This window comes from Cygnus olor, chromosome 1 (assembly GCF_009769625.2).
Source record: "Cygnus olor isolate bCygOlo1 chromosome 1, bCygOlo1.pri.v2, whole genome shotgun sequence".
Classification (NCBI taxonomy): Eukaryota; Metazoa; Chordata; class Aves; order Anseriformes; family Anatidae; genus Cygnus; species Cygnus olor.
The window spans coordinates 70558431-70702609 of record NC_049169.1 but is presented as its reverse complement, the minus strand read 5'-3'; the positions used below and the strand labels follow the sequence as shown (position 1 = coordinate 70702609).

At 38.5% G+C, this 144179-nt stretch overlaps 4 protein-coding genes across 6 annotated transcripts in view; 2 read left to right on the top strand and 2 right to left on the bottom strand.

Moving 5' to 3' along the window:
* The window catches only part of LOC121064063 (potassium voltage-gated channel subfamily KQT member 1-like), a 498888-nt gene extending 489903 nt beyond the window's left edge, over window positions 1-8985 (bottom strand). The window contains exons 1-2 of the mRNA XM_040545255.1: window positions 8549-8985; window positions 4681-4771 (exon numbers count right to left, since the gene is read on the bottom strand). Coding sequence (XP_040401189.1) covers window positions 4681-4771; window positions 8549-8985 — 528 coding nt within the window. The remainder of the gene's footprint in view (window positions 1-4680; window positions 4772-8548) is intronic.
* A 42079-nt stretch (window positions 8986-51064) lies between these two features.
* Window positions 51065-78561, top strand: MRPS35 (mitochondrial ribosomal protein S35). The gene is made up of 8 exons (XM_040545014.1): window positions 51065-51331; window positions 54079-54122; window positions 55019-55186; window positions 55573-55633; window positions 57997-58136; window positions 60675-60784; window positions 63606-63675; window positions 78062-78561. Exons 1-8 carry the CDS (start codon window positions 51205-51207, stop codon window positions 78338-78340), a joined length of 999 nt encoding a protein of 332 aa, XP_040400948.1. The 5' UTR covers window positions 51065-51204; the 3' UTR covers window positions 78341-78561.
* Window positions 78562-78749: 188 nt separating this feature from the next.
* MANSC4 (MANSC domain containing 4) lies at window positions 78750-101996 on the bottom strand. 3 transcript variants are annotated; one of them, XM_040545011.1, is made up of 5 exons: window positions 101366-101996; window positions 95668-95895; window positions 92547-93560; window positions 87809-87943; window positions 78750-86957 (listed from the first exon to the last, which is right to left on the bottom strand). In XM_040545011.1, the coding sequence occupies exons 3-5, from the start codon at window positions 92842-92844 to the stop codon at window positions 86269-86271; spliced, it is 1122 nt and encodes a 373-aa protein (XP_040400945.1). In that variant the 5' UTR covers window positions 92845-93560; window positions 95668-95895; window positions 101366-101996; the 3' UTR covers window positions 78750-86268. The 3 variants fall into 3 exon arrangements, with proteins under 3 accessions (XP_040400945.1, XP_040400947.1, XP_040400946.1); XM_040545013.1 differs by lacking the exon at window positions 101366-101996 and adding an exon at window positions 99593-99868 and having other exon boundaries at window positions 92547-94645; XM_040545012.1 differs by lacking the exon at window positions 101366-101996 and adding an exon at window positions 99593-99868.
* Window positions 101997-103169: 1173 nt separating this feature from the next.
* KLHL42 (kelch like family member 42) lies at window positions 103170-115882 on the top strand. Its single transcript, XM_040545009.1, has 3 exons — window positions 103170-104143; window positions 111392-111585; window positions 115283-115882. The coding sequence occupies exons 1-3, from the start codon at window positions 103263-103265 to the stop codon at window positions 115732-115734; spliced, it is 1527 nt and encodes a 508-aa protein (XP_040400943.1). The 5' UTR covers window positions 103170-103262; the 3' UTR covers window positions 115735-115882.
* Window positions 115883-144179: the final 28297 nt, after the last annotated feature.

The following is a 144179-nucleotide window of genomic DNA, read 5'->3' as shown; positions in this document are numbered from 1 at the left end:
ATAGCTAAATTGTGATTGCATGCTGAAATGGAATCAGAGACAACGACTCATTTTCTTTCAGCTAAAATTGTGGTGTTTGGCATAAACTGTACAGACAGTCCTCCAAACACATGTATGCTTCTCTTACAACCTAGTTATGCTGCACAGTTTTGACATGAAAGAGCTGATAGGAATTATGGTGGATTACCATGGGTTTCTGGGAGAAATGTAAGGGTTAACTACGGAACAAGGGAATACGAAATGCCATCTGGATCATGATGGGTGCGAGTAAAACAAGATAGTTTACCAGAATAGTTGAAGACACAGGAAAAAGGCACCGTAGAAATACCAGTATTCATTTTAGTCGCATAATTCAATGCTGCAGTGTAAAACAGTCCTGCAGAGGCAGAAGTAGAAGCTAAGCTAAAGGTTCATATCCCAAGCCAACTCTTTTATGGACAGTTGTGCCTCACATTAACACCTATTCTGATTGCTCTCTTCCCTCTTAGAGGTGTAGCCTTTTTACTACAACTCTTGATAGAACCCATTTAATATACAGGTCTTCAAATCTCACTTTAACATCAGGGTGCTGATAATAACCTATGCCAAAATGGATAAGCATGCTAAATCTGAACAGAATTGTAAGGTCAGGATGTCCTTTTCATAGTCGGTGAACAAAGAAGCTTTTAAACACCAAAAACAATCTAAAAAATGCTTGTGAGATGGTATAATCAGGATATGCAAGTTTGAAAACCATGATTGCTGATTCATTCAGTCAGCACATCTCTATCTTTACTTTCTTAAGAATAATATTCATTTTTAAGAGGATTTTGGATCTATCAAAAAATAGATCCAAGTTTTCAATGAAGAAAATGGAAGAATGAAAGTGTCCCAATTTTGAGGACAGCATGGCACATTCATAAATCTCATGCAAGAAGTGTGTTTACAAATGGGTACGTAAACCAATGGAGAATGAACATAGAGAAAAGAAGCTTATTTTAACCATGGGAATGTCAACACAAGAGCTGGAAAAAGAGGCAGAATATTGCTAGAAAAGTTGGGAGGTCATGAAAGCAGTAGAGAGGGCTTTGACTGAGACGTTATATTTGATTCTATAGGTTATAGGTGAGAAATCACATACTTCATAATAGTCCATCATCAATAAACCCCGTCTGCCCTGGCTACTTGGACATGACTTCTTTAAGTTGGTTTGAGTCAGGTGTCTCTAATTTACCTCTACCCCATAATTCCAACAGTATTAGAGAAGCTGCAACAGCAAAGTTACACAGTCATGTAGACAGTTTGGTAGGCTAAGTGGCAAAACTCAAGGACATGGAACAGAAGCCATATAGCTGAGATATAGAATTGCACTGCAAAGGAGGGCTAGTCCTTTGAATTATTCTAGTGCTGGTGTATCATTGTTACATAAACGTCCTCAGAAGCATAGAACACTTCTCCCTTTTTTAAATCAAGATCAGTCATTTCCCTATAATGCAATCCAGTTGAAACAATTTTAATCAGAGAAGTTAATTGTACAACCTAAGTCATAGAAGGTGTCAAATGAACAAGCAGTTCCTTTTGCTTCTTAACGTCCCCAAACTTTTGCTTAATTTTGTTTTGTTTTCATTTTTTCCATTTACAAATTTACACTTCTAAGAAACTGCACATTCCTGATTTTTGTAGTAAGAGTAAAATAAACCTCCTAAGTTATCTGTATATATACACTTCAACTTCACAGTCCCTCTACCAAAAGGGAGAAAGAACTTAGAAAGAACTTTAGGCTTAGCCCAAAATAAACACTAAGGAAAAACAAAACAAAACAAAACAAAACAAAAAAACCATAGAAACAGTCTGTTCTTCCAGGGCTTTCAACTTGTTTTTAGACTGAAAGGGTACAGATAATTTGGACAGGCATCTGCTATAGATGGACACCAATAAATAAATAAATAAATGAAAATAAATAAAACCTAAACCTTTAACCTTTCTGAAAATCACTCCTCTTCACTCTCTGTTCTGTCAGTGTTTATTAGCATGATCCATTGAGCCAATGTTACTGTCACTTTCTTCATTTACCATTTTGATAAATAGCCAGAGGACAAAAAGGAAAAAAAAAATAGTCACAGGAATTAACAAAGATAATACAATGTTTTCACATGGAACAATTAAATTTCTCTTGCAGCTGGAAAAAAAAATGAACCTTCCTAGAGCAGTGACATGAATATGGAAAATATTTAGTACTACGAGAATAAAAACCTCTTTCAAACGGTAGCATTTGAAAACTCGAGACAAGTTTTACTATTCCTTCTACCACAGAAGTGGACTTATTTTACCACATGTAAACAACATTTTACAGCATGTCTTTTCTACATACATGTAAAAAACAGTATTTCCCTTTAAGCCCAAGCAAGGAACTTAAATAGAGCAAATTTCCCACATTTGGGGAAGCATAGCAATAAACCTTCATCAGAAACTGTGGCTAAGCAACACGTTCAAAGCCTCAAAAATTATAGATTGGCCTTAATATTCAAATGCAGAACTAAAGAGTCTTTTTTCTTTTTTCTCTAGAAATCACTTCAATTGTCAGAGACTTGAAAACATATGTTGGTTTATGGGAGAGGGGGCTGGATAAAGGTTTGGGTCTTTTTTAGGTTTCACACCTAATGTTGTTATCTTACACCACCCAGATACAACATGAATATCAGAAAATTAAGTATTTGATAGAAGGTTTCAGTGGCTTAGGACACACCTGCAGTTACATCTATTACTAACATGCCATATTTCCTCCAGTGACACATATTATCCAAAATTGTATTTGGCATGACATCTCACCCTCTATAAGAAAATACAAACACATTTAAGCATCTACAAGTGTCAAATGATATCCTTCTTGTCAGGTCACAACTACGAAAACAACACCAGCATGACATACTAGTATTTATCAGCTACTGACTCAGTAATAGGGCTATGCAAAGAATTGCACGTTTCTTGAATGAGGAGAGAAATAAATCAATTTCATTCTGAATTTGATCCAATAGATGATCTGGTCCAGTCTTGTATCTTACCATGCTGGCACTCTCCACTGTTCTCAAGCAGCTCAACATTAAATCTTTACTAGTATTACTGTTTCTGGTGGTGGTTATACTGAACTATAATTGCTCTGCATCCTTCAGTGAGTATGAGAAGATTACATATGAATGGCAGAAGACTGCACTTTGTTTGACACTGAATATGGCTTAAAGGTTAAGCAACATTTGTTACAGAATTAACATTAATCAAATCCAAAAACAACTCAGGGATCCTAAACATGGCTTAGTCAACTGCACATGAAAGCCACATGTACTAATGTAGTCTAAGCCACAGTAAAACAAATAATAACTTATTTTTGTTTTCAAACCAGCTGGAAAACCAAAATGCATCACATTAGAAATCTTAGAAGCACTTAACAAAAAGAAATTATAATAAAACTTCTGAGACTATCACACTTTGAGATAGAGGACCTGAGTAGCTAAAATCCAGATGTTTTGAGCAACTGTTTAAAAGTGATTTACTCCATTTTTAACAAAGGATGCTTTATCATTCTTAACTTTCTAAAGGAGGCCATGGGCGAGCAGAGGAGGAAAAGTCTCTGAGGTCCTTACAGAAATGATTTATACTTTAATTCCCACCTGCTTCAAATTAATACTTCAGTATATATGTATTTTGTAACAGTTCATGAATTGTTGCTAGATGGAAATTCACATTTTTAAAACACTTAATATCGCAGGACTAGTAACACAGTTCAAGCACATTTCACCTCTGAACTAGCCACTGATAGTTCAGACAAAAAGTAGTAGTGATAAAAAGAATTGTTATCTAGCCACTGTGAAATCAATAAGCAGCCTCTGTCTACCTCCAAGTGAGCTGCTTTTCTTATTGCAGCAACTTTTTTTTTTTAATGACTACTTAAGATTTTAATAGCAAGAAAAAGGGTCTTAGATAAGGATGTTACATAAGCAACACAGTGACTTTATGCTTCTGCAAAATACCAAGTATAAAACTTAATGTATGCTCAAGAAAAAACTGATACATGGATGGATTACTAACAGCCCCATGAACTGAAAACTACTGACTTCATAATCAAATGCACAAAAGTGTGATAAAAGCTGTTCCTTCCTGTTCAATATACTGACAAACTAGTCTACCAGAAATCACTTAGAATTATATAATGAAACATAGAAAGGGTTGGGTAGAAAGGGACCTTAAAGATCATCTAGTTCCAATTCCCCTCCCACGGACAGGGATACCTTCACTAGATCGGGTTATGACAGCCCTGAAATTCGGGTACTTCAGAAAAGCGTGGTTCTTACACAGTTTTCACCAGAAGACCTAGAAAAGTTTTGTTTTAAAAATACATTCCTGGCTATGGAATATTCTGTTTCATACTGCATAAGACAGCAATCACCCATTGTGAAAACTACAGTATACAATTTCATAACTTATGTAAAGCAAGTATATAAAAACAATCGAGCAAGTACTCTCTTAGTTTAATAATCATTCCTTTTAAATTATGATCTTCCTTAAAGTAAAGGCAGGTAATATTTTAAATTAAGTATCATGTTTTGTATGAGGATTTTTTAAATTATCTCCTTTGTTCACCTAAAGCAATTCACAGTTAGTCAAAACTTTCCCAAAAAAGTGTCTTTCCCCAAAAAGTTCACTTACCATCCAGAAAAGGGTTCCAGTGGCAAATTCAGAATAATGTTCTATAGTAGACAGTACACTGAATATTAAACAAATCAACACCAAGAGAAATCTGTAAAAAGAAAACAGTGGTTAGTGACTTGTTAAGTTGAACTGTAAATTTAAGTCTAGTTTTAGTTCTTTCATTCATGTAACATTTTTAATCACAAGTACTTTGAATTTAATCCATTCATTCTTCCTAGTCAAATAAAGATTATGCTCTGAATGTCTTTGTTTTGCATTCCATAACTTAAGAAACATGGAATAAAAGAACTGAAAGGATGGTTGGAAATAAGGAGAAAATTCTTCTCAGAAAGAGTGGCTAGACATTGCAATGGGTTGCCCAGGGAGGTGTTGGAGTCACTGTCCCTGGAGGTGTTTAAGAAAAGGTTGGATGTGGTACTTAGGGGATGTGGTTTAGTGGGTAATATTGGTGTTAAGGGTATGGCTGGACCAGATGATCTTGGGAGGTCTTTTTCAACCTTTCTTAATGATTCTCTGATGTTAAATCAACTGATCAAACTCAAATTACCATGTAGAATTTTCCAGAGAAGCTAGTAGTAATGAATGTTTCATGTAAAGACACTGATTGATGTATAACTTATACACTTTGGTAGAAAGCTATAATAATTGATAATACATTAATTAAAGAAGAATTAGACATATGACTAGAGTGAGGATTGGTAACTTTAATGAAAACTGTTCCATTAAGTGCATTCCATGAACTCGCAACATACATAAATACAGTATAAACAGCTACTAACATAGTATTTCCAGTATCATTATTCAGAACAAGAAAAAAAAATAAATCTCAAAATACATATTCCTACTTCCCAAAATTGTTTAAAATGAATCAAAATTGAAGTTATGAGAAGCAGAAAATAAAGTGTGAAATTGAATCCTAGTTGACTAAATGCTTAACAATTGGCAGAATATACATCATCATGATGCACAAAATGTCTCAGCCATCTTCCCACCACTGGCAAAATGTTAAACATTTAAATAAATGGTTAAAATAAAAGCTTTATGCAAACTTTGTTTGCACTACATTTTTCATCATCTCTTAAGTTCATTCAGAAAACGAGAGAAAAATAAGAAAATGAGATTTCTTCCACTAACAGCCATAAACAATAACATTCCCTGTTGTGTACCAGCTCTTTCATCTGTCATTTCCTCTGTTTCCACGTCAAGGGTGTATATCCTAAACTCCCAAACCAGCAATAAAACCTTAACAGTCAGTCCTGCACGAGACATTTTTTCAGAAAAAAAAAAAAAAAAAAAAAACCTTCTGAAGAAGATAAACATTCTTGACAAGGCTTGTTCTAGAACTTCAAAACAAATGACAGACTAACAATGCTGGTGACTGCACTACTAAACTTGCATGATTTCAGTAAACATGAACACACTAAAATTTAGTGTGCTTTTGGTGGCTTTAACATTAAAAACAAATAGGAGGAAGAACTTGTCAGGAAGGGCAAAAACTCACGTTCAACCTAGAGACTTGATACATAAGAACTCCTTAGGCACTTGTACCGGTCAATATTTTCATTTGTGTTCCAGAAGAAGACATGAAATGTGCTTCATCAGGTCTGCACATGACACCAAACCTGGGTTGCAGTCAACAAACCTGAGAGCAGAGCCACTGCTCAAAGGTGCCTAGACAGGCTACAGGAACAGGCCTACAGGAATCTCATAAAAACTAAACATGAATAAATAACAAGTCCTGAGCAGTGTGAGGGAACAAACCCACATCAGATGAAGGCTGTCAGTATCCAGACTGCATCCCTGGTAGCCTGGCCAGAAGGTAAAGGGCAGTGATGGTTCCCTTTTGCTGGACTACACCTGGGGTGGTGCACACAGCTGTGGCCCCATGGCACTGCACAGGAGTGACACTGCAGAGGGAGCTTGGCAGAGGGCAGTAGCAGCATGAGAACAAACATGACCCAGCATTAGCAGGGACTGGTGTCACCAAGCTGATTCAGTGGGGGTAAGCCCTGCTCCTACTGTCTACCATATGTCCCACTTGCCCAAAAGTCCTCCTCATCTTCCAGTCACCTGAAAGCTCCTGCCTATGATACACACAAAACCCAACATTTTTGAAAATGACATAACCCATGTGTTTTCATACTTCATGATTAGATCACAGAATCACAGAATCACAGAATCGAAGGGGTTGGAAGGGACCTTGAAAGATCATCGGGTCCAACCTCCCTGCCAAAGCAGGCTCCTTACAGCAGGCTGCCCAGGTAGGCGTCCAGATGGGCCTTGAATATCTCCAGAGAGGGAGACTCCACAACCTCCCTAGGCAGCCTGTTCCAGTGCTCTGTCACCCTCACCGTGAAGAAGTTCTTTCGCATGTTGGTGTGGAACTTCCTGTGCTCTATCTTGTGGCCATTGCCCCTTGTCCTATCCCCACAAACCACTGAGAAGAGGTTGGCCAAATCCCTCTGTCTCCCACACCTCAAGTATTTATACACATTGATAAGATCCCCTCTCAGTCTTGTCTTCTCCAGGCTGAACAGACCCAGGTCTCGCAGCCTTTCCTCATAGGGAAGATGCTCCAGGCCCCGTATCATCTTCGTGGCCCTCCACTGGACTCTTTCCAGGAGTTCCCTGTCCAGCACCTTGTCCAGGCGCTTCTAGAATACCGCAAGGGATGGTGACTCCACCACCTCCCTGGGCAGGCCGTTCCAGCACCTGACCACTCTTTGAGAGAAAAAGTTTTTCCTGATATCTAATCTAAATCTCCCCAGGCGCAACTTGTGGCCATTTCCCTGAGTCCTATCATTAGTTATCTGAGAGAAGAGTACAACCTCCCTTCAGGAAGTTGTAGAGTGCAATGAGGTCTCCCCTGAGCCTCCTCTTCTCCAGACTAAACAATCCCAGCTCCCTTAGCCGCTCCTCATAAGACTTGTGTTCCAGACCCCTCATCAGTTTTGTTGCCCTTCTCTGGACATGCTCCAGGCCCTCGATGTCCTTCTTGTAGTGAGGGGCCCAAAACTGAACACAGTACTCGAGGCACAGCCTCACCAAAGGTGAGTACAGGGGATGATCACCTCCCTACTCCTGCTGGCTACACTATTTCTAATACAGGCCAGGATGCCATTGGCCTTCTTGGCCACCTGGGCACACTGCCAGCTCATGTTCAGCCATGCATCAATCAACACTCCCAGGTCCCTTTCCTCTTCACAGTCTTCTAGACACTCTGCCCAAGCTTATATCGTTGCATGGGGTTATTGTGGCCAAAGTGCAGGACCCGGCACTTGGCCTTATTGAACTTCATCCCATTTGCCTCAGCCCAGCAGTCCAGCCTATCCAGATCCCTCTGAAGGGCCACCCTACCCTCAGGCAGATCTACACTACCTCCCAACTTGGTGTCGTCTGCAGACTTACTGAGGGTACACTCAATCCCCTCATCCACGTCATCAATAAAGATATTAAACAAGATAGGCCCCAATACTGACCCCTGGGGGATACCATTTGTAATGGGACAAGAGCTGGACTTAACTCCATTAAGCACTACCCGCTGGGCACGGCCCTCCAGCCAGTTCTTCGCTCAGAGAAGAGTACACCCGTCTAGGCCACAGGCAGCCAGTTTCCCCGGGAGAATACTGTGGGAGACCATGTCAAAGGCTTTGCTGAAGTCTAAGCCAACTACATCAACAGCCCTTCCCTCATCTACCAGTCTGGTCAAAAGATCATAGAAGGAGATAAGGTTGGACAAGCACAACCTGCCTTTTGTAAACCCATGCTGGCTGGGCCTGAACCCCTGGCATGCAAGTGCCGTGTGATCTCACACAAGATGATTTGCTCCATAACTTTTCCTGGAACTGAGCTCAGGCTGACAGGCCTGTAGTTCCCCGAGTCCTCCTTATGACCCCTCTTGTAGATGGGAGTCACATCGGCAAGTCTCCAATCCTCTGGGACCTCTCCAGATAACCAGGAATGCTGATAGATGGTAGAAAGCGGCTTGGCAATCACCTCCGCCAGCTCCCTCAGCATCCTAGGGTGGAGCTCGTCTGGTCCCATGGACTTGTGACATTCCAGATTGAGGAGCAGGTCTCTAACTGTCTCTTCCTGGATCACAGGGGGGGATTCTCTACCTGAATCATAGGGGACATCCAGGTCAGGGAGTAAAGTACCCTGAGGATAACTGATCCGACTACTAAAGACAGATGTAAAGAAGGCATTGAGAACCTCAGCCTTATTCTTATCCTCAGTGATCACAGTTCCTGCTGCATCAAGGAAAGGATGGAAATTTTCCTTGATTCTTCTCTTGGTGTTCATATATTTGTAAAAGGATTTCTTGTTCTCTTTTACTGCAGTGGCCAATCTGAGTTCAAGATGGGTTTTTGCCTTTCTAACTTCCTCTCTGCATATCTTAGCAACTTCCTTGTAGTTGCCCCAAGTAGCCTATCCTTTCTTCCAGCAGATGTAGACTCTTTTTCTCCTGGAGTCTCAGTTAAAGTTCCCTGTTCATCCATGCTGGTCTTCTTCCCCTCCGGCTCGCCTTATGGGACACAGGAACAGCCTGCTCCTGTGCCTTTAAAATTTCCTTCTTGAGGAGTGTCCAGGCTTCCTGGACCCCTTTGCCCTTCAGGAGTGACTCCTGAGGGACCAGGGGTCGAGTAAACTGCCCCATGGTCAAAGAACCCAAAGTTCCTGTCTCGACACCAGCCTCTCAGCCAATTATTCATTACCTGTGTTTTCCTAGCCCTCTCCATGTCCTTCACCTCCCCAGAAGGAATAGCACAAAACATGACTTGCGATCCCGCTCCTTGAACTATTTGCCCTAAATCCCTGAAATCTCTCTTCATAGTCGGCAGGCTTCTCTGAGAGATTTCATCACTGCCCGCTTGAACTATGAGTAATGGGTAATAATCAGTGGGGTGAACCAGCTCCGGGAGTTTTCTAGTTATATCCCTGACCCGGGCCCCAGGTAGGCAGCACACTTCCCCACGGCTCGGGTCTGGTCTGCAAATGGGGTCCTCTGTTCCTCTGAGAAGGGAGTCGCCTACCACAACCACCCTTCTTTCCTTCTTTCCTGGTTGAGGCAGTCTGAATGCATGGAGTCAACTGCCTCGTCTTTGGCAACCTCTTTAGGGAACCTTCCTGCGCCTCCCCACTTACCTCCCCTTCCACGTCCAATGCTACAAACCTATTGTTTAGCAGGACCTGGGGATGCAAGGGAAGCAGGTGGGGGTCACCCATGATGCCAAGCAGGAACCCTCTCCCAACCCTCCCCATCCCTCAGGTCCCCCTCCTCTGCCTCACAGGGCAGAGCAGGGGGTTCACCACCAGTTGTGTGGTATCTCCGTGGTACCATTCCCTCTGGCACTCCAGGGAGCTACTCCACCAGTCAATCTCCTGCTCATGGTCCCTGATGGCCCTCAGTCTCTCAACCTGCTCTTTCAGCTCTGCCACCACGCTGACCAGATCTTCCACCTGCTCGCACCTCACATAGGTGGAATGCCTGCTGCCCGCCCCCCCCAGCCCCCCGGCAGCAACAGGCTCTGGCACTCCCTGCTGCCAGAGACCTGTACAGCCACGGTTCTGGACAGGCCCTCCGTTTGGGTCACCACAGTTTTTCTGGGGCAAGCTCTCTGCCTGGTAGAGACCATCGCAAAAACTGCGGTCACAGATACTGCCAGTAGCTAGGATGGACTTGAAAGGGAGAAGGGAGAGAATCCCTGTGCCCTGCTGCACGAGCTGCCACACCCACACTGCAGCACACTGTGGGTGGCTCCCACCCGCTGGCACACGGTGGCTATTCCTAGGCAGAGGTTGTGGGCGCAGCTACCGGTGTCCTGGGATGCCCGCTCCCTGTCAGCCTCTGTCACGAGAGCTGTCAGGTGTGGCCTGGTCGTGCCACTGTCCTGGGCTGCCTCTGGCGAAGCAAGGGCTGGAGAACCCCCCATGCAACTCGTGGTCAGGCGCTGCAGCTGTGCTGGCTCCGAGGTGGCTGACCTTGACTCAGATATATGTATATATTTATATGTACATAGGTTTCTACATCGAGAAATAGATATACATAAATAATATACAGCCCACAGACTATAGAATTGTGGTGGCTTGGTGTTAGCCAGCTGCCAGCTTCCCCCCAGCTGTTCTCTCACTCTCCTTCCTCAACAGAATGTGGAGAAAAAGTGTGACAAAAAAATTCATGAGTTGAGATAAACACAGAGGGATCGCTTTCCAGGTGAGACAAATACAGAGAGAACACTTACCAGTTACCATCATGGGCAAAACAGACCTTACTGGGGGAAAATGATTTTATTGCCAGTTAAAATAAGTTCGGATACTGAGAAATGAAGACAAACTGAAATATCTCCCCCACCCCTTTCTCATGCACAATTTTTCATTTCCAGGTCCTCTACCTCCTTCCCTCACACACACCCTGAGTGGCACAAAGGGGTGGGGATTATGGGGTCCAGCCATAACAGTTCCTCTCTGCTGCTTCTTCCTTCTCACACTTTCTCCTGCTCCAGCATGGGTTCTTCCACACGCTGCAGCCCTTCAGGACAAACCTGCTCCCGCTGGTTTCTTCCACAGGCCACAGGGAAACTTCTGCTCCAGCGCCTAGAGCACCTCCTCCCCTCCTTCTCAGTCCTAGGTGTCTGCAGGGCTGCTCCTCACACTCTAACCCTTCTCTACCTGTTCAGTGGGTTTGCCCATCCTTAAATACTTTTTCGAGAGGCACCACCATCTTGGCTGACCAGCCTAGCCATGTCCTACAGTGGATCCATCAGAGCTGGGCAGAACCAGCTAGAACCAGCTGTGCTTGGCACAGGGCAGCCCCTGCCGCACTCCCAGCCCCCCCCCCCAACCAAGTGCCAACACCTTGACACCTACATCCAATATAAAAATTTGGAATATAGAATACAAAATACAGAAAATGAATGTAGGTACAGATATAAAGGAGTATACAAATAATATATAATAATACATAAAGGAGTATACAAATACCCATAATATGTGATTTATTTACTCATAGATATACTTTGTACTGGTATGGGGTGGGGGAAGCTCACAAGCGCGTGGCACACCAACATGCTGGTGGGACAGGAGGAAATTGAAACATGCTTGAAGACTGCAGACCTCTTCCAGGAGGCCACTGAGGGCTCCCTGCACAGCCTTCTCCAAGCAGACAGCAGAGACCCATCCTACAAACTGCACTGAGAGGCCCCAGACTGCCAGGATGGCCATGACCACCCAGTGCCAATTGGTTTCTGTTCAGGCCACCAGTTTGCCTTGCAGCAGATCCCAGATAGGCATGTGAAGACATGAGCTCCTCTGCCAGTCAGCCAGGGTCTTTGGAAGTATTTCGAGGTCATCAGTGCAAGGATGAGGGGAGCCTTACATACAGCACCAGCCTATGCCCTGTAACAGGCTTACAGGGAGATAGAAGCTCCCCAACAGCTGTTGTCAATGGGAGCTGCATCTCACCTGCCCTCTCTGCATGAAACTATCCTCAAACTATAATTTCCAATTCACAGACCCATCAGCTGGCTTTTCTGGCTCTCACAGTGGTCTTTGGGCATCCCTTTGGAGCTTCTCCTTATTGTGCCCATGTTCACATCCCCAAAGCTGACATTTAGTTGGAGTTCTCCATCTTTGCAGATAGCATCACCTGTGCCATGCAGCACCATGCTGAACCTGGCAGTTGCCCCAGATACACAGGGTGGCCACAGCCATCCTGGCAGTGTGGGACCAGATGCAGGGGTGCCTGTCTGCACCACCTTTGTGTTTCTCTCAGGGCATAAAGAGCATGAACTGAAGAGAAGCTGTGGGAACTGGACTTAGTCAAGCTGGAAAATAAAGGACTTATTTTTTCCTGTGTACTAGAGGCAAGACTACCTCACAGCTCAGTCATTTGGAAAGGCAATCTGGAGAACATATATGCAGGAGGAAAGTTAGAGAATGGCATTGCCTAGAATCCACAGAGTGAGAATTATCAATTAAGAGGAAGACGAGCCTACCACTTCTAAACTCCATGCAACAGCCACAGATTCCAGCACCCCATATGCTCTTCCTAATTGTTAGTGTAATTAATCATAGTATTCCATGACTACTCATACTCATTCCATGAGTATGTCACAACAACCCTCAAAATCTGTTAAAAATGATTCCCTAGCTCAATGATGCAATGCAGATCTTGCAAAGAACTTCCAGTGTTGATGGTATATGTCAGATGAACTTTGATTTTTCCCATCCTTGATTATGGGATTCTCTTCAGTTATTATTGTATCAAGTCCACTGTAAACATTTTTGTTGCAATAAATAAAAAGAGAGAGAAAGACAGACTTATCCCCAAAGTTTATGATAGCGTAGTGGCTCATGTAGAGGAGTTTTGCTACATTAATTGTACAAAGCATCACAACAATAGATGCTAATGGCTAAGACTTTTGTCAGGAGGAATAAGAGATGAATTAGTTCTTCACATCCGATTCCCAAATACAAGAACAATAAAGCAAGAACAGGTACAATAGATGAAAGAAGCGAAGTATGCTCTGAAGGCCAAATTCCCTAATAGAGGCCAGTATAATCATATTGATTAATTATTTATATACAAAATCCATTAAGAATAAATATTCAGTAGCCTAAATAAAATTGTGCTCTTTTTGAATTCAGTATGGGATGCACTTTTTACCAATAAAGTTACAGGAGTCATTAATGTAACCTGTATCATATACATCCTAACAAAGTAATTAGTTGTCAGGGAGCACTGAGAGTGGGGCTGCTCCTCATAATTCAGATGCAAAGGGTGACTACAACACAGGCAAATCTGTTCCCTAATTCACTGGGATTCAGGTCTGCAATAGCTGAGGAGGGCCAGGGTGATGAGAGCAACCAGATCCATCAGCCATTTAATGATCTGTCAGTTGAGGTAGTAAGGCAAGTCCAGGGTCCATTCAAGAAGCCCAGGCAGGAGCACGAAGAGTCAGGATGATAACACAGATCCAAGGTCAGTCCAAGAGACAGAGACTGCTGCAAGACTGGAGACAAAACTACCTACAACATAGGTTCAGGTTTAGCACACACTTGTGTACAAAAGCATCCAGAATGCATGTTTGTCTCAGATGGAGGGTAGGCTGAGCCAATGTCCATTATGCATCATGTTAGACCATAACTAGAAACGGGAAAGTGAAGAATACTAGTATCTATGGGCGCACAAGAGCCTTTCAGCTTTCCTTTTCTTCTTATAGGAATGTTTCAGATTTTTAGACCCTGTCTCAGGGTTCCCAGGAGCACTGAGCAAAGAATAATGAATACTGAATACAATTTTCATTCACAGAAGCCCATATGCTTGGCGCAGTCATTCACACACTGCAAGTCAACTGCATCTAAGTGCTAACATAGTCAAAGAAAGGCAGTTATTCCTCAGCTGCCACACAAACAGCTGACTTTGTTCAAGCCTAAAACTGGATTTGAAGATATATTAAAAAAAAATATTGCTTCTATTTGCATGGCTCTGGAAGGGCTCTGTCACTGTTATCACAAATAGAGATTTGTGATATTTGTTATCACAGATTTGTCACAAATAGAGATTTGAGAAGATTTGGGCTACCATTAAAAACTGAATTTCTTGAGTAATTAGAACTTGACACACACAACTGTCTCCAAATCAACTCTGCATTTTTTGAGTATTTACCTACTCTGGTCCATGCTATTAGGATTGACCTTTAACATGGATTATCCAAGTTCCTAAGCACTGGCTGTTTTCTTTAGCAACATCCATGGACAGTGGGGTATTTCTGGTTCCTTTTGAACTGAAGGCAGGGAGAAAGTATTTGATAGCTGATTATATAAGTGTTCCATACGACATTTGCTATAGTGCATTCTTCCATTTAAATCATATAAACTGATGAATATGAAAGTATTTGAAAAAGATTTTGAAAAAAATATATTTCCTTGTGCGCTTCAAGAGGCTCTAAGCAGTTTATTTGTAATACAATTTTAATTCATGCCTGAGTGTAATTGTAATTCATATTAAACTGCAGAAGAAATATACAATACAAATGCAGAATTTCTAAATTATTAAAAGAACATAAATGTACTACCATCCATCAATTTTTTGTAACTGTAAAGTTGGAGGAATATTAACTACAACCTAGGATTTATTTATCTGAACTCGCAAAAAAATAATGCTGTAAAGTTATGCTGGTGGAAGTCACTGAACTTACCCATACAACCCAGTGGAGATTACTAATGGAATTTTCAAGACAATACCAATAAATGAGCATGCACTCACTCATGTTTAGGTTGTTCATATAGCATAAATGAAATATAATTATGTTAATACAGATGAATATAGGAAATAATTATTAGCCTTTGGGGAAGACTTCATGATTTGACCTAGCAAAAATCTGTGCTAACACAACTGTACTAGTTTTAGATCCAAGCTTGTCCCTGAATACAATATCTAACCCTGCGTATTTACACGAGGTCAACTGTCATTAACTCAGAAGTTTTGGTGCTGCACTCTGCTGCATGATGTCCTTCTTTCATCTCAGTGAAACTGAAAAATCCTGGCAGAGGATTTCGGCAGAACACATTAGAAAAGCCACATAAATAACATTGTATAGTTTGTAAACTCAGTAGAAAAAGGAAGTTGAAAATGATAAGAGCAGAAGCTTTAAAATCTTAAGTCAAAGAGAAAGCATGATGTACGAGAAAGTGAAGTAACCGAATTTCTTACCAGAAAGGTTAGATTTAAAAAAAAAAAAAAAAGTGAATAAATAGATAAAATCCCCATGTTTGTAATGTGGTTGTTTCTTGAAACCAGTGGAGTCCTAATGCAGCATGCTACCTGTTTTAATAACAATTGAGAATAAGTCGTTCCGTGAAGCAAAACTACACACTTCTGCAGGCTTAAGACTAGGAATGAGCCATTTCTTTAGTTCAGTGATGCCAAGCAGCTAAATTAGCAAATTTATATTTAACATTTCAACATTTCCCAGGCATTTCAGTACAGCCATCAGGTCAAAGGAAGCAAGCCCTCCCCTCTGCTCAGTACAAATGAGACTGCTAGGAAGGCTGGGCTTCATTTTGAGATCCCCAGAGCCTATGGGCAGGGTTACCAGGAAGAGACTATGGAATCCCACGATGGGGCCAGGCCTGCAGCACACAACCTGCATGGGAAGGCCAATAGCACTACCCGTGATGCCCACCCAGCCTTTCTCTCTGGCAAGTGAAATGTCCCATGGGAACAGTCTCAAGGGGAGCAGTCCTCAGCCCCCCAGTTTTGTCGATCCTCTTGGGATGGGGACCAAGCTGTGCATGACATCACAGTGGCCTCCTGATATCACCAGTAACCTCACTGAAGCCATTTCCAAGGCTGTTACAAGGCCTCCAGCAGCTGGGGAACAAGGCTAGGGTGATCTTCATGTTCCCTCCTGCCCAGCAAGGGTTTCTAGCAGCTATGAGTCGGATGGAGCAATCGTGGGAGAGAAGAAAGGATTGCATGGTCACTGAAGACGCAGTTAAGGTACACACACTTTATAGTTACCTTTTTCTATAAAGCTGCACAGGATGAATCTGTGTGATGCCCATCTCAAGATATTATTTATTTATTTATTTATTTATTTATTTATTTATTTATTTATTTTGTGATTAGATTCTGTTCTTAGGCTGTTTTTAACAATTTCTGTCTGTTGTGGATGTGAAAGTTAGTTCTTTGAACTCTTAGTCTCCCTTCAAATCTTATTTAAGCAATGGGAAGCAAATATTTTATCTCTAATTTGCTGAAACAGTTGCTACCTGGATAAGACAGTTTACATTTCCACTGGAAGTACAGGCACTTCATGTATAAGCTTGGTTACTACAAAAACAGTTTCTGCTGTGGGTTTTTTGTAAAGCAGCACTGTGGAATGGAAGGCAAAAAAAGATCATATAGATCAATCTATTTTTTAATTCTTTTGGTGATGAGTTGCAAAGATAGTGACCCTGTTTAACCTGATTGAACTGTGAGCTCTGTTGGGATAAGAACAGATAACCACCAATATGCATTTTGTTTAAGATATTACTGTAAAATATATTTCCAGATACTTTCAGGTAATTATGGTATCAGATAAGGTGATAACTAAAGAAAATATAAAAGTGCTAATGCTTATCATTATGAGTTTGGAGTTTCTACAAAAGTAAAGGACTAGCCAGTCTAAATTATTCCAGTGGCAAAATTTAGTGATTCAGAAACTGAACTCTGGAAAATCAGACATGCAATTCCATTATGCATGCCACAGGAAACAGGAAGCAATAATAAATGCCATTCTTTCTAGCTTTGTAAATTATAACTCACAAAGGATTAGACAGAATACTGATATTTATTTTAATACTTAAAGGTGGTTTTTTTTGTTGTTGTTTGTTGTTTTGTTGTTGTTGTTTCACCTTAACAAACATTTAAAATTGTTTTCATGTCAGTCTAGCTGGTTTATTTCAGTACTTGCTAAACTAGCCAACAAAATCAAATTTTTATTTAGAATACTGTTAGCTGCAGCAGGGGAATGACTTTAGGTACTTAGCTTTACAGAGGTGGCTTAGGTGTTGAACTATTCTTTCCTAGGCATACAGTTCAGGGCTATTGTTTCTATTTCAAGGGTCAGACATCTCAATCTATTGGTAGAATTAATTAAAAACAAAAAACAAACAAACAACAACAACAACAACAAACTACTGCATTGATTTCCAAAGGGGAATTAGAAATGTTTCAGTATGTTTTGTTTGTTTGTTTGTTTGTTTTCTGAAAACTGATCAAAGGTGACCAAATTACCTAAATCCAAGAAGCAACTTTCTGAGGTTCCATCTGGAAGCCTTCAGTAAACCTCTCCTGATACCTACCTGGTATCTGGTTCTCTTGAATTCTATTCCTCAATATGCCCTGCATTTGCTGTGTCTTAGCTGAGAGACACCTGGTAAAGACATAAGATTCATCAGCACGGTGTAGGAGAACAAGCCAGACCTGTGCAGCCAAGAGTAAAGAAGAGACAGGGCCAATGAGGAGACGTGTTTATCACGCTTCCTGAAAATTTAAATCTGATTTCGCAGTCTCATAAGCAGTTTCACCACCTCTGATGGTGTTAACAAAGAAAAATGTGTCCATGGAGAGCATCTTAATGATGTCTAGTTCTTCATTAATGGCAAATACCTGGAATTATAATGTCATTAGAAAAAAACAGGGGTAAAGTGGTAAAGAGATCTAGATAACACACCATAGTCAGGGAGTTGTTAGCAACACTTCAGCAGGGGACAGATTTTAGCCATATTCTCATGATTTACTAACTACACAGCCCAGCACTCCCAACCTGCTAGTTATTTCATTTCAAGGTACCCAAGTTGCTGAGCATACTATTCAGCAGTTTTGCTACAACCAGAAATTTTCATCTCTTTGAAAATGGTGGTATGGTACAAGGGGTAGAGAGTTCTCTTCAAGTCATAATAAAACTGTTATGTCACTTTTAATGTGACATAACTACACTGACCAAATAAATGAAATTACTCGTGTGTCCAGGTCCTGATGAGCCAGCCAGCAGAGGGGGCAAAAGTCACACTTTCTTTCCTAGGCACTATTACTGGAACGGGATATTAAAAAAAAAAAAAAAAAAAAAAAACAGAGCAAAGCATTGAGAACAGACCAAAAGACGCTGAAACACTTTGTCAAATGGAAAAGAGCAAGTCAATAAGGAGTTTACAGCACAAGCAACCGACAGTTGAAGAGTCTAGACATGAGTATACACAAGTCTTTAGCCTTTCCTTAACACACTTGAAGAACATGCAGATACAGAAATAAGGTAACCACAGTCATAAGATTCTCCTTCTGACATTTAATACAAAAGGATTACATTACTACTTAGAAGCCCTCACAACCACTGGGTACCAAGCTCTGTTAGAAGCTGTGCTTCATCAGACAGTTCCTTTACTCAGAGAGCTTATATGGCCAATTAGCAATTCCAGTGATGGGTAAATGGAGAAAGACATAAAGAGGTGAACATACTTGTCCATACAACATAACAGTGTCAAAGGCATACAGGACTTGCATCTCTTGAAACGCAGACCCTCACCCAGTCAATAGCTGTAGGAACACAGGGACATGGCTGATTCATGAAAGAGCAGATAACCAGATCAGACAACTCGACCATACATTTACCAAGCATTTCTTGGAACCAACCCATGTGTTTGTTCTCATCTTTCTTATAATACTGCATTTCCACTCCTACCATTGTTACAGATCTTATTTCTAGGCAAAATGCATGTATAAAATATGGAAAACTTACTCTAAGTACCGTTCAGCTAATTTCTTCCAGATCCCTGTCATTTCAGTTACTCCCTTTTAAAATCTCTTTGTCTTATTTTACTGCCCTCACTAATAACAAAAAAAAGCCATGGGTAATTCACTTGAATTCTCTTGGGCTTTTTAAGCTGTCAATATGGATGTTATATAGAGTAGACATTCCATGTTATATACTGCAAACAATACAAACCATGACCTTATTGCAGCTTTTCAGTACCTAAAGGGGGCTTATAAAAAAGATGGAGAGACACTTTTAGCTCAGTCAGATAATGACAGGATAAGAGGGAATGGCTTTAAACTAAAAGAGGAGAGATTTAGGTTAGAGGTTAGGAGGAAATTCTTCACTCAGAGGATGCTGAGGCACTGGAACAGGTTGCCCTGAGATGTTGTGGATTCCCCATCCCTGGAGGTGTTCAATGCCAGGTTGGATGGAGCTCTGGGCAACCTGATCTACTGGGTGTCATCCCTGCCCATGGCAGGGGTTTGGAACTGGATGATCTTTAAAGGCCCTTCCCCAAGCCATTCTATGATTCTGTGAAACCAGATTCATTATATTAAGATAAGTGTTAATATACAAATTATATAGCAACTGCAGTTGTTTATTATCATAGTGCTTTATAGAGATTTTAAATACACACTGCTTGGGTAAGCATTTCCTACTTTTACCGCTATGTACTGCAAAAAACATTTACCCTTCACAGACTGACAGCTGAAGTCAGATACTCAGAAGTGAAACAGCAGAGATGGTTTAGTAGGGCAGGGAGGAAAACTCCCATCATAAGGATAGAACAGAGGAGAAAAGGTACTTCCCTAGAAAAACATAAGTACAATCTCTTAATCCCCTTTCCATGGATAGAAGAAATAAAGGTCTTTCATTTTTCTCCTGTGACTGCACAGGAAGGTCCATGTTGTGCAATGAACATAGCAGTCAAAAGATTCAGCTGCTGCTGATTTCACAAGAGCTGGTTATGATCTAACTTAGGTCAAATGCTACTGGTAGCATTGCTGTGGAGCTCGGCCTTCTCAAAGATTTAAGGAGGATTTCAGTAAGGTCTTTGCTCACTGTGAACTCTGTGTTGCGCTTACATTGTTTTCAGTATCTCACATGGCTGATTTAAGACTGGCTATGGCTAAAGACAGTCAAGTGCCTGACAGAAGATCATAAGTACTGTAAGAGAGGATTTAGAGATTTTTTTTAATTATTATTTTTTTTAAAATCAGAGATCCAATAGTGCATGATTTTGCAGTGGTAGTGAATATTCTTGGCTACCTGTGGAATTAGAGCTAAAATTACTTTTCTGCTATGTTAGATCCCTTTAAGAAGTCAACAGTCTGAAACAGGTGAGGGAAGTGTGATTTCTTTTCACTACTAATGACAGCAGGTCAACTTCAGGAAAATGCAAATTGCTAAGCTATAGACATACAAGAACTGAAGATTATTTTATTATTATTTTATTGCTTCATATTTAAAGCATGTCTTTTTGAAGCTGATCAAGGATCTCCCGAAGTAAATCAATTAAATCATCATTTGCTTGTATGTATTGATTTTACATACCTATCGTGTAAATACAACGAGAGGAAACAGGAATGTGATAATTTCAACGTTATCAATAATAATTAGAAGAAAAAAAAAAGATTAAGGAAAAAAAAAAAAAACGTTATTCTTGCATAGCCAGTAGCCAACAGGCATTATCACTACAACTTCAACAACATCTCATATTAGGCTTTGGAAAAAGTAACCAGATTTGTAAACCTTAAAGAAGAGACAAATTGAGAAGACAGAGATGCAGGTTGCAAAGGTTATATGTGCATGAGGATGTAAAAAGGAAGACAATATGTGGCATTTATTTCCTAGGGGATCTAGAACTGTCCGTAGGCTGCTAAGACTTTTGTAACTTCCTTCTAATTCTTGTTTTCCTCCTGTATTTATTTGCCGAAACTCTATCTTTTTTCATTTCCAAAACACAAATTAAAACCACTCAAAGGACCCTTTGAATTCACTTGGTTTGTGGCACTATATATTTCAGCCAGTGAGTGTCACTCCTTTCCAGTGAATGACAAAGATGTAACTTCTAACACAGGATAGACTGGACCTTCTTCAGATACAGTATCATGTCCTCTTATAAAATACATTTATTTGAAATGTAGAATCACTGCTGATCACTTTTGGCCATAAAAGAACAAGTCTTTCTTTTTGCAAGAGAGGAAGGGCTAGCTTCAGAGCACCGAGATATATTCCAGTTTCAATAATTTCCTTCCCCTAATTCAAATCCTAATGTAAAAACCCTCCTGGTAATGTCAAGTGGAAAGTTTTTCCATTTGTATTCTACATTTTTAAGAACTTGCAGCCCACATCTAGCAACCATACTTGTCATTTTTGTCAACTGAATGACACAACAGAATGATGCCTGCAAAGCGACTGAAAGTGAAAGCTATCGGTGAAGATAATCTTGAGACTGGCATTCAGAGCAATGCAGGCTAAGACGGTATCAACAGGAAGCAGTGTTACACCATCACACAGTGTCATTTCATGACAGCTCAAAATAAGGACAGATGGGCTGGAGACTCCTGACTTTGATTCCAAAAATGAGAAATTATTACAGCCTGCTTATTGGAACCTGGAAGAGTAACAAGCCTGGCACAGAAACAGTAAAGGACTGTCAGAAAAACCAATATTCAGCCTGGATGCCAGGAAGCACAGACTTGAGCAACTAATGTAGTGATGGGGAACTCAGTGGTGTCTTTGTCCAAGCGATAACAAGGCAGGCTAAACAAGAGAAAAAGCAACTGAATTATAAACATGAGGGCAGCTGATATAGGATGGGTACAGGCTAAGTTGCAGTGAGGACAAAGTCAAAGGTAATCAGACACTAATAAGTGAACAAGGAAACCAAATTCCCTACAATTGTCAGTAGCAAGAGTAGCAACAATGAACAAAAGAGAGAGAGAGAGAGAGAGAGAGAGAGGAGAGAGAAAGAGAGAGAGAAGGAAGCTCGGTTCAAAGGTGTTTCACCCAGACACCTAGAATGCAGTGAACTAGTAGTAAAGATGTTGTTCCAGTAATCTCTAATCACAGCAAAACTGTGGCACAGATACGATAGGTTTGGAAAAGAAGACTCTGCAATAATTTGTGTGCAATTTGAGATGCTCTGTAAGAGGGGATAGCAGGTATTGGTCTGTTGCACAGCTCAGCAGCTGTGCTCATTTTTCCTCAGCAGAAAGCCATATTTTATATATTAAAAAAAAAAAAAAAAGTAGTTCTCTTCTTATTTCTTGACTGAAAGTTACAACAAGCAAGTGTCTTCTGTTGTAAATCCTAAAACTGTACCTCAGTGATTTTTCCATTTTATGTGACGGGAAGCCTATATTTATTTTCCAGCTATGTAATTCATGTGAGAGGAAAAAAAAAAAAAAAAAAAAAAGCAAATTTAATAGACATTAAATCTGCTAACAGTTACCCAGATAATTGTCAGGGCCCTGTGGGCACCAACCTCATCCTGTGCCCATCCCCAGGGAGGTGCCCAATGCCCAGGGCTGGTGCTGCTCTGCCCTTCTATCCAGCTGGGGTGGTAGGATGGGACCCAGCTGTAAGGTCCTGCCCTGCCGGACCCTGTGAGCCCTTGACAGTCCCAGTCTCCAGTCCCTGGGGAGCCACCGACACCCTTAGTGGCCTGACAGCATCCAGTCCTCCTTCACAAGGCAAGGAAGGAGCAACTGGTCCTTCTGACCCCCTCTCTGCACTGCATTGTTGTGTCATTGCTTCCATGTCAAGCTGTCAAATTACACCAAAACAGCCACTCTTGTAGAATACCTTTTAAATCCACTGTCCTATACTGAAGCCAGCAGGATATGAAATTGCGCTTGCTGTATGCTCGCCTACTGTCTTAGGTTGGTATCTGCTGCAGCTGCTATTACACCAAAGATGATTTGAGTGCAACTGCTACTATGGGTAGGATTTTCACTAAAGAGGATGTGCACTCCTCCATCTTTTGCTAAATGAGTAACAGAATGCTACAGAAATCAAGGCATAACCTGAGGTTGATGGTGTCCTCACAGTGCCAAAATATCTTACAGACTAATGAGGAGTTTATTCCTAGGTAGAACATGTACTGTGAGATGCCAGAACCCAGAAATCATTTTTCACAGCTGTAATTTTACCATAATGTAGGTTAGTTTGGGGTTTTCCTTGCTGACCAGCTGTTGTAATTGTTGGCTATACAAGCTGTGCTGGAAACCTAACAACTCAGCGTCTAAAAAATCATCTAAAGACTATATGCAACCCTTTCTAATGCAAAATAAAATAAAATAAAATAAAATAATAAAATAAAATAAAATAAAATAAAATAAAATAAAATAAAATAAATAAAATAGAAACTGCTGTGCACACAGTAGAGAGAGAAAATAAATAAATAAATAAATAGGTTAATAAAATACCTAGCAACCTTATGGAAACCTTTATAAAAATAATCTTTATTTAGCTATCACTGGATTAAGACATTTCTGAAATAGATTGTATTTCACAGCAGAGACGTGCATATGCAAAATTGGAGTGACTGCAGCACATTTACCTCTCAAGATGAATTAGGGGGCATATTACCAGCAGATCACCCAGAGTGCTAAAGATCATTTTGCTTCCTGATGTATTAGTGAGAGAAAGTACAAATCCCATGATCTGAGCCAGTTTTGCTAGTACTGACTGCTAACATGTGATCCTTCATTCAAAATGAGAATATTTTGTGGGGTGTGAGACAGCCAGACTAATACATCATAAATCAAGCCTGGCTATAAGATTCTTGAGAGTGGGGATTGGATCAAAGAAAGCAGCTGGAATTGTTCAAAACACAGTTGGTTCATTATTTTGTGGAAAAAAAAAAAAAAAGACAAAAAGGAAAAGAAGAGAGATGTCAGTTTTAGTCTTTGTAAGCTGTTTAAGATGGCTTGTTTGTATATGTCTGAAGAGTTCCCACCGCTGTGAATTTCCATTCAGAACTATTATTTGATGCTTTTTCCAGCATCTGAGTCATATACATTTGCTCAAAGGACTGGAGCACTACATTTTCCTCTGCAGGAAGGAAGATGAATTCTACAAACTCTGGCAAAGAGCTATGATGAAGGATTACATAGGGAAACAAATGTGTAAAATGGCCATGGGAAAATAAAATCTCTCACTGAACTGTTTGAAGCTGTCAGTTCAGATTTTGCTACCTGATAATTTATTGTACTTCTGTTACCTTATTTTGATGATAAAAATCTTGTTATCTCATCTTATTTCCTTCCACATCTTTTACAGGTAAAATGGCTATTCTCTACAAAGATTATAAAATCTGCACACCATTTTAGATGTCAAATAGGAGAGAACAGAACTTGTTTTGCAGCTAATACTTGCAGCTGAATTTAATTTCTGTTATAACCATGAATGGTCATTACTCCTAAAAATTAAGATTACAGGGTATGTTATTAAATTTAATGCTACTACTGCTAGCGTACTTTGATAGCTTTTTTTTTTTTTTTTTAATGTTGGGACAGCAAATCATAAATATTTAATGAAATTTATCTACCATATTATTTTTGAGTTTTTAGAGTTAAAACAGTGTAACTTAAAAATATATACAATTAAATTAAAATAGATGTCCTGTTAATATAATTTTGATTCTAGGAATCACTGCATTAAACAAACATAAAACAGATTCCGATTTTTAGCTTGTCTCTCAAGATATAATAAGGAATCCCCAAAAAGGATAATTGAAAGTGTTGTTAATTTTAAACAACTTGGACGATGAACACAGACACACTCAACTATAAAATAAAATTAAGCTTCTTACTGACAAAGGCAAAAGCATTTTGAGAAGCAGATGGTGTTTGCTTTCTGTTACAGGGTCAGTTTTCATGCTTATGAGAGCTCATACTCAAATTAAATGCTGTGTACTTTTATACACCATAAAGGAGGACAGTAAGAATTACCTGTTGACTTCCTAATGTGATTAAAAAAAAAAAAAAAAAAAAGGTCTTTTAGCTGTACATTGCAGTGACTATTTTGGAAACTATAAAACTTGCTGATTCCATGACAGCATAATTTTTTCCTGATTTCAGCTCCTCTCCACAATGTCATGCTTGAAAAGACAATCTCAGAAATAATACACTACATGTTGCCATTCTCCATGTGAATCTACAGAGAATCTGAGACGATGAAAAGGATGCCTCAAAGCTCTGAGTGCACCATCAGTGAGTGATCTGAGTGATCCATGAAGATCTACCCAGTTCTTTAGGTCTTCCCTTTAATGCTTCATCCCCCACTTTCCACTAGCAATCCCATCCCCTCCTGCACTCATGGTACGAGGTCAGGCAGAATATTATGAAGCAAATTTTCATTTCTAAACTACTTTGTGGAAAGCTTCAGTACCTCATCAACTGGCAGGGCTATGGACCAGATTAACATTCTTGGGAACTGATGGATATCATGACTGAAACTAAAACAAGGGCTTTTTACAAGTACCCTTCCAAAATCAGACCTTTGCAAGGTTACAGAGATACACTGTAATATGAAGTGGGTTGCTTTCAGGGCCCTGAGTTCATTAATAGGCTGTATTTACTCTGGTCAGACTTTTGGTACCCTGCTTTTTGCTCTTCAGTATCCCTTGACACCTATAATTGCCCTCCACACCTTCCGGTGTTGCCTGCTTGCTGCTGCATCCTGCACTGTATCTTCTCTACCACCACCTGACCAGCATGTTTATTGTACTCTATATTCCCTGTGCTATTCCACAGAACCATACAGAGGAGCCAGAGCTACATACCAGGCTGCAGGGAAAGCTGGCAGAACGGAGCAACAGTGAAGGGTAAGGGAACCCACGTGACTACATATTGCACAAGCTTCTTCCCTTGTATGTGCAGAGCAAAGTGAGATTCTGAGCCAGCACTCAGACAACAGCAGGAGTACCAGCTCAGTGGTACTAGTTTGAGAAAAGGAGAAAAACAGGATGCAGTCCTGAGGAATAATATCTAACTGTATGGCAATGAATAATTTCAGCAACACTGTCATTTTTGCAGCTGTGTTCCCATCTTTTGCATGTGTGCACATATGTGTGCAGGTGTGAAAAGTCTGAAACTATTAAGTCACGGTCAATTAATATTGCCATGGAATCCAGGGGTCTTGTCCAAATATGAAGTTATCTAAAATGGTGAGGTGGGAGTCACATTTTGGCTATGCATACACACACACACACAAATCAGAATGTAAAGGCACTTGAGTAGTTGCAGACAAAGGGCATTAGAGGGAAATAGCTTCAAAAGCCACTCTGACAAAAAAAAAAAAGTGTTTTACGGTATATTACATTTCAGGTATCACTGGGAAATACTGTACAAGATTATGTTTCATTCCATGTATAAATGACTGAAAAAAATGTTCAGCATGCATACACAGTACTCATTGTTACATCGAAGATCCAAAATACAGAAAAAAAAATATAGTACAGGCAATCTAAATAAAACAGTCTGTCTTGCTAGTACTATCAACTGAAAGTAGTGAACAAACCAAAGGTCAGTTCTACTGCTGAAGCATATACTTGACACGTGATAATGTTTTTGTTTTGTTGTTGGCGTTGGTGTTGTTTTCTTTCTCCAGGCTCTTATAGTCTTATACTGTCCAGTTTTGAGTTCCTCCTAGTGTAACAGGAACTCAAATCAAGGCTTTCCCAGTACAAAGAGCTCCTTTTCGATCACAGCTCCCCCAAATGCTGGAAATCTCCCTCACTTGTGTCCAGGGGAGGTGGGCAAGACAGGGCTGGAGCTGAGCCCCCTGAGGTGCCATTCAGGACTCAGGGTTTACACAGCAGCCCCAGGGACAGGCTGTAGCCATTGCTGGAGATATCCCTGCCACAGCAATGGAGCTGTGTCCCAGCACGCACTACAGGCACCTGGAAAGAAGCCACGGAGTTGAGCTGGGTGAGCCAGCAGTATCTGTGTTATGACAGAAGTGCTGGAGACAAGCAGTGGAAACCAAGGTCAAGTCCTCCCTGCTCCCCAAGTAGATCCGTGCCCATAGAAGAAACAGTCCTTTTGCACCTTTTCTTCTAATACAGTGGAACTTGCATTTCCTTCTCCCTCTGATATCTTCAACAGTCAGCACACACTGCTTTCATGTCTTTTTTAAGGTTATTATCCCTGTCATTAAGCCATGCACCAGAATACAGGTTAGCTTTGAGAAGTCTAACCCTTAAATATAGAAGGCTTAATTGGCTGCCAACTGATCTGCTGAATTCAAGAAGCTTCAACTTTATTGCCTCTTAAGACAGTCAGGGAACCCACAGCTTCTCTGGGCAACCTGTTCTAGCACCTCATCACCCTCATAGTGAAGAATCTCTTCCTTATATCTAATCTAAACCTACCCTCTTTTAGTAGTATTACCTCTCAAAATACCTGTATTTCTTTCCCTTGCAATTTTTCACTTTTCTGATGACAGAAAATCTTATGTTCTCTTATCACCTGTTTGCAGACTTTCCCTTCCCTCTCTCAAATCAGAAAGGGAATAATCTGAGAATTCTTCATTTGACTTTGGAATATCACCGAGCACAGTTCACACTAACAAAAGATTGGGTTGCCATGCTTTTGCAAATGAGGTTTTGCTAAATACACTATATTTTAATATTTCTTCATTCCTATTCAATTCTTTAATCCTTATGCATACAAGAAAACTAAATATTCCATGTTTTTAAACCACCATCCTTAAATCTCCTTCATGTGTTAACAAACTTAAATTAGCAGTACTAGTGCCTTGGACAGTTGATCAGCCAGTGTTAAAGGTTACAAGTGAGTGCCTCTCAGTGTCCTGAGAGCACTCTCCATTTTGGAGAGTAGACAGTGCAACTGTAAACATGTTTCTGTTGTTCCTGTAGCCAGGGACAAATTCTGTGTAAGAGATTAATTGGCTAGGAGTATGTTCCACTGAAGCATACACACACTTGGAAGTAGTAGGTTAACTACAACACTGACAGCAAAATGATGTCATGTACTTTATCAAAGGTGAACTCTTTTAAGGTCATGCTATAACTCATTTCCATGGAAGACAAGCCTAATGAAAGCTTTTAAAGGAGAAGTATTAACTAACTATTTCTCCTTTTGAGTCTTGCATCAAATAATACCATTTCTAGCAAAGACTATTTGTGCATGTGTTTTCCTTTTTTTTTTTTTTTTTAATCTACTGCAGATAAGTGTACTTGAAGTGATGATATATGAGATGCTTGTGGGAATGTTATCTCTTGAACAACAAAAAAGGACGGGGGAGGAGGGAACAAATTTATAAACTAGAAGATTGAGATATACTCCTTAGCAACCAAATACAAAATAATTTCTTTGTGGCCTTTGGGGCTTGCCAAACTTAATTGACTCTGCAAAAGTGTGTTTTGAAAGAGGAAAACATTACTAGAAAATGTGAGCTCTGTACTGTACGAAAAATCAACACAAATTATTATAGGAAAGCTACTGAGATTTATAGGAAAGCTACTGAAATCAGTAGGGTTTAGATGCCTTGATTGTGAGTCAATGATGTTTTTAATACAACCAGACACATCTTTCCCGGGATGCCCTCCCTCCTCAAAACTGAGCTACTGTGACTTACTTTGCTATATAAAAGCCCTTCAGCTAGATAATTGCAAATCACAGAACCACACAGAAGGGTTGAGGTGGGAAGGGCCTTCTGGAGACTGTCTGGCCCAACCCCTGCTCCAGCAGGGCCACCCAGAGCAGGCTGACCAGGACCACATCCTGGTGGTTTTTGAAGATCTGCAAGGAGGAGACTCCACAACCTCTCTGGGCTGCCTGTGCCAGTGCTCCATCACCTGCGCAGTACAGAAGGGTTCCTGATGTTCAGAGGGAACCTCCTGTCTGCCAGTTTGTGCCCACTGCCTCTTGTCCCCTGGCCCTGGGCACTGATGAAAAGAGCCTGGCTCTGTCCTCTTTGCACCCTCCCTTCAGGTATTTATACACAAATGGCTTAGTTGTGTCTCCAGTTTAAATTTAAAATGAAAAAAAAAAAAAAAAGTTTTGTTTTGTTTTTTCCCTCCCTTAGATGAATTCTCTTTATCCTATCTATTTGTTCCAGCAAGCTGTGAAGGCAAAATGAACTACTAACACAGTGGGGCAGAAGAAATCCAGTTGCTTCAGCTGTAGATAAATTACAAGAAAAAGAGATTGGACTGAGGGTAGTATGTTCAAGTAAATCTATGTGCAATTACATCCACCTGAGATTCAGCTTCCTTCTTGCTGGTAGTCAACCAATTTGTCCAGTCCAGACTGATAGCTTTAAGACAGTCTGTTGTTAGGGAGAACAAATGAGTTTAGCCACCAGAAAATAATATGAAGGGTTCCAAAGGTGTAGGTTGTTTTTTATTTTAGGTGGCTATTTTGAGACAGGCATATTAAGGTGGGCATTCCATTTTTTCATGTTATAAAAGTGCAAGGTATTCTCATTCCTGAGTGCGTGAATCAATCCAATTTCTTCTAAATGCAATTCAACTGTTTTATGTTTAACAGCCACATGTTTCTATGAAACGTTCCTGCTAGTCTGAGTAAAGCCTCATTCCAATTGCTTATGTATTTTTGTTACCCAAAGACTTTTCTGACTAAGTCATAAAGAGAAGAATTTGCCTGTGTGCCTTTGTAGGCAGGTTTCAGTGTCTATCAGTCCTCTCACAGATTTATTTCCAGTCTCCTGGGCTTGATGTTTTGTTGAAAGATTTTGTGCTTGTATATATGTGATCATACACAAATTAGAGTTGGTTGGAAAATTTGGTAAAAAGGAACAATTTTCTGCTGAAAATACCAATATGTTAAAATTAGAAAGTAGTCTGGGAATGTGTTGGTTTCAGCAGAACTGGAAGAGACCAGACAGGTTTAACAGAAGCTTGCTTAGCTTTGGACTCCGCTAACTGGCAGTCTGCCTGGCAGGGAATTGGGCATATCTGACTTTCTGTTTTGCCTCAGAATAAAATAGTTTCAAGGATTTGAAGCCTTCAACCAAAGGAAAATTCTAGCTATAATATGGGTATACTGAGGATATCTATTTTCAGTTATATAGGTTGCAGCCAAAAAAGCCTGATAGCCCAATTGCATGTAACATGAAGACCATCTGGCTCCAATCAGAAGACAACTGAAAAGGACACAGTGTGTGTCTGTTCAGGTTAAAATCTTATGAGTCTTGATTTCTGGTGGGAGGGAAAGATACTTGTTTGTTTTCCGTAGACATTACAGATGATGTTTTCGAATGCTTCTAACCTGCAATACTGCTTTCTGTCCTTGCATAAACTCTTCCACAAACTTTTCTTTCTGTCTTGGATCTACAGCTGTCTGCATTGCACTGCTTCATTTTTTTCTGAGAGCTAAGTTAGCTTCAGCTTTGGTCATACTGCATATTCCCGACCTCACCTCAGGGCATGCCAGCATTCAGATCATGGAATATCTACAGGGAGTATACCTTAGGTCCACGTCAGTAGAATATTACAGGAGCATTAACCAGAGAAATACAGGTACTGAAAGATATCATTTGGTGTCCTGATGCTAAGATGACAAACATGAAAAGAGAAAGAAAGCTGTAATCTAGACAAGCAATTTCAGTTCTGTTCACCCTTAAATACCTGGAATAAGCACCTGATAAAAGTAATAGAAAGTGGACAGAGAGAGAAGGAAGTCTGGCTGTAGCAGCTGGGGAAGGTAAAGGAGACCAAGAAGAAAATAAACACGCCCTACTGGATATGACCAGTGGTCCATCTAGCCCAGCACTCTGAATGACAATTAGCAAGAGAAAATACTGTTTAGGAGGAGCACATGAATCTGGCCATCTTTGCAGTTCATGACTTGTCCATTTCACCATTCCCTTTCAGAACTGTGAATACTTTCTATATACACAACCAACAATAGTAGCAAGATCCAATAGTTCACTATCCACCAGAGAAGGAAAGACTTCTTTTTATCTGTATTAAACTCATTTCCTACTTTTGTTGTTTGCCCCTTGTTCCCATAGTCTGGGATTTGGGGAACAACACTTCATGATTCAGTTTACCCATCTCTTCGGAGTGTACGTGTCAGAAAATGTGAAAGGGAGTAGCAAAAGGAAGAGAAATTATGGAAAGAGTATAAAGAAATAACAAAAATGGAAAGCAAGAGAATCACAGAGAGAAATGTATAAAGATAAAAGAAGAGCATTCAGACCAGCAAATGGAAGACAGAAAAAGAGATTTGGACATTAAGATAAACTGCAAGGCAGAAACGGGATGTGCATTCACCAGTGCTTCACAAGTTTAAAAGCAGCATGTCAGTACCTTTACAGTAAAAGAATAAAATTGCTTTACACAGCAAAAGCTTATATCAAATTTGTTGCATTTTGCTGGTGCAGTAACCAGAGGCCAAGATATCTTTTTAATTTGCAGTAGCTCCTGGCTTTTTTTTTTTTCAGGTTTGTGAAAAAACAGATTTTCTTGTTTCAAAACAAATTAAGAAGTTGATCATGAAGACTTAGGAGATCAGCTGTTAGCTTAGTCATTAAAATACTACCCTATTAAATATATTTTGAGGATCAAACTTCTGTAACTTTCTTTAATACTGCCAGAAATATCAACTTGGCAAAGAGATGGCTGTCCACATGAAGTCTAGACATATCAATTCTATATTTTTCTTTCTCTGCCATAAACCTCTTGAATGTAATAACCACATCTCATGATCTAAAACACACAACTACTATGGAACTTTCTAATTTTATGTCACCCTTTGAAACTTTCACTTATTTGTTTTACTGCTGCTTTGAAAAACAAAACTAAATAATTCTCAAAGTTTTGTTAGAGTTTTAAAATGCTTCATGATGAGTCAGACATAATCAGCAGTAAATTTACCTTTAAAAAAAAGTTTTCTAATGGTACTTTTGCTTTTTCCAAAATTACTGGAATTCTTGCAAATATTATGTAAAAATTGACTTGTTATTATAATTTATAATTATAGTAAATAATAAGGTCTTGGCTATGAATCAGTAAGTTTTGGCATAAAAAATGGGATTTTTCAGCTTTTTTATTTTTAAAGTACACAAATTGATACAATACAAATTATCTTCAATAAATGAATGAAACCAAAAAAAAAAAAAAAAATCCATTATTTGTCAGGTTCTACTCAGGAATACTATCCAGAAACTAAGTTGACCAAGCTATTTGTTTTGAGGCATCTCAGTTAATTACTGCCAGTACTTCAGTCTCTTTCAGATGGGGATAATCTTGTCCTATGTGTTTTAGAAGCAATTAGTATTTCTAAAACACCTAGAAAATCAATAGAGGGATTTACACACATACGTTGCTATTCTGTATGCTTCTTGGGACCTTTGATCTGCATGTGTATGAATTACCACAAAACAGCTTGAATCAATAGTTGATACTAATGTTGTTCAATTCACAGCATGAGCAACACATCATAGCAAAAGATCTCTTACTTCAAATTATGAAACCATGAACCTGAATCAACTGACCTGTTGACCTAAAATCTGTTATTCTTAAAGCATCCATGCCTCATATTAGTAATAAGCACTTTACATTTTTAAAGTATTTAACATATCTGCTGCTCTTTAAAGAACACTAAGATTTGGATTTTGAGTTTAGCTTGCACTAGGCCAAAACTGGCAGAATACATTCATGCATTACAATTGTCAGAAGCACTGATTTTAGAGAAACCTTTTCTTCAGTGTTCTGCCATTCCTAGGGTTTAAGCTTCCTGATTCAATTGAGTGCCTGTATCTTCCACTAATGTCTGTGGTGTTTTTTGTCTTTTTTGCTTATATCTCTGTATGTCCTGTTATCAGAACAGCTAGATGTCCTTTCCTTCCCTGGGCACAGGAATCAAGCTTCCATTCTGATTATGTAACAAGCTTCACACACTAAGTCTTTATAGAAGAGACCTAATCCACTTCTTCACAGAAATTCACAGAAATAGTTCATCATATGACAACGTGACTTTATGATCAGTTTTTATGATTCTGATATATTTACCATTGAATTTGGCTGTGAATCAGAAAAATCAGGAAGTTTTGACATGCGTCTTCATGCCGCATCATCTTTTGATACTAATTCATAGGGACAGGAAATTATGACCACCATTCACAGAGTAACATTGACCTCTTTGCAGTACTTAATGTTCCTTAACTTCTGTATTAAAAAGGTGAGAGAATAAATACATGTAATGATGCTGTGCAAATATATCCAGCATTAAGTTAATGCCAGCTTGTTGATTATCATAAAGATGTCTGAAGCACTCTTCTTGAACTTGATGTGAAGTAGAGTCCACAGTTTAATGAGCAATTGTAACATTAGCATCAAGAAATGTCTTTTTACTTTGTTGCATTCTGTAAGAGCAGAAGGTTTTTCCACAAAAGTGTAACCAATTTCCATCAACAGCACCATATCAACGCCACACTACAGTATTTGTTTTCACTATAGAAACAAATGGCTTCTCTATAGAAACAACATTAGCCTGTGGGGACATTGATGCATATTCTTTGCATGGTCTATTACAAAATGGAGCTTCTAGAATAAGATGGATTGAATTTCTTACATAAATGATGGAAAAAGTCATCAATAATTTCAAAAAATTAAAATAAAACTTACTTGGCCTGTGGCTTTGTGCTCTGTGGTTAGGTTATTCTGTGCCTAAAAAGAAGTAAGATCAGATCAAAGTTCTTCCTTAGGAACTTTCATAACATCTCTCTCTTGAAAAGGCTCTTTGGTGCCAAATAATCTAATTGAGCTCCAAGTGAAGTGTTTTCATCTTTGGGCTTATTAATTTTTCTTTCCTCTATCCAACTGCTTATTTTAACAAAACTTGAAGAAACTTAATATCTCTGACACGTCTCATCCTCTGTCAATATTTGCTGAAACTCGCCAACTGGCTCAAAAGTTTCTGGTAAGTAACTTTCAGACAGACGCACTCAGACAGTGTGGTTGCATAAACCTCATTTCCTTAGGAAAAGAGGCTAAAAATTAATGACTGTTCCCATATATTTTTAGAACAGCCCAATCCTGGGACTTTACAGAATCCTAAAGATAATTCTGTTTAACATTAGTGTGCCTCCATTAGCAACTTAATCCATTCCATTTCATAATCCAGTTGAACAGGCAACCCTAAGCAGTAAAAGGAACATGTCACTTTAATAAAATTAATAGCTCTTCAGTTTCTTCCCTTTAATTCTGTGCAACTTTTGGTACCCGTTGTTTGTCATCATAGACAAGATATCAGCTTAATGCCGCAAGGATGATGGTGTATAGATGAAAAGTAGTAGCTGGAGGAGTTCTAAACTGGAAAACTTGTCAGTTCAATTTCTTTGTAAAATATCCAAATAAGTAACAGTTATGCTGGCAAAAAACACCCTGAATCCAATAATAATAAAAAGCCCTAACTTACCCTTATGAAAGCACATCATGTCCAGACCTAAGCTTTGACATCAAGGTCAAAACCAAAATCTCGAAAGCAGTCATATGCTTATAATTACTCTGAACTTTAGCTGTTGCTAGTGTTGGTCATATTACAATCACATCATTGGAAAAAGCAAAATATCTGCTTGCATTCTAGAGATAATCTTGGGAAGGACAGAGATGGGAATTTGACAGTCCCTTTAAGATAAACAGATATAAATAGTGGGCTACAGGTTCCATTTACTGATAAAGACAGAACACCAGGCTAACTTACTTGTTAAATATATTCTGTTTCGCTGAGGGTTGTTACACCCGAAGAACCAAAAAAACATGTGCACCAGCAGCTCAGAGTTATTAAAAGGAACTAGACTCATATTTTTGCCTTTTAATGTTCTTTACATCAGCAGCTGTAGGATAAACAAAAACAGAATATCAACCAGAACGGTGGCTCTTTGCATCAATGGTAGTTCCTTTGCATTAACAGAACATGACTACAGTGTTTCTTACATGAAGATGAGAAAAAATAAATAAAAAATAAAAATAAAAAAGAATAAAAACAATAAGAGAAAATTTCATTTTTTATTTCGCCCCAGTGATCTCAATTCTTTTGAATTCTCAATTCTTTGTATTATGCATGCTGACACACTTCCTTACATAGTACCTCTTCCACAGGAAAACACCCTTAGCAAGCCAGCCAAATTTTTTCAAACACGTTCTTGTTCTTCTGTTCCGTCCTCCCAAGGTTATAAATTATACAACATTTTCATATATTTGTAAGGCTCATTCACTTTTAAGTTACTCAACAGTCATTCCTTACTTGAGTTCTTTTCAGCAAACTGCCAGGAACGTGCATGTGTGTACGTATATGTGCCTCTCAATGAAGAAGCTATGGGAGCCAGTATGAAGGGAGGAGAGGTGTAACAAAGCAAACTTAGGGCTTGTTTTCATATGCAACTCAGCCAACACCATAGTTCTCTGGTAATAAAAAGGACAGCTCTCATTCATCCCATTGCAGTTTTGGCCAACTGGTTAGGACCAGCTCCAGCACTAGTTAGACCCTTTGTTGAGATGCTCTAACTCCTTAAGGTATCAAAAGCTACCCATTCTTTTGCTGAATTAGTGAGTTCACTTAGCGAACTAATTCATGATCTCACTTAGAGAAATTACTGAATTTCAGTGATTTCAGTGAGTTGACTTAGCTTAGGAGGGCTAGAATGAGTGCCAGAAACAGCATGCATCATGGCAGAAGAGTGTGGCTAGGAGAGAAGGGGAAGTGAGAGAGGAAACCTTCCCCTGGTGGTAGTGGTAAACTATTACACCAATTGTGAAACCATACCCCAGAGAGGACATTTTCCTTATCTTTCCCATGCAATAAATAGAGTGAAAGATAGCATCCCCGAGGAGTGATTCAAAACAATAGCTATTATCCTCTCTGAGTCACCATTTGGAGTCTTCCCCCCATAAATCTTAAGAGAGCCTGTAGTACAGGGTTTGTTGCTAAGCAAAGTCTGCATTTGTGAAGTGTTTTGCAGTCAAACCAGGTGGTCTGCAGTACTTGCCAGGCAACTTTCAGTGTGTTACTTTGCAATTATTTTGTACAGTTTTATTTAACAGATGACTATGGCCCTCTAGGAGCACTAAGAGAACAAGAGTGGACAGTACTTAGAGATGTTGAACGTGTATAACTAACCTGAGAGAAGGCCATCCTCTTTTTGCTACTGGACTAGGTTTCTTCTGGCATAAAGAGCTGAACTGTCTCAGTGCTCCAAGGATAGCCAAGGACAGATAAATTTGAATGGCAAGGAGCAAGCTGAATGTCTAAGGCAGATGAGGGAAGCAGAAACAGAGGTGGTTGGGTAGCAATGGCCTGTTAGATCAGCTCACCCCATCCCACAGGAAGCTATGGGATATAAAGATTGGTCTAGCTTTTAAATGAGAACAAGGTCTAACACTCATTTAACAAGTGGCGAAACCAGCACAAAGTAACCTTGAACAGCTGCAAGTTCTCAAACTTTTGCAGTGTTACACGACAAGAAAGTGGCAGGCCTGAGAACACATTTTAAGAGTCCCTCTCATGGGCCTCCCTCTTGCCTTAGACTTGCCTTTTCAACCAGCCTGTGGTTTCTCTACTGACTGCCAGCAAGCCTTCCAGCTGTGCTAACTCCAGCAGTGATGCTGACATCTGTTCGCTAAGAACTGGAAAAAGACCAACAGCTCCTTTCATATCTCCCTGCAGTCATTACTTCTTCTTCACTATTGACTTGGATGAGATTCAAACCAGTTGCCTATGGGTGAAAGGTTCCTTCTCCTGTCTTGAATTCCACGCTCCCTCTTTCCCCTAGCTTCCGGCTGTCGTCTCCTACCCATTCTTCCTCCCAGTGCCTCTCTGTGAGTTTCAGCCGTCCCACAGTCCCAGCACCTTGTGCCTGTCCAGCCTTCTGATCTCCAAAAGCTACTAGACCTTGTTTGTCCTTCCCACCTAAGTATGCTTCTCTTTGTTCTTGACCTAGCCTGCTCTTTACCCCTTTTCCTCCAGTTTCAGCATCACTGGCACCAGTCTCAGTTTCTAAGACAATCAAACTTAGGCTTCTGTCTCCGCCTCAGGTTCTCATCTATCCCTGTTTCATCAGACTCAGTGTAACAATTTGTTCTGTTTCTTTGCTTCTCAAAGTGCTACCCACCCAGGTTCCCTCTAAGCTTCTGGCTTTTATCTAGAAAGTTTGGTTAACCAGGCAACAGCAGCTGAAAATCAGAAGCCTCAAGATGTTCTAGAGAAATGGAAAAGATAGTGCAAGGGGGTTGGACTGCAGTGAGTGAAAAGAACAGGGCAGATCTGAAGGGAAAAGGTACTGTGGATCCACCTTGATTGCTGAAATATAGGGGCAGTTAGCCTCAGTACAAATTTGTGCAAGCTTGGTTATTTTCTTCCTGGGGCTGGAGTAGGTGCAGCAGTGCAGCACAGGGCTGCACCCTGATGCAGACATAGCCTTAGGCTGACACAAGGTGTACTCTGTCACTCACATTCAGAACAAATTAACATATGAAAGGAAACCTTTACTTTTTCTCCCTGAATACAAGTGAAACCATACTGTTCTCTTCCCTTCAGTCATCACTTATGTGTATGAGTGCATGTGGCTGCATATATAGTACACCTTTTACTTCAAAAGGCCTGAGTTGCATCTCCTCCTACTTGTTCTGTGCCTCTATAAACATGGCAGAGGAGCCAGACCATCTCCACCCCTTGTCTATGGCCAAGGTGGCCTTGTCTATGGCCAAGGTGGCCTCCAAAGGCTTGGAAACATTCCCCAATCACAATTATGCACTAGCACTTTAATCATATACATTGGATTCTGCTTTTGGTTTATGATCATTGCTATCTGTTATCTAAACCACGGTGAATAATCTTATTAAACAGGAAAATGGTCTGGTCTCATCCCTTTACACTCTTCACATTTATGTGAACAAAAAAAAAAAAAAAAAAAGAATGCCATATTCTAAAATATCATTGAACCATTTGCAATTATATATAATTATATATGTTTCAGAAAAGTAAATGCACATGAATAAGGCTCCACTTACAATTAAATGATTTAAATGTGTGGATTTGCCAAGTAATTTCATTACCATGCATAACTTATCACCAATACATAAGAATAAGAAAATTACATATTGCACTTTTCTTTCAAAAGATAAAATATAATGGTTCTACTCTGATATCTTCACATGAGGCTGTGATTTAAACAAGTGATAGCTGAGCTTAGAAATCAAATGCAAGCCAGGTATGCACTTCTTTTCCTGGAATGCGGACCATATGGCAAACAGCTGGACTCTAACATATATTGATATCTAATACCTTAAGGGTCTTACGTGGCAGCAAGAACTGGTTGGTTAGGATCAATGTATTGATTTTGCATGTCACAGCTGTTTTTGAAGCCCTCGCCTCTTTCTAACTTGTCATTGTGATCCTCTACCTTGTTCTTGATGCTTTCAGGAACTCAGTATTTCACAGCATTTCCTGTGAAGCTCAAAATTACCTAAGTGGAAGATTTGCAGGATTGGAAGGGGGAATTCTCAAGAAAACCCACTCAATCTATGAATCATTTTGTTTTGAAACAATGATTTTAGCCTGGAATAACTCCACTGAAATAACACTAATTCCAGATTTAATTAGGCAAAAATACTTTCTTTTTCTAACAAGCATTATCTTGAGAAAGACAAGAGATTATCTTGGTAATTTCAGAATGCAAAAGGAGCATCACTTCCTAGATTACCTGCTGTTCCCTCTCTTTGCCTGTTTTCATAAAAGTTAGGTTCTTTGTAGCAGAACTGACTCCTGATGAGAACAGACTCCAGCCCTGCCTGGACACAAACTTCCCATAGGTTTGTACTTGAGTTATTGAGTCCTTGTGGCATGTGAAGGACAAAAGGACAATTAAGGAACACGGTTGCTCCCCCAGGCTACACACATTTCAACTACATAGTTGGAAGACTGGATTTGTTATAAAATAGTCATTGTCATCTTAAGAGTGAATCTACATAAATTGCAACAAATCCACAGATATAACAGAGGAAACGTTTTAAAAAAATACGTTACATCTTTTTCTCATTATAAAGTTAATTGTATTTTAGATCAGCACTTTATTGATTTAAAAATGTTTAATTATATTTAATGTTATATCTGTTCTTTCCAAAACAGAAACTTGTTATATAAATGAACACACCACAGTTATTGGGATAATTATGAGGACAAAGATACTTAGGACAAAATGTTGGTTAAAATTTTTCCTTTTAAGCAATCCTAAAGGAAAAGCTTTTTAGAATAGAGTCATTTTACATATTCTTTCACTTAAGTTAGAAACTCTTATACTCTTTAAAATATAAAACTAAAAATCTGCTAAAAATACCAATATTTTCTCCAGTCTTCCAGTATGGATTGATGAGATGTTGGTGTTTGTGTGTGTGTGTGTGGTTTTCTGTTTGTTTAGAGTTTAAATGTCCTTTGCAGAATATAAGTACCTATTAAAGGTCAACTTTAGTTTGAGATAAAAGTAACACAGATGATAAAACAATATTTTATATTTTAATATTATTTTTTTAATATTAATTAATATTTTAATAAGGTTAATAAACCCTAACCTGAAATAGGCTTAAATCGTGACATATTCAAATCTACAGAAACTGCATCTGTTTAAGCCCTAGGAATAATTGCATACTATAAGCAATAACATATATAACATATGTTATATATATTAAATGTTAGAATAACATTTAATGAAACGTTAGAATAACATTTAATGAATCAAAACACCATTTTAAAAAAGCCAAAGATGATCCTAAGTTATGAAAGTAAACAAATATTGGTAGGACCATCCATTTTACACCAAATAGAAGCATTAAAAGTCACTTTTAAAATTACTGTATCTTTCTCTGAGCAGTTTCTGACTGCAGTAACTGATGATTTTTTTTCCAAAATGCAGTCAGGCCATAGAAAAGTATATCTGGGATGAACAGAATAATTGCAACACTCTGCATTTCTTCAGGACATATAATAACTTATTAATAAAAGCAAGGACTTTTGGCACATTTTGCATTCACTGTAGCCAGTGAAACTTCCGCTTGACTCAGTGAGAGCATGACTGGACCCTTTCTACAGCAAAGATGATAAATTATCATTACTGTTTAGTAACATTCAAAATAGTACTTGAGGTCTTGCTAAACAGACACCATAAGCAGCTTAGAGAAAAAGGTAGCAGCTGTAATAATTTGTTAACCACTGTTTCACAATGGTTAATAGGAACCTTAATGTTCTCTTGCATGTACTATGTACTTGGTATAATGAAAAACTTTTTGCTAAATTTCTACTCAATGTGTGTTCACACCTGTAAAATAATTTAAATTAGTAATGTTGTGATTAGATGTTTGACCAAAAAATTATGTGTTTTGGCACTTCAGCATGAGCAAAATGCATATAAAAATGTGATAGGTCTGATCACATCATCACATGCTAAAAACTGCAGTATCTGAAGCTAGAACAATGTGAAGTAGCTAAGGCAGCAGTAAGTGCTGCCATGAGCATATCGGACTTCATCTCTGAATTATCACAGATACAGTGTACATCTTTGAAGACAGATATCAAGAATAGACACTGCTCCTTTGGAAGTGTTAGTGGATATAGTGGCTGTTCCTTTGTGAAACTGACCTTTCCTTTCCCACTTTCAATGGGCTTATTCATAGAACTACAGTTTTCAGCCTTGGAGCTAACGTACTGTGACTTCTAGCTAATCAAGGGGACAGTTTCAAATTTTTCATAAACCAAAGATTATGTAAAAATCTAGGTACTTACACAGTAAAATGATAGATAAAACACTTCCATCCACTGGGCCTCTCCAGGAAGTTGTAGACATTTCCCTGTGTACTAGTTTTAGTTAAATAACGGCTATGGAAACACTTTGCTGTACAGGCCCTGTGGACTTCGCTTGCTGTCACAGCTGAAGCCTTCGTGTCTTCCTTGGGGTTACAGGGAATTCCAGATCCATTATTCACCGGGGCATCTGGACCCAGCGCCACTGAAGAGTACTGCATGTTGCTTGAGCTCCCCCTGACTTTCAGCAAGGTTGCAGATTTCCTATTTCCATTCAGACTACTAAACTGGGAAGTGGAGCCTTGGACCTGTCCACAGAGGTTATATATTGAGTGCTCAATGGTTTCTCTGTTATCACAGGACATTCTGTAGCAATGAGCAGGTATTACTAACCCTGATCAATATTTAAAGTCATAGAAGAAGGTATTGTATGTCCTCCCTGCCCAGGGCGTTCTCCAGCAGCTGATAAGGTGACTTTCTGCTTTTATCATGGATCTTCTCTGTGACACAAGAGTGTGAGCTGTCAGCCTGACACCTGGTGTCACTCAGAACCTCTGAAATTAAATAAGGACAACTTATTAGACAAACTACACGTGCTAGGCACCAGATGTAATGGTCTAGAAAAGGAGAGAGAAAGAAAATTAAGAATCAAAGTTACATTTTTTAAGAAGGAAGCTTAAAACTATTAAAATACTGCAACATCACAAACAGCAGCAGAGTTGTCTTGAGAGCTGATCCCATGATATTATTTTAAGCTAAGCAGATCCTGAATTGTCCCGTTTAGAGGTGGAACTGTGATAGCTTCCCAGCGTTTATAACGTTACTATTGCCTGAAGCACACTAGATGGAGGTTTTGAACTTCAACACCTACATAGCAAGATATCTTACCTAGAAAGCCAATGTTACAGAAAGATTTTAAGAATAAAATAAATTATTTCAATCCCTTCATGAGAACTGATCTTGCAATCCACTGTACTCATATACAATTTTTCCTCACATGTAAAAAGGAATATGCCATTAATGCTAAATATCATTGGGAGGTTAATATTGTTACAAGGGAAGAGATCAAAGATGTCTGGCCCGATTCTTGATTTTCTTCAAGCCATTTAAAGTTTGCTGCTAAACTTGCTATTCTCTAGGTACTTTCTCAAAACAATAGAACAGAAAATAAGTCTCTTATAGTTCAGTACATATTGGTCATGGGACAGACCTAGATTGCTGCTAACATACAGATATGTCCAGCAATATTAATCTTTTTGACAGACTGAGAGCAGCTGTCTCTCTGAAGTGTCAGTATTTGTATTGCCTCATTTCTTACACACAACCATGAAAAGTTTCCTTATTTAAAATGCTTCAGTAAAATGAAAATGTTATGAAAGTTTTAAAAATATTAGAGGTATGATGAAAGATACATTTAACCTCAAAGCACCAGGTACTGCTGATGTTAATGTCAAAATTATGTCTGTAATGTAATATTGTAATGTACTGTGTCATCCACAATCTAAAGCCCCTATACCTAGGGGTTGCATCTGACTGCTCCTCTGTCATAAGAGACTCACACCCATACTTTGAGTTATTTAGCCTCATCAGAGCTGAGAGAGAGAGAGAAAAAAAGTTTCCTTTGTCCCCTCTTTTTAAATTAGGGTTATTTTCTGTTGCTTAAACATCCTCTTGCATAACGGATAAGCTTCCATTGTAGTACATCTAAACAAGTCCTCTTAAATTACTCTATAAAATTTTTACATGGAGTACTGGGGTTGTTACAATGTGCTCATTTCTTAACACTGGTAATGGTAACATGGACTGATGTACTTCTACATTAATTCTATAGCAGATAGAGAAATACTTCCTTTCCCTCATCTGTTCTCTTAACAATGAAAAGCTGTAGGAACTAAACAATAAAGCGAAAACACAAAGCTCCCCAGCCAAGCTGACCTAAAGCAAGAAAATAACATCCAGCAGAAGTTCACTCCCTCTGTATAATTTGTTTTATGGTGCTGAGGCTACCTCAACAAGTTACCAGCACTTGTCAATGTAGCCTCAGCAGGGATTGGCTACCCAGCAGTTCCAAACAAAACTACCTGAAACACATTTGCTAGCCTGCTTAATCAAAACAGGGGATCCCACAAAATCAGAAATAAAGCACAGGAAAAAAAAAATGCAAACAGTACCTACTCTCCTGTTGTGTGTTCCTCTATTCCTTTTCTTTGCTGCTCCCTCAGCTCCATATGGCAGATTCTCTGGATAGGTGCAGGCAAAGCTGCTGCCTGGCTCTGCCCCCTGGCTTATCAAGTCCCACCCTGAGTAATGCAGGGTCCCTCCCTTTTATCTGCCATATATGGCTGCTCTTGGAAAAGGCGGAGAAAGAACTGTATGACACTTCTGGCAATTTACTTGTGCTTCTTCCTGTTGTCAAAACCAGCAATCACAAGCAACAACTTAATTTTACTGAGGATCATGCCCACTTCTTTTCTTATCTGCATACACTTAATTGCAACGGGTTAATATTAGCATTTCTTTACTTCACACCTTTTACAATTTGAATTTGGTGTTGGTTCAAGCTAGCTGGAGGCTCTGCAGCACCAGAATATAGTATTCCAGATAGTACCAGTGAGCCATTGAAAAGGACTGATACCCAGTTGGAGCCCGAGAAATCCTTCACTAGGTTTTTGCTCATGCTTCCTCTTTGAAATGCCTTCCACATCAATTAATAACTTCTCTGCTGTATTAACTTTTCCAGATGATAATTTCCTAAATGCAAAAACTGTTACCTACTCTAACCTCTGACCTCTCCCGAATATAACTGTTCAAGCTGTAAATAATTAATCAAAGTGTGCAGGGGAAAAATATCTGAAAACAAACAAACAAACCAACAAAACCAATACATATCTTGGATATTTTATGGTTTAAAATCTGTTTATTCTGAGGGAAAAGTAGAATACATTTACAGCTTTAATGTAAATGTGGAAACTCAACATATTAGCAGCTGGTCTGAAATCACTGAAAAAAACAGAAAATGGGACATCTGACTCTTATTTTTTGACCAGGCAAAAGATAATGATTTAGTGTTTAGATTTTATTAGACTGAACTGTGGAAGACGTGAACTCGTTCCTTCACCCCCATAAATGTATATCGCATCTTTGGGTCAAACTCTGAAAAGGCAATTAGTCACCTAACTAACCTATGATTTAGGTGAAACAGAAATGCATGGTTATGGGAATGTCTAACTGCTGAAGTTGTCACCTGTTAACTTGTATAAGCGTATAAGGCTCTGCAACTGCATGTACACAGAAGTGCAGCTTTTATGGCTGGCCTCACTTCTCAACTCATGTTTAACCCTGATGCAGCCCACATGCTCAGAGCATATCTATTCCACACGGGTAGCATTGTATTTAGCACACGGCAGAGCCAGCATGATAACTCGTATTCAAAAGGGCATGATGGGGAAGCACATGTCTGGTTTTGAGATGCAGAGGCAAACCTCTTCTGGCTGACAAGGAGATGACAAGGATGAGACTTGAGAAACATTCCTGTGCTCCTTTGTTCATTCCAAATACCATTCTCAGGACCTAAGCTTTCTGCAAACAGTGCCCTTCAACATCTGCTTTGGGATTGTGAATTCCACTTCCTGAAGTTAGACTTTGCTGTCAAGTAACTTTCTGGTTTAGCAATAGTATCCTTATTATTATTATTATTATTATTTATTTGGCAATAATTTTATTGGTAAACAAATTCACCGTGTTGTGTGACTTGAAGAGGTTGTGCATAGACTGCCTGTAAGATGCAAAATGCCAATCCCTGCTTGCTTTTGAGCTTCCCAGGCTTGTGAGCCAATGGTCTTACAATGGACTGTAAACCAAAGTTTACTGTGGGTAATTAGGGATCTTGGAATGGGGTATTTGCTTAAGCCCCAAGTTCATATAACATATCTCTCTGCACTTTTCCTTTCTGAACTCCAGATAAACACCTTTCTAGCAAATATGTTAAGAAGATCAATCATCCATAGAACATTTTGCAATCCACGTAATGTGCACTATGAATACCAATATTTTTCATTGCAAGGACATGCTGAATATAAATTATCAAGGCTTGTGTACTATGATATCAGAAGCATGGCCAAAGGTGACACTGGGCTTCCATTCACTCCTAAACACTTGACAATTAAAATATATTGTAGCATTTTATGATATAAGGGATGAACTGAGGGGCTAAATTGCCTTTTATGCATGTTGACAATAATTATTATTTTAGTATTAATATAGATATTCTACAAGGCTAACTGCTTGTCTCAGAGTAGTATCTAACAGTTCTGTAAATGCCTCATTTCCATGATGGAATTGCTGTAAGAAATTAAGATTGACTCCTTCAGTTATGTAGATATTTTCTCTCTGTTTGAAATGAAAATATTTAATTGGAAAAACAAAACAGAAAATACATGTTCTTCAAGAAATGCTTAAAATTGACTGGCAGCTAGCAAATGTGATGCCCATCTAAAAGAAGGGCCAAAAGAAGGATCGGGGAAACTACAGGCCTGTCAGTCTGACCTCAGTTCTGGGGAAGCTTATGGAGCAGATTATCTTGAGTGCCATCATGCAGCACTCACAGGACAACCAGGTGATCAGGCCCAGATAGTATGGGTTTATCAAAGACAGGTCCTGCTTGATGAACCCAATCTCCTTCTAGGGCAAGGTGACGTGCAGTGGATGAGGGAAAGGCTGTGGATGTGGTCTACCTAGACTTCAGTAAGGCTTTTGACAACGTTTCCCACAGCATTCTCCTGAAGAAGCTGGTGCTCAAGGCTTGGATAGGTGTACGCTATGTTGGGTTAAAAACTGGCTGGGTGGCTGGGCCCAAAGAGGAATGAATGCGAAAGCTGCCCAGTGGAAAGGGACCAGGGGATATTGGTCATTAGCATCTGAAAAGAGACAGCAGTGTGGTCAGGTAGCCAAGAAGGCCAGCAGCATCCTGGCTTCTATCAGAAATATTGTTCTCAGCAAGACTAGTGAAGAGATTGTCCCCTCGTACTTGGCTCTGGTGAGGGCACACCTCAAATACTGTGTTCAGTTTTGGGCCCCTCACTACAAGAATGGCATGCTGGAGCATGTCCAGAGAAGGGCAACAAAGCTGGTGAAGGGTCTAGAAAACAAGTTTTATGTGGTGCAGCTGAGGGAGCTGGGGTTATTCTTCTTGGAGAAAAGAAGGCTCAGGGAAGACCTTATTGTACTTTACAATTACCTTAAAGGAGGTTGTAGTGAGGTGGGGATTGGTCTTTTCTCCCAAGCACCAAGTAATAAGACAAGGGGAGATGGCCTCAAGTTGCACCAGTGGAGGCTTATGTTGGATATTAGGAGAAACTTCTTTACTGGAAGAGTCGTGTGGCATTGGAATAGGCTGCCCAGGGGAGTGGTTAAGTCATCATCCCTGGAAATCTTCGAGAAATGTATAGATGTAGAGCTTAGGAGCATGGTTCAGTGGTGGACTTTTCAGTACTGAATTAAAGGTTGGAATTGATGATCGTAGAGGTCTTTTCCAAACTTTCCACAAAGAATATATAATGTGTACTTCATGTGACTTGGTACTTTATGCTGTCTCCCAGTACAAGGAGGGGGGAGATAAAAGCTGAAGGATAGTGGTAAACAGTTGGCAAAGGAGTGTGATTTCCTCTGTAGGAAGGAACTGCGAAAAGCATTCAGTTCCAGGCCTTCTGCTCCATAGTTCAGCCATGTTTCAAATGTATTAATTTCTGCCAATGCCATCACAGGCTGTATGTGCCATGGGAAGTATACATCACACGTGTTTTCACAGAGCAGTGATCTGTATGGTTTAATAGCTATATGGTAAAGACAATGTTGGCCCCAGTAAAAACAGTTCTGATATTCAAGAGTTCAGGAGATCCATACCAGAAAGAAAATAATCCTGGGATGTCATGGCTTCAGGCATCACCATTGTTGATCTCATTGGGCACAGTAATAACCATGCATTGTGATGAAACAAATGTGACAAAGCATGCAACCCTGCTAATTATTCTGCCATTTCAGTAGTCTTTTGGAAAGAAGGGAATTGTTAAACCAAAATCTTGAAAATAAGAAGTTTATATCATGAGTGCATTTTTTAACTTGGCATTATATGGTAAGTAAGAATATTTTGTTTATTGAAAGCCAGCAACACAGTCCTGATCCTGTTTGCCATTTTAGGCACTATCATAAATCTAGCAATAATAATAATGCATTACATGAGAATTTTTTTTTGTAATGCTGGAGCAAAATTCTGCAGATCTCATGTTATTCTACCCGGACCATAGAGAACAGCCTGGTGTGCAGTTCTTTGAGGTTAGCGCTATTTACTAGGTCAGAATTCTTAAACTAATTATGTTATAGTATATCTTCACAGAAACCCATATTATTTTTAATACCTGAACAAATGAGAATAAAAACATTAAATAAATTTTATGAACTAAGGGCAAAGTATTTGATAATATGTTTATGTTGCATAAAATGAAGACAAAATTACTGCTTGAAAAGTTGTTCCTATTCTAATTGATGAAGAGGTATCAGATAGCAGTCATGGAGAGCTTTCAAATAATAAGAGACAATATAAATTATTTTACAGTGAACCTCAACAGTTACTTGACTCCAATTTTCAATTATATTAAGTGTCCTAGCATTGTGTTATTGGGTTTGTTTAAAACATTACTGATGCATTGGAGGAGAAGGATACTGTAGTCAGTATTACTGTAGTAACAGAATACCATTAAAAGTGGATGTTTATTATAAGTATTTGAAAAGATGGATAAAAATATAGTTATTGATTCAGGATAGATTTTTTTTTTTCATAGGAACTGTGTGTTGTAACAGAAGAATGCGAAAGATAATGATGCTCTCTTAAGGGTAAGTACAGTTGTGCACCATACATTTATATGTGTGAGCTTAAAGTGTTGATTAAGATATTCTGTTAGTTTTAGTTAAAGATTCCTGTAAAGCTGTTTTCTGTAAGCTGTAGGCTCTACTACACAACATTCAATTGATTACCCAGGCCCCAGCAATCTTTCTTAAGGGAAATGCAATGTAAATAAGCAATTCCACCCCCCCCCCCCCAATAATAGTACTGGCAGGTGTAGTACTGGCAGGTGTTTTTTTCTGCTTTTCTTAAATAAGAAAACAGCTCTGATTGGGTGGGCTATTTTTTTGTTTCACTCCAGTGGATTTTGTAGCCTATTCATATAACCCTGCATTACTTTTGCTTCAGTGGTTCTCAAAGTATCACAAATACAAACAAGTGATAATGTGGTGATGAATAAGCTGAATATGATGAGTTCAGCAAGGAAAATCTGTATCTGAGGTACTTCAGCACTTCAGTTCATCACTTCAATCTACTTTTGTCTACCTTGGAGAAGTCTGTGACTGTGTTTAGCTTGGCCAAGCCAACACAATATAAACAAATCTGTGACAAGACAGATTGATCTGTTTAAAAGTAGCTGTAGAAAAGATTCTGCCTTGACAAAAATTATTCTAGAAGTCAGGATTTCTGAGAGATGTTTATTCTAGCAACTAAAACACCCCCTAAATGCTTCTTTAAAACACCCTTTTAAAGTATACTGGATGTTCACTTTCTTGAAGAAAACCTAACATGAACAGCAATGTGTTGAACGTAGATCATTCCACTGAAAGCTGATGTTTAAACAATAACTGTGACTAACTGAATTTATTTTAGGACAAGCATGAAAAATTTGAAGAGGTTTTTAAAATAAATCAGTAACTTTTCATACTGCAGTCCAACACATGCAAGTGACCAATGCTAAAGTCATGAAATAAGAACTCCTAGTTAACATATAACACCTGCAGCTGGATCTGGTTCTGTTCCTGGCACTGTATGGTTTCAACAACAAAAGATCTCTCCTTATGTTACCCTAATGTGGAAAGTAAAATAAGCTAAAATTAAATGTGTGTTCCAGCAAGAACAAGAACATTCTTGTAAGAATATACAGCAGGACTTCAGTAAAGTTGCCTAAATCATTGCTTAGTATTTGTGAAGTTCACTAAATATATTGTTATAGCCAAAGATTTATCAAACTTTATATACAAACTTTATTCTCCATTTCATCTTCTTATACATAAGCTGACTTGCAAGGTTTCTGTCATGAGGAAACAGGTAGGAGTGTAGGTGTGTGTGAACACAGAAAGTGTTTCTCCAAACCTTGACAATGACATATCATTGTGAAGTCAATAGGGTGTGCATAACAAATACTCTGAGACTGAAAATGCAGTAATGCTTTCTTTTAAATTGGAGAAGCAGGTAGTATCTATAAGGGATATTTCTGAACCTATTATATACTATTCAGTGCAATATGCAGTGCTATATTCAGTGCTATGCAGCCCATGTAATTAGCATGAAGAATATATATTCTGTGTTTCCAGAGGTATGTATGTGATTCTTACTATTAATATTCAATTTTGTAACTCAGGATAGATTCAACCTCTTGGAGCACTCAAGCCCCAGTCCTCTCTCCGATGCCTAGCTCTCATTGATCCTTGATCACCTTAGCATTAGAATTACCTTTCTGAGAATTTGAAGATTTATAAACTTCAATTAATTAATCTTAGTTTATAGCAATTACTAGACGCTTATTAATAATTTCAGCATGTCTCGTCTTTTTACCAGATGCTGTTAGCAATAGGATGGATATTCCAGAATTGAAATTTTGTAAAATTAATAGAAAACTTGCAGAAAGTCTATTATTGAAAAGTTTGTATTGCAATTAATTTCAGCTGTTAACAATTATCCATTATTGAGTGCATTCTGAACAATGATTATGTTACTGTTGATGAAGTAACTGTGAAGTCACTGTGAAATGCTATATTAATAATCAGAAAGGTAAACTAAATTATGGGTACGTGGTAATTTGAAGCAAATAAAGCCAGAAACCTTGACTGTGACCAGGGATACAAGTATATTGCTACACAAAAGAAACCAGAAAAAAAAAAAACAGCAAAAAACCTGCTGTAACGCACCTGCACCCAGCAGGTTCTGAGAAGCAGAAAAACACCTGAATAATCTAGCCATTTATAGGTTGATTTACAGATATGACAGTGTGATCATTTGGTTTCCAGTTTGAACTACCACAGGGCAGAACCTGATCACATTTTGCTGAAGGAGCAATTGATTTCTGAAGAAGTGCTGTGAAACAATAGTTTATCATGGCTGGGCACGTGGCCTTTACAGTCCCAAACACTCGGAAGTTGTGCATGGCGCTTTCTGATTGCACCATTGGGAAGAAACTCATCCTCTCTAAAAGCAAATGATTTCAAATGCTGCTCCAACACAGTAATAAAATGAGTTTCGATTACAGGAGTAGCTGAAGGAGTCTGTCCTCACAGAGAGCTGACGCTGTTAGTTGCCTCCATCCTGCTTACAGGCTTGTGGTGCTGGTGGTAGCTGCATTTCCGTCTGACCTATCTCATCCCACATTGCTGACCTCTGCTCTTTAATTGCACTTTCACATATCTCCTCAGCTGCTTGTGCCTGTGTCACCTCCGTTCTCGGGTGAAGGGCCTGGAACACAAGTCCTATGAGATGTGGCTGAGGGAACTGGGGGTTGTTCAGTCAGGAGAAGAGGAGGCTCAGGGGAGACCTTATTGCCCTCTCCAACGACCTGAAAGGAAGGTGTGGGGAGCTGGGGGTCGGTCTCTTCCCACAGGTAACTAGCAATAGAGGGAATGGCCTCAAGTTGCTCCAGGGGAGGTTCAGGTTGGAAATGAGGAGACATTTCTTCTCAGAAAGAGTAGTCAGGCACTGGAACGGGTTGCCCACGGAGGTGGTGGAGTCACCTTCACTGGGGGTGTTTAAGGAAAGGTTGGACCTGGTGCTTAGGGCCATGGTTTAGTGGGTGACATTGATAGTAGGGGGATGGTTGGACCAGATGATCTTGAAGGTCTTTTCCAGCCCTACTGATTCTAGGATTCTACGATTCCCCTGCTTTGGACATAGAGACACACAAGGACACAAAGGAAGTCGTATGAAGGCGCTGAGAAGTTACACATAGCTGCTTATGAGCCGGAGAAACTGCCTTCGGCAAGAAATACGAGCTGAAACGCAGCACAGCACCCCTGGCCCAGAGACCCGCTGGTGCTAGGACAGAGGTGGCGATAAGACGGCAGAGGGCAGAACCAAAGCCGAGATGATTACTGAGCATGATCCCACTTCGCTTTCCTTACCCTTTGCCCCTCCCTCCTCCCCCTCTTCCAGAAGGGATAAAACCTCTTTTCAGCATTTTATTTAGCCTTTCCTTTCTGCTCCTTCCTCCCCTTCCGTTTATGGGCAGGAAACCCCACCCAGAGCGCTTCGCCTTCGCAACTATCTTGGCCCGCAGCAGCTTCCGTGCCGCTGGGAGGAATGGGGGCGTTCTGCGGGCGCAGAGCTCCCTAAGATGGCGGTGGCGGCGCTGGCAGGGCTGGGCCCGTGGGCCGTGCTCGCCCGCTACTTCCGGGCGGCCGGGCTGGCGGCTTACTCCTCCGTGCCCGCCGGCAGCACTGGGGAAGGCCAGCAACGGGAAGGTGAGGGTGGGGGCTGGCTCTCGGGTCGCGCCTGGCTCACGTTTGCAAGCGAGGTGTTGTGTTCCTGTTACAGCGGAGCTGCAGTGCGTTGTCTGAGTTTGAGTGTTCTGAATGGGGGTGTCATGGTTTGCCGAGGAACGTGTGTTGTATGTTTGCCCAAGCTGGGCAGTTCTGCCAGTTCTGAGCCCAAATGGGTCCAAACATGCGGAACCCTGTTGGGCAGGGTTGTACGAGCAAGGTACAGCCTTCCTAGGCTGTGTGGACGTCTGTTGTGTGTAGGCTCAGGAGACCAGGCTACTGGAAAGGGCCCTTGGGTGCTGTCAGATGGTGAGGCTCAGGGCACTGCAGGAGTAAAAGATGTCCTAATCGGAAATCTTTGTAACAGAATAAGATTGGTATGAGCGAAGTGTGTCTATGCGTGACTGCACCACAAAAAATGATAAGGGGCAATAAGAGGTAAAGGAACTCTATCTGAGCTGTTGTAGAGACCCATATGTGTTTTTTTGTTTTAGATTTCTGTATAGCAGGAAGAGGAAGAACAGAATCAGAGTCTTAAAATATACAGATAAGGAAGACAAAAGAACTGTGAAATTCATGAGTTTTTCTGAGACTTATGAGGGTTAGGGGTGTAAAACAAATTAACAAGGCAATGAGAACAAAAGCGTCCACTTGTAAAGTCCATTCAGTGATTTTTGCTAAATATGTACTGCATAGTAATGTGGTAATCCTCAAAAAGTAAAACTGTAACAATATACTAAAATTAAGCCCCCCCCCCCCCCCCCCCCCCCCCCCAAACATGATAGCTGAAAGCAAATTTCATTTGTCTGGCTACTATAGAATCTTTTTTATTTTTTTTTTTTAAGTATTTCACAAAAGTACTGCAAACTATTATTTTGTGTGTGTGTTTGAAGGCAAGAAAGTGAAGATTTCTGTTTATACCAAAAACCCAGTGGGATTTGGTGGCTTTTGTATTTCTGTGAGTCCCTTCCCAGAAGTCCAACTGATGGCAGTTGATTTAAAAAAAAAATAAAAATGAGTTTAATGGTTCAGGCCTGCTAAAGAAGAGTAAACTTTGTGTTACTTTATGCTGCTTCTTCTCTGTGTCTGCTCAATATGCACAATGAGCAATGTAAAATGGCAGAAAACAAACTCATCAGTATGTTCCCCATGTAAAATTCAAAAAGAAAAACAGTACAATGTGTTAGCTTGAAACTTACACAGAGGCAAGATAGATGGGCCTGAGACTGGCACAAAAAAAGAGTGTCGAAGGAAGAGGTGGAGCCATGGAAATCTCCTTTTGTTGGCAGTGAACTGTTGAGTTGGTTTAGCTGTTGTGTATGCTAATGGGGAATGTTTTGTGACCAAGCAGCTGTGTGGGAAAGAACAGCGGAAGCATAGTTACTAAGGCAAAAATGTATTTTCACTCATTTCATTTTTCTTTCTTCATGGGTCAAACTGGAATAAATTATGCTAGTGAAATATTTTTTATCCTATAACCACTAAATTGTTGTTGATATGTTTCTAGGATAAACTTAATCTGACTAAATGGCTTCCAAGCCTTTATTATCTCAAGTTCCAAAAAAAAGTGAGCAATCTGAGTATGTGATCTTCACCTTTGCCTATACAGGCAAAGAAACAAAATCTTTGAAAAGCCTCTTATTTCCACAGAAAGATTACTCAGCACTATTAAGGGCATCTGGCTTCTTTCTCATGTCTTGATTTGAAGAATGGTTATCAGGAAGTGGTGGTGGTGTGTTTTTTTTTATTTTGTCTGTAGCAATATAGAGACTTGGAATTACTTAATAGTATTAATATATATTGTTTTGGTAAAAGAAAAAAAAAGCATGCAGATTACAGAATCACAGAATCGTCTAGGTTGGAAGAGACCTCCAAGATCACCTAGTCCAACCTCTGTCCTAACACTAACAAGACCTCCACTAAACCATATCACTAAGGACTACATCTAAACGTCTCTTAAAGACATCCAGGGATGGCGACTCAACCACTTCCCTGGGCAGCCCATTCCAATGCCTAACAACCCTTTCAGTAAAGAAGTTCTTCCTAATATCCAACCAAAACCTCCCCTGGTGCAACTTTAGCCCATTCCCCCTCGTCCTGCCACCAGGCACGTGGGAGAATAGACCAACCCCCACCTCTCTACAGCCTCCTTTAAGGTACCTATAGAGAGCGATGAGGTCTCCCCTGAGCCTCCTCTTCTCCAGGCTAAACAACCCCAGTTCCCTCAGCCGCTCCTCGTAAGACTTGTTCTCCAGACCCCTCACCAGCTTTGTTGCCCTTCTCTGGACTCGCTCAAGCACCTCCATGTCCTTCTTGTAGCGAGGGGCCCAAAACTGAACACAGTACTCGAGGTGCGGCCTCACCAGGGCTGAGTACAGGGGGACAATCACCTCCCTAGACCTGCTGGCCACACTGCTTCTTATGCAAGCCAGGATGCTGTTGGCCTTCTTGGCCACCTGAGCACACTGCTGGCTCATATTCAGCTGCCTATCAACCAGTACTCCCAGGTCCTTCTCTGCCAGGCAGCTTTCCAACCACTCATCTCCCAGCCTGTAGTGCTGTTTGGGGTTGTTGCGCCCCAGGTGCAGGACCCGACACTTGGCCTTGTTGAACTTCATACAGTTGACCTCAGCCCATCGGTCCAGCCTATCCAGATTACGTTGTATTTTTTTCCACAAAACCATATAATAGTTTGTAATGAAAAATGTTCCTTTTTATTTTTCTTCCAGCTTCAATAAGGAGAAGAGGCAGGACTTCACAGTTCGTAAGATCGGTAAAAACTGATACTATTTGCAGCTAACTCAGTGGTGTCTTAGAAACTAGTCTAAACTGTAAACCTTAATAGTTTCTACAGAAACACCTTCAAAACAAGGTGAAATGGTCCAATGTGATGAAATTCCAGAACGCACACCTAACTTCTTTAATCTCCTAGCTGTTTTCAGTCTGTGTTCTAAAAAAAACCAAAACCATTAACATGTATCAAGACCATGTGCTACAGGTGTTAAATGTAACACACAGCTGCATTTAAAAGAAAAGCAAATGTCTTAATTTTGTTTTCAGTATGAGTTTGCAGGATTTGCAAAGTAGTAATGTGATATGATTTTAAAGGCAAGTAGTAAAAGTGGACCAGGTGTAAATTTTTGTTACTTTAACTTCCAAGTGTAGATGTAATGATACACTAAAGCAGTCAGACCAGCTGACTGAGTATATCCATTTCTAGATGGATATACTATATCTATACCCTTCTAGATTTAAAAAAAAAAAAAAAAAAGGGCTTTGGGAAAAGAAATGGTGGCTTTGTTTTATTTCTTCCCCCTCCACTGGGTGCTTCAGGTACTTCAGGATATTGAGTTGACTATTAAATACTGGTTTGATTCCACTCTCCTTCGATTTAACACAGCACAAGATAATGGCCACATCTTCTTAAGCATTTCTGAAATAAATGCAGTTTTATTATTTATATTGAGAGAGGCCTGCCACCGAAATCTTGAGAGGCTGTCCTTTAAAAATTCCATTGGAAACGAAGGCTAATGTTTGATGTTAAGGTGTGTTTTGAAATTTTTAGTGATAGGAATTCCTGAAAATACTATTTTAATAACTTTGTGTGTGTTCCTGCTTTGTCTCACAAAACAGCATCTCTATCAACTTTCATAATTTTCTGTTTGTTAGTATGCACCTCCCAGAACTGAGAGGATGGCTGTCGACCAGGACTGGAGCAGTGTTTATCCAACAGCAGCTGCGTTTAAAGCTGCATCTGTGCCTCTCCCGATTCGAATGGGTTTCCCAGTGAAGAGAGGAGTACCTCCACCAAAAGAAGGCAACTTAGAGCTTATAAAGGTAAGGTACCACATTGAACTGGTACGTGTTAACTTTGAAAATTGTTGTTCATTAAGACTGCACTGCTTTGATTAGAATATTTTTATTGGATAATGTTTTCTATAAAAAATAGAATATTATTCTACTTCTAATAGATAGTAGCAAACCTAAGAAAGAAATACAAGTGAGCCAAATCAGCAGATTTGGCTGAGGTTATCATGCCAGTGACTCTTATAATTGGGCTTAAGTCTTATGCTAAATGAGACTTGAGGAGGGCCTTCTTACCTTAATCTTATATTTAATGATTACATTAATGAATGTTGAAAGTGTAATCAGATTTCAGTAATGCCCCTTTATTTATGAATAAAATGCTATTATTTTGGTAACTCTTAGTATGTCTATTCTAGATTCCCAATTTTTTGCATCTTACTCCTCCTGCAATTAAGAAACACTGTGCAGCTCTCAAAGGTGAGGATTTGGTTTTGAGTTGTTTTAGCTGTTGTTTTCTTTGGCTTTATTTTTTTGGGGGGGAGGGGAGGGGAGGGCACATTGTTTAAAACAATCTCTGGTATTTTTAAAACAATTCAGAGTGTAACTGTGATGGAGTAGGAAGTGAGATATGATCCACCTCTGAAGCTGGCTATTCATCAGGCTTTGGCTAGTATTGTACTCTTTGATTTTGCTTCATTAAGTCATACAGGTGATAGGCAGGTAAGTCTTGTGAGGTTTCCAGTATACCAGTGAGACTATTAGGTAAAGTGTTTGTAGTGAAGAATTCATAATGTATAGTCTTAAAGAAAATGAATGATGGATATGACTCAGTTCTAAGAAGATTAAAGCCTGGTTTAATCACGGCTAATGGGCAGTCATTCTGGTATGCGTTTAAAAAATAGCATTAATAAAAGAAAGGCTGTGTGACAGCAAGGTATGCAGGGGAGATAGAGGTTTCAGTGAAGAACAAGAGCACCTCTGCCAGCTAGCCATTTAAGAGAACTTGATGTGAAAGCTAGTGTATGGAGGAGGTGATAAGAGACCTGTCTTGAATTGCCAATATACAAGTGTACACAGCATAGGAACCAGAAGGAATTAGAAATCTGAGGAGTCAGAAATGCAGAGGGAAAGCTTGCTTGATTGAGATGCAGTGTGAAGAATGAGCTGACCTGTTCCAAAAAGTACAGCTTGGATGCAGAACTTTGCTCTGAAGATACGTGGCAAGCTGGCTGAGAGTTTGAGAGTCAGGATCAGAGAGGAAGCCAAGAAGGATATATTGGTGGGCATCTGCCAAACTGGCTAATTATGAGGATGAACCTTTCTTGAAACAGATTTAAAAAAAACCCTCACAGTTACAAGCTTTGATTTTTCATGGGGAACTGCAGCCATCTAAACATGTCCTGGAAGTGTAACAGAATGGGACAGAAGCAACCTAGGAGACTTCTGGAGTGCATTATAGATAATGTTTTGATGCAAATCCTGGTCAAACTGACTATGGGAAGGTTCTATTGCATGTGATAGACACAGATAAGGAAGAGCTGGTTGGGGATGTGAAAGCTGCTGGCAGTCCTTGGTTGTGAAAAAAGATGAGGTTCAAGATCTTGAGAGAAGTGAAGAAGGCAAGTAGCATATTGACATCAATTTATTGATGCAAATTATCTGCCAGTTGATGAGGAGAGATGATCTGAATTCATCGTTCACAGACACGGAAGAATGGTCACATATATGACAGCCTTGGTAATAGTGGTCATGAAACTGTGGAGTTTAAAATCCTGAGAGAGGTGTGCAAGACAGACATTGTAATTATGGCCAAGACTTCAGGAGAATGGTTTTGGCTGTTCAGTAGTCTTGGCAGATCTCATGGGAGACTGTCCTGGGGGGCAAAGTGGACAAGGAGGGCTGGTGAATGTTCAAGGACAGCCTCGTTAAAGCACAAGAATGGTCCATTCCAGTCAGCAGGAATTTGAGCAAGTATGTTAGAAGGACATTATGGGTGAGCAGGGAACTCCTGAGTGACCCAAGATGCAAAAATGAAATACAGAGAAAGTGGAAGCAAGTACAGATAGCCAAGGAGGAACAGGATATTTTTCCTTGAAAATCTTGAAGAAGGACAAGAGGGAAGATGCAGGCAACTAACTGCAGGTCAGTCAGCCTTACCATAGTCTTTGGAAGGTTATGAAACAAACTCTCCTGTAAGCCACATGCTTCCAAGTATGTGAAAAATGTGCGTTATAAAAAGCTGGATGATGACAGAGAGCACTACTTCAGCAAGTTTTCAGATAATTACAAACTTGGGGGGGGGGGGGGCAATGGGCAAAACAGGTAACACAGCTGCTGTTCAGAGAGATGTCAACAAGCAGAAAAAAATCTGCTGCTGAGACCCTCATGAAGTTAAACAAAGAAGACAACTACAAAGTCCTGGGTCTGGGATGGAATAACTCATGCAGATGTACAGGCTGCAGGGGAGCATATGGCTAGAAAGCAGCTTTGCAGAAAAGGACATGTTGGGGCCAGCAAGCCTTTGGAAGTTGAATATGAAACATTGAAGGAATGAAGGCTAACTGCATGCTGGGTTGTACTAACAAGAGAGTAGCCAGCACATTTAGAATTTTTGTTCCCCCCACTTTATCTGGAACTTGAGACTACAGTTGGAGTACTGTGTCCAGTTCTGAGAAACCCAGTACAGAAAAGACTTTGAGATACTGGAGCAAGTCTAGCAGAGACCCTGCCGTTATCTGAATGAATATGGTTTCATTAAAAACTACTACTAAAACATCTATTACAATAATTTGAGGGGAAAAAATATATGTTACTTGGATTGTTTTCCTTTTATTATACAGATTTCTGCACTGAATGGCCAAGTGCTTTGAACAGTGATGAGAAATGTGAACAGCATTTTCCTGTTGAAATTGAGACAGTGAATTATGTTTCTGCAGGAACGTCTATTCGTAATCCCAAAGCAAGAGTGGTAACTCTAAGAGTAAGTAGTACTGTGGTAAAAACCAACCTTTGTTTTAAAAAGCCAAATGCTTGGCTTTCTTTTCAAAACATTTACAAGTATGATACTTTGTAAGGGAGTATGGGAAATAGTTCATTGAATGTCCAGAAAAAGCAGTGGTGAATTTCATTAAGTATATTGCAGCACATTAAAATTGAGGTTTTAATGATATGGATATGTATTTATAAATGAAGATTGAGCTCTGATATAGGCAAAATAGCATACATTCTGAAAAATCAGCTTTTCCACGAGTAGACGCTTCTGAGTTATCACTTAGTGTGGGGCTGCATGCTTTACTTTACTGAAAATATCACCAACCTTTTCCGAAGAGATTTTTTTTCTTTTGGTGAGAAATCTCAGTTAAATTATATCTGAGGTCTGAGGACCTTGTTTTTGGCTTTGACTTTTCATCATTGTCCATGGCTGTTTTACACTGCATATAATCAGAGAACTGTTATATCGGAAGTTGTTTCATGTAGTTGACTGGTGCTGTAGTCATGGGGATCTCAACTAACCATTGTCCAAATAAATATTTAGTCTTTCATAATACTGTTGATTCAGTCTTCTGTGACTTACAATGCTTAATATTAATTTGCTAGAATATGATGGAGACAAATCTGGAATCAGTAGTTTGTCCAAAACCATGCTAAATATTTAATTCCTAACTTGGAAAGGCAAAATGCAGGAGAAGAGACAGTAGTGTTAGGAACAAAAGGCGAAGAGCCAAAGGGGGAAAGGAGAGTCTGTTTTCTAATTCCGCTTTATACTTGCCCTGCGGAACTGGAAAATCTTTTCAGCTACCTGTTTATCTAGTTGTTTTTTCAATGAGCTCTCATTAATATATTTACTGAGTGAAGACATTACGCATTTCTGTCAGGATTTACTTTAATTAACTTGGTGGGGTCATATGGATATATTTAAACCAAGATCACCTCTTTCTGCGTATTACTAGTTTATTGGTTGTAAGTGGTGTGTTTACTTGTTCTAACCTTCATATTTGTAGATGCATATCTGTATTAATGAATAGTGTTCTTTTATACATTTTGGTACAGATAAACACATGATAACAATATTCAGGGAAGAAAAACTTTAAAAATCTAGGAAGCAGTGTTGTAAAAAAAAAAAATTGTGAACTCAGAAATTGTGAACTGTGTGTACATATATTGTGGATTTTTCTTGTTTTAAGCATTTTTGATGAGGGATGGCCCTAACTCTATACTTTAGTCATGTTTAGTACTAGCCCAGGTAAAGCAAGCTAGTATTTCTTGTTTCAGCATCAGCTGGAATTGACTTGTAAAAATTGATTATTTGCAGTTTTTCCTAAGCTGCTGCTGCTGATGATACAAGGAAGAAGAGCCCGAATAGGCTTCTTTACATTGCTTTTTTTTTAAACACCAGTAATTATTTCAAATGTAGTCTAAATTGAATTTTCTCTTTTGTGCTGAGTTATGACATAATTGGAGCATCTCTAGATTTCTTTGTTTTTAAATATGAATTAGAAATATATGTCACCCTAAGCCTGTTTATGGTTTTCTTTTTTTTTTTGATTTGGCGAATGAAATTGTTTTATGTCAGATAAAGCAAACTAATGCTGGACATCTGGGCTGGTGGTTTTTAGTGAGCTGAAACATGCTATTAATTTCAGAAGTCATGGTCACAAAGTTGTATGTTTGCCACAGAGCTGTGTCTGAAAGCCATTGGAGCATTATTTCTTTACGTGAATATTAGAGAAAGACAATGTTAAGAAAGTATTTCTCAAAAACTCAGCAATTTGTGTGAGCATTGCCAGACAGCAGTGAGGGCAGGCTGTTCTGAAAGCGAAGGCAATGCAGAAGCAGCAAAGCAGGCAGGGAAGTGAACTCCCCAAAAGGGTGCAGTTACTACCTGGGCAAGGTAGTAGAACTGGCCTGGTAATAGTCACCTTGTCCATCTGGTGCTCCAGTAATCACCTGACAAGTCTGTAGTGATAAGGCAAGCTTGAGGTCAAATAGGGAAGTCAGTGGACCAGGATTAGGTGTGGTGACAATAGCCAGAGTCAGCCAACATCTTGGTGATTGTCAAGTAAATCCATAGAGATGCAGTACGTGTGAGGTCAGGCCAGTGAGTTAAAGATGTTGGTCAGGATCTGCATCAGTGAAGGCCATGGCCAGGCACAGGCATAGCTGCATTGTGGCTTAGGCAAAGACTGAGTCTGAGTGTCTCAGCTTAAATGCAGCTTCTGTGTGAAGCTACAAATGAAACTGACAGCTTTTTTCTTATGAAAGAAGTTTAAGTAGAAATATTCTATCTCAGCTTCTCTGAGAAGAAATGTATTAATTGAATATTCAGATTTATACATGCCTTGTGTTAAAAAGCTTTTGACTAGTGATATAATTGTAATAAATTCTACAAGTGCATACTTAATAGCTATGCTTTTAATTCCTGATAAAAGATACACCTAACCATGTCTCAAAATATTTTTCAGGGTGAAGATATTGAATTTCTCCAAATAATTAGAAGTATTTTCTTTTGTATTCCAAGGTTAAACTTTCTAACCTGAATTTGGATGACCATGCAAAGAAGAAGCTTATTAAACTTGTAGGAGAGCGGTACTGCAGGGACACAGATATACTCACTATTACAACAGACAGGTATGGTTGCAGGAAGGAAAAAATGCCATTAGCAGTAACTGCAGTGCAGAAAGCATAGTATCTCTTCTGGGTATATATCCAGTTAATGTTAATGTCTTTGCAACTTGCGTCTTTGTTTTTTTTTTCTTTCTCCAGGCTAAAATGTGTATTTAGATGTACCAATACTGCTATTCATATGTGTTAAAATTTTAATGGACAGATCACATATTGTGAAACCTAATATACGTTTAATATTATCAGATATTGAAGCCCAGTGTAGAAGTATTTTATTATTATAGTTTCAATATTTCACAAATAGCTTCTGTTACTTTTAACAATGATCTGAAGAGGTTCAGGCAAGAAAAATGAGGTCGTCAGTGCCCTGACCGTTTTCAGTGTTTTCATGTTCTAGATTTAAACAAATCACTCTAGTTATTCAGAGTTATGATCAAAAAGCTGCAATGGAGAAATTTGTTTTGTTTGATTTCTGAAGAGTTTATATATGTATACCTAAATTCATAATACACTTTAATTCACAGCTGCATTCACTGTTCGGAAAAAAAAAATATTGGTCATCTTTTCTGTTTGCTTTTTTTTTGTTACCATTAGTATTTGTTTTCCCATTCTTATTTTCTACTGAAGGACAGAGAATTACTGCTTTATTTCTACGTGAATTAAATATTAAATGGATGAAATTGTGTAACTCTTTTAAACAGACTAGACTTAGAAGTCTGTGTAGTTTCCTGGCACCACTTGGTCTACAAACAGTTTAATTTCCGTGGCAAAACTTACTTGGTGGTTAAAACATCAGGATAGCTGAAAGGAGCTTAACCTCTAGGGCTTTTGTGAATGGTCTTATGCAGCATTTCTGGAGGATTTTTTAATGTGCTTATTGATGTTTCACTTTTTCTAGTAAACTTTAAGGCCCAAGCTCTGAGCAGTATCCATTTCTTTAATAAAGGATTTTCCATACTGATCTTCAGATTACTTTTAAACTGAAGTTCTTCAGTAAACAGAAGAATAAGGACGAAGACTGAGTCCTTTTAAAAGTTTATTTGATAGAATATTCATAATCCTTAACCATTCAGATGAGTGTTCTTAGGGTGTCTCAGAGGTAGTCTCATATGATTCAATCTGTTTTGTATTCATTTCTAAGATACATCTTGGATCAAAAAATATGTACAGTCTGTTTACTAGATTTATTTCTGATGACTAGTTTTGTAACAGACAACCTGTATCCGAAGTTTCAGAAACTAACTTCAGGGAAATTCACATTATTACTTGTTTTTAACTTAAAAAATAGCAGGGAATTGTGTCTGGAAGTGATACAGCTTTTTAAATTGCAAAGTAATATCATGAGTATTTTTATAAAAGTTTGTCAATGAAGGTTGGAAGTAGAAATATAAAATAGTTCTTTTTCAGAAATGTGAAACAAACATGATTAATTCAGAGTTAACTAGGGTCACCTACTAGTTCCAGCTGGAAAACTGTTTGAACATCCATTTTTATATCTTGATTGGAGCATAAATCCTCATGCTCATGATAATCAGAAAATGGAAATAAGTGTTTTATTATGTTGTGACTACACTAATTCTTAGTATGTATGATTCTCATTGATTCTTAAGACAACTTCAGAAGTTCACTTTTTTTTGTACCTTATATCATTGAAGTATATAGTACCATAGACAGTCTAATCCGCTGTAAATCAGTACTACTGCTGAAAGGATTTCTCCCTAAACTATAAAGATGGAAAAACAAAAGTACTCTTTTTTTTATCAGTTTCTGTCCTTGACCTAGTTCACTGCAGGGCTTCTGGAACTGACCGGAGAGAAAGCAGGGAGGAAAAAGGGAAGTAGGAATGCTTCTCTGAGTAGCAATGCCAATAATGGTCCTCTGAGTAGCAGTGCCAATTTTTGTCTAATTAAACTCATTATACAGCTATAAAATCATTTGGGATTACTTGTGTAGGTCTCTTCTGTTTAGAATTGAACTGGATTCTGTTGACTTTGCTTACTGTTTGGTTCCTTGGTGAGCTAGTAAGCAATACCTGGGAAATTATGTTGTGTTCAGGACAAATAGTCTCCTAGGTCTGAGCGTAAGGGTTGTTCCTTCTGTGCCTGCTATCAGTCACTCTAGAAAAGAGAGAGAGGAGCTCTTGCTTATCAAAAAGATGTGAAACATAACAGCCTGCTGGAAGAAGTGTGTGTGAGAAAAAAGACAGGAGGTTATTGGAGATCAACATAAGGAAGAGATTAATGTCATCAAAGTCTCAGCAGTTAGTTTTGATGGCTAATTTTAAGAAATACACTGTTTTTGTAGCGCTGTGCCTAATCCCAGCAAATTGTGATTGTTTTGACATACAGCTACATGGACTTAAACTTTTCTTCTTAAATCATTGACTAGATTTTCTGTTCTGAACCATATCTAATGGATTTTTTCACTGTCTTCCTCCCTTCGGGTCTGGCAGGAAAAATTGAGATTATTAGGCTGTCCAGACTGATGTATGTTGTGTTCAACTTTGGCTATCTCTGGTAAAGGGCAAAGTGGAATCCAAGATATGTTAGTCTGGTTTTTAATCGTTCCTGAAGATCTGTAAGTTCTTTTTGTACGTTTTTCTTCAGACTTGCAGATGCTCATCCTTCCACGTCCTTAATAGTCATGCTTCTATTGCGATGTTATTCTTGAGTATGTGTAATTCAGAAATGTATGTGAATCAAACACACATTCCTGTCAGATTTCTTAGGTTACAGATCAGAAAATTTGGTAAATCTAGTATTTTGTTCAAAAGTGTATTATGGTGACTTGGTTTCAGAAACACTAGCTTTGTTTGTGTTTTTTTCAGGTGCCCACTAAGAAGACAGAACTATGATTATGGAATACACCTCCTCACAGTTTTGTACCATGAATCTTGGGTAAGCAGTTCAGAAAAATCTCCCACATGTGCTCACTCCCTGTCCCGTCATCCCCTTCTCCTACCTTCCTCTCATCTTCATAAACTAAACATTAATTGAAACTTGTGGAAAGTTCTGTGACTGTGCACAACTTAGGGCAAACTATGTCAGACTCTTCCTCTTCCTTACCACCTTTCTTCAAATTCAGTGGAGATGTTTGTTTGAATCTTCAACAGTCATCTTAGACTTCGTTTCTTTAACTTTACAAATGCTATGCTGTTTTCTGTATATGTTGTATCTATACATAGAACGTTACATCAGAAAGCTTAAATTTTTTGGAAGTAAACTTTCCTTGAAAGGCATAAACTTTTGAATTTATCTGAATTGACAAAGTAAGCTGATTCAAATTAAGTTTCAGAAGCAACTGGATATCACACTTGTCATAATGCTGTTTGTTTGTTGGAATAGATTCACTAGGAGAAGAGCTTTGATGTATGTGAAAGTAAGTATGTAAATCAGGCTGAAAAAGAAACTGGTATAGAGACGCATGGTAGGTAGAGGAAGGATTCATAAACACATTTGTATAGTTTTTATTGGACTCAACAAAAAAGAAAAAGATCTTGAAGCAAAAGCGTATTAGGAAGCATCTTGAAGTATCTAGGAATTACTGGATGTGTTCTAGCTTTAATAACTAGAAAACAAAGCAGACACATGAATAAAATACAGTATCTAATCTCTTGCTTGTATGTTAAAATCATTATGGTCTAGAAGATGTTGATTCCCAGTAGCAAAGCAGATTGAAATTGTTTTTGTTTTCTTTAGTGTCTTACCTGGGCAGTGAAATAATACCCTGGAGAAAATTGTGACCTATTTCTTTACAGTTTGCTTCTTTTCTGAAGTTAGTTAATTTCTGACCTTAGTACTTGGTTTCCAACAATAAGCCTAAAACTGACCCAAAGTGTAGCAGAAAACACCCTCATTCTTAGGATTCTTTTAGTTTGGCAGCATGCTGGGCTACCTACGTACAGTGTTCAAATAGAAATTGAGATTCCAGAGAAATGGTGTACTCCGTGATTGTCACCTCTTGCCTACGCATTTGTTAAAATGACCAGCTTTAAAGATTAAAAACAAGTCTATTTGAAAAAGCAAAAGGGCATGTTTTCAACATGAAATTTATAAAAACTGAAATACAGTGTAGTGTCTAGATCTTGTCCAATTCCAAACTCTTTCTATCTATTATATAGAATCTGTCTTTTCTTGGAATTTTCCTGGTCTGTAGTAAACTATAGCTGCAATATAGAAGTAGTCTGCTTTTTAAATACTCTCTCATAAATTTTACCTCAAGCCAGAAGGAGTAAGGACTGAGACTCCTTTTCTGAGCTCCATTTTGCTCAGAAAAGGGACACCATCCCCACCTTCTGTTAGTTTTAGGGTTTCGTTGTGTCACAGTTAGTGTCCCGAATAGAAATAGTTATTGCATCTATTTACCAAAATATTTCTTCCAAAATGAATGCATTGTGAACTTTTCTGTAATCACTCAATATAGGATGTATTTGGAATTTTTTCAAGTAGTTCATTTTGTTAAATTGTTATATAACTGAAATAACCAACGTAGATACCAATTTATTGATATTTCATTACATTTCTTAGGTAGTCCTCTCAAAATAGTAAGACATCTTCAGGCCTTAGCTCTTTTACAGTGATTTCTTTGGATTTCTCTGTTATGATGCACTCTTTAAATTATAGATGATTATCTAAGAAAATTCAAACTTACTGTTTCCAGTTGTTAGTATTTAAATTAAATTTAGATATTTAATATTTTCAGGAATTGTTGTTCTTGATTTTGATCATTGCAGTGATGACTGGAAATAAGGAGGTTGAGCTGTATCTTCTGCTCATTAGAAGTTTCCTTGAACATGTTTGGAATGGTAGAGTACATCAAATGTAACTCAACTTACGCTATCATCTTAAAATATTTATTTGCCTTATATTTCAAGTGCTTTGTACACATGGATGTCTCTCTTCTGAACAGCATTACATTGTGTTACAAATCTTAAATTAGAGATGGATCAGTTTCCAGTATTAAGCAATGACAAGAGAGCTAGACACCGCTCTCTTTATTAATTCCAGGCAAACACCACATCTGTCTTTTGCTCTAGCATTACTTAGTGATAGAAGACAGGGCTATATGACATTGCTATGGTAGTGTTCAGTATGTATTGAATACGCTCAAGTCTCTTGCCCTTTTATTACCTTTCAGCTTCCATGTTAATATTTGATGAGTTCATCAATCAGTTGTAATTGTCTTTGATTTCCATGAAAAACTGATCTGCTGTGACATGTTTTGTTTTGTTTTTTCCATGATCACTGGTAATCCTTTTTAATAATTTGCTGAAAGATAGTTGGGATGCGTTTTGTAAACCATATGCAAACGATCTGTGGTCTGTTTTAATCTGTGTGAACTTTAAATATTGGGGGCTGGGGGGAATTAGCTTTCCATGTAGACAGTAACATCAATCCCGTTTACAGAACTAATTGCAAGACTCTGTGACTTTCCCAGCAGAGTGCCACACTGTGGTTTTAATGCATGTGCTTTATGGAATTCCATAAAAAGATGAAAGGAGTGTTCCAGTCTTGCTGAGTGAAAGCAATGCTGATGGCATGTAAATTGTGCTGTTAATCCTGAAAATTTTGCCTGCTATCTCTAAAACATGGCATAACTCTCTAATTTATAGTGGTTGCTGGATTCTGTGAACCAGCAATCATGTAAATATATTAAAAAGAAAAATTGTCTGCTGATGCACATCAGGAAGTGTAATTACCTTTGAATTGGCAGTGATGCATAATTATTTTATTATGGTTATAAAATAGAGCACCAAAACCAGAGCAGCAGTTTAGGAATCTGAAACCTATTTTTAAAAGAATGTCTGTTCTTTGTGGTTTTGTTGGGTATGTAGTGAACTACATGCTATATACCACTCTATTTTGTAGAGAGATGCATTTCCAGCAGGAAGTTGATCTTAAAGTAGTGAGTATGAAGAGTTTAGCTCTGGCTTGTCTGTCTTTGTATATACATGGTTAGAAGGCAAAATTCATCATTGTGTCTCAACAGTATCCTCTGTAGTACAACTTTTCTAGGATGGTCTTCCAGTCTTAGCTTCAATGAAAACCAAGGGCATCCACATCTCAGCAATTCTGTTCGTAGAGCAGGTAGAGAGTTTGGATGGAATTAGTTTGCAAGAATCCCAGTCGTAATGTGTTTACAGCTGAAATACGCAGCGAGTCTGTGACAGACAAAAAGGAAAGAGGGAAAATTATCAACAATGTGTACCACTCACCCTCAGAGCATGGTTAAAAATAGTTTTCTTTCTTGCTTTGGGATGTGGTGAAGGGAGTTTGTTTGCATTTAAAGAAATGAATAAAAGGTTATCCAAAACAAATTTGGCTAGCTGGTTTCTGAGAGGTACCACAGCCAAAGTGAAGGAAGCATGAGGATAGGTTAGTGCGCTAAAATAGGCATTTTTCTCCTCTAACTTGCTAGCAGTTAATGGATGATGCAAGAAAACAGTAGCTAAATGGTGAAAGGCTCTGAAGATACCACAGAATTGTAGAGCATCCTGAGTTTTAAGGGGCTTATGTGCATCATCAAATCCAACTCTTGGCTTTACACAGGACCACCCAAAAAATCAGACAGTGTGTCTGAGAGCATTGTCCAAATGTTTCTTGAACTCCAGCACTGTTAGCACTGTAACAGTTACAGTTAGATGCTGTTACCACTCCTTTGGGGAGCCTGTTCCAGTGCCTGACCACCCCCTTGATGAAGAACCTTTTCCATCCAACCTGAACCTCTGACACAGCTCCATGCTGTTCCCTTGGGTCCTGTTGCTGGTCACCAGAGAGAAGAGATCAGTGCCTACCCCTCCACTCCCCCTTATGAGGAAGCTGTAGGCTGTGATGAGGCTTTCCTTCTCTGGCCTGAACAATCCAGGTGACTGCAGCTGTTCCTCACGTCTTGCCCTCTACACCCTTCACCATCTTTGTAGCCCTTCTCTAGACATGGTCTAATAGTGTCTTTCTTATATTGTGGTGCCCAAAACTACACATTGTACTCAAAGTGAGGCTGCACCAGCGCAGAGTAGAGAGGGATGTTCACTTCCCTCAACTGGCAAGCAATGTTGAGCTTGATGCAGCCCAGGATATGGTTGCCCCTCTTGGCTGCCAGGGCGCGCTGACTCATGTTCAATTTGCTGTCAACCAAAACCTCCAGATCGCTTTCCACAAGGCTGCTTTCCAGCCTCTCATCTCCCAGTCAGTACGTATAGCCATGGTTCCCCTGTCCCAAGTGCAGAATCCAGCACGTGCTCTTGTTAAACTTCATATTGTTTGATTGCCCAGCTCTCTGATTTGTCAAGGTGTCTCTGCAAGACCTCTCCACCCTTGATGGAGTCAACAGCCCTTTCCAATTATTTTACTGTCATCTGCAAACTTACTTAGAATACTATACCTTCAAGTCCTGCAACCAAGTCTTTTATGAAAACATAAGGGAATTGCCCATAAAATGGAGCTCTGGGAAACCCATGTAGTGAATTGCCATCAGCCTGGTGTAAGCCCATGTACTGTAACCCTTTGAGCCTGACACATCAGCCAACTGTTCGCCCATTGTATTATGTTTTTATCTAGCTGTATGCCGGACATTTTGTCCGGAAGGATATTGTGAGAAGCAGTATCAAAGGCTTTACAGAAATTCAAAAAGATTAAATCAGCTGGTTTCCCCTGGTCAACTATGTGGGTGACCATGTCGTAAAAGGAAATTAACATCACCATCATTGGTGTTAAAGACAGAGGCGAAGAGAGCTTTAAGTATCTCTTTTAGTCTGTATTCCTGTTTGTGACGTGACAGTCCTCATGAAGTAATGGACCAATATTTTTTTCTGGTCCTCCTTCTGCTGTTAACATACCTTTTAAAAGAAAACCATAACTTTGTATTGCTCCCCACAGTACTGGTGAGCTTCAACTCTAATTGAGCTGTGCTGCATGAATTTTCTCCCTGCAATGGTGAGCAGCATTTCTGTAGTCCTCCCATGTTGCCCGACCTTGTTTCCAGTGGCTGTGTACTTTTTTTTCAATTAAAGCTCTAGAATAAGATCCCTGCTCAGCCAAGCCAACCTCCCGCTGACTTGCCTGACTTCTGACATTTTGGAATTGCCTGTTCTGTGCTCTGGAGAGGTGATGCTTAAAAATTGTCCTGCATTGATAGACCCCAGTGTCTTCCAAAGCAGTTTCTAAGGGGACCTTACTAACTAGTTCCCTGAGCAACCTGAAGTCTGTTCTCCCCAAATCCAGAGTTGAAGTTCTGGTAGCAGTTTTCCTCCTATAACCGAAGGTTTTAAATTCAACTACTTCATGGTTGCTATGGCCAAGATGGCCACCAATCACCACTTCACCTGTGAGACATCTGTTCACAAGCAACAGATGTAAGAGTGTACATTTCCTAGTTGTCTCTCTTAGTTCGTGTACCAAGAAATTCTCTGTGACTGAACCAAGGTTTTTAGCTCCTCTTGCTTGTTCCTCGTGCCGTGTGCATTGGTGTAGAAATATTTCAAAAGTGCTTCATTGTACCCAGCACCTTCAGGAGTAGACTGAAGGATCTCGTTAGTACACGGTTGCTCAAGTTTTGGCTTGATGTCCCATATCTTGGCAACAGTGGGCCTGGTTTTATTCCTTTCCTCCTTCAAAATGTAAAGTTCTGTTGATCAGCGCTTCTAACCCCTGTGCAAAAATCCTTTTCCCCCTCTGAAAAAGGTGCAACCTGTCAGGCTTCAGCAGGCCTGGTGTTGTGTAGGCCATCCCATATGCTGGAGGATATCATCAGGTGGAGAGAATCTTGCAGGAAAGTTCAGGCATATTTTAAGTTTGAGAGCTCCCTTTTTTGAATGCATAGAGAAGGAACTAAAAGGAAGGAAAATTTTACTGGATTTTGTGTGGAGGTGAGTTTTAGAGGAAAAAGCAGAGATTGAACACTGAGAGGGAGGAGAGGGGAAACGAGTAGAAAGACTGCTGGTAAGTGTTAAGATGAAGAAACTGACAAAGGTGGCAGGAGTGCAAAAAAAGTCCATTCATGGCCTGGGAATAGAAGGGTAGCTAAGGCTGTATGATTACTTTTAGGGAAAGTGGGATACTGCTGGGTAGCCTTTGGGCTATAAACCCCAGGGATTAGTAGTTAAAAAGAGTATTGCATTTGAAAGTGTCCTCTCTTTCCTGTCTCTTGTTTTCCCACGTAAGCATAAGCAATGGGCTTCAGCAAAATCCTGCTACAGCTGAGGGCATTCAGGACTTTCCAGGGTTGTGTTATGACTTTTGATAACACTGCATTATGTTTTCATATTGGCATTTAATCTGTATTTAAACAAATAGAAACCCTTTATTTGGAAGCAGGAAAGCTGATGATTTTTTCATTATTTAGTAGGCATTCCTGTAATTAATAGTGTTGCCCTTACTATTGGCAAGGGGTCTCTTGCTTTTTTCCGGCAGTCCTTGTTACTTTCTGGCAGACAGGATTGCTTGCTTGTTTTTTTTAATAGAGGAAGTGAAGGATGAGAGGAAGAAAAGTGATTTAATTGTCTGGTCCATGACCTATGTTTGTTATCATGGTTTCAAATGAAATGCATGGTAATGCAGAAAAGCTATGGGAAGTTGTTCAAAATACTGGCAGCACATTGGTAGATTGATAGTTGTTGCTTGGTAACTATTATGGGTTTATGTGGCAAGGTTTTGGTAGCAGGAGGGCTGCAGGGGAGGCCTTTGTGAGAAGTCCAGAAGCTGCTTCAAGTTAGATAAGAGCCAGTTCCACTGGAGCCCAGTGGAACCCAGCCAAGCCAATAAGCGATGTTGGTTGCACCTCTGTGAGAGCAGATTTAAGAAGGGGGAAGAAACTGCTGCAAAAGAGTAGCTGGGAGAGAGGAGTGAGAACCAGCCCTGCAGCTCCCAAGGTCAGTGCAGGAGGGCAAGACGTGCTCCAGGCACTGGAGCAGAAGTTCCTGTGTGGCCTGTGGAGATGCCCCTGGTGGAGCAGGCTGTCCCCCTGCAGCCCATGGGTCCCACATGGAGCAGATCTCCATGCTGCAGCCTGTGGAGGAGCCCACGGTGGAGCAGGTGGATGTGGCCTGGAGGAGGCTGTGGCCCATGGAGAGCCCCCGCAGGAGGTGGGGGTCTGAGGGGAGCTGCCGCCCATGGGGGACCCATGCTGGAGCAGTTTGCTCCTGATGGATGGACCCCATGGTACTGGCCCATGTTGGAGCAGTTCTTGAAGAGCTGCTGCCTGTGGGAAGCCACTGCAGGATCAGTTCAGGAAGGATGGCATCCCGTGGGAAGGAGCGGTTGAGATACAGTGTTAGGGACTGACTGCAGCCCCCGTTCCCCTGCGCTGCTCAGGGGGAGGACGTGGAAGAGGGTGGATATTTTTAGAGAGGGAAGGTGTTTTTAGTTTGTTTTTAGTTTGTTTTTAGTTTCTCATTGTTCTAGCCTGTTAGCGATAGGCAATAAATTATATTCATCTACCTATGCTGAGTCTCTTTTGCCTGTGACAATAATTGCTGAATGATGTCCCAGTCCTAATCTCACCCCTTGAGCCTTTTCCTTCATATTTTCTACCCCTTTTCCTTTGAGGAATGGGAGTGAGAGAGCAGCTGTGGTGGAGTTCAGCTGCCCATCAGGGTAAAACAACCACAGTAAGACAGTGTGCTGATTTTTGAGAGGGATCTGAACAGGGGGAGCAGTACTTGCATCTGCAAGTCCTATTGCATTCTTGGTTCAACCATTCAAATTACAGGTTGGCTAATGAGGTTGTCTAAATCTAATAAAGAGCTCAATATATTTGGAATCTGTTACCTAAAAAGGTGCTGAAGTAGCAAGAAGTGTGTCATCAGATTCCGGGCTGATGCATTTGGCAGCTTGATTTTGGTAAATGCAGATAGATGTCAGGCACGTAAGTCCAGTTATCTTTAAAACATTCAGATTTGAAAAGAAGATTTTTTATTTTAAAAATACTTTTAACCTAAAAATGTTTTAATGCTTTGCGATCTTCATGTTTAATGGCTTTCAGGCTGTTAATCAAATGGTTGTGTTTTTATTAGCTTTCAGAACTTATTCAGTAGATATCTGACTTGCACCATCTGGCAAAGAATCAAACTTGTTTTGGACTTTCCTTTTTAAATTTTAAATTCCTTTAAAATCACTCCCTAGGATTATACCTGGAGTGAATTCTCCAAATGAAAGGTTGAGATACATTAGGTAGATTGTTAAACAGCAGCTCAAACAGGTGTATTTCTGCTGCTTTACATAATGGTAATTCTTGAATACTGTAACAGTAGCTCTAAAAACTGAATGTATTTTAATGGTATTCAGTTGTTTTTAAAGAGTAGTAGTTTGCTGCCCTCAAGTGGTTGAAAAGAGCATAAACTGATTTCTTTGCACTCATCTGAGATTAATATTTTATTACTAAAAAGTAAAGTTCTGTTATGAGTTTACTTGGCTTTCCCTCCCACTTTAAGCAGACAGTTAAATTTCCAATAAGGAAAAACATTAATAGTAGTTATAAAGAGAAGGGATCTGAAAAAGAGTGAAAAGGAAATAATTCAGGGTTGTTTTAAACCAGTCAAGACTACAAAAAGTTGCAGCAATATTACGAGGTCCTGATCCACATGATTTTCAACATATACAAATACAAGTTGATGCAGCGTGGAGGATATCATTTTGCATTACACAGATGAGAGAGACCTGGAAAAATAATTAGTGAAAAGTTGCCCTTTCATTTTCTATTCTCCAGTGTCTCTCTTAAGTAAAATGTGTAGTGTGACATACTAAAAGCAATAATAATGTTGTGCACGCTTCTGATCTCTCTTGCTTTTTCTAAAAGTGTAAACATGGAAGTCTAATTAAAAAAGATTCAAGACTTAAAAGGAACAGTGAAGAAGGAGGAGTATAGGAGCAGAGGTAATTGGAAAGTAGCTGCTGATAAGAATACATACAGTAATAGCCAAAGGATCTTCTGGGTGCTTCTTTGTGCCTTGTGCTTGCATTGCTGTTAATGATACTTGATGAACTGAAAGGACAGAAAAGTTGAAGCTGGAAGGTGGGAGAAGGAGAAAACTGTGGAGTGGACCGGCAGTGTGACAGTGGAGGCTTAACTAAAACTTATCCATGAACTCACAAAATAGTGTATTTTGAATGAATTTGAGGAAGATACCCACCTTGCTTTCATGTTCCTTTTGCAGTAGAGTATTTAACTGCAAGATGCTGGAGGGGGTGAGGAGTGTGTGTATATATGCAGCTAAATGAATACTTTTACATAATCATTAGTGATAATCCTCCAATAAATTGCATAGATACTCTCTAGACTTGAATCAGCACTTAACTTGTGTTACCTTTTTTCATCTACAGTCATTTTAAGCCATTACAGGTAAGTATACGTAAGACACTCTTATGTCTTTCTGAAGCTCTCCTCTGGGTAGGAAAAAAATTGAGATTTGTTGAAAAGAAAAGGAGGGCTGTAACCCAGTGATTACAGCATGTACCTGAGAGAGAAGGATACAGAGCTCTGGGCACTGTTTAGTATCACTGAAGACTTCTTAGTGTAAATTTCCTGTCTCTGAGATCTTAGAATAACAAAGCGTGATATAATCATGCCCTTCCTACAATAGTGTTCCTTCAATACCATACCTTATATATAATATAAATAACACAACCTGATGCTGAGGTAAGGGTGATCTCTAATGTTGTGATACTTAAAAAGATACTTACAGAGTAAGGTACTTACTTTGTTTTGAAATGTGTATTGCATTTTATTGTACACTCACCAATGATCAAAATCTAATAACTTGCAAAGAATCTTTATCATTAATGTCAGTCAGAAAAGATAAAGCTAGGTGGCATAATAGATTTTCAATTTAATAAACTTTTTTTGAATATCTGAACTAAAATATTTAAAATCAAAAGAAAGAAATATACTGTCAGGAAATATGCATTGCAGTGGAAAAAGTTAAACTACTTTGCTTGGAACCACAGAGCATGAACATTGAAGCAAATATTTATCATGAAGCCAAAGTTGAAACAAAACTGTAGCTTGCATTGGTTGAATTAAAAAATGTCTATGTAGTATTTCTGACTTTATAGAAGTCTGTTGTATTACTTTCAGTCTAGGAAAGTTGTTACTGTTTTTTGAAGAGGTAGTCTAGATTATGGTGACTGCTGGAGACTCAAAGCTAGTGGCAGAACCAGAGATGAAGTCTATTGAATTTCATTGAGTATGAAACCATCTCTTACATCCACTGTTATTTTTTGAGGCAAAGTTCTGTTGTTCTACTCTTTCCTCTCTGCTTATTCTCCTTTTTTTTTTATTTTACACTTGTCCCTTACTGGAATCTTTAGTCCTCACAGTCTTCCTCGTAATTTTCCTTGATGCTCTAGAGGTCCTTTCTGCCTTGTGCCATTGCTGCATCATAGAGGAGAATATTTTGAGAGTTCAGACCAAAGTGTATTAACCTGTTCTGCGTCACCAAGCAATTAGGAAAAAAAAAATTGTATCCAATCTCTTCACATACAAATATGCCTTGCCCGATTTACAGATTTATAGTGATATTTATTCTTAAGTTGCCAACTTAATACTGCAGTTCAGTGCTGTAATATCTCCAAAAATATACATAACTATTTTGGCAACTCCTCTTTGGCTAAGAGGTACCCAATAATCTGGAGCATCCTAGCATTTCTTACCTGAAAATCTGAAATCTGTGATTATTGTACGACAGAGGTTTTTATTTTGTTTTGTTTCTTATATCCATGCAGTACTAAGAATGAAGTATATTTAATCCAGCATATATAGAGTTTGAAACTTGCAACTTAGGAAATCTCCTCCCTTCAAATAAAATTCCACTGCAATACTTGTTCTTTGCTAAACAGCATTAATTTTTAAACTGTCCAAAATGTCAACTGTCGATTGACTAACATGTGTCATGTTTTTTTAATTTTAATTTTTTGATATTTGTGTGCCAAATACAATTTTAGTTAAAATGTCTTCCCCAAAAGAAACACCAGAGAAGTGACAATACTAAACCCGCATATGGCTGTGACAGAAAGTTTAGGAAGGATAAGCTGGCAGAAAAACCACGACACAGTGAAAAGCCTACTTAAGTAATCAAAAACGATTTCCTGTTTTTTTTATAGTTAAAGTTTCAGTATGTATTGATGCTTTTTAGGTAATGACTTTTAAGTAAAAAGCTATTTCATTGGCTGGAGTACAACTTCAGTATATGTGCTGTGTCAGCACATCAGATTAAGCCTTTATTTTGGGAGGCTTACAAACCTTTAGAGTGCTTAAACTGTAGCACAGCAGATTTGCTTAGATAGAAATAGAAATAAATTCTTACTGTTTATGACATCTATATTTATGTATTTGCATTAGGAAGTATCTCTTGTTTAGTAGTAGGTTTAAGTCCTTTGATTTTTTAGAAGAAAAGGTGTTTGTGTTTTGTTGTGCTCCCCCCCCCCCCCCCCCCCCAAGTTCTAATTGGAAGTTATAATGAGAGAAAGTTGAAATTATCAGCTGAGTGCATTATCAGCCAGGCTGGTTAATACTTACTGAGATACTATCTTCTGTGTGATAGAATGAAGCAGTTGCTTTTAGTTGATTCAATAAAGAAATACGCATTCATGAATTTTAACCTAGTTCCTAAAATGTGGATTCTAGAAAGATGTTACACACCTCCACACTTATTCCAGTTTTCATTGTTTTATTCTCGTTTACTACATTCTTTACTAACATTTTAAATTTGCAGGAAACAAAAATACCTGACTAACAAAAGTCAGAGTGGAGACCTCCTTTTTAAAGGTTCTTTCTTTGTTTCATTTGTCTTCATAACACTTTAGACTGAGACTACAACATTTGCAATAAATATTTCCACTATTCAGAGTTTGTGGGTACTTGTCTACCTCGTGCTTTTTCAAATGAAAATACAGTTCACTTTTTCCTCTTGCAATAAATCTGGTTGAAAAGGTATTTAAGTTTCGCTCAATACAGTCAGCTTGCAAAAATCTGGTTTCTGTTCAGTTTCCTGTTTGTGATGTATGTCTGGACCTGTGTACAGCAGGATAACTTTTCATTTTGAGGCATGGCCACCAACATTGCAGTAGTGGATACAAGCTGCTTGTAGTAGGGCTGGGGAACAGATTTTGAAATCTCCCCCTACCATCAGATCACTTCCTGGCTCCCTTACCCCCCAGAAGTCAGATTTTGTTTTAAAATCCATTTTGATACACCTTTCTGCTGGGAAAGATTGCAAGGAAGAAATACTTAGTTGTGTTTTTTTTTTTGTTCTGTAGCTCAAAAGAGTCAGGGAAACTCTTAACCTGTTTATCAGCATGCATATCTGAAATCCCATAAGTAATTTGTGCAGAGATAAATGTAATAACTGTGATTAGTACTTGTTGTCTCCACTGTAACTTGAAGGCGTTTAAAAGCCTCACAGTGATCTTTTGTATGAACTTCAAACTTGACTCTGGCAAATGGTCCAGAAACTGACCAGGGGTGATACCCATATTCCTTTACTCTTGAGAAATCCAATCCCTGTGAGAGAAGTTTTGCTTTAAAAAATGTCTTGGATAGCTGTTGTGCAAATAAATGAGGGATATATAAAACAGGATATTGTTCTTAATTTTAAGAATGTCAGTCTCCATTTTGATTCCTGTTGTTTTTCAAACACACAAGGAATAACTTACTAACTTGCTCTACTACTGTTTTAGCAATAAACAGTAGACTAGACTAGAGTATGTCTTTTATTTCCCTCTAGAAAGTGAATGAAGTTCTTTTACTTCTGTGTTGTATTGTGTCCAGGTTTTAATGTCAGTCATATGAGCCTTTTAGTAATGTTAATTACTGTTTCTGACTAAACATTTGGACTCTGCTTTAAAAGATAAGAGATTCTATTCACCAGATGCAGCATTTATTGAAGTATTTTTAAATTCAGATAGACAGACCCAAGCACACAGGGTTATAGGTAGAAAACAATTCTCAGGTATTAATTATACTTTGTTAAATGTTATGATTCAACTGCAAAAGCCTTGTTGACTAGTAGACAGAATAGTTTATTAAATAAAGAAAATCTCCTGTGATTGTCAAGTTCATTTGAATTCTGCAGTCATGTGTCAGTAATGGGAGTTAGTTGTTACTAGCATAGCAGAGCTAAAAATTTACTGAAGAACCCTTTCTGGCAAGGGATTCAAAAAAACACACACACAAAAAAAAAAACCACAACAATAACACCACAAAAAAAAAAAAAAAAAAACAAGAACAGACCAAACACAAAATGCTATGAAGGGTTTAGTAGAATAGTTCTTTAAGCTTACTTCCAGAGAAATAAGCTTTTGATTTACACCACAACTATGTAAGAAAAACATGGCCACCAAAAAAAAAGTACTTCAATTTGTGATTCTTACATAGTTGGAAAAAAAGTATAATGTCAGCATTATTTACATTAATAATACATAATACTTATTTGTATATTTTTAAAATATGTAAGTATACCAATTATCTACATATACATATTTGCAAATGTGCAATAAAAATGAAAACATTAAAATGGCACATTATGACATTTGAAATATCCCTTAAATAGCAGGAGGTCCCACTAAACCAGACAAATGTTTAGATACAAAGTTTACTCTAAGGATCAACTGCCTAAGCCAAGTATTTACAGGCACTAGGATGATGTCGTCTTCTGCACTCAACTTCTGATCCTGTCCAATCCTGCAACACCAATTAGGTTTAAAAAAAAAAATGCACCTTGTGGATAGAGATTCTTTGGAGGAGCGGTGTTTTGCAGGAAGAGGAAATGGATTAATTGCTGGTGTTTTTCCTTATGAGTCACAACTTAAACATTTCCCAAATGATGAGAGCAATCCTTCAGCATAGGTTACTTGGTATGAACTGTTTCAATTGGCATATTATAGCTAATGTAAACATACCAAAATCATATGCTAGGGACAATAATACTTAGGTGACTGTTTCCAAAGCTTGAGAATTTAGATTGACTTAAACTTACTACTTATAGAGCCTTTTTTATTATTCATTATGTATATATAGTCCATAAGCTTTTCTTCTCATTCGGACTGGTCTCGTTATATCTGTCAGGTATATAAAGAACTTGGTAAGTGGGAGGGAAGAAATTCACTGGCATAGAAAATGAATGGTATATGGGCATCTCTTTGAACTCTGTTTGAGGCAATGTCTTCCAGAATAGAAGGTTGTGTGTTTTTTTTTTTTTAAGTAAATTGGAATGAGAGGGAAACGTTTCTACAAATTACTGTAGCTTTGTTTCAGTTTTCAGTAGTCTTTAAAATAAGGTGTATTTTCTTTCAGAAAACAGAGATATGGGAGAGTGAGAAGACTGAAGAAGACATGGAGGAGTATATCTGGGAAAATAGCTGCTCTCAGAAAAATGCCCTGGATACACTACTTCGAATAAAATCCACAGAGAATGTTAGTAATGTAACCAAGGAGGAGCTTCTTGCATCTAAAGTAGTTAAGAATTACAGAAACTCTGTAACTGCACTTAAAAATGAAGGTGAAACAGAAAGTAACATGTCTCAGTATAAGGAATCTGTGAAGAAATTATTAAATATACAAGTATTACCATGAAAGATTCTGCAAGTACATCTGATTATTATAGAAATATTAAACTATAGTTAATAGTTATGTATGATATGGATATATAATTATTTGGAACCTTAACCAAAACTATGAGACTTGATGAATTAATTTTAAAAGTAGTCAGATATTTCTTCATTGTTGGATTTTCTTGTAAACATATTTTTTCTGTTCATGAATCTTGTTCTTTGAATAAAGTATATTTTGAGTCATATTGGGAACTTGAACATTCTATTCTGTGCTTTCTTAGCATGGGAGATCCGGGCACAGTTCTGTGTTTAATCACATTCTGACTTCTCACACAACTTCTTGGCATATAATTAAACAGTTTTCAAAAGCAATAAAATGACTTAGGCTCCAAGTTCCATTAACCTCGAGGCTCTTAGTTAAGAGATCTAAAGTTTCTAAATGTTTTCCAAATGTCACTCAGTATTTTTTTCTACCTTTGCGCCCCATCTGTTAAGTAAAGGTAGTGTTCCATGAGTTTTAACTGTTGGAGAGCTGTTGAAGTATACTGAATGGTGAGTACTACGCTTGAGTTGGTGAGTACTGAGGTGAGTACATTGCCTAAATAGGAATGGACCGAGTCTTTGTACATTGAGGCCTGCTGAGTATCTTCTTGAACGTACCCAGGTTTGGCAAGGAAAAAACGTAGCATCCCACTCTGCTGTGAAGCACAGAGGAGGAAATAAAATGGATGTTTATATTTGGTAATTTATATTTGAAAGGAATTGATTTGAAAGATTAGAATCACAAGAAACTTCTATTGCCTTCTCACAATTAAATAAAAATTCCTTAAAAGTACCAGCGTGAAAGGACATAAATAACTCTGTTGTTGCTTTTATTGTATCTCCTCAGCTTACTAAGATTTCAGCGTAGAAAGAAAGCCTTCATTTTCTGGAAGGGGTAGAAGGAGTTTTTGTTCATCAGACTAATGGATTCTGCATGCCTTTAAAAGACCCTAGCATGTGGTATTGCCAGCAACTGGTTGAGAGGAAACAGCCTAAGAATAAGAACATTACAGATGGAAGAGGTGAACTGATTTTTGCAGTGTTCTGTGTGTCTTGACTTATTTGCTGCTAAGGCTTCTCATTGTTTTTTGCCTACATACAGCCAAAGAGTGTATTTATTCCCATTTCTAAAATAATGAAAGTTTGGTAAGCCTTCTTTTAGAAGGAGACTGAGTTTAATGCACTTTTTTCCTTCCTATGAAAATTTACCTGACCTGGAGCTGCATTTGAAAAAGCTTGTGTCTTGTGATGCATTCATAATTCTGCATTCGCCAACTTGATTATTTAGTGGTCCTTCCTTTTAAATTTGTATTAATGTGCATTTTTATCAGAAGCTGGAAGAAGTTCGTACTTTTATCAAGTTGTTCCTTAATTCAAGAATAATGGGGAAAGTGTTTAAAATTCTCATTTGAAATGGTAAATCTGTGTAATTTCTAATTTTTCTTTGAACAGCCATGTAACCAAAATCATTGAGGAAGTAACTGCAGTTTGACTCAAAGAATGGTATGGATGGTGGAGAAGTACCTGGCTTTAGTCTAGAGGAGATTTTGGTCTAGTATATACACAAGAGAAAATGATTTCCTTAATTAGTTTTGTCAGTGCTTGCATAAAGACTGGTGTACTAGCAAGCATATGCAATGAACTTCTGTTTGCAGTGACATGTTTTGTACCAGATGCTTGTGAGTGCCCTTTAGAGATTTTAAGAAGTCTATTACCCACAAGCTTGCTTTTCTCCATAAAAACTGTCCTTATGTACTCAGAACGTATGGGTACCTGATAGTCTTTCTTGCTTCAGAGGGCAATTCATTTTTTCCTGTGTTCTTCATAGATTTTAAATTGACTTAGGAAGATGCCTGTGAAAGTTGTAGTTAAAATAAGTTTGACTTAATGGTAGGAAGAACAGAACAGCAAGGCAAGTTGATTTTTCATTTGATTGCATTAGTATTTTATTAACATGGCAGCTAATTAATGAAAAATCTAAAATAACCAGGAACTCTAGAAAGTACCCTCCAAAGTGTTAAAGCAGAACTTATTTATGTTCTATAAGTGTTTCATGAAATACATACAGGATAGGTGTCTGTCTCCAAAGTGCCAGGACACTGAAGTGTCTACCAGCAATAGATTTTTTTTTCCTCATTCTAAGTGTTTACTAAGTAAGAACAATATTGAGACTAGTTCACTTTGTTCCATAACCCTATCCAACACTTGCCATTAAATCAGTCATAGATACCAGTTTTCCAGTCATATCTGGCTTAATGACTATGGCTATAGAATGCTTGGCCAGCTGGCCTCAAAAATCTATAAGGTTGACCTCCAAACTTACTTTTCAATGTCTTTATTGCTTCCTCTCCTTGCTAAGAAACATGCAAGCAAGACTAAAACCTTTATAACCCTGTGAGTGCCCAATCAAGCTGCTAGAATCAAAGGAATATCAAATTCAGTTAAATTTGTGGTGTTAACTAATGGTTTATGTTACAGTGCAGAATTTGTAATGCAGTGGACTGAATCACAGGTAGGCTGGATGATATTTTGAGCTTTGTCATCTTAGATATTTCTGATTTTTTGCTTCTCCCTCAAAATTGTTTAGGTGTTTAAGGGTGTCAGTAATCTGCTGTGATTTTGTAGAACACCTAAAGCACTGGGATCTTAAATCCAGTGCAAGTCCTCCCAACCTTAATGATGATGATACAGTGCATGTTTTTATGAGATAAATTACACATCTTTAATTTTCCTGTATAACACTTGCAGACCACCTCATTGGAAACTTCCATTGTAGTGTAAGTGCTGTGAAGAGTTAAGAGTAATAGATTATAGTAGTAAATACATCATTATTAGTGGTCTTTTATTAATGTATCTTATTTTATAATGTAAATGCATGACTCTGAGGTGTGTATCCCTCTATACATGTATGTATGCATATGTATGCATTCTTCTGTTGCAGGGAAGTAGTTGGGGTTCATATTACTTTTAGGTAGAAATGTTGATAGCTAACATGTAAATCAGGAAGCAGGCTAGGCCCCCCAGAACATAAACTGGGAAGCAATGAGAAACAGAAAACCACACACAGTATCTTAGAGGCATTGGCTCTCTCCATAGGCAATTATTTTACTGCTGTTTACTGGCCAAGAGGAACATGGAGTTAGTTCATGACAGCTCTGACCTCAGGCAACCCTGTCCATCATAGATTGAAATTTGAACTGGAAGGCTACTATATGTGCTTCTCTGCGGTCATTGTTCTAACCTCCAAGTAGCAGATGTCTCATTTCAAATCCAAACGCTTGCCCCCGCAAACTGGAAAAGCAAGTTCCTTATGGCAAGGAAAACATAAGCTGTCTCCAATGGAAAAAAAAAAAATCACACAAATTAAGCTCTTGGCCATCTGGAAGAGTTGTGATGTTGAGGAGACTAACCTTTCTTTTATCTTCCATATAAACATTCCAAAGAAAGGCTGAGATTTAGTGCTTGGTCAAACTGGAAAAGAAGTTGCTTTGTCAGTATTCTGGCTAATTTTTTGCATCTAGAAACTACTGTAATCACTGACATAAGATGTCTTTTAGTAAACTGTGTTAAGAGTTGTGAAGTAAAACGTTCAGTGTCATTAAATAGTTTCTTGAGGTTGTTTGTCTACATTCTAGCATACTTTTGCCCTTTAAAAGAGGGTTTTAGAACACTAAGCATAATCTGTTGTTTAGATTAGACAAAAAGTTCTATACAGAGATATGATTATAATTTAGCCAGGAGGGTAGATGTTAGTACTACTTGGAATTTCACGAAGTGCTAAGATCTGAATGTGACTGGCTGTATATGAAAAGTCTGTGACTTCCACAGATGATCTTATGGTCTTCAGAGAAGTAACTTATACTCCTGCCTGGAGTTGACACTTGCTATTTTTTTGTGCATAGCATTGCTACAAACAGAGCTAAGGGATAAAAGGACAGTAGCCTAAAAGGTGTGTGCTATCTGAATAAAACATACTTCTACCCATTCTCTCATACCTTATATTTATGTATTCACTTTCATGTTATTTTCCCAGTCTATAGTAAAGTGGTCCTACTGCTAATGTGCTTTATATAACCTTTTTCCTGCCTATTTATCTGAGAACAGTAATATCTTAATTGCACAGAAAGAAGGGAGAGGGGATGTCTCATGTTCACATTTACTTCCGGTATTTCCTGTCTTGAGTGTAACCCATATTGATAGTGCAAGAACTATGTTGTGTTAGACATGCAACAATCTTGCTCATGTAAGCAATATATTTTAAACGTGTAGTATGGATTTCAGAGTCTTCTGTCTTACATGTATGATTAAATAATGTGTTGCATCAGAAATACATTCTTTTCAGTATGATAAATTAATGAATAAAGGACATTGTATTGTAATACAATCTCAAACTGTTAAACAGTTCTGCAGATCTTATTTCTTATGTGGAGCAGATGGAAAGAGGTGTTGTATGCTTTCTTTGAAACCTGGAAAAGGGAAAAAATTGGCATTCAAATAAAAAGTATGAAACAAAACAACAAAGCGTGTATCCCTCTTTAATTGAAGATAATAATTCTTTTGCTAAGAATATTAGTTATAACTACTATACTTAGCAAAACTCTAAACTAAGAAAAGGCTTTATCCCACTGAAGCTGTGGAGGAATTTTTAGGTAAACAATGTAATTTCTCTGTTTCAGTTGGACTCAGCTGCTTGCATGTGAACTCTATTCTAAAAAATGACATGAAATTACATAGTAACAATAATTTTAGCATGTTCACTGAGTTTTCAGGATAAATTATGTCTGGAATTCAGTGCTGCAAGGTCTTGGAAATAAAGTTTGGGCAGTTAGAAATGTCCTAGTTTCTGAAGTAACGTCTTCTCTTTGGCTGAGAACTATAGAACCTCTAGTGTGAACAGAAGCAGAATTTTAATAGCTCCATTCAGCCTGAAGAAAGGCATCACACAGTGCAGATCTAGTTCACTTACAAAGTATTTTTTTCAAGTATAGGTTTAGAGATTTTATCTCGTAATCCTATAAAAACATGATGTGCTTTGAAGTGTGTTTATTGCTGAGCCGTCCTTTGGCAGCAAACATACACTTCACTATTGTGATTTTTTTGACCTTTTTAAGCAAAAAGTTTCCTAGAAAAAATATGTATTACTGTGTTATGTTGCATATTAATTCATCTGGTAGTGAATAGACGAGCAGAAAGGTAACTAGCTGTAACTCTGCCCTTGATGTATCTGTACATCTGAGATGCAATCTTAGATGCAAGTTGGTTTTAAAATGTTTTTTCCTTGGTTACATAACTTCAAAAATTATGAGGAGAAACCTATTTTAAAAGCGTTTTCAGTGCAAACTGGTTTGACAGTGCTGGGTGAGGTGTTTTGTGGGAGAATCCTATGGTAAACTGTGCTTTTCATTAGTACTGAGTAAGATGAGAGTTGAAGCATGTAGTTAATCAGTTTATTTAATGTATTTGTTCAAATTGCCATGATGTACAAAACACCTGAATGTTAAACGTGGTAGAAATCAAAATACAAATTTAGAGAACTTTTCATCTCATTAAGGCTCTGTAAATGTTAATCGGTTATGCCTGCTTGTTTCTTTAACACAAAGGTGCTTCACTGAGCCATGAACTTTTCCTTCAGAAATTGACTTGAGCAGAGGGTGGCTGGTAGAGCACTATACAGTGAGAATCCTGAAGCACATGGTCTGCAGCTTCTAGTCTAAAAAAGATCATACTGGTAGTCTTGGTGTACATCACCATTTCCAGTGTAAGTTGTGGTGAAAAGATAGAACACACATCCCAGTAATCAACAGGCTGAGGAACTGAGTTCCTCCCCTGACATGCATGTCCCTTTGCTTCTTAATGAAATGAATCAAACCTGAAAGTTTTCCATTGCAGGGTCAGAGTCATTAAAATTATTTTAAGACGAAGAACATGTGAGAAATACATACGTCATTCACAGTATCACCACATTCGTTGATACATTATAGAGTATCTTAGCTCTTCCCCTAGTTTTTTTCTTTTTGGTGTTAAAAGCCTGGAAAAGAATATGTCAGCTTCCTCTGAAGCTTCCGCTGAAGAGCTCTTGAGGTCTTACCATTCTTATTTGAATGTTTCATTACAAATAACTTTAGCGATAGCTTAACTATGTGCTAGATTCAGCCACATGATGAATCAGAAAACTGCAATTTGAAGACAAAAGTAAATTTACTCAAAGTTGAAGTACATCTTGCAGTGGGTACATCTCCAGAGCCTGTATAAGATAACCATAGAACTGCCCTTAAAAACAAATGATATCTAATTCTAATTTTTCTAGATAAAATGAAAAAAAAAAAAGCTTTTGTATTTTATCAGATTATACAAAACAAAACAAACAGTCTTTAAGGTGCTTTTCTGGCTGTCAGTCTCTCTCCTATTACATAGAAATTAGCATACAAGATTAATCAAGAAATAAACAAGTTTTTTTTTTAATCTTCAGTTTTTAAACTACAGTGCTAATCAGTGTGCACTAAAATATAATTTTAGGCCTTTTCCTCTGAAACCGACCTGCTCAACTGTAATTAGGTAGTCATGTAGCTTTCTACCCTCTACCTACTATAGTCATTAAACTTTATATAAGTCTTATTAGTTTTAAAATAATTTTCTACGTAGACATATGGCAATCGGTTTTATTTTGGATTGTTTCCTTTTATAACATTTCAACTCATCTGGGAAATAGGAACTTTTTACAGCAAGTGAAGAAAGTGAGAAACGGAGACATCAACAAATTTAAAAGAGGAAGAGCAATCCTGGTTACTGTTGAAAATGTTTGCTATGCTAGGCAAACTTCCTGAGCAAGGTAAGCTGAGGAAATACCTTCCTACCCTGTTGATCTAATTACTTGATTTATATTCAGAAGGAGCGCTTTTATGAAGCATGTATACAGGATAAAGAAATAAATATGGCTTTAAAAAAAAAAAAAAACAAAACATTTTTAATTATAATGATAACTTCTAGACCTTTCAAAACCTTTTGTATATTTCTGTGCAATGTACATTAAATGTCCCTATTAAAATAAACAAATGTAGTAAATGGTAAATGTGATTAGGCACAAAAAAGTAAGTCAGTGTGGGCAACACAAATTGACTGTAATGCACGGAACCATTCTTAGCTGTATTTGTGTCTGCGTTAACTAATAGTAGAATGGATCTGCAATGTACTGCACAGCAAGTAAGTTTAAAAAACAGGAAAAGTCTAAAGGTACTTACTTCTAGGAGGACTTGAAAAACATTGAAATGATGGTTATCAGAAGATTGGGGTTAAAGTAAAGCATAAATAATTGAATAATCGGATGTTTTGGTGAGTTAATGGAATTCAGTAGTTTGAGGGACTAGGTTTTTTTATAGGTGTTTTTCTTTGAAGTAAATAGTTCTGGTGAAATTGTTTTGTTCCAGTATTAGGGATAAATAGTGAAAAACAATCTAGAATATAACAGGAGAAAATGAATACATAGTTTTTATAGAAACAACTAGATCTTAGGCAATTAAAGGATTATTAGAATTAAATGATTTTACGATAGTGTAAAACTTCAGTCAGTTTTACTGATTGCATTTTTACTTAATTTTCTAAGTTTGATCAAAGTCAAGGGAGAGGATATGTAAAGCTGCAGTGAATCTGCCCTCTTAAGTTAGGGAAAGTTTATAGTTTGTGTCAGGTATTAGTCTGGGTCAGATTATAAACCAAAATATGCTCAAGCAGCTTTGAACGTGTAGAGTGTGTACTTCTTACCCAAAAGAGAAATTGTTTCATCTGGCGAGTATGAAAATACAACTGAATGATTCTGAAACTTACTCTTTGTTCTGTAAAAGAATTAGGCCAACACATGCAATTCATTTTTTAAAAGGCTATTTGTTCCAAAACAAGAATGGTGACTGCATATTACAAACTACCTTTGACACTAGTGTATTTTATGACTCGTCTAGACATTGGTCTTCCTCTCCATATGGGATTGTACTGACCTTTCCTATTTCTGCAACGCCCTGCTGCAAGAGCTACAGTACAACAGCAAAGGAAGATGAGAGAAGAGCAAGGGACAACTGGAATCAACCAGACACCCAGAGGTGCAGCATCCCAAGCAGGTACCTCGTTGTCTGAAGTATAATTCCTACCACTGTAGCCTTTGGTTTCATTTAAGTGTTGCTTACTGCTGTTCAGATGAGGAGGAGTGGGCATGTGGGATAACACCTCTGCAGATTTAGATATCAAAGTTGAGTGTACAGTTCTTTTGTCTGAGCTGGTGGTTGACCTAGTGCTTACTGAAGTTGTACAGGTCCTCTTAGCCAAATGGTCATCCAGAGGAGAAGTTTCTTCCCTGGAATATGTGATAACTTTTTTTTTTTCAACCATCAGGTTTGTGCTGGAGGTGTAAGTGTTTGCTGTTAAGCCGTGGCCAGTGGTAGACGATGGAGCTAGGAGCAGAAGAGAACTTGACGTGACATTACCATGCTGGCATCTTTCCCACTCGGTGGTCTTTGTGCTGTTTTGTCTTTCATATTTATTAGGTGAGGAGTGCATATTTGGCTCTTTGGATATTGCTTTTTCAAAAATAAGAAGATCTGGATCAATCCCTGTTAAATCATAAACATTATCAGTTTATGTGATAAAAGTTCATCTGCATACGAGAGAAAGAGTCAGTCAGCCTGTACCAGCAACTGGAGGGTGGTTGCGCCCCTGGGGGGTCGGGTGTCCAGGTGCCAGCATGGGGTAGACTGGGATCCAGTGGCAGCTACTGGTCAAAATGAGTGTCTGAGCCCAGCTGCTGGATGGATTCACCTTGCCTATGTGCATTATATATATATATATATATATATATATATACACACACACACACACGCACACTCATACATTATATGTATATACATATATATATTATATGTATATACATTTATAAATATGTAGGATAAATATATATTCTCACTAGCAGATCTCCATCCTGTGCAACCACAAAGAGGATGAGGCTCTTGGTGCTGCCTTTGTGTCTGATGTGTGTGTCTCTCTGTGCTACCTGTGTGTCTGGCTGAGTATATGTGTATGCATGTGGTATATATGTGTGGTCTGTATGGGTATGCCTAATGGGAACACGTTTTCAGCCTTGCTAGCGTTTGGAGCAGCAACAGCCTCGCCTCTCTGTCTGTCTGATCTTGCATGGTATTTTCCCTTAATAAAGTATTCATTAGATACTCAGACTGTGAATCTTGAAAACAGGGTGTATCTTAAAGGTCCTTTCTCAAACACTGAATGGAAGAAAGTGGAGGAGTATTCCCAGAAGTAGATACGTTATGAAAAAGGAAAAGGTGTCTTACACATTTTTATCATTGTGTGTTACTGCAGATCTTCTAGCAGAGCAAATGACCTAGTATAATTTTAACGTTTCTTATAGTTGGTTTGTTTTCAGGCTATATGTGTAAAGCTTGTTTACCTGTTTTGATGTTGTACAAAACAACGTTGATTCTAGCCTTTATTATACAACTTTCCAGTGATGGACAAGACATGTGCAAGCAATTCATATTCTCATGAGTAGCTCCGTGATAGAACACTGCTAGGTTGCAGGAAACTATAACACAAAAAGAATAAAGCTGAATTTATCAGCATAGTGACCATTGTATTTTGCATGTTACTACATTATTTAACATTAAAAGAGCATTAATACTGAGCAGCTGATCAGTATTTTTTAGTACTGTAAATCTGTGGTTCTCTCCTTATCATGCAAACTACTTAAACACCCAGTCAGAAAAGCATAACTACTTGTAACTATATTCTTATTTTACATCTGGAGAAGACAAATAGAATAGCCTCCTGAATTCTAAATGAACCTCTGATTAAAGAAAATCATATGCTGTAGCTTATAGTCCTCTTACTTGTGTATGCCTTCCTTTACATCTCTGTTGCAGTGAGTGGACCATTTCTAAAAGTAAAACTGTCAAGGAAGGCAACTTTGAAGTGTTTGCTCTTGTGTAATGGATACCTGTCTACTTAAAACTGGACAGCAACCATCCTTTCACCCAGACAACCAATGGCCAATCCTGATCAGATGGCCAATCCTGATCTACAATAAGTGAGTGGCATCCAAGCTTACTCCTAGTTTCCAGTCCTTTCCATTTTGCCTTTGGGCTATTGTATTTCTGTGAATATACTAGTTTAGACAATTCTTCATTTATATTTGGAGGTTCACTTCTGTCTTCCCACCTGAGGAATCAAGGCTAAAGTAATAATGACAAAATGCCTGAACAAATTGTCACCGAAGACTAATTTTCAAAAGTATATAGATGTTTGAATCCCAGTGGTTTAAGATATCTGAAAGCAAGAAAATAGGGCTTTAGAAGTCAGATTCATTAGATACTTTTGAAAATTTTATGTCACATGCTCATCCATATGATTAAATACTTATGGTTAGTGTCATGGTCAAATTCAAAATATCAAGTCAAAAGTTGCTTTTATTTTATATCAATGTGCTTAAAGTAGGATCAATGTAAGGTTTTGGTTTAGTCATATGAAGTTTTGTGGGCTTGTTTTGCTTGGCTTGAATGTAGCCTTCCCACCTGAACTTTATATATGGCTACCTGTAATTAGGAAAAGTATTAATGGGACAGGAGACACATTCAACAGCAGAAAATACTGTCGATTATTTACAAAGCTGCGGCGAATTTTCTGATACCTGCCTCTCCAGGCTTTGCACTTCAGAAAATTGTAGTATTCCTTTTGCCTGAATAGGACAATTTGTATATGAAATCTCTTAAGATGCTTATCTGTATTAGATAGTGTGACTGTTTAGAAAATGTGAATTAATAGGGCTGAAGTGTTGCTTCAAGTAAACAATTCTGAAATATTTATATATATATATATATTAGAAAAATATTCTAGTTGCAGGATATTCATTTAACAGTAATTAAAAAGCTTTATTTTACATAAACTGCTAGGAAGCTACCTAGCTTTAAAAATGTTTTTTTTCCATTTACTTAGGTATTTATTCCAAACATGCCTCGTATTTGTAAGTAAAGAAAGTAATCTGTAATTCTTATGCAACAAATAATGGAAAAAAATAATGCAGCTCTTTCCATTTTGTGTGTAACTAAAGGAAGTAACCCTAACTTATCAACAAATAAGAAAAAGGAAGAATATGCAGTATGTCCACCCTTACTATCTTTTCTGTATTCATTGTAGTTTTTCACTTAATATTCTAAATACTGCATCATAGAATAACATTGCAAACATACAACTAGAAAATGTTTTTCCTTCATAATGAACATGTCTGACCTAAGAGAGAAGCATTGTTTTCAAAATATGTATATCATGCAATTTAAAATGTGCAATGAAAACGTAATCTGTCTGAACAATACAAATTCAGTAACCTTATGGAATGAAAAAGGCATCCTAGAAGTGCTGTTACCAAATTTATATTGCATTGTGTTTTTTAGCTACTCGCATACAAAGATCAAAGTTATCTGTGTAGCTGAAACAAAAATAGTGATACTCACAAGTAAAACTGGGATTGTAAACTATAATGAATAGCAAGTAAGGATATGATTTGGCATCAAATCAAAGGATTTAATCAGCATTTTTTCTTTAACTGATACCACTTTCTACCTTTACATAGGTTTAATCAGTTTCCAGTTATGAAAATTCCAGTTGAGCTTAGAGTAGACTTTTATAAAAGTAAAACTGGTACAAAGAAGTCTATGATTATTAAAACAATAGAAGAACATAACGTGTCAGAGAAACAATGATAATCTTACAGGGACTATACAAAATATGTTTGTATACCAATTGGTTTACATCTTTCTTTAAAAGATTACAAGCATTTTGTAGTGTTCAGGAAGCATCTTTAGCCAGTAAATTTTGATACATTTCCTTAGAGCTTTGGGCATTTCTGAAGGTCATATATAAAAATCATTGGCCTCTATGAATAAGAGAACTTAAAATTCAGTAACTTGTTTTAAGGAAAAAAAAAAAAAGAATATAAAAATAGTTCTAGGCATGAATAAAAAATTTGCATCAATTTTAGCATAAGATAACAGTTTAAAAGACAAAGGCCTTCAAATATTTCTATGAAATATCTAAGTAGTAGTTGCTTTTCTGTGGTATCTTTTGCTGAAATATTTTTAAAGACTCTGAAAACACTAGTAATGTCATATGAGTATTGTCATTGTTTTTAAATCAACATTTTCTCATGTGTGCTCACAGTGATGATTTTTCTTCCAAGAGAAAACTGTTCTTCACTTTTGTCATGTATTGTACCAGCATGTACCATTGCCTTCAAACTCGGTTACACAATGTCCTAGATTTTGTTAAAGAATAGAGGTTTTGTGCTAATTGTATATTTTATGTTTGTTTCTCAGTATGATACATGAACACTATTCAGTTTTGTTGATACAGAGCAAGGATAAATTCTTATTTAAGAATGTAGAAAATACCTGAAAATACGTGGATTTGTTTGAAGGGAGGAGTGGAATGTTCAAAAATGTTCCTGTCTTCCAAGTTTGTGTAAAGTTCTATTGTAACTAAAATTTTCTATTTTCAGCACAATTCTAAATATTTTTCACCTCAATGGTTACTTTGCAAGCTTTAAGAAAATACCATTAAATAGTAGAAAAAAATCTTCTCTGAAGAAATTGGCTTCTGTGCATATATTCTTTTGGGGATGTGTGATGGATTTTATTGCATAAAATCAGGTAAGAAAAGTCACAAACCTATGTTTTGGTAGGGAAGGATAGCTCTCTGGTCAGGAAAAATACTTTAAAAGCATGCTGTAAGTTATTTTGAGGAGATAAGCAATTAAATAGGTTGCTTCTGATTTTAAATTATTTCAGAATTTCTTTTTATCTTTTAAGATTAGCTTTCAGTAACTGTACTATTACTAAGAATCCAGAAAAGATTATTTTCTTACCAAACTTTCTTGAAATCTTAATTAGGACATTTATTAGTAATAGTGTCTGTAGTAGACTACATTTATTTCTTTAGGACTGTGTGGAAACCACAATCTGATATAACAGCTTATCTTTGAAATGCCATCTAACATCTCTCTATTTTAGTTGAGATTGTAACAAATCTGCACTTGACTGTGTAACACTATAAAAACAAAGTTCCAAATTACCATTACTTATCTTCATTAGCTGTGTAGTCCTACATTTTATGACCAAAAATTTATTGTCCAAATAGGTAAAACATTACTAAAATGCCTATAATTGCTGTTTACTCACAGTATTTAAAACAGAAGTTGACACTTCACAGGAATGCTGATGGCAGTTATGTTAGTTATCTTGGTGTCAGGTTTTCAGGGTTGTAACTGTGTGTATAATTCAAAATTTCATCAAAATTTATATATTTTTTTATTTAATAGCTGGTAGCTCACTTCCATCATCTCTATCCAAAAACCTTTTGAGTCTTGTGAGTTTTTTGGTTAAGTCAGACACCACAGGCACATGCATCACATACACTCCTAAAATACACTGCTAGAGTGTACCAGAGCAGTGTGATACAGTAAAAGTATAGTCTTGGATTTAAGATAAGGAATGAAATTTTCTCATTTTTATTCTGAGTCTTTGTAAGACTAGGAAAGTGAGGTTGCTAGCTGAATCAATACTATGTCTCAGCTTTATTGCTCATATTAACACTATATGTGGGTTGGACCACAAATATGGTATAAACACAGAACAAGAGAGTGCTCTCTCAAAGAAAATGAATATTCTTGTATTTTGGAGAAGGCCAAATTGTGCCTTCCCTCTTCTTTTCTCATCTGATGAAGAAGAGTCCTGTTGTAATCAGTGTCACTTTGTAGCACTGTATAGAACTTTCTATACAGGAATAGGTGGTGATGGATATTAAAGAGTTGTTGTTTTAATGTTAGCATTACTCACAAGTTTGGTAACAGAGGTCTAAAATTTCAAAGCAGACCCTAAGATTTTCATGTGTTGCTAGTGTGGTCTTCCAAAAATATCAGATTATCAAATTCCTTTTTATGGGACTGAAGATGGGAGGACAGTTAAGATGTGCCTCTGTTTTCCTGTCTCAAAAACTACATATATCTTTTTTTTTTTTTTTTGGAATTATTTGTTCTTCAAACAAAGGGATGTTTGTATAAAAATTACCCAAAATGTTTTTCCTCGTGTGTCATGATACAGATTTTAATGTATGCTGCAATCTTGATAATAAACACTCACCATTCCTCTGAAGACAGCAGTTTCTGCTGCACTGTTGGGACGAGACTTCTGCATAAATCTTCAGCACCTGGGCTCCCCTCTTCTGCGATTCCTGCAGGTCAATCAGAAGACCTGGGAAGCGTCGGATCCAGCAGTCCTTGTAAAACATAGTGGGTGTGCAGAGAGAGTCTGATTCCACCACCAAACCCAGAACCAACAGCACTTCTGATATTGCCACCAGAAGGACCATCTCCTCAATGTAATTGGCTAAGTGAGCACGCTTTCTCCTCCGTGGATGCACTAAAGTTTGGACCAGCATTTTAAGAGACAGTCTCTTGAGTGGTGAGGATACTGCCAGTTTTGCCAGGGAAATGAGCCAAGGGATGTGTTTTCCAAACAATTCTCATTATGTTGTTTGTGCAACTGCTAGAAGGAAGCAGCCATTTTACAAGCTGCTTATGATTAAAACAGTTATTATTTTGTTCTCTACATTATTTGGAAGCAGTTTTTGAGAGACACATGCTGCTTTTAGTCATTCAGAGAGCTTGCTTGCGTGATCTCTTGCTTGCATGTGTCTTTTATCCTTCTACGACCAGACCATGCAGACAACCTTAGTATGTGGTGAATAACGATAAGCACAGCGTATTGTTTCACTTCAGCTCAGAAAGTATGCAGTCCAGTCACTTGAGAGCAGGTGGGTCTGCCACTTTGTTCAAGCTCAGTACTACACTCAATACAGAAGAAGCATCTTGATTTAATTTCTTAATACTTTTTGAATTATCTAGTGGTTGCAAATATAGTTTCCTTCTTGATTAACAAACTGAAGTATCTAATTTTATCAGCCAGCCGGAGGCGGAAATTTGTTCCCCTTCCCCACTGTGCTAGCAATAGATGAGTATGACTGGAGAAAGCTACAACCTACAGTTGTCTTCAGACTAGATAGCTAATCAAAGGCCTGCTCTTAATCTTCCATAAGTTCAAGAATATTGAACAGTCTGTATGGATTTTTCTGCTTATACTGAAGTTGGAAGAAGCCTGTGCAAGAAAGAAAGTACTGTTGGCATATAGGACGGCAAATTTTCAAGCACCTGGTCTGAAACCTGAAACTCCCAAGTGTTTTGTTTCTTAAAAGGATGCATCTGATCTCTGATTCCCACACCTGTATGCAAGATAGCATGCAGAAAGGATCTAAAATATTACAATATACGAGCTCATATACACTCAATGGACTGTGCAGAGAGGCTGAGGGAATTAAGCAGAAAAAAAGTCTGCAATAAAGATTGTGCATGGAATATATAACCATGTTTTAGACAGGAATTTTTTTTCTTCAAGGTTAGTAATTTCTCCAATTCCATATAAAGTGTAGATCTGTGACTTCGATGGGGGCTCTAAAGATATTTCAATTCTTTAAGCAGTATAGCTAGTTTTTGTTTTGCAAAACAAGGCCCCCATTTTGAAAATGAGCCAACATGTACACAATTTTATTCCTAAAAGAGCTCCTTAGAAGGTAATGGAGCTCAGCACAGGTTAATTCTTGTTGGTCTAATAGCAAGATCAAGGCATTTTTTTATTCAGTGAAACTACTGGCTATGATTATAATATATATTGTAATGTCTGTTTTTATCCAGACTGCATGTCTGTTGTGAGAGGTGAATTAAACTGTAATAAAGAGCCTGTGTGGGCAATTCTTTAAGCCTCTGTCTTGAAAACTAACTCCTGATGTTTGTGTGTTACCCTTTTGTTTCTTTTTTTTTATAGTCTGATGTGCTTTATTTTTGTTTTCATCTCTGCCTGAATGTTGCTATTTAAAACTTTAAATATGTTTCAATATACTGCACAGAGATGTTTTTAGGCATTTATCTGCCATTGACATGAGTATTACTGACTGTACTTTTCTGAAATATTTTTTGTTTCAGTTTTCCAAATATTACAAGATACCATTTGATACGGACCACGCAGTTTTGAAAGACATGCCTTGCATTGTGGCTTCACCTCTAGCATTTAATATGAATTCTGTGTCTATTTTGTTCTGTAAGACCGGTGTACAGAAATGTTGATTCCTGATTGCTTTCCTCACTCCAACTCTTCACATTTCTCCAACATAAGAAGTCTAGAAGATTCTGAGTAATTTGGGGAAACATGGAACAAGATGATTAAACTCATACAAAACAAGCATTTTTAATAGGTAAAACTGAACATGTCTTTAGTCCCCTGAAATAAATTAGATTATTTGCATGAACAAAAAATTAGATGTAATGGGTAGCTTTAACAATAATGGCTTGTGTTTGTGGTTACTTAAAGATTACGCTATCTCAATTCACCTGTTTCTATATGTTTGGTGCCTTGCAAATTTGTATATAACAAATATGTTTGTTTCTTCCTTTCTAGGAATAAAAAAATAAAGTCAAGGACAAGCCCTGTGGCTTACTTCAATTAGATAGACCTGAAACAGCAGATGATTTCTTCAGTTTCAGTGGGGCTTTATTAAGATAAAGTGCAATACTGGATGTGAACATTCTTGAGTATCTAAGCGTCTTTCAGACTGTTCAGTAAGTCTTTCTCTGACATCATGTTTTAAATAAAGTAACAAATTCTCAAATACCTATTGCTGCCATTGAGGCAATCGCCAAACATAGTAAGTGAGGTTACTCCTCATGTTTAAGTATGTTTTTACAAGACTGAGCTTTGGTAACCAGTCATGTTCTTTACAGATCTATGTGTTTACAATGTATATTTTAAATCTGTTTTTAGTTTGCCTCTACTTGCCAATAGGCATGCTGCTGATCTTTCTCAGTACCTTTGCATTTTTATTCTGTTTTTCCGCTGTCTGCTTCAACCAAGCAGCCTTTTTTCTTTTTTGTTACTTGTAATTATTTCTCTCTGTTTCTGAATAAATTATGAGACCAGGAACAGCTGCAGGGAAACTTTTTGTTTAAATAAATATAAAGAGATTGAAATAAGTAAACGACTGCTTTAGGCAGTTTCCTTTAAAAGTGAAAAGTTTTGGCTTAAATTTCAGGGTCTTCTGCCAGCTTGCTCACAACTTCATTTTGACTCTTGTATGGCAAATACATATTTATAATTTAATGCTGAAGTTTTTAAATGATAAAAATTTTGCAATAAGGAAATATCTAAATCTTACCTGCAATCCAGTGACCGACTGTTCTATGTGCTCCACAAGGAGGGATCAAGAGACTTTTGCTGTTAATACGGAATCTCTGGCTAGTATCAAACCAGCACTTCATGTTACTTGCAATTCTTTTCATGGTCTTCTCAAATTTCTTCCAGGGAAACAAACTGGCAGTTGCCTGTTTTCTGTAAGAACATGGATGTCTTTGCAGGTCTTTCAGTAAAAGAGATGTAAACGTACCTGACACAAAGGAAGAGAATGATCTTTTTAACAATTCTTGTTATGAACTGAAACAGTACCTGAAGTTTTCCACCTGGGCTGGCAGTGATAGGGGCACAATCCAAGAGCTTCCTAGTACAAAGTATTCATCACGCATTAACTCTTTTTTTGCCAAATATAAACAAAAGCAGACAATTTTTCCACTTATAGTTCGAAATATATATGTTGTTTTATTTAGTTTATATGGAATATATGGTTCTAGTACTTGAAATATATAAAGACCACAAAGATGATCTATATGGTACAGGAAAGTATTCCTGAAAAGGACTAAAAGTGTAAAGGGTTTGATCCTGTAGACAGGTCAGCCTGTCTAAAACTACACTGTACAAATAGTTTGGTTTTGTTTATCTGTTGTCCGCGCTGCTATTGTCCCATGCTTCTCTCTGAATGTCAGCAGGTGAGAGGACAGTCGACGGCTATATGACTTTAGGTCTTTATGCTGTTTCAAGTGCTATGAAATACAGTGCTGTTACTTGCTTTTTCACAGCCAACACTAGTGCCTGTCTTTGAAAGTTTCTCTATCTCCTGCTCTGTCAACAGTAGTTAAGCCAGTATGATCAGAGATGGATACGTCCCTCATATGAATACAGACTAGACAAGAGAGGACAGTTGGGCATCATGTCTGGGTCTTCCATTTCCCAAGCAGATTACAGGAGATAAGTGAGACATACTCCTACGGCCCAGATGTGGCAAAGCAATTATTGATGCTGCTATGATGACGTAGAAGTATACAGAAAATGATTGCTGCTAACACAGACCCAGCCTGTCTCAGGAAGGGGAAGAGACCACAGCTGTATAAAGCACTTCTCTGCTACAGTTAAAGTCCAACAGGTTAGCTTAAACCATCTGTGTTTTAGGCTGTCCATCAGAGCAACTGAAAGTTGGCAACTGCCAGCTGAGAAGCAAGTCCAAAGCCTGCAGATTCCCAGGTGAGTTATGAACCTGTCTGTCCTCATACAACAATCAATAAGCTTATTTAACCAAGTATGTGCAGCATAATCCCATGTAACATCAACACTAGTAGTTTCTGCTGAAGTCAGTGTACCTCAGTGCCTGTGTTGCACTTTATGTGAATAAATTACATGTCTTTGCTGAAATCTTCGTCTCATTTGTCTTAGATATGTACAGGTGTTTTTATGTTACTACAGCAGTGATAATATCAAAATTTTACCTAATCCTAAATGTTTTGATAATGCCAGAATATGTCACTGTGACTCTATTACAGTAAAACAGTTGTAAAATGCTAAAATAGTATCACAGAATCATCTAGCTTGGAAGAGACCTCCAAGATCACCTAGTCCAACCTCTGACCTAACACTAACAAGTCCTCCACTAAACCGTATCACTAAGTTCAACATCTAAACGTCTCTTAAAGACCTCCAGGGATGGTGACTCAACCATGGGGCAGATGGTGACTCAACCAACTCTGGGCAGAATCATGAAATAGATCATCATCAGTAGATCATGAAATAATGAAATATAAGTACTTTGACACATATCAAAGCAAATCTTTCTATTATTGAAATAGTGTTCACTTGTTCACTTTCTCCTTTAATATTTCCTTGAAATCAAAACATTCTTGTGGTGTTCTAATTTTTTTAAATCTTTTTTTTTTTTTTTTGAGAGAGAGAGAGAACTGTTTTCTTAAATACAGCTATTAGTGGTCAGATTTTGGGTTGGAACAACAAATTGAGTTTTTAATAAATCTGAATTTCTCCATGTCTTGGGACAGTTGGATCAAAAATTCTTGTTCCAGACCCATGGACCCATTGCTACATGGTGAAAAGAGCTAAAACTTTACAGTTTCTGTTCCTGAGACATTGTGAAAAAACATTTTCAAACCATTGTTTCAAAGATGCTAGCAGGCCCTAAGATTCTCTCAGAGTTTGGCCTCAAACTAATTCTGGTAAAACTTATATATGAAAGCTGGAGTCTTTGTATTCAAGCAAAGAGTAACAGAAGGCTTAGACAGATTAGATTATACAAATATAAATCTACTGACATACATATAAATTTGAGATGAGGTTTATGACAACAGAGCACAATGTTTAGGAAACACTTTAATGTATGAACGTTGGTTTATGACAGAACTTAAGACTAGGCAAAAGAGATAGAGTTTCAATATTGTGATGAATTTTATACAGCTGGATACTCAGTGAAAAACTTCCATGTGGGATACCATTTATCTTACCTAGTTATTTCGTACTAATATTCAGTCCTGTCTGCACAAGGATTTAAAAATATACCCTGTTTTAAAAGCTCCCAGTTTACTCTCCTCTAGACAAAGCTACAAAGGGAAATTCTGGCCTGGGCATGCACAATGCTTTTGTGCAGAACAAGCATCCTGAACAGGAGATTCAGCAGCAGGCAGGATGCTCCAACAGCCAGACCCCCATTGAGGTTTTATCAGGGAACACTTACTTCACCTGGGAGTTTTCAAGGAAATTCCTCATGTAAAAAACAGATTAGATTGAATGTCATTGTAACTACACGCTCATGCCTCCATTCTGCTGTCTGGTGACTGAACTTTCTTGTGATCCACAGGGAATGCCCACTAACACATAGACAGTTGTAACAGCCTCTTTGCTGCCTGAAGAGAGCTTGGTGAAACACACTTGAGTATTAATCACTCATTAAATTTGACTAAATCAGGGATAAGTTAAGTATTTGTTAATAAATTCCAAAAATACCACTTCAAGTATTTTTTCAGTAGTATTACAAAACACTTTTGTTGCAAGCGGTAAATATTATATTGTGCATCCAGAGCAGAAAAATTAATCAGAAAATAATAGGGAATAAAGTCAGAATAAGTGCTATTAAAATAGGAGTGGTTTACTTATTTATTTATTTTTGAATAGCACTGTTAATGGTATTGTGTAAAAAGTGCTTTGGCTATGACTTTTAAACAAAAAAAATTACCTTCGTTTAGCAGCTCATCCTTCACAAATGATAGAGATTTCAGTTGAAATAAAATTATGCTCAAGTCAGTTGCTCTTAGGAATGCCAAGATTCTTTAGAACACGGGTATTTTTAATGCTGAAATGCTGCAGAATATTTCCTGTGTTACACAGATGCTTACTTTGTATCCTGTGACAAGGAAAATACTAAACAATGGCAGCAGCTAGTGAATCATTTCCAAAAGACTAATTCCTCTCTTGAGTAATTCCACTATTACCCAATACACAGTCCCCTGGCAGAACAGTACAATTCCCTAGCATCTCAGAGGGAAGAATGTGGCACTTTATATTAAGTAGCATGTGTATTTTAAATATCTCAATTCCATTTCAGTTCACAGTTCAGTCTAATACAACTGGAAGGAATTCAAAATTTCCTTTGTTTTTTTTGCCCTCTATGTGGTCCAGTCCTTAGAACAGTCAGATTGATGTTTCTTACTGATGCCCATGTATTATCGAGTGTCTCTGTGTTGAATCAAGAGAAGGTTTGCCTAAAACAAATACAAAACTACTGCAGTGTTCCCTTAGGCACTCTACTGGTGCTTAAGGGTTTGGTTCTCTGCTGCTGCATATTTTTTTGTGTGATCTTGGGTTAGACCCACAAAGAAATTCAGGCTGTATTTCATGTGTATGTAAACCAGGTTTCCTTCCAAGAAAAGCATTTGTAATTCTGATTCCCAGTCACTGGTACTTCTGTTACTCACTTTGCTGTGACTTGTGACTGTACAGGGAATCAAACTGGAGACACAGCCAGCTTGCCACACTAAGGCCATCATGTTGTTCACTGAAGAAAAACAAGTGGCCATGGTTTCCTAAGTAAGTTAAAACAGTGTTATATACTTGAGGTGATTATAAAGTTTAAGCAGGCTTCAGCCTTAGCACACAGAGCAGCCTTGAATCAGTCTTTTAGCTGTTCGTTGCCTGCATGCTCTGTGCAATACCAGTCAGGAAGCATAACCAGGGTGCCATGCACAAGAGAAAGAGTCCTCTCTTCTCCTCTCCTCTCCTTCCCCTCTTCTGTCCTCTCCAGCAGTAACTCCTCCTGACTCTCTCTCTGTTTCCTTACTTTTGCTATGCTAGAAAAGTCGGAAGGCTACAGAAATGTATGCCCAGGCAGAAAAAGGGGCAGAAGCTTAGGTTTTCCTTATCATGGTTGAATGGTCTATTACAATGTGGCTGCTGTATAAAAAAGGTTCTTCCATTTCCAAGTTTTCTAAAAGAAAAGAGTGATCATTTTTCAGCCTTGGAAATAATTTAGGCATTAAATACGAGAGAACAGTTTAGATACTAAACACAAGAAAAAGTGTCTAGCCTGTGAAGAAGGCTAACCCAAGCAGAAATGACCATCTCAACTCCAGAGCGAGAGAGCCCTTACTGACATTTTCTGGTGCTGCCGTGTTCCATTTGCTGGCACATGAGAATCATTTCACTGTAGAGAGAGACCTGAAATATATCTAAAACAGGCTTGAAGATTTCACTCCAGAAGCCAAATCCAGAAGCTAGGCACTGAAAATCTGAGAGCATTACCTTTGTCTTCCTCTCTGTGTAAATGTCTTGTTCTTCAGAGTATGTTCTTTTAACACACACTTGTTTAATACCTGCCATGATGCAAACTTGTTTTTGTGTTCTTCCGTTCTTCAGCATGTCCTTAATGAGTTACAGATGTTTTTTCATATTTGTTTCAAAGATCGTGCAAGTTTTTTTATGGCTCTTGCCTACAGATTTTGACATTGTAGCTCTAGCACTAGATATTTCCATTTTCTACTGTGGAAAATACGTTGCTTACTCTTGTAAGATCAACTAAGATGTCTGCTGGTGAAACCGCAAGACCTTTTCTTTGATTCCAGTATAATAATGTATACGTATCTTAGCATATACCACAGTATAGCTGTGGACTGGGAGACAGATGAAATTATCTGTGCAAATATGGAACAAAAAGGTAGTCTTTGCCGTGAGGTTTTTGCAGTGTAAGTACAATGTAAGCACAGCATACAGACTGATTAGCATAGTAAAAGAACAATGGATCTGCCCTGTCAGCAAGCGCTGACTTAACACAGTTGTCCAGTCTTAAGCCTGGATAAAATACAGATAGCTGACAATCAGTCTAGTAAAAACATTTGGATGAAGAAACAGATTTAGGCTTCCTGCAAAAGTGGCCATCCAACAAAGAGTACTGCTGACCCCTTGTGCTTATGACAGCTCCTGATGAGAGCTATACAAGTCAGTACTCTCAAAAGTTTGCTGTTGGGAAAAAACGTTTTTTAGTAGTCTATTAAAAACCTCATGAAATGTGAGGAAGGTGGATTTGAAATCCTTGGTGGTGTGGCAGGTGCAGGCACATAGGCCACAGGAAGGCACTAAGGCAGCAGCAGAAATATTCTAAGTATCCAGGCTGTGGTGTCAACACTTTGAGGGAACAGAACTTATCATAACTGACTACACGGAAAAAATCACTCACCAATTAGGAGCTAACTTACCAGTACATCAAGCATGAGCTTCTAAACCAGATGTCTAAAGATGGCAATCATACCACTGTGTTGGCAATCATACTGTATTCCAGCAGGGAAGCTTAATGGTGACGACAAGCATGAACTCTCTGTTTACTTCTGGAGTATAAATTATTACAGGTACTTGAAATGTCTGGCTGTGGGAATTAAAGTGCAAACAGGACATATGGGTTAGAGTCCTACAGAAGTGGTAGGACCTTTGCTTGTTGTGTGTGACATCTTTTCAGGCTGAACCTGAGGCAGATAAAAAATGGCCAGTGCTCAGACTCAGGTTTCAGCTAGGTGTAAGAAGCTTGGAGAGCCAAGTAATGCAGTGCTTCACCAAGACCAGAATACAGGAAAGTGTAATATGAAAATAAATGAAATATTGAGTGGGAATGAAAGAGGAACACAAAACAAGCAGACAGTGAAACTCATTAGTAGGAAAGAAAAAATGAGGTGTGATAGTGACCTAGCTAGGGACTGAAGCTGCTGAAGAGAGCTCTTTGGAAATGGTTGAAATCCTATTTGAAAGGATTTCAAAACAGAAAATAGGATTCAAAAGCAAGATGCTCTGAAGAGAGGTGAAAAACAGAAATGCAGAGATCTACCCCACCTCAACAAACATTTTTTTATAGAAGCTGGCAGAAAAGAACACATTTTCTGAGTGTGACTGTTCAACTCTGAGGTTGACATTGATGTCATTTGTATAGAGAAGAATTAAGAAGCTGAAGTTCAACAAAATTGACAGAGGATCATTTCACAGAGGAAATGCTAAAAAGCAAACAACACCTTTTACTAAAACAAGTGAAAAAAAAAACAAACAACAAAAAAAACCCACCCCTTGTTCCCAGAACAAACAGCTACTCTGAAGAGTTTTATTAATCAGGGGAAACGATCCCTTCTGAGCAGAGGAAGCAGGGAGTTGTCTGAAAGCTAAGCTAAGTCTTTATAAAAGTAAAAAAAAAAAAAAAAAAAAAAAAGGATTGCTAAAGTCTTTTTATTGTACCATCTTTTATGTTAAGCATCATCATATAAGAATACATATGATGGCAGACTCTCTCAGCTGTTTCATCAGTTCAAAAAAAAAATCACTTTCATTATGTGAAATGAGTTATTATTCTTCATAAAAGTAATGGGGCAAACAGCAGAACAGCCACATTATGCATGCAGCTAGATGCTCAGTTACTAATTTATTTTCTCCTTGCTCATGTCAAATAAAACAGAGCCCTGCTACCTGACTTGTAAATAGCATTTATTTCCTTTTCCGGGACCTTAGTTTAAATAGAAAGGACAGAGTAGCAGAAAAGGCTATATGGTATCTCTACAAGCCGAATGAGGAGCTGAGACATTGAGTGCTTGTGGAGAAGTCGGGAAGGTCCCAGCAGAATTATGGGTCCTAATTGTCCCCACATCCTAGCGCTGTGCCAGCCGTGCGGGACGGTCCTTGCCGTTGTGTCTGTGGCGAGGAACGCCCTGGGGTCGGTCGGAGCTGTGCCGCAGACCACACACTGCCCTGGAGGGGAGCCGAGCCCGTGGGGGCAGCCCCGCCGCGTTTATGGCACGGCCGAAGCCCCAGCGCTGCCGGCCCAATTCGGGCACTGCGAGAGGGGAGGCGGGGGCATGGCCGCTCCGATATCGCCTTTTTAGGGCCCTTTTTTTATCCCTCTCTTTTTTTTTTTTTTTTTTTTTTTTTTCTTCCCCTTCTCTCCTTGCGGAGTCTGAGCCGCGCCTTGTCCCTCCCTCTGCCGGCCCGGCTCGGCTCGGCCCGGCTCCTCCCAGCCGGCACGGGGCGGAGGAGGAGGAGGAGGAAGAGGAGGAGGAAGAGGAGGAGGAGCCCACACCGGCAGCGGCCGGGCCGGAGCTTGGTCAGGGGAGGGGGAGCGCGATGTCCCTGGCGAGGCGGCAGCGGCAGGAGGAAGAGGAGGGGGAAGGGGATGGCGTGGGGGAAGAGGTGGTGCAGATCCGGCTGGGGGACAAATGCTACCCGGTGTGCAAGAGGAAACTGATCGAGCAGAGTGACTATTTCCGAGCCCTCTACCGTTCGGGCATGAGGGAGGCAGGGCAGGGCCAGGAGGAGCAGCTGCTGCGTGGGGGGCTGAGCGCCCTGGGGCTGGAGCTGGTGCTGGACTTCATCAACACCTCCTGCCTGGCCAGGCTGGAGCAGGAGGAGGGGGGCGATGACGAGCCCCCCTTGCTGGAGGAGCTGGTGGAGGCTGCTTCCTACCTGCAGGTCACCCCCTTGCTCCGCCTGCTCCTCTCCCAGGTGAGGGTGGGCAACTGCCTGGAGCTGCATCGCCTGGCTCAGGTCTACGGCCTCCAGGACTTGCATGATGCCTGTCTAGACTTCATGGCCGCCCATTACCATCAGGTTCTGCGGAGGCCTGATGCCCGGCCGCACCTCCACCTGCCCCATGCTCTCCAGCAGCACCTGAAGGAGAGGCGGATGAGGGGCACTGCCACCCTCGTGGCCATTGGGGACTTCATGGGTGCCTCCTCTCTGGGCCTGCCTCCAGGCTGTCACCCTCAGGCAGAAGCCCCCTGGTCTATGCTGAGGTATGACGAGGAGGCACAAAGGTGGCTGCCCCTGGCCAACAACCTGCCTCCAGATCTGGTGAACGTCCGAGGCTATGGGTCGGCTATGCTGGACAACTACCTCTTCATCGTTGGGGGCTACAGGATCACCACCAGCCAGGAGATTTCAGCTGCCCACTGTTACAACCCTTGCCTAAATGAATGGAGTCAGCTGGCCTCAATGAACCAGAAGAGGTAACCCCTGCTCCCTGATATGCACGTGTGTCCATGTCTATTGTCAAAATAGAGCCTGTTGAGTAACGTGGTGTTGACTGGACTTGAGTTGCAAGAAGTGATTCAGACCTGTCTTTGTGCCGTGAATCACCCCTGTCTCATGCATCATGTGATGGGAAGGACCAAAGGGCTTGGCGATAGCTTGGCAGCGGGCCACCAAAAGGCTTGGCAAACCTTGTCTGGACTGGTAGCATATCCCAGACACAGAAAAATCCTGCAGCTGCTCCCCTGCCTGGTGGCCCCTGTGCATTGCACAGGGAGCTGCTGTAGCAAGGGATGGATGAGGAGGATGGGACTGTGTTGAGTAAATGCTGGAGATAAAGGCCTCAGCTGCAGGAGAATGTGAGACAGGCATCAGCAGAGGACTATGCTGCGACCTGCCACTGTGTGTGATCATTCATCTCATGTAAAATGGTGGTGGGCTCCCACTTTTCCTTTAAATTGTAGTATTCTAGGAGAGCTGTGAAGCCAGTCTCTTCAAACAGCTGACTTTGCTGGAAGTAGAAATTCTCCTTAAATTGACTAAGAGAAAAAAAAAGTCACTTTGAGATATATTTTAGCTCCAGTACTCTATGTTATGAGAAGTATTACTGCTCCTTGTGGGGTGTACAGTCTATCAGATAGAGATGGATGAAATGTTCAAGTTGGAGCAGTTTTTCATTGGTTTTTACTTTTATAAATATCCAAATATTAGGTAGGTCTGCCTTTCAGTGAAATATGTACCAGAAAAATGGCAGGAAGATTTTCAGAAACTTCTCATTTTATGAGAAAATTTTAATCCAGTGAACATTCAGCATTTTGACCGTTTTGCTTTTTCTTCTATTTTTTTGAATTGTTTGACATTTGTGTATAAGTTAGTATTCAGAAACATTTGTGCATTTGAAAGGATAACAGTGGGCTTAACTTTGAGGGGTACTCAAGAGAAGAGTCCATCTTCCTGCCCGTGGTTTTGGCTGCTCTACCTTAATCACGTTGCAGAGTTATCAAAATAAAACCTTTTACTTCACTGAAACAAAATATTTCTGTTTATCCAAGATACTTTCTTTTCATTGTTTCCATTTTAGAAAAAATGTTTAAATTTTTGTCTTCTCTGTCTGTATCAAAGCTAAAACAAGTAGGGAGGTCAGAGCTTGCTGTAGAATAGAAATGCTCTTCTCCATCCAGCAAATTCAAGTAGCATCCAGAGACCCCAGCCATTGGGATAAATGCTTTGTATTGGTGTAGTAAATCTGTAGTCTGTATTCCACTTGAGCTTACATGCTAAAATACCTCAAAACAGGGATTTGACCTAAAATGACTAATTTCCTACTTCACCCTTATTTTTTTTTTTTTTTTTTTACTTCCTGTATCATTGTGAGAATTTCACTGAAGTTTTGGCCTCCATAATCAGTCATTGGAGTTGACTGGAAACATAGGGCATTTCTGCCTTGTTGGAAAGACATTGTAAAAATTACCTGCTGTAATATGAATGTTCTGCTTTTAAACATCATAAATGCCTCTTTTTACGTGCATATTTCTTGAGCCTGACCCTATCAGCAGTCTTTACTGAGGCACCTTTGAGAATTGAGCTGTTTTGGTAGACCTGCCTTCTGTGGTCTTGTCTGCGTGAGCATGGTCGAGGGCACAGTGGCCTCAGTTGAAAAGGATGGTGGGGTCAGCCCACACAGTGTTTCCCGTAGAAGTCTGCTTAAACATAGAAGTCCCTCATTGATCAAATTAAAAGATTTTGGTATTGGTTTGTGTGATGTCTATAGCAAGGTAGATGTTGCTATGTGCAATGATTCTTCAGCGTGGCGAATGGGGGGGGGGGAGTTTTTAAAAAAAAAAAAATGCTTTTTCATGGCCCCTTTTTTTTTTACCTTACAACCTTGCTGTTCGATCTCAAAACTGCCCCTTTTCCCCCCTCACTTTACTTTTTTTTTTTTCTAGGTTATCTGAAATAAACAAGTTGATATTTTCTCCTTATATTATTTTCATCTCTGTTGCCATACCAACTTAATCTTTAAATCCATCACAGATGACAGCACGGTATTACATAGCATGGGATTTCACAATGGCAAGTAATGGCAGAAAAGTGGTATGCAAATGGATATTTTTGGAATAGTCTCTAGTCTTATATTTCACCATAGTGACTGCAGGTGAAAAAGGACCAGACTTACGTTTGCGTCTAGACTAGAAGGTAGCAGCAAGTGAATATGAGGCTCTTTGAAAAACAAAACGGGAATTTTTTCTCATGGAAACTCTGTTGACACCTTCACAAAACACTTTGTTCGCTTTAACATCTTCATGGAGTCTCAACTCTTAAGGTTTGAATGATTGGTTTATTTATTTATTTTATATCTGACATAACATTTCATCTGTCTGATGCTGGATTGACCAGTTTAGCATTTTGTAGCCAGAGCACAGAAGGGATGGCCTGTGCCATAGGAGCTAAGAGCAGGGTAATTCTTAGACTGAGAGTCCATATTTGACTGCAACAGTACTGATGCCTTTCTGCTGTGTGGATGAAACATACTTCGGTTTGCTTGGCATTGTGTTTTTAGTTTGTTGTGCTGTAGTAAAATAAGCAGGGCAGTTGCCCAGAGTGCTGCTTAGGGAATAGGGTCATGTGACTGTCTGCCGAATGAGTTGATGTCAGCTGATATAATTACATCCCATGAATGCATTTTTTACATACCTTGAGGGACGGTTCTAGTTCCCACTGAAGTTGTTTTGACTTCAGACAACACTTTAACACTATCTAGATTTGGCCTATATGACTGGATTCATATGTTGGTCTGAAGAGGAGGATGAGGAATTATGGAAATAATTCTGTTGACTTAATATAATAAATCTTCTGCACTCAAAAAACAAAATTGTGAATCCCATGATAGTTTTATACTTGATTATTTGCATTATTATTATACCAAAACCCAGGATGTTGGCATTCTATACACATGTGTAGATGAAGTATTCCCAATTTACCTCTAAGTAGAAGATGAAAGCCATCAGATGGGCACTGAATACTTACTAGTCATTCTGGCTTACATTACAGCTATTGGCTTTCTTTCTAGGCAAAGAGATCTAATTACTGTCATTTCAAATTTGTTCACAATAGGTAACACGTAAATTTGAGAAACTGTTATTCCCTGCTTATGCATACAGAGGTAGATAAAATAATTTGCTCAGGCTCGTGTAGGAAGCCTGTGTCTGTGCCTGGAATTTCTCATTGTCTGAAGCTAAATCTGGAACCAGTCACAAGTAGTCCATAACAGATCAGAGTTTCTAGACTTCTCTATTTTTTTTTTCATTCTAGAGGTTTTGCTGTACTTGGAATAGTGTCTTCAGACAACTACCTGGACTTCTTTGATGAAGAAACTTCATGTAAAGGTTGCCTAAGACCACTTGTGGTCTTTGGGGATAGAAAGGCACTAAGGAGATCTGAGGACTGTTCAAGTCATGTATTTGAATACCTTTCCATACTTTTATTTAAATCGATGCTGACAGTTGAAATTTACCGTTTAAAAATAATATACTCATAGGATTTCTACTGCATGTGCCAGTTACTGCTGTATATTCCATTTTTATTTTCCTTCAGCACAGTCATGGCAGGTAAATCTTCCAGGCTTGGAAGACCCTTGTAAGCCCCTGGCTGAGATTATACGTATGCATGTGGAACAACATTTTTGTGAGCAATCTGTGCCTGAACTGCTGCCACTCTGAGGATTCTTACAAAAATACAAGAGGAGATGTTCCTGGGGAATGGTAGTGGTTTAGAAGACCTTCTCTTTCCTTGTTTTTTTTTTTAATCACTTTTTCCCACTCAAAATTCCTCTGTGTTGGGGAAAAACAGACTTTTTGAAGATTTTTAAGTTAGAAATACCCATGTCACATTTATCACAAATGTATCACCCGTGCTTCCAAAGCTAATGGTTGGATGCAGTGTGCTCTGCAGACTCGTAAGGGATGGAAAAAGAGTGGTTCATGCAAGAAATATAAAATGCTTTGGAAATGCTTTTGTAAATGTACTTTCATGATTCTTGATCTTTGTTGCAAATGCTTTAACTCTAGAGTTAAGAAGTCATCTGATTTGTGAAAACTTTTAAGGATAAGGTTGTTTCATTTGGCAGGAAGAAAACACAGGCTAGTTAGTCCAACCCTCCTGTTCTATAGAGGACCAAGCTTACCTTGCAAATACGTTTGACTTGTTCTTTAAGCCCTCCAGCAATGCAAATTTCAACCTTCTTCCTCCCAGGTAACTTGTTTCCATGCTTACCTACTTCCCTGATCAGAAAGTCCTCTCTAATATCTAAACTAATTTGCTTTTGTATACTAAATGAGCAGAGTCAGTGAACAAGGAAATGCTTGCTGTCCTCTTCATAGCCAGTTTAATAGTGGTCTCTTATTGATATGTTATATGGCTGTTAACGCAATCTAGAACTAGCTACGCTTTTCAGAAGTTCTTGTATGTTGTCTTGTATTCAGAAAGTTATGCACTCTGACCCTTAGTTCCTTTGCATTTTGTACATTCTTCCTTCCTTCCTTCACATAGTGCTTTACACTTGCCTTTGTTGAATGAAAAATGTTGTAAATTGAACTATTGTAAAACTGCACAGCTTGCTCTTGCTTGTGTTCCTGGGGTTCCTTTCAGAGGAAATGAAGGACTTCAGAAGACATAGCCCATACGTGGTCTTGTCCCACCAAGAAGGGTTCACACCAATCTGGTATTTGGAGAGTATTTCAGATCCCCAAGTTCAGATAACTCAAACCAAGTGAGTGGAGTTATATCATAGTTGAATTTAGCAGACTGTTAAGCTCAGTTGTTTCCAAGCTGTAGTCCATGGAACAGTTAGTTGTGGAGAGCTGGCTAGTTGCTCTGTGTTTGCTTTTCTTGTTTCCAGCTGCTCCAACACATTAGAAGAGTGTAAAAATACACTAAATATTTCCTAATGTTCACTCTCCATAAAAACACCTGCTGTTACTGGCATGAAAAGGTGAATGGCAGAAGAAGTTATTCATAACATACTGAGCCGTTGTCCAAATGTTCAAATAAACTGTGCTAATGGGCGCTTGTGGCTACTTTTGAGTAAAATGAATCATGTAGTTAATATGTTCCATAAATCTGAGATACTTGCACCAAACATAATTCCTTATAACAGGTGTTGGAAGTGGTTAAATGATTTGACCTACTGACACACAAGTACGTGGCCTTCTGGAATAATTGAAGTTGAAATCTGTGCTGTGTGTCTTTCACCAGGTAGTTTTCCCACTTCTGCCAGAAGCAATTCAGAGATGCAAAGGCAATCAAGCAAAACTTGTATAAATGAACTCAATTCAGATAAATAGTAGTTACAATTGGATAACTAGACAAGCAAGTGTGAATTATGAAACCTGAATTCTTTTATGTTCTGACACAACATGTTTGTGTAGTTTATATGGCTAGATCTTAAAATAATGAAAGACTTATGCACGTGCATATGAGCTCGTTTCGTAAGCCAAAACCCCTGTACTATCTCCATCATAGACACAGAGTTACAGACTTTCTAGCATAGTTTTTATTTTAAAAGATTGTTTGGAAAATGAATTTACACTTTTTTTTTGTCTCTCTGCTAATTTGTGTCCTTTTTTTTCCTCCACCATAACTTTTAGAACAGGTACGTTGCTTTGAAAATTATAATGTTTTGTGAGTAATTATCCTCATTTCATACCTGCTACTGATTGTCATGTTATTCTGGATTCTCTAAGATGGAAAATATAACTGCTGTACAGAGGAGATGAACAGAGTGACCTAATTGTAGATGTCAGCCAAAAAAAAAAAATGAATAAAAAGCAATTAATTCCTTCAAAGGAGCATTTTAGTTTCCAAAGCTATATCAGGATGACAAGAACAAAATGATTCCATCTGGAAACATTGTCTTTTTTCCAAGCATATTTAATAAAAAGAAACTGCAGGGCAGACTGCTGCTAGGCAAGGTTCATTTTGTCCAGACAGAACCCTGCAAAACTACTTAGTGGTAAGTTTTGTATCTTGGATTCATGCAAAGTGAAATTCACTTTACTGCTCAGCAGGCCAATGCAAGGCTAAAGCACCACTTCAGTTTTACTGACACAGTGCAGTTCCCTGTTTGGTTTTATGCTGATCTAGTGCACACCAATGATCTTCATACATTTAATTAATCAGGATACTGAGTGGTAAAATTTCATGGATTTAGCTCAAAATGAGCAGTACAGAAGTAATAACCTTGCTAGGCAAAGACATTGACTCGTAAGTAGGACTGTTTCCTAAGCAGAGGAAAAGCTGATCTCTTATTAGACCATCTTTCATAGCTAAAAGGAATAGATGAGCATACAAGCCCTTCAACTTCAAGCCTTTCTAGTTCTTCCGAAACACTTGCACCTCTAGTATCCATAGACCATTTGTTTCTGAATTGCCTCTGCCTGTATTATCTTAAAAGTTTAAGATGCGAGGCTTCTTGCACTTCAGTAATTGGAAAGTTACCCTTTGTGAAATACAACATAATTGAATAGAATAATAAATAAAAGAACAGATCATTGCCTATAGAGTGCAGTGTATTTTGTGCAACTGAGGATGGAACGTTAATTTACATATACATCTTGCTTCAGAGGGATAGAGGGTATATTTAGTGGTTTAAACTAATGCTGAGTAAGGTACGGGATTCTTTTTCCTCTTTTTGCAAAATGTGATTCAATGCATATCACTTTAAATTTCTGTTTATTAGGGTTATTAAAGAGACTGTATAACAGACTAAGATGAGCATGCATCCCTAGTCATTCATCAAGTCTTGTTTGAAATTCCTGTAATTTTAACTTAGATAATATATTTGACTGAGTGTATATATAATGTTTTCCTCCACTAAAGGTAGTTTATTAAAACCTAGTAAAAACAAGACATCAACTGAACATGTTAGTTAACTAAACATTTACTACTCAAACTGTGATACACTGAAATCCAAAATAAAATATTCATCAGTCTTAACATCAACATCATTAACATTTAGAATGTCACTGGTTACTGTCCTGAGTAATTAAAGTATAATTACAAAATTCTGGACACACACAGAAGAGTTCAGATTCTGTAATACATGAATTGATGGTACAAGTTGAAAGTAATGATGGGTGTGTTGGAGCCTTGATAGGAAGAACTTTCTTTTCTATATTTTTCTGTACATTTATTTAACCTATTTCAGTGCTGCATTCTTTGTCTTTCAGGTCCAATTTTAAGCTTTTGGCTGTAAATGGAAAGCTCTATGCCATCGGTGGTCAGTCCCTTTCCAACGTGGAGTGTTATAACCCAGAAAATGACTGGTGGAACTTTGTAGCATCCATGCCAAACCCTCTTGCAGAATTCTCAGCTTGTGAGTGCAAGGGCAAGATCTACGTTATCGGAGGATACACTACACGAGGTAGAAAGTTTTTTTTTTTTTTTTTCTAACCTGATTCCTCAGGCATAGATCATTTTCTTTTTCAGGATTTTTTTTTTTTTTGAACTGATGTAATAAAACATACTGATGAAATGAAACAAAAAAGTATCTCTGTCATACTGGTATGGGGTTGTGTGTTTTTTTTCAGTGGCTACGTCTAGGATTTGTAATTATGCTTGCCAAACATACGGACTTTAAAACTAGATAGCTGTCTGTTATTTCCCATCCAACAAACTGGTATGGGGATCTGGGCCTCTGTTCCTCTGATGAAATGGACTGGTGGGTACTTTAGTATCCAGCATAGCCCTTCTCCTCATAGATTTTGGTCATACAGCAGAAAGAAAGATCTCAACGGGTACACTTTTGATTACTTTTTAGGTACGCACATTAGAATGTCAGAAGGAAAAATATTAAGAAAAGTTTTGCCTACATTAGTATTTTTCATGTATGTCACAGTCGTTCCACTGTAGCATTTCACAGAAAAATACAAGCTATAGGTAAGCTTTTCAGTGCTGAAATTATTGTATAAATAATCAAAATAATTGTATAATTAATCAAAAGCTTAAGCAGGAATTTACTTTCTGTACTTGTTTTCTGAGGGGACAATAGAGAGGGAAGGATACACAGCTGTGTTCTTTCCTGACAATTACTATTTTTTTTATCCAGTGGAAAAGCAATCCCCACAAAAAGAGCTTCCTTTTGTTTATTCCTTAAGCACATAGTGCCATTCTTTTGGTGGAATACTATTTTTTCAGAGTTCCAGAAGTCTTAGTTTTTTTTTTCTTGAATGTCAAATGTTTAATATTGATCACAACTTCCTAAATTAAAGTTCCCATCTCTAGGCCTTTGCCTGCTTCATTTAACCACACTAGGTTGAAATTATTTTCCAAGTGGAGAATAAAATTAGAAAAGAGATCATTCATGGCTCAGCTTTTACAGAGTGTACTGCAAACAAAGCTAAACTGACATCAGAACAAGCTGTCTCTACTAGTGTCTGAGTTTAGCTCTGAAGCATTTTAAAGTTTGTAAAAGACGCATTTCCACTTCTCATGGTCCTTGTGGTAATGGTAACCTTCAAAGCCATTTTGTCCGGTCCATTCTGACTCAGGACCAATGTAAACAAAAGATATCGAAGTGCCTGTGTCTATATGGAGGCCATGCTGTGATGTGCTCTGCAGTCCTGGTCCCTTGGTCTTCCTCACTAATGGACCTGCTGGGGTGCTTTGTGGTCCCTGATGCCCAGCACGTTCAGATAGACTAGGATGGAAGGGTGTCAGGCACGCAAAACTTAGTGCTCTGGGAAGTCAGACCTAAGAAGAAACAACCTTTGGGACAAGACAAGAGAGCAGAGAAAAAGAGGCTGAAACAGAGTAATGAGAGAGGCTTGAAGCTACCGTTATTTTATTTTATTTCTTATTTTTATCAAGAGAGAGAGGAGAGGTAAAAAGAAAAATCTCTGGTTTGGTTAATAGTGCTACAAGATTAAAGGAGTGCCAGCTTTTTACCTTACTTCCCCTGAGCTTTGCACATTCCTTCTCTGTTGCTTATGCTGTTCTTCTCTTTAGGCTGCCTGCTCTTGGTGTCATGGGTAGGAAGATTGGCATGTTGCTGCTGCAGTTCCCGCTCCCTTAAAATTCATTAATGAAAGTGTATGTCGTCAGGATTTGCGCCCTAAATTGAGGCTTATGTTTAAATCCAAGAATGTTCAGGACAACAAATGCCTGTGCTTGTTATAAATAAAGATCCTTACCAGAACAAGGACCTAGAATCAGTTTGTCTGTGACACCTTGGCTTAGGGCAGCTGTCAGACTTAGAAACCAGAATTCCTGAAATTACACTGGTGATTCACCTTCCAAGTTATGCAGATGTTGGAGGGTGATAAGGCACCACAGTCTGAGAGACACTGAGTTTCATTTGCTTTTTTACTACATTTGGTAAATAAAATCATGCAGCAGTTAATAAGTTGTTTTTTTTTTTTAATTTATTATTTTTCCTATTTCTGTGTACCCCTCAGTAAGACTGTTGTTTTGGTAGTTTTTGTGGGTTATTTTATTTTCTCTGTATAGAGCTTTCTCCTGAGACTGCACTTTCCAAAAGATGGTAGGATCTGAAATTTTGCATTGTGAAATATAATGAACCTTGATGATTAAAGAGCCTCCTTTCAGTTCTCACTTGTAAATCTAATCCTAATAGCAACTCCATGTCAGGTACTATATTTGTTTTGTATTTTTTTGTTTTGTTTTGTTTCTGTGGATAGAAAAGACCCCAGCTCCATACTATGTAAATGAGGGCTACATCCCAATAGACTTTCATGTGCTCCCCCTCAAACCATAGCATTCCATTTTTTCCTTAGAAGATTACTGCTATGGAAAGACACAGAAACTTAATTGTTAGAAATGTTGTGGGGAGTTTTTATTTTTTTCTCCCCCAAGTGAATCAGGGAATGATTCATTGTTTGTAGACAAAGTTGATCAGCAATTTTATAGAGCATTGCCATGATATTTTTCCTCTTTTTTTTTTTCTTAATTTAATGTGGATTAGATGTTTAAGAAGGTAATATAAAGTAATAAGCAATAATGGAAAGTCATCACAGTGAAAGCAAATGCTATAGCAGCACCTCCTGAGCCATGCTGCTCATGCGCTTCATTCATGACAATCAAGATATATTTGTGGTTATTTATACCTGTGTGCTCTTACATAACTTGTTAGTATGTCACCATCTGCTGTTACGCCTGAGAGCTCATTTGGAGATCATCATGCAAAATAGACTTGTAATATGGAGCAGATTTTATCAAAAGACCAAGCTGGAGACTGCGAGCCTGTTACCACTTGTCACTTGAATTTGGATTTAAGCTCAGGTCTCCAGAGGTTGAAACTTAATTTATTAGCTAATGACTCATGTGCATTCTTTGTTAATTTAGTGAAGCCTTGGTATGGGACACAGCCAGGGTCTCCACTGCACTGTAAAACAGGGAGATAGTGTAACAATTTCATAGAATAACAGTATTGCAAACACACATGCATCCACTGAGTCGTAACTGAAGTATAGATAGGTCTTCAGCTTTTTTCTCAATGCTTCTGTCTAATGCAGGAGCATGTCATTCCTGGTTTTTAAATGAGTTTGACTGTGTATTTCTATCTATATGGTGTACTGAACGTGTGCTCTTAGGTCATCCATGCCACTTGATGAAATGTAACTAGCTTTATGAATTTTATTTCATAAAACTTAGATTTGTGGAGTGAAATGGATGATAAATTATCACTTGACAGCCATTAATGAAGCATACTATATTCATGCTAATTTGATTAATCTGTGATCACCAGTGGAAAGCAGATTATTGCTCCATTTTCCTTTTCAGAAAAAAACGTTTCATGTCAATCAGAGGCAAAATTAAAAGCATAAGACAACAGTTAGGGATTATGCTGGTTAAATCTGCATTCCCAGACCGTTTGCATTGTTTAATGTGCCAGAAGTAGCTTAAATTTTCCCTTTGCAATAGAAGAGAATGTTCAAACTTTATCGCTGTGGCAAAGACTCAGAGTTCTCAGTAATCAATATTTCTTCCCTGGTCTGCTACGCTTTTTCACTGTGTAATAATGGCTGATACAGATTGTGGAGATCCTCCTCCATGAGTATCTTCTTCTTTATTTATTTGTAAATCTCTCTCCTCTGTTTCAGATAGGAATATGAACATTTTGCAGTACTGTCCCACTTCTGATTCCTGGACCAACTTTGAACTTTGTGATGTCCATGTTCGCAAACAACAGATGCTCTCTGTTGAAGAAACAATATATCTGGTAGGGGGCTGTATTCATGAACTTGGGCCAAACCAAAAATCCAGCCAAAGTGAGGACGTGTTAACTGTGCAGTCTTACAACATTGCTACCAAAGAATGGCTCTACCTCAAAGAGAACACATCAAAATCAGGTCTTAACTTGACTTGCACTCTCCACAACGATGGAGTTTATATATTGAGCAGGGATATTACCTTATCTACAAGCTTGGAGCACCGTGTTTTTCTGAAGTATAACATATTTACGGACAGTTGGGAATCACTAAGACGCTTTCCAGCCTTTGGACAAAACATGCTGATTTGTTCTATGTATTTGCCTGATATGCGAGAAGTGTAACAGCATCAGGTTTTTCTTTTCAGCTCGTTAATCACTGTTGGAAGAAATATTGCTCCCTCTAAGTAATTCCAGTTTCAGAATGTAATGTGGTTGCATAACATAGACATAAATACTGATTCCATTATTAAAAAAAAATAAAAAATTAACATTAAAAATCCAGTATTAAGAGGATGCTTCCAGAAACAGTTTTAATATTTCAGTTTTTTAAAAAAATATTATTTTGGATTTAATTTCACCAAATATTGTTTGCAACTTTAACATAAAATTGTGTTGGTAACCAATGAAGACATTGAAGGAACTCCAAAGAACAAAACTGATCAGTCTAGTTTTATTCTCCATATTTATAGACAACATAGAAGATAAAGAATATACATGATAAAAGTGGATATAATTCAGTAAATAAGAAGCTTAAGAAAAATAACAAAGGGTACAATTTCTTTTAAAATACTATTTTTGCTCAAATTATGTTCTGTCAAATGCACAATGTTTAAAATTGCTAACACTCTTGTTATGTCTTCTGCAGTCACAAGTGAGATTATCAAGGATGCAATTGTAAGCAATTGAGTATCACCAAGATACACATATTCCCCTGAGTTATGTGTAATAAAATGCTTTGTGAGGGACTGGGAGGAATTGCCCAAAGGCTGAAGGTTTCTGGTTGGATACTAGATGCTCCTACAGTGGCAGTTGGCAGTATTTATTACAGCTATTATAATAGAGGTAAAAAGGCTACAAATTCATATTGAGAAGTTTGCTCATTTTCCAAAAGGTTTTAAGTTGTATTCTGCACTACTGGGTTTTAAAGGTCAAATTATAGAAACAAAGAGTTGCCAACAAATGTTGGCAACAAGTTACGGAAAATGTACGTGAGCACGTACTGTCGTGATTCTGCACCAGGCCCACTCTGCTTAGTAACAGTCATCCAGGACAAAAGGGGAGACTGAATCACTTAATATGGAAGGGTTCATTTGTGTAAACGACTTCCTACCAACACCAGCTCTAACAGGTGCGCATGAATGTTGGCTCTTTCCTGAGGTACCAGGAACCTGCTAGAGATTACCTTGTTTGCCACCCAAAGTTGTTAGTTTCTCTAAAGAATGTAATGAATGTAACTCCTTTGCGTTCCCTAGTTTCTGCATATTGCCTGAGATACTTACAATCATGGTGGGCCCCTTTTTGTAGTTGGCAGGGGTCTTCTGAAGGCACCTGCCCAAGTGTGGAATGTGTGCTCTCACAACAGGAAAAGGAGAAGGTCTTGGTCATCATGGTTTCACAGCTACTGCCTCTAGGAAATAGATAACCAAGTTAGGTGTGTGTTGAGCATATTGCAGGGATGTTGGTTGGTTCTGCATCAGCTATTTCTTGAAATGAGAAGACAAGATTTAATTCACCTGAACACATTCCTGATATTTGGAGATGTCTTTTTTTTTGAATTCAGGAATCTGAATCATCTTTTGAAGATAAGTGCCTTTTTGTACAGAGGAAGCAAAGGCTGCAATGGTTCCCTAAAGGCTCTTTTAACCCCTTTCTTCTCCATGGTCTTGAATGAAATTGGTACTAAAAGAGCTAACAGACTTGAAGTGCCTTGCCAAATACCTCTCTGACATTCAGTGCTTAGGTGCATACTTTCAGTGCTTCTGATCATGGATTGCAAGCCAAAGAGAAAATCCCAGAAAACTTTGGTCTAGAATGAGAGCGTTTGGGTTTGAACCTTTTTGCGATATAGGTAGACATTAAGTAAGGTACTTTGGATATCCAGGATTAACCTCTTGGGTAGGAATTTTGCAGCCTGGCTGAGTATGTTACGCTTAAGCCCAAACTAGTGTCTATCATTCAGCTGTATGCATGAATTTCATGAATGAAGCCCTTGTCTATGTGTTCATTCCTTTGAAAACCTGATGCACTGAGCAGGTGATATGTAATGACAGTGGTATCAGACCAAACAACGGTTATTCTGTAATGAAGAAATGAGATGACTTTCATAAGATTCTTAAGTGATGTTTCTTTAACCTTAAATTTCAAAAGTGTTTTAGAATAGATATAGACAGTGTTTCATTGTCTGGTGAAAACCAGAACAAAAGTTACCTCAGCCACATTAATTTACTTGCTTTCCTTCATTTCTTTTCAGTTCGACATTCACTACTCTACAATCATCCTTCAGTCAACTCAGTTTAATAGTGGTGGAAAAAATCACATTTGAGTTGCAGCATTCTCTTCCATGGCAAAGTAATTTTGAAGAACTGACATTCCCAGATTTGCAGAGTGGTATATCTAATGAAGTCCTTTCAAACACATCCATTTTGTAGTGCAGGTGTCATTCCAAAAGCAGTGATACAGTGTTTTTGATATGATTATTCTTTTTCATGAGAGGCCCTTCCATGCTGGTTAAGTACGTCCTGGTTTCAGCTTCCGGTTATCAAGTGACCACAGTGCAGTCTGGAGAACCTGCAAAAATAGAAAAGAGAAAACGGCTCAGATTGTAAATGTTATCAGACCCTTGTGTGAATCTGTGGTGCAAATTCATCAATGCTGACATCTAAGAGTACTACAGTCACAAATCAAAACTGGTGTTGAATTTAGTGGTACCAGACTAATTGGACCGTATGACTACAAACTGAAATATAGATTTTTTTAAAAACAAAATTCATTACAGAGAGGTATGCAATGTGGGTGTTCCTATAAATTAGGAGGGGAAAAAAAAACGCATCACAAAACTGTCAAACAATCCCTTGCCTTTCTCATTTTCTTTCCATCACTTTAATATTCCACATAAGGCACTGTTGAGCAGCTTCTGTCCTTCAGGCCAAGGAAAACTTGTTGAGAGTCACTAACAGTGAGTAATTAAAAAGCTGCTTTTTAGCCAGTGGAAATGTTGTTCAGTGATTAACTTTACTGTGGTCACTTTCGTGGTGGGGAAAAGGGTCCTAACTTTAGGGTAAATAAGCTTTCTTTGAACAACGATACAAGTTTAGAGCAAGGGGCCTTATGATCTGATCACCTGGAAATTCATCAGTGTTATCCTGATGTTGCTTCTAACCTACCATGTGGCCTTGGAGAGATCACCTTCTTGCATCTTTGCTCCCCAATATAACACGTGAGTATGAATGTTGGTTGTGGAGAAGCAAATGGTTTCTTTGGCGTAGTAGTGTTTGTGAGATCTCTTGAATGTGTGAAGAAGTACATATATTCTCCTTGTAACTGGAGACTTGATTATTAAAATTGCTTGATGGAAGGTGACAGGACAGCAACTAGTAATCTCATTTTGGTCTCTGCTAACTACCTTCATTTTGAACTGATGGCTATTTCCAGTGTGTTTCTTTCTTTTGTTTCTGTCACCTACTAGCTTATGGTTTCTCTAACTCTCCTAGTCTTGGTGTTCTCAAGTCTGTATCCAAATCCAGAACTGCTGCTTTCCTGCCATGTCTGGGTTATCCAGTGCTTACGTATCCACTTCTACATCTTCGTAGTCTCATGGACTGAGTCCACTTGATACTAACCAGTAAAAGCTGACTATGGTAGAGGATGATCCCACATTGAAAGGAAGATCAACAGCCTGTAAAGTCCCGGGGGAGGAGTAAATGGAAAACTCTGGGAACTTCAGTTCCTTCTCATAAAATAGAGAAGTGTTTAAAATGTTGCTCACATCAAGCCTAAGAGAGAGCATAACAGTTTCTTCCTTTCCAGGAATGGTTTATGGTTTTCAATGTGAAATAAGAGTTGTGTGGGGCTTAAGTTTAATCTCTCTGGCCAGTTTCCATAGATTCCCCTTTCTGCCCTGTCAGCTGACCTTTCTTTGCCTTAATATCTGTTTTCCATTCTTTGAGGGTTTTGTCCTTCCACATCAGTGTCCAGACTGTTTTGATGAAATCATATAGTAGCAGTTTGTTGGCCTTTTTTATTTGTTAGCTTGTTTTTCACACTGGTCTGTATCTATCAGTTACCATGATGAAAGTGTAATTTGTAATTTGGGGAAAACCTTTTCATATATTCAGTTCTGGGCTCTTGGAAGAGAACTTTTCCAAGCTACAAATATTTTGTTTCCTTTAATCCTTATTTTAGTGAGAAATGATGCTACAGATTCAGCGTTTGTGGAAATTGACCCGCATCGGTTACGTGAGAGAGAATGGAAGGTACTGAGTGCAATGACAACATTTAGCACATAACATGCTTAAAGATCTGCATGGGTAGAAGTTAATCATCCTTATCACCCCTGTAAGGTAAGGTATATACTGTAAATGATGTTAAACCAGAGACGATCCCTGGGGTATCTTTCAGTGTTGCCAGTGAACTTAAATGCAGTTACCTAAAGTCCTCAGAGGGCAGAAACTCTCAGCATCCATGGTACGTTGTATTGATTTTGCATTTACAATAATGACCAAAGGGTGGCTCCCCATACCCACAGTAAGTCTTAGGAACCAGAACAAAAGCTGTAAGATTGAAAAAGTTTAAACATCTTCCTCTACAATTATGAACACTGCCATTCTCGGTATGTTTTCTATTTAATCAACTTAGAGTCTGTTTTAGTGTAATCTGTCTTTTTTTTTTTTTTTTTTTACCTCCACCAAAAGGAGGGTGGAATTTGGAAAAGGAGTCTGGATTTTGTGAACTAATGGGGATCAGGCATTCACACCTTTTAAAATTGCTGTCCCGATTATATATGGTACATGGATTTTTGTTTTTTTTTTTTTCTAAAGAGTATTCACATCGCCAATAACATATATTATTATGTCCTACAAATATCAATGTTTTCTAAAGGTCATTTCAGTTCCTTTATTGTAATTAGAAGGGTGAGACATGTTTAGCTTCTGAAATACAAGCTGTTTATCTTTTATGAAAGAAGAAGAACCACTACAATGACTGTATTTTTCTAGTGGAAGGCAGATTAGACACTGTCCAGTTTTAGAGTATCCAGTTATACAATGTGTTGCACATCATCTAATCATATATGCTTTAGTAGGAGACAAAGATCCTGATCAGCACCTGAGCACAGATATTTTCTATGTGATGGTACTTGTACCGTTATTTAAGATTCAACAATGAATGCAAGCTCTCCAAATCCTCCTTCACTCACTCCATTTTTTGGTTGGAATTTGTTTTTTTGATCTGTTGTTGATTTTCCACTGTCTGATATTTTCCAGATGTTTCTAAGGGTGTGCCTTACGATAAGACACCCTTTATAAATAATTTTCAGAAATACAAATAGTTTACTCTGCCTTACCAGTTTTTGCCTATGAAGATTTTACCCTGGTGCCTGGGTAAATCCTTTTCCAGGGCAAACGATAAATCTGATGCTTCTATACAGTAATAGTCAACTTTGAGACAAGATGCTGTCAGTCCACAAATCACTGCTGACATAAAATTTCTGATGCAACCATCAACCTCCTGTATGCTGTCTGTCTGTTTTGGAGTTATTTCCACCCCTTCTTGTTCAAGATTTCTGTACACAAGTACAAGTGATAAAAACACCACTACTGTCAGGAGTTCATGGGAATCTTACACATAACTGCTATGTAGGTTTTGATCAAACCTAAAATCCTCTTTCCAAGAATCTTCCTAACTATAAGTTCTCACGTATTCAAAATGACTTAACCTATAAACTTTCTGGTTAGCTTTTATTGCTCATGCTGTGAAACAGGGTTCTATAGTGCATTACTTGTCAAGTACTCATAGTATAAGGCATTTAAGCGGTGTAAGGGTAGTAGAATCTTATCTTTTTTTCTTCAAGAAGACTTCAGCTATGCAAGGTTTAAAACATAAAAAGTGATTTTATCTATTCTCCTATGGAACTTAAACTAGGTCAAAGATTTACATTATTCACTCACATTAAAAAAAATGTTACTGAACAACCATTTGGGAGGTGATGTTAGAAAGACTCTGTTTTCCTCTTTGGATATTTTTATTACAGTTTTCTTTTTCTACTGGGTATACTACATATGTCTGGTATCACATTGTATTGCCTTTTTAGTTGGTTGTAAGGGAAATTTTACCCTTTTACAGGTAGGGCCTTGAATTACTGTGAAGACCAGAGCTATGTCATCTGAAACGTGTATTTTGCAGTTGTAAATTAGCAATTCATAACTGCTCTGAAGCCCATAAAAACATGATTTTGGGTGGCGGGGGTGGAGATGAAGTCAGAAAACAGATGCTTAGGAATAGCCATTCTCTAACCTCCAGGCATAAGCAATTTTCAAATGTAGAAGCAGGCAGAAGAAATTTTAAATGGTTTTAAAATAACAACTCCCTCTTCCTCTCTCTCCACTGCAACTTAAACCCTTTCAACCACAATAATTTGTGGCAAGGCATCTGTGTATTTGGAAAAAAATGTTAGTGGTGAGATAGGAATGCACAGTTCTTGGGCAGGTGATCCCTTATCAGAACTGCTACTTGACAGGCCAAAAAAAAACCTACCTTCGGCTTCAGTATGACTTTCTGACTGACATTTATGACTCTTTAATGACATGTTATCTCCTAACATATGTATAATGATAAGTGCATCAAGGAGAAGAATCACAGAAGACCTATTGTATATCTAATAACAAATGCACGATAGTCTTGTGGAGAGTCTTTTTTTTTTTTCTAGTAGGGCCTGATCCAAAGCCTTTTGATGTTAATAAAAAAGAACCAGCTTTGAATTAGGCACATATTTCAGTGCCTCTTTCTTTAATTCTGAAGGAATCTGAAGAGATGCGAACTGTACAACTGGCTGATGAAAGAAGAGGCATAGACTGAAGACTTGGAGAATTTTCTTAAAGTATGATCTGTGTTATGCCCCATCTGTATGCTTTTGTGTTACATTTCAGTCTCTGCTGAGTGTTGTCTGTTAACACAAATCTTTCAAGTATACTGACTCTAAGTAGTCAGGAGAATGATGTTTTCCTGAGCGTATTTGGGGAGAAGGCGAACATCTCTGGAATGATGCTGTTGGGGAGTTACTGAGAAAGCATTGCTGATACTTCATGACTCTGAACAGCAAAGCACCGTTGTGTGTCCTGGTCTACATTCTCTTGTACCAAGAAGCTTAGTATGGGGGATTAAAATTTTTATTTTAGATCGTGGTGCTATGAGATTGTTTGTTTCTTTTTACAATGTCTCTTAAAAAATATTGTTTATAGGGATGTGGATCCTTCTATCACATGCTACAATAATGCTATACACAACAAAATGCAGAGTATGGTCATGTGGAACAGAGAGCTATAATTCCCGTTTCACATTGTCAACATACAAATACAAAAGATTTATTTGCACAAGGATTAGAACTTTGACAGATATTCATGAAAGGTGAAACGGCTCCAGGAACAGTTTGAGAGCAACCCACCTCAGGGCTATACCTGTATAGAAAAGATAAGGGCGTATCCCAGGGAGTGAGTTCAGATCCTTGTGGAAGAGGATGGATTTGAATCCAAATCTTGTGTTGGCAAATTTCCCAGAAAACATAGTCCCTTCTCTCTTCAGTTTGTTTGTGTAACTTCTTATTTGCTTAAGCCAAAATAAAATAAATTGGCAGACTTTATTTGGGATAACCAAACTCTGTTTTTCAGAAAATATTTACCCCAATCTATTTACATGTAATACCTGCCTAATTGGGATGTTTAAGTTTGCATTTCCTATGTATTAGTTCCTTGTTTTTTTGTTTTTGTTTGCCTTTTTTCAGTAAATCTGTTTCAACTACAGAGCTCTTTCAATTAATATTGTTAATGCTGTGTCCTCTGAGTATTTGCAAAACATCTCATGAAGCAAGAGTAGCTCTCTGTCCTACAACCTGCTATACTTGTATCTATCTGTGAGGAATTGGGCATGGGCTTTACTGTCACTGTAGTTCAACAGTCACAGACTGAACTGTTGAATTTGCTGTTCAAGATTAGTTGTAGATACTGTCTGCAATATTGAGGAGTGTTTGTTGTTGACCAATGTGGCCATAATGCCCCTAGAACATCCCCTGTAGGAGTAGCAAATGCTGTAGGAACTCTGACACTGTTTCCCTGTAGATCTTCATCTGATCCATATACCCTCCAACACCTTCAAGTCAGAGTGATCATCTTCCGCCAGCTGCTTTGCATGAAAAGTTCCACTCTCTATATGGCCCCTGAAGTCCAAAACAAACATACAGGAATATAAACTCCTTTACCCCTTCTGGGCCCAGCACTCTGCTGACTCCTCACCCCTCCAATGGTAAATAGAAGTCAAAAAAAAAAAAAAAAAAGGAAATACTTCCATTCCACCTGAGATCAGGGACCCCTAAGTCACTGGCAGCCGGAAAAATCACTCATTTTCTGCCAGACTTTCTTCAGCAAAGGGGGATTTTAATAGGGAACAGTCTCTGTTGGCTTCAGGCCTCTCAGTTTGTCACCATTAAGGTCATACTCACCCTGTCAAGATCTTCTCTGCCAGTCTAACACCTACTTCCTTCAGGTTCCATAGGGTGGGACGTATTAGGAACTCATCAGCCCATTAATTCTTTCCTGATTTCTGTGGGAGGTCTTAAAAGAGATTGTAAGATTTTCTTCAGAGGCAGCAAGTTTGGGATTTGAGTTCCTCTATAGCAAGCATGGGTGGTGCATAGTAACAGTCAGACTTAACTGTCTTTTTATCAGAATCAAAGTGGACTTGTGCTTTAAAAACAAATGAAGGCAAAGGTCCAGGAAATGTTTTGGTGCAAAGAAAATGTGAATTTGGGTACAGACTATGCCATTAATTGTAATGTTCACATGCGTGTACAGCAATGACAACTCAATAGATGCAGATGTAGATTTGGAAAAAAAGGGGCAGAGGTTTTTCAGCATGATCTACAATGCTTTAACACTGGGGCATTAAATTTCAGACACCTGAGCGCAGACTGGTATTTCATAAGTTTGGCACTTAGTGCTTTCTGGAAGTGTTTCTAATTAAGCATCTAGAAGTTACAGTCAATGATTCAGCCATTTCTGTAAATTTTACAGAAAAAAATGGTGTCTTCTTGGTGTCTTCCTCTTATGAATGCTTTGCAACTTTGAAAATACTAGTGGTAAAACATCTAGTTGTTCAATGCAGCATATTAAATTGGGTAGTCTCCCCTCAAGCCATGTTATCTGGACAGAAATAGTGAGGCACTTACCTCATTTCCAGTGTGGAAGTACAATTCTTCCAGTTCAAATCTCCACAGTTTTTGTACAGTGCATTCTAGAAAAGAGATTGGTAAATATATTGTATGCATTCTGTCCATTAAGAGCTATTGAACAGTGATCAGTAAACAAGGACAGTATGACGCAGGGAAACCACTCAACATTGATTTAGTTAAGCATTAAGCTAAGCAACAGAGGGAGTACGTAAGCAAAGGGAGAGAGAGACAGAGAAACAGAAGTAGCTGGAAATTATCTCTACAGCAAAGTGATAAATACACTTTCGGTTTTGGATGCACACCATTTTTGTCCGGGTTTTCTCTAATCTTTTTCAGCTACTAAAGTATTCAAATGCTTTTTGTTAATTCCATGTTCTCTGAGTGTGGTCATCTGTTGACCTGCTTTTCTACTTCCTCTCAGCCACAGTTTGTTTTATAAATTCTGAAGGATGTCTCTTCCTTCTACACCCTTCCTTTTCCTCTTCCATCTTTTGTGTATTCTGTGGCAGGTAAATTTATTGTATGTTGTAGATGATTTTGGGAGAGAGGGTAAGCCTTGCACTTCTGTCTGTCCATTATTTTTTGACAGCAGCAACTATTGGAGAATCTTTAGGACCCAAGATCTTTACTGCACTTTCAAGCGTCAGTCATTTTATGAATGCACATCTGTTGGAAGAAATAGTCTATTCATTTGTGATTCAGATCTGTATTGCAAATATCAGTTTTGGTGTCATGTGGTATGTTGCTGATGAAATCCTAGACTTGCCAACAGGTTTGAAAATTATTTAGCTGATGGTTTGCTACTAAGAGTTGACAGGGTGGCAGAATAGTGCAGGGTATTTTTTCAGTGATCGTGGAAAAGCCATTTCAAGGCTTTGCCATTGCAGGTCTCCGTGTTTTGCAAATATACAAACAAGGAGACAGGGGTGCCCACAGCAGAAGTCTCGGGGTGAATCATTGATTTATGCCATAGAGTGTTTTTAAAGCAGTAAGATATGGCTGGGTGGGGGAGGCAAAGATGCGTTTCCTTTCCTATAACCCCGTAAGTGTGACACAGTGGACTTGTTCATTTTTTGGGGGGATAGGAATTAAGCTGCCTCAGTGGAAGCAGCGCAGTGGAGCTAGGAGTAAAATTTTCCTTTTCTGCATGAATTTCAGCCAGCTCTGCTTGGCCATGGTGCCAGGGTATATTTTGTGTCAGAATCTGAGATCTTCAAGCTGTCCAGCTGATAATGGTCTGTAGAAAGGTGTAGTTTCATTGATGGTTAATTTGGTCTGTGTATATGTATACAAATTATTTCCTATACACATTCAGGGCAGGCCCTTACTCCAAAAATCGTTCTTACTCTCTTATCTCTGCAAAGCTTTTCCTTTAAATTTAAGGAAAGTTGATCCTAAGAGAGATCTGGAACCCTTTTCCAAATAGCCACTCTGATTCAAGCTGTCTTTGAATGCCTAATTACAAACTTAACAGAGCACATAAAAATACAAAGAATTTAAAATACTCTTATCATTTGAAAAATAAGAAGATAAATCCCAAAATTTATATGGTTATACACCCTAGGTAAGATGGATTTAATAACTTCTTAGTGATGGATGCTCTGTCCCACAGGAGCTTTCAATTCCAAATGTGGTTTTGACACAAACTTCTGTTTGTCAAATGTTTTAAAACGTCATACTTTGTGTTAAGAATATTTCAAAAAGTAAAACTCATGCACCTAGTATAAACTGTATTCCCATATTCCACATTTTTAGTGTACTGCTTTTGAAAAGCATACCATGCATTCTATAAACATTTGTCATATAATACATTTCCTTTAGTAAATATTTAAATAGCTATCTAACTATCCAACACAGATGTAGACTTCCCCAGAGGTGGGGGGAAAAGTCGGTGCTAGGTGTTACTACATGAACTGCACAACCTGCTTTTGCAATAGTGGTGCATCATAGATGAAATAACCTGTTATCTAGAACAAATACATAGGTTTGATTCAGTTAAAAGGTTATTCCTCTGAAACAAAAAGCTCCAGTGAGTGGAAGCTTATTTTAATTGTATATCTGTGCTGCTCTTGGTCATGATGGAGACGTCTTTTCTTAGGCTTTTCAGTAACAGTAATTTCCCTGTTTAAGGAAAGAGACAAACTGCATTAAAACACACTAGTAGAGTTGCAAGGTGCAGATTTGCTAAACAGGATATGACCTGGCTTCTCAAATCCCGTGTTCTCAAGGCATTAAGTTGTTGGCAGTTTGGCAATTGTGTTAGTTATGTTGTGGCTGTATCCTGGGCTTAACCGTATGTCTGTACTCCCTGCCTTAGTCTTCCACTTCACCTCTTACAGTGAGGACTCTGATTTTCCTCAGCTAAAGATACATATATTGCACAAAACATGTTTATTGCTGGACTGTGGACTCTTTGAAGGAAATTCAGAGAAGGTCAGTTCTTGATAGCTGTGGAAGATGGGCGATCTACTTTGCTTTTTCCCTGCAGTCAAAATATTCCAGAGACTGGAGATCACTGGCAAAAATATGACGTGTTTGCCTGTGGCTTTATCATGATGTCATTATAGGCTTGTGATAACAGTGCTCCCATAAGACACAATAATAATACACATAAGCATGGTTGTGCTCTGCTTAACTTTTAAGTTTATTCTCATTTCTGCTTTTGCCTCCAGCGCTACTTCCCTCTGATGCTCTGTGATTTGAAAGCATTCCCAGTGGACCAGGAGCAAAGCCCTGGGCTTGTGGCATCCTTGTTGCTCTCTGTTCTCTGACTGGCTTGCTGTACTGTTAATGTAAAGTTAATTGCATGCTTTTGAACTGTTTGTGACAACAAATTATATGTGCAATAATAAACATTGGCGGCTCTTTTCGATAATAAAGGTATCCCAGAGCTGTTGCTGGGCTCTATCAGTTTGCTGAAGAAAGGACTTTCATCTGTAACCTTTTAAACAATTTCTCTGTGACCGAGCATGTTAAGAAATACTCCTTGCATATTCCAGGGCTTGCAGCTCTTCTATGTGTTGAAGGGCCTAAGGAGCTTTGTTTTGTTATTATTATTATAAATTTTTTAATTTGAAAAATACCATAGAGAGAAAGATAAAAGTAACACCATTTTGACAAGTTATGAACTATTTTGTTTACTGGGGCCATGCAGAAGCAGCACCTTCACTTTCTTGCTTTAATTTGAGATCATTTTTTCCATCTCCTTCCCTGATTGTTACTACTCTAAACTCACCCACTGAAAAAAAACACTCAGATACAGTATGAAGAGCACTGTAAATGCCTAACAAATACAAAACAGGTAAGAATGATGTAATTTTTTAAAGTAGAAATTTGGGCCCTTAAATAGCTCAAAGGGCTTGTCTACCCTAGAACACTGTGGAGATTAAACAGCTGCAGAATATGGTTAATTCTGGGCTATGTCTTCCTTTTGTCTCCTAACTCATGTTTTCACCATTTTCTCATGAAGATAATTAAAGTAAGTTGCTGTGAACAACATCTCCTGCCATCACTATATTATACTGAAGCTGTGACGTTTGGCAGAATTTATCTTTCAGTGTGAAAGCAAACATTTTAAAGCAGGCAAATAATGTCTCACTGGAAGATGTGAGTTAGCTGAAGATTATGTTAAATATCAATTTAGAAACATGCCCAAAATTCTGATCTCTTTACTGCTTAGGTGTTTTTTTTGTTTGTTTTTGTTTGTTTGCTTGTTGTTTTTTTTTACTCACTAACATTCATAGCACATTTCAAATTATTCCCAAATCCAGATAAGAGCATTTATGATAGCGGTACAACAATACACCCTACAATAACCTATTTAAGAATTTGACCTTGAGGTAGAAAGTGTTTTAGAGAGATTCTGTTAAGGTATGGAAATATGGGATCCTCTTTGTTTTGCTACTTCTGTGTCATTGGGACAGTAATACATACAAAACAAGATTGGTGTATGGATGAAAATAATGAGGAATAAGGCAGACAAAACTAAAGGTTTTACAAGCATCATCATGATAGTAGATTCTCAAGTTAATACAAAGCTCTAGAATATACAGTGGAAGCCAGCACCCTGAGAAGGTAGCAGTAGCACAAAACATCATCTCTTCATGTGTTTCTGTAACTCTGCAAGGACACTGTGGGACTTCTGTGCAGAAAAAGAACTAGCCAGATATAGCTGAATGTAATCACCATGATTGAGATCAAATAGGATAGAAGAAACTGAGTAAGAAGAATCAGATGATGTTGCTGGATAAGAAGGAGCTGGCTGGCAAAGTGTTTGTGGTATTTGCTCTGATAGTGGCATGGATTCACAATGATAAGTTGATGACCAAGGTTAATGCCCAAGCCGAGTCAGCACCAAGACAGCAGTAGCACTTTTGGGAGCTCTAAGATTTTGGAATGATTCTGGTTCTTGTGATGGAGATGAAACACAGAGTAAGTGCTAGCAGCAGGAAGAAAACCAGACTAAGCTGGAAAATCTTGCAAAGTATGTCTCCCAGAAGCCAAGTCAGTTGGGCAGGAGAAGCAAGATTGAAGAGCATGAGGATAAGAGTAAGCAGGTCTGTCACAAACATGCTGGGAAGTGTATCCAGATGATTTTTCTGTAAGGAAATGTACATAGCCAAGAATGAGGCAACCAAAGCATTAGTAGAAAATCCAACAGTCAGGATAAGTCTAAATTCACAGGAATATATCTGAGCAGAATTTGCGTACATTGCACACAGTCTTTTGAGATAGCTGATTTTAAGTCTGCAATCAGAAAGGGAAGATCATTAATACTTCAGTATTTCTTTTAATCTGTTTTTGACAATGCCTTTGCTCTCTGTCATCAACAGGTAGTTGGACTTCCATAGAGATCTTTAAAAAATCAAGTTCTTCTCAAGACAAGGTTGACAGTTGTTTGTCCGCTTGACAAACAAAACTTGAGAATTTATTTCTTCTGAGACTGGAGAACCAGCATTCTAGTTGCTTCTACCACAGTGTACAATGTTAAGTCCTGCTTGAGGCAAAACAAAACAATCTTCTCCCAGAATCCTGCTCTTTGAATAAAGAGAGATATTATTGGCCCTAACTCCAGGTTTTGGAAACAGGGAGGTGTGCTGAACTGTGGACTATGAGTAATCATTATGCAACTCGTGCATGAATGCTTCCCTCAATTCAGCAGGCTTTTAACGTGGATCCTTTCCAGAAGAGTGCCCTTGGGCCAGATTGCTATGCCAATAATTAAGAGCACTAACTGTTATGGTCTGAAAAGTCTGAAGGTAGAAGGGTGAATAACACACTAATGTCAAAGCTAAGAATGGAAGAGGAAAGTCAAAATGACAGTGCTCCCTGAGGATGTGATAGAATTTATCTAAATTCAGGACAGGTTATGGAGAAAAATGAAAGGGTTCGATTTCACAGAGCTGGGAGAAAAGACCCTGCAAAAATGATGGAAGCAAATTTCATAGGTGGGGATATCTTTTATTAGGTCAGTTGATGAAACTGCAAGAAGTAGGCAAGCTTCTGGGCTTTGAGTCACATCCTCTGGTCTGAGGAGAAGCAGTAAAATCCATGTCAAAGAGCAATTAGACAATTTTCCACAGATCGGGATTTCCTGATTGTTTGCTGTAGTCTCTAAGAAGTGTTCATTCACTCAGCAGTACGTATTTAAGCTTGTTCAGGTGTGAATATTGCAATCACAATCACATCTGAATTGCATGCTTCCAAATTAGCAAAAAATCATGACAGCAAATTCTTCCAAAGTACCCTGGGGTGAGTCCACTGTTATCCAAAGATGCACTGTGTTCAGCACAGGGATGTATTGCATTGCATCACATTGCTTGTGAGACCTGGGCATTGAGACAAAAGCCTTGCTGCAGGGTGGGGGTATTCCTGCTTGTGGAATACATCTGTGGATTGGTTTTAGTTTGGTTTGGTTTATTTTTAGCTCAGTTACCACTGTTTTTTTTTTTTGTTAGCCAACATTGTCGTAAACAGGTCAGACATTTGTGTCTGAACACTGCCAATGCAGCATGCCCACTTTCTCTGCACAGATGAAAGATTAGCAGCACCGCTGTTTCTCCTTGTCCAGTCATAGTTGCATAGATGATGTTTTAACTTTATTAAGGCTTGCTTTATGATGGAGCGAGCTTTCTTGTTCAGCATGTCACATTTAGCAACAGGAATAACACGAAGAGAGAATTATCAATTTCTGGGTTGCTAAAGATTTGCAGTGGTAACAGGGTATGCAAGAAAAGAGATGACTTGTGATGTATGATCCTGGTATAGGTCAGGATGAACAGTGAAGGAGAAAAGAAGGATGTAAAAGGAGGTTCATGGAGATAGGTGCTGAATTTACTCTTTGTGTTGTGGAAAAGGGTAGCTATAAATGTGCTACTGAGGTAAGGAGTGAATGGTTGCTTTGAAGTCAAGCCTGGCTGCCACCATTCTCATGTTGTCATGAGTCAGTTCAGACTCAGAAAGTGCCAGGCTGCCAGCACAAGAAAGGGTGTGATGCTGGGGCATTGCTGTGTACTCGAAAGTGTGGTCTGCAGAAGCCAGGGTTGCTGCCAGAATTAGGTGTGGAACCACTGCCTGTGGTCTGACGGTATCAAAACTTCGGTGACAGTCCTGGCTTATGACTTCCCAGCTCCCTCCCCTCTTCCTCACCACACATTCCTGCCTCTGTGGTACAGCACACTGCCCACTCAGTTGTGCTGATAAATCACTTGCATAGCAATGCTATAGAGCAGGTCAGAAAATCTTTAAAAAAAATAAATCTGAAGGGCTCAAGGGTTTGGGAGATGGCTAGCCAATTTAATCTCAGGCAGCAACTCTCTGAGATAAAGTATGGCAGCATACTGGCTTGAAGTTTTTCACCTCCACTTTTCCCACCCTATGACTCTTCTGCACTAATTCTGTTCCATCAGTTGTACCACACAGCTGGCCATGCAGTGTACAGGGTGTACCCTGGACTTGCACAGCTAGAGCAGGGGCATTTATTTGGCACTTGTTCTGCTTTGCTGCCATTGCCTTGAGTGGGGCAGCTCCCATGAGCTGTGCTGGTGCAGGTGGGGGCCTTACCCCTTGTGCCACCCATTGCTTGATTCAATTGCCCAGTTCACAGTGTCTTGTTTTTCTCACTCCAGCTTTCCGCCTTCAGCTTTATGCTTTCTCTTAAGGCAGGGCCGCAGTCTGCCCCACACATTTCCAGGTTTATTCCTGGTTGCAGTTGGTCTCACCAAGTAGGAAAGTATGAATTTGCAACCTTGTGGTTATTTTTATATAAGAATGTCTTAATACATGGTGGATGTTTGAGTCTAGCTTTCGATGTTTTTCAAACGGTGTCTGTATTTTGATTTTTAATTTGCCTCTGAGCAAGACTGTCTACAAACATTGGCCAAATCTGCCTATCTGGGACCTGGAAGGGGTCCCTGGAGAAAGCACTTCAAGTCATTTATTCAGTACTGGCTGCTTTTACATTTGGCTTGAAGTCTGACAACTTTCCACCAGACCTGCAGCATAGTAAAGCACATCCTCTCTATGACAGCAGGAGAGCCAAAGAGCTAGCAGGTTGCAGGAGTGAATGCTATAAAACAGATGTTATTAGTGGGCTTCACCAAGGGTGGGAGGCTGAGTACAGTAGCCCTATTACAACCTCCAAGGTGGGCCACAAGATTGCTGTCTTATGAGCAAGCTGTGCCTGCAGTATTTGGCTCAGCATCGCATCCTGAAAATTCCAGTGCTGAGAAGCACTTTTGCACTATGAATAAACTGTAAGCTAGATTTGAAAGGAAAGATTTTGATTAAAATCAGCATTTCAGAGCCTTCAGCTGGCAGCTGGTGTGGTGTTAAGGATGGACATCGTTGGAGACTCCTGCGGTAAAGAGGCCCCATGTCTGAGTGTTTAAACCAGGTTCCATCCAGTTGTGATGGTGGTTTTTAACAGTCAGAGGAAAAAAAATATTGCTGTATATTTACACATAGGGACAGATTTTGCTCCCATTAAAACCAATGGCAGTGTTCCCGCTGATTTCCATGGGTGCCTGCCTCAAACTGTTTGAACAGTAAATATATTCTTCTGGGTGGGAAACCAGGATAGAAATCCCTCTCACAGCCTGCTCCCAGCCCTGCAAATGTCAGGGTTTTTCAGCGCTAGGCTCAGAAACGCTACTTCTAATTTTAAAATCCTTTTAAACTTCAACCACCATATGTGGCCTTACTTTGCTGCTGTCAATCATAATCAACAGCCAGTATTATATTAGCTTGTATTTACCTCTATTTTTCCCTGTATGTGGAATTATTTCATTTTTATAAATATCAGATATATCACAGTAATTGAGAAATATAGTATCAGATACAAGCATTTGCTCCCCAAGTGCTTTTAATCAAATAATAAGTCTTGATATGTTTCATTGACACTAGATGAGCTGATCTGGTAGGGATTTTTTAGTGCCATGGCTCATGCTCTATATGCATTTCCCAAAGTTTTTCTGCGGCTGTGGGATATATATTTTGTGTCTCTCTTCCCCACCTCTGTCTTGACTGAAAGCTTTAGAAATTCATGGTCATTTGGGACTTTTGGGGATACAACATATGAAGTTTATAGAAAACATATAAAAAAAAAATGTATCCCTAGCTTCTCCCTAGAAATTCGAGACAAAAGACTTTCTCTAACAAATGTCTCTGAAAGCTTCTTAATGCAGAGCATTCCCTCATAAACTGTTGGCTTTGTTGGAAACCTGTAATGTATATATAGGTTTCTGTTTCCAATAGTTTTCAGACTTGTGTACAGTCAACCCAAATTATACAGAGCCAAAACTTCTAGCAAATTACTGTCAACCTGTATCAACATTTACATCAATAACATTTGGTATTGCTTGATGGATTGTCTACATCCAAGATTTGGAAATGGGTATGGCGTCTGTGTGTTCAACATGCTGTCTACTGAAGGCTGTTCCTCATTGGCAGTCAGTGCTTCCTAAGCATATGATTGCCTGATGAACAACCTGCATATCCCAAACTTCTTGGTCCAAGTAAGCTATGGATTTCTTTGTGTTCTGAAATATGTAGGAAGAGGACACAAAAAATGTCTAGCAAGGAGGGAGTAAAAGATCAGCTGTGTTCTTTGATTGCCACAAGAAGCAGAGGGGAAAAAAGAAAACAAAGAGAAAAAGAAAGGGAGGATTAAAAAAAAAAGGGGGGGGGCAAAAAAGAGAGAAAGAAACAGAAAAATAAAAAGGAGGTACAAAAACTAAGTAACTAGTTCAGTTAATGTACCAGTGCTTCTAATACCCAACAGATATCAACTTGTGCTTAAGCCGCATGCAGCTGATAGCAAATTGCACCCCTGTTAACCTTGGAAACAGTTTTGAAAATGCTCCTCACTCTTTTCTCATGCTAATGGAATATTAAACAAAGTTTTGAGCCTGTGCAGGCGTTCTTAAGTAGCCCCTGCCCATTACCCCTGGAGTAAAATCAGTCAAACACCTACATAACGCCAACAGTTTGCAAGCCTGTTCTGGTTCACTGCAATGAATTTGGCTAGCCGATGTCATTTATGACAGAGCCACTCTTTTAAAATAACAGCGTTGTTGAGGATATAGCTACATTTGCATACTGTTCTGCTCTTCTGAATGAGTGTCACTTTTGTAGAAAGATAATAGATCTTATGGAAACCTCCCAAGAGGAAAGAATGAGGAATAAAATGAATGATGGCAAAGGAACATAAGCTTTCGTTTCCTACTGCTCCTGCTAGGTCAACTATCACCCATGCTGGGGTAGCTGCATTGTTTTCAAGGATGAAAGAAGCAAGCCCAGAGACAGAGAAACCCCTGATTCTCCAGGCTTTGGGTGCTCTAAAAGGGAGAGGAGAGAGATCACCCCTGTAGGTACTCACAGACGCCTGCCCTGGTTATTCACAGGAGGCCCAGTGAGGTTAGCCCTGCTTGCTTTCTCCATATGAAGGAAGAAAATGTGAAGGAAAACTTGTCATATGATTTTTCTCTGTGACGCTAGTGCTTTTACAATGAAATTGTGAAGCAAAGAAAGAACTCAGTTTACAATGCATAAACAATGATCTACTAAATATACGCTTTGTGTTAGAGATGGCTCCTTTTACAGTTCAGCTTGTAAGAACTGCGTCTTCAAAATTTTTTCTGTTTTGTTTTGTTTTTCAGAGTCATATTCAAATTTTCTTCTGTCAGTGACTGCACATGTTGTCAGTAAAAGTAACGAGATAACCTAGAAGGAAGAAAAGCTCACATTTATTTCCTTTGGCACAAATTACTCACTAGCCAGAATTTTTGAATCTCTTCACCTTTCTGAGGTAAATAAATTGAGTGCCATGCGTCTTAATATGTATGGGTCTTTCATATAAGATGTTAAAAACTGCATTGTATAGATAATAGGTCCATTGATGAGGGACCAGACTGGGAACTGGCTGAGCTGGGTTCTCATGTAGCTTCTCTCTCTGAGCGGCTGTGTGGGGTTAAGAAAAGTGCTGAGCCTTGGAGCCCCCCTTTGCAAAAGCTTCTCTCCCAGTAAAGCACTTCAGAGTGTAGAGGTAAAAATGTCCAAGTATGGAGGGAGTCGATGACTGAGTGACCTCTCCTCCTATGTCACAATACAGGACTCATTCTGTTTTTGTTTGTTTGTATGTTTGTTTTTTTCCCTGCCCCCGTTTTCCTTAGTTGTGCAGCTTCTGCTGCTGTTAAATGTAGAATGTTTTTAAATGGTGCCTTATCAGTGTATTGGTTTAAAAGTACTAATTTCCTAGTGTCCTTATGACTGTGGGTGGTGGCAACCTAGTGTGAGATCCACTGAGATGACTATCAGTATATATAAGCATGAAGCATTCTGTTGCTGTTTTATTATGGTTGACATTTGGATAGCTAAAAGAAAAAAAAAAGTGTTAACAAGCTATATAAATAATGTATTTTTTGGTTTGTTGTGATGCTGAAAATATAATCCGTTTTTAGATCTGCCTGAAATGTTTAACTTTTAACTTCTCTTTATCAAATTTTGCCTTTTTTAAGTGAGAAGGATTATTCTGAAATAAAAGTTTGAAATGTTGCATTTAGTGTCAGTGCAAACCATTTCAGCTTTCCAAGATTTTTATCTTTTCTAGTCAAAAGTATTTGTGAAATTCAGTACAACTTCATGAATTGGTTTTAGCTTTCCCAGAACTACATAGTTCTGTGAATAGGCTATTTGCCAAAAAGCAAAGAAATGAATCTGCTCCATTCTATTTATAAGCAAAATCTGTAAGAATTCATCAGTGTTTTGCAGAGCTGATTTTGCAGACCTGTCTCTAAATAAATTGGATTAGTTTTCAGTCTTGTAGTGTGTCTATTCAAAATAACAAAAACAAAAGTCCTGAATGTTTCCCATAGTTTTGAATTTATTTTCAGCTGTGGTAATGACATGTCATGCTATTTGCTGTCCATGTTGATGCAGACATTTTCTATGCTTCTGTATGGTCCTTCATAAGTGAGAGGGCTTTAGACTAACATCACACAGATTCAGGTTTTTGCTTCCCTGTTTTCTCTCTCTCAAACATTTAACTTTCCCGACTGTGCCCACAAAATGGCGACAATGCTGCAAGGTCACCAGGGAACAGTAAAAAATCTCCTAGGGAAAGGCAGTTGGATTAACACTATAGATTAGAAGATATTTGTGCTTGACTGATTTTCCAATATCTTCATTAACACTGGTGTTGATAACATGGCTTTTAATAACTTTCATAACCACAAATGCAGCATGGAATGAAGCAAATAGATCATTAATCCCTTAAAAGTACAATTTAATGCAATGCTTCATGACAGGAAGTGAATAGGATAATAAAACCTTTACTGTTTTAAGCCACACTTAATATTTTTACTGCACAGTTGGCTTGACAAAATACTCTTTGTGAGTCATCACTTCAAAGTAAGGTCCTGGGGACCAATTAAAGTTGTGTCTGCAATCCTCATGCATAACTGCATGTAAGCGTGAGGTATTTCAAAATATCTCTTTCAAGTAATAAGAGTTGTACCCAGATGAAGTAAAAGGGACCTTTTGCTTCAAGCCTTTTAATTTTATGTGCTCATGTGTGGAGACACCCTTGGGGAATGAGAAATTGATTTTCATTCTTTGCATAGATCCTGTGGTAATTTTCACTGTCAAAGTAGTCCATGGAATTTTTCTTCCAGAAATAACATCCTTGACAGATAAACAATAGCAAGAGAGATTGTAGTTGATTTCATGCTTTATCTTGAAAGAAACCAAAATGTCCCTATTATGGCTGATTAAAAAGCAAAAAATGTGAAAATAACTGCCTTGCATCCAGTCTGCAATTTCTGGACCAACAGGACTGAATGGATTTAGAACTATATGAGGATTGCAGAACTTCCTTTTCTAATTTAAGCTATACAGACAACATTGTTGCTTGAACAGGCAAGATGTTTAATCTCTCTTTGGTTGATTTGCACCTTGAATGAATTCACAAAGTGTCTGTGTTGTTCTGGTGTTGCTGATATTATCATATACCTAATGTAGATGTTCTTATCTAAATAGCATAGTGAGCATTTTTGTGTGAATTTTGTAAGTTTTTGGAGAATCAGCTTGGGTAGTAACTCCTTATAAGGAACATGATGGTTTTCATTCTAGAACAAGTTGTATCCATATTTTTTTATTGCTAGTAATTTTTATTAGCAATATTTATCAATTTTTGTTGCAGCTAAATGTTGAATTATTTCAAGATTCAGCCACTTCTCCCCACTAGAAAATAATTTCATAAACACTCACTTATCTTCCCTCTTCTTTCAGAATTTCCATGGATTTTAGTTGTGCAGTTTGTTTATGAGCTGGGTCGGTGAATGAGGACTGGAAAATTGCCTTGCTGCTCTAATACATCACAGGATTGTTATGTGTTAGTATCTAGACAAGTTCATAAGAAATGTGCTGTGTAGAAGGAATGGAAGTGCAAAGAAAAGGTGCAAGTATAAGTGGTAGAAATTTAAGATGCAAATGTAAATAACAGACTTTGCACAAGAATATTTAGATTTTTGTCTTCTATCTAGGAAGCATTTTTTTTTCAGGTGTGTTCCTATGAACAACCAACTTTTTTTTCTCACCTTTCTCCTCCCCACACTTCCTGATTATCTGTCTTTTCCATTTCTTTATACTGTATCTCCATATAAAGTCCAAGAAACTTCTTGGGATCCTGAAAGTAGACAGCTTTGGTAAATGATTAGTAATGCTTCATGTACAGATTTTTGAATCCAAGTAGGTTCAGCCCGTGGGAAAGTTTTAAGTCCCATCTTAGGACTCAGCTCCAAGTATTGTTAAAAGGCTGAGGTTAGAAGTAGTGGGAAAAGGGTAAATAGATGCAGAGCTGTAAGTCAAATCTTTACACCCTTTCTTTTCCCTTTCCCCACAGCTTTGCTTCATGCACTGTTGTTATATGAGTCAGTCTGTTTCTCCCCACGCAACCCCCCTCTAAGTGGGAAAGTGGATCTATAAAAACTAATAGAAATGAGGGGGGAAAAAAAAAAAAAAAAAAAAAAAACACTTGATCTTCAGACTCAGAGACTTTGACCAAGAGCCAAATATTTCAAACAGCAGCCCTTTCATAACTGGGAGAGCTAGTGCTAGATCTGTTGGGTATGCAGTGTGACCACATAACACTCAGCACATGTCAACATAACTGATAACCAAATTGTACCTCTCAACCTCCCATACAGCATAACTTTGGCAGGCTGCCAGTCTCTCAGTCCTAATTAACACACTGCCATGCTATGACTGGAAGGTTAAAGCCACAGCTTTATTTACTGCACAATTAACGGGTAAACATGACTTAATCATAACTTAAACATTCAGCATTTACGAGAAAATTTCGAAATCCTTTTAGGAGCCCTTTTGACCTCAAGTCTCCAAGCAGACCTCTTGTAATGTGGAGTTAACCACTTGTTCCATCAAGGGACATTAGGACTCTTCATGACACTATAGATTTCCATTCCTGCACAAATTAAAAACAACATCAACTTAAAATAGGCATTATTGTGTGGGGGTCTGAGTAGTCATAGTCTCATCCCAGTGGCAGGGCTCTTCTGGGCAAAATCTACATGTGATGGCAAGGAGCAATGACTTCAGTGAGGATCCCCAAGTAGCAGGATATGTCTTTATTGTTCTTGGACCTCAGACAGTAACACTCTGCTGTGGCCTGCACTGACCCTTCAGCTTTGATCAAAATGCAGCAGCTTAGTTCTGGTCCTGCAAAGATCTAAGCTTGTGCTTAGCTTTATGTCTTGTGAACAAGCATGTTAACTTTAATAAACTAACCACTCATAAAGTCTGGCATCCACGTACTATTTGTTTATTATGTTTAGAGCTTTAGATGATATCTGACTTACTCAGTTTCAGTTTTTAAGCACTGTAGAAACCCACCAATGTAAAGCTCTTCAGATAACAACAAATTTATTTTTGCTCATGAGAACTTGTATCTCAGTGCCTAACTTATGATTTGCCTCACACCCAAGCAGACATGTAGTCATTTAAAGTAGCCTAGATGTCAGACGAGGAGTGGGGAGAAATCCCAATCCTTGTGGAACCACCGCAGGAATTGTGTTGTAGCATGGTGGCCCACCAGCTGCACCTGCTTCATGCTGGACCATTCACATGCTCAGAGTTAGGCAGCCATTCCTATCTCTAGAATGAAGTAATTTATGTATTGCTAGATGTACAAGCACCATGTTTTGAGAACAGCCTACTGCTGCTATCACTAGATGTACAGCCATCTCACTACAATGTGCATTGAACTATACCCCTAAAAAGCATTGGAGGGAGAAAGAAGTTACTTTTTCTGAAATAGAATTACTTGTAGTAATTATGAACTAACTACTAAAGTTTATTACTATTCAATATGGCAATATTTTTTAATATCATGCAGAGGAACTCAAAACAATTATCCACAATTAAAGAGTACCAGCCCTCTTCTGCCTGAACTCCTGGTCTTCTAGATCAGAAACAACTGTCTGTTTATACTTTGCTCTCTGCCTTTGTTCCTATATCATCTTTGTTACCAGCACACTGTTTTTGCTAACACATTGCAGTAAATGCTGAGCTGGCAGTATAACCTCTCCCACCCCTGATTCAGGTCGTAGTGAAGAGAATCTTTGGGAAGAAAGGAAGTGAAGAAAAGAACCACAGTAGGCCACTAAAGAATTTTAAACATCCCTTTAGATATATTACTGTATTTTACAACTCATAAGTTGTGATATGAAATTAAATTGGTCAAGAATTAAAATTGTTCATATTTTGTTTTTTGGAAGATGCTATTTACTAAGTGTTAGCACAGTTGCTACTACCTGATTTTTTCATTGCTGTACGTCATTCTCCTGTGTACCAAAAATGCCATGCCTTCCTACATGCAAGACTCATGTAAGGGCTTGTGAGAAGAAAAGTGGATGTATAGAAGCTGGTGCTTTCCTTGGAGTGTGTGGGGATAGAGGAGAGTGCAGTTTATTGTGGACTGTCCAGAAGGCCCCCAGCAGTGCTATTCAGATGGACAGAGCTGAACAATTTTGCCCCTGTACATGGGGTGCAGTCTTTCCCAATCCTCCTCCGTGCTCCTTTGAGCTTCCTTCAACCCTTTAAGTCGTGTTTCCTCTTAGAATTCAGCCCATGCTAGAGGTTGATATAGACTGGGAGAAACTGCAAAGAAAAGGAAGCTTTGTGGTTCAGGGATTGGCCAATCCATTGGCAAAATTCCTCTGCCCTCCTACACTACTCTTGCCACTGCCCATGATGTATTTACCACCTGTTTGGGTACACCTTGTGCCTGCCAAGTAGGTAACCATTGTGCATTACACTATTTCAGACCTGCACTTAGGTAGTCATGTGAGACCATCTTCTAGGTGTGAGATTGAATGAAGAATAAAGAGTCTAATATCTTTTTTTTTTTTTTCCAACCGTGCCATTGGCTTGCTTGCACTAAGAGGGAAACTGGTTACTCTGACTTCCATGCTCCTTAGCTTTCCCATCTGTCCAGTGGAGCTAGTGGTGTTTATCAGGAAAACATGAGTAACTTGAAGTCTTCATTGTGTTTGGAGAAAGTTTTGGTTTCTTGGATTTGAGATCCCATTGGAAGTGTCAAATAGTATTAATGTAAAGAGAACATGGTGTTTTTTTTTCTTCCTCTTCGTGTGTTATTCACTTCTTGGCTTCAGGAATAATGTTGCACATCCTCATCTGTTTCTGTGCCAATGCTTAATATTGTGTGTGCCAAGATATGTTATAGCGTCTGTATTTACTATGTACAGCCTTCATACTGCCTTTCTGAGTAAGTATGGCAGCAATGTAGGAGGGGAAGGGGGGAATATCTCTGTGTCTGTATATAAGATCATATATTTGTACAAAGTGTGTGTCTGTGGGCTTCGGAGACTGAGGGGAGTCTGTGGTTCAGACTGTCTGCCTGTGTTTTTTTCTTTATTTTCTCTGAAGGCAGCAAAATATGTTGATATGGATTTGTTTTACAGGAGATTTTTGTATTTTAAGTTCGTACATTTCCCTCACATCAGATCTTGCCAAACATCATTTACTTACCAGTACTGTGAAAGCAGGTTACCCAAAGGTAGCAAGCACCATTCCCCTGTAGTTTTCTCTCCTGAACTGCTCAGAGACATACTGTAATAAGACTCCTAGTTAAAAACAACAGAATATCAGCATGAGTAGAAGGGGTGAGCAAAAATGCCTGTGCTTATGCTACATGTGTGCTTAAGCATCTAGCTGAACTAGTGCCAAGGTTGTGATTTTATACAACAGAAATACTGCCACTGATTTGCTCTGTGTAACTGTGGCCTAGTTACTTTGTGAATTGTGTCCAGTGTGATGTTTTTGTTCAGTATTCCCACTGGTAAAATGAGGCTTTAATTCTGGTGCAAATGAATAAAAGAGAAAAGCTTCATGTAGACTAGTCTACAATGAAGAACAGTTTTTTCATTCATGAAAAAAATACTTCTGATTTTTCCCCCCACAAATGAAATGCTTGCAGTAAGAAAGTACGATGCAAAGGAAGTGAACTCTTCCTGACTGCTGGAGGTTGTAAGTAATGACCTCTTTTTTTTCTTCCCCCCCCTTTGTTTTTCCCAACTAGCAAGATTTCTCAGTGGAAATAAGCTATTCAGTCTATGTATGGATTGTTCATCAGAGGGATTGAAATACATTCTTCACAAGCATACTGAACATGCCCAGCCATTAACAACAAAATCATTAGTGGTGAATAAAACAAAGGATATTACACATTTCCAGTGGGGAAATTGATTTATCTTGCTTTGCTTGTTTGTCTACATTAAGAAATGTCACACATATTCGAAGTGCTTTGCATAGCTAGTGTCTTGGGTTTGCCATACAAAAATCTCTGCTAGACTATATCTTGGCATCTTTTTCTTGGCCTCATTTCAGTGAGGAAAAACTGCTTCCAATGAAGTATTTTTAGACAATTTACTTCTATATTAATTATATATGTGTGTGTGTGTGTGTGTGTAGTTATGCATATGTTCAGATATTTTGATGAATAGGACCTAAAAACTTATTTGCTTCTCCAAAAAGGGCCACACTGAACTGTGTATACATTGAATTTGCATACAATCTTAAAGGAGAAATTATTGACACAAGGGAAGATTTGCTGCTTCTGTGAGTAGGGCTATGGAGAATTACATTATTGGACCTTATCTTTTCCCATTGAAATCAGTGGCTTTAAGATCATTAAAATTAGATTCATGGACTTGCAAGATGGCTTGCAGACTGGTGCAGCCAAAACACAGCCCCCACAAGTGGAAATCTATTTGTTTAGATCAACAAGGCTAGGTGGCACACTCTCATAAAAGTTAAGCAAACTGCTTGAAAAAAAATACACAGTTTGTGACACAGTCATAGAGGCAGGATATAAGGCATGTTATAATAATAGACACTATTAAAACTGCTTTTTAGAGCTCTGTGAACATATCCAATGAACATCATTAGGCCAGTGGTAATGATTCCACTCTAAATATTTAGAAATTTTAAAAGCACATCTTCAAAGACTTATAGTATTTAAGTTGCATCCTAAAGATGAAATTTCAAAACTTATAATGCTAAATTTTTTAATGTCCAGATTTGGCTTGAGGTATTTATTTTGTTTTGTTTGTTTTTCTAAACTAATTGAGATCAATGATACATGCAAACAAAATCTGGAAATTTCTCACTGTGGCTGATCTTGAGTTCATTGAGCAGAAAATGTCTGATCGGAACATACATGGAAAATTTTTTGTGTGGCTTTTTTTTTGTTTTCAGTGCTAACATAAATAAACTGCTTAACTGATTTTGTATAAACTTTCCAAAAAAAAAACTCAAGCATGGAAAATTTCAGCACAAAATGGAGTTTATTTGAGAAAATTACAAGCAACAGAAAAAGAGGGTTAGAATGGAAATCTGAACTCTTCATTAACTAGAGTTAAGCGCCAACTTCAATGCCAGGTTTTTTTCTGTTAATATTTGGTTTAAAGTTACATACAGGTTTGGAAGAGCTTAGCTTTTTTTAACCCCCCCCCCCCTTTTTTTTTTTACTGTCACTGACTTAGTTGTGTTTCAAAGTGATGGCATGGTTTCAGGACTCAATAGCTATCTTCACCACAGAAGGAGACATACTTTTTCACTTTTTCTCTCAGATCATTGCTTGAGACTGTGTTCACACAGCCTTAAATTCCATCTAAATCCCTCTACCTAGTATTTACTATTGGTTAGCTCTAAATTAAATTTACTGACGCAAGCCAATAGGGATCGATGGGCTAAGGCAGGCCTTAGGTTGTCAGACCATGGCTTCTGGTTTCCATTACATATCTGTGGCAGTGCAAAGAGAAGACAGGAGTTCTACCTAATACAGTGAAAATTTGCAGGAAGTTATGTATAAAACTCAGTAAAATACAATGTAGTAGAAACAATGGAGTACTGTGCTTTTAAGCTTTAGCTGGGGCAGAAACCTGCACAATTTCATGTCTGAAAATGATGGCAAGTAATGTTTTGAGCACATCATACTTTTCATCTGGAAATCTCAGAGCATTCAGTAAAGTTAGAAGATGGATGTTATTTGACTGCTTTTACTCTTGATCTAACTAAATATGGAGATTGCTGTGGTCTAATGGATAGGACCTGCATCTAACTCCTTAGCAAGCAAGATTCTGTTCCTGGCTCTGTTGCAAATTCCCTATGTAACCTCTGGCAAACTTTCTCTTCCTATGCTCCTGCCTTTGGAAAATTCCTCTGAATTCAGGGGGGCATTTTGCTGGAGAATGCAGGATGAGGAGTCACTTTACCAGATTTGGAGTCTCTTTTGCATCTTGAAGACTAGCCAACT

Coding starts and splice junctions, on each gene's coding strand:
- MANSC4 (XM_040545011.1), bottom strand. CDS start 92,844: ATGCTGGTCCAAACTTTAGTGCATCCACGGAGGAGAAAGCGTGCTCAC. Junction 87,944..92,546: donor CTGCTGTCTTCAGAGGAATG/GTGAGTGTTTAT, acceptor TTTGTGTTATAG/TTTCCTGCAACCTAGCAGTG. Junction 86,958..87,808: donor TTTGTACAACATCAAAACAG/GTAAACAAGCTT, acceptor ATGATTTAACAG/GGATTGATCCAGATCTTCTT.
- KLHL42 (XM_040545009.1), top strand. CDS start 103,263: ATGTCCCTGGCGAGGCGGCAGCGGCAGGAGGAAGAGGAGGGGGAAGGG. Junction 104,144..111,391: donor GCCTCAATGAACCAGAAGAG/GTAACCCCTGCT, acceptor TTTGTCTTTCAG/GTCCAATTTTAAGCTTTTGG. Junction 111,586..115,282: donor CGGAGGATACACTACACGAG/GTAGAAAGTTTT, acceptor CCTCTGTTTCAG/ATAGGAATATGAACATTTTG.
- MRPS35 (XM_040545014.1), top strand. CDS start 51,205: ATGGCGGTGGCGGCGCTGGCAGGGCTGGGCCCGTGGGCCGTGCTCGCC. Junction 55,634..57,996: donor ACACTGTGCAGCTCTCAAAG/GTGAGGATTTGG, acceptor TTTATTATACAG/ATTTCTGCACTGAATGGCCA. Junction 58,137..60,674: donor CAAGAGTGGTAACTCTAAGA/GTAAGTAGTACT, acceptor TTGTATTCCAAG/GTTAAACTTTCTAACCTGAA.